At 40.1% G+C, this 108,435-nt stretch overlaps 1 protein-coding gene across 1 annotated transcript; it reads right to left on the reverse strand.

Annotated features, from left to right (window-relative positions):
- Positions 1-14,252: 14,252 nt before the first annotated feature.
- Positions 14,253-103,687, reverse strand: LOC128687119 (PCNA-interacting partner). Its single transcript, XM_070098334.1, has 12 exons — positions 103,274-103,687; positions 99,717-99,872; positions 98,371-98,570; positions 80,636-80,778; positions 79,363-79,516; positions 74,321-74,821; positions 70,336-70,490; positions 61,127-61,325; positions 50,931-51,079; positions 28,172-28,294; positions 17,122-17,293; positions 14,253-14,748 (listed from the first exon to the last, which is right to left on the reverse strand). The coding sequence occupies exons 2-12, from the start codon at positions 99,862-99,864 to the stop codon at positions 14,518-14,520; spliced, it is 2,175 nt and encodes a 724-aa protein (XP_069954435.1). The 5' UTR covers positions 99,865-99,872; positions 103,274-103,687; the 3' UTR covers positions 14,253-14,517.
- Between the last annotated feature and the right edge of the window lie 4,748 nt (positions 103,688-108,435).

Raw genomic sequence — 108,435 nt, forward strand, 5'->3', positions numbered from 1 at the left:
ATTCTCACTATAGGCAGCACACTCCACCAATATTCAATACACTAAACCTATTCACCATACAAAACATTCATACTTATTACTGCACCTATTACATACATAGAACACTTAACTCTGATATTAACCCTCCCCTCAAACATCTCCTTGCCAACCTCAACAGAACGCATGACCATAACACAAGGCACAGATCACTCTTTGATGTTCCTCGTGTCCATCTCACACTTTGCAAAAACTCAATGCACATAAAAGGCCCTAAAATCTGGAACTCATTACCTGTAAATATAAAAGAAACACTACCTGTTTATAAATTCAAGTCTCTTCTCAAAGATCACTTACTCACCCAAAACCAAATAAATACTGAATAACTGAACCTTATAAATTGTATATCTTAAATGTTTCTCACAATTATATCACATAAATGTTAAACCTAAAACCCAATCTAACTTTATTATTTTTTAAATACACTACCTAACAGAATACTCCATTCTACTGAATGTACAACAATGCATACAACCATATGACCTGTCTTTGTAATACTCACTTGTGCTTTATAGTAATCTGTTTACATTAAAGTTTTATCACCGATGTCATCATTGCTTAGTTCATCTTAAGTTAATTTTAAGCCAGCCCGTAATGCTATGCATAGTATAAGTGGCTTTGGTATACTGCTCTTTTCTGTATTTTTTGTACCTCTGTATGTGTGCACAAATTTTTAAATAAATAAATAAATAAATAAATAAATTATTATAATCAAGGGGAAGCGCTAAACCCTGAGGATTATACAGCGCCTGGGGGGGGGGGGGGATGTGGAAGGCATTCAGGCTTAATTCGGGGAACTGGAGCACAGATCCAATTCCCTAAATCAAGAGCCCCTCACCAACATCAAGGAACCTTCCTTGAGGGGACCATTTTGAGAAGAGTTATAACATTGTTGATTATTATAATAATATCTGATTATAATTTCTGTTTTTCTTGATTCTATATAAATAATAGCAAAAGTTTATAAATTACTTTGATGAAACTAGAAGACAAGTTATTAATATTTTTCTCTAAGATTTGAAGCCTTAAGCCTTAAATTAAGTCTTGAAATTTCTCCTTCTTACAACGGGAAGTATTGGAAACAAGGTACATGATCACTAGGTACATGATCACAAGGTACATGATCACAAGGTACATGATCACTAGGTACATGATCACTAGGTACATGATCACTAGGTACATGATCACTAGGTATATGATCACTAGGTACATGATCACTAGGTACATGATCACAAGGTACATGATCACTAGGTACATGATCACAAGGTACATGATCACTAGGTATATGATCACTAAGTACATGATCACTAGGTACATGATCACTAGGTACATGATCACTAGGTACATGATCACAAGGTACATGATCACTAGGTACATGATCACTAGGTACATGATCACTAGGTACATGATCACAAGGTACATGATCACTAGGTACATGATCACAAGGTACATGATCACTAGGTATATGATCACTAGGTACATGATCACTAGGTACATGATCACAAGGTACATGATCACTAGGTACATGATCACAAGGTACATGATCACTAGGTATATGATCACTAAGTACATGATCACTAGGTACATGATCACAAGGTACATGATCACTAGGTACATGATCACAAGGTACATGATCACTAGGTACATGATCACTAGGTACATGATCACAAGGTACATGATCACTAGGTACATGATCACTAGGTACATGATCACTAGGTACATGATCACTAGGTACATGATCACAAGGTACATGATCACAAGGTACATGATCACTAGGTATATGATCACTAGGTACATGATCACTAGGTACATGATCACAAGGTACATGATCACTAGGTACATGATCACTAGGTACATGATCACTAGGTACATGATCACAAGGTACATGATCACTAGGTACATGATCACAAGGTACATGATCACAAGGTACATGATCACAAGGTACATGATCACAAGGTACATGATCACAAGGTACATGATCACTAGGTACATGATCACTAGGTACATGATCACTAGGTACATGATCACAAGGTACATGATCACTAGGTACATGATCACTAGGTACATGATCACTAGGTACATGATCACAAGGTACATGATCACAAGGTACATGATCACTAGGTATATGATCACTAGGTACATGATCACTAGGTACATGATCACAAGGTACATGATCACAAGGTACATGATCACTAGGTATATGATCACTAGGTACATGATCACTAGGTACATGATCACAAGGTACATGATCACTAGGTATATGATCACTAGGTACATGATCACAAGGTACATGATCACTAGGTATATGATCACTAGGTACATGTTCACTAGGTACATGATCACAAGGTACATGATCACAAGGTACATGATCACTAGGTATATGATCACTAGGTACATGATCACAAGGTACATGATCACAAGGTACATGATCACTAGGTATATGATCACTAGGTACATGATCACAAGGTACATGATCACAAGGTACATGATAACAAGGTACATGATCACTAGGTACATGATCACAAGGTACATGATCACAAGGTACATGATAACAAGGTACATGATCACTAGGTACATGATCACAAGGTACATGATCACAAGGTACATGATCACTAGGTACATGATCACTAGGTACATGATCACAAGGTACATGATCACAAGGTACATGATCACAAGGCACATGATCACAAGGTACATGATCACAAGGTACATGATCACAAGGTACATGATCACAAGGTACATGATCACAAGGTACATGATCACAAGGTACATGATCACAAGGTACATGATCACTAGGTACATGATCACAAGGTACATGATCACAAGGTACATGATCACAAGGTACATGATCACAAGGTACATGATCACAAGGTACATGATCACAAGGTACATGATCACTAGGTACATGATCACAAGGTACATGATCACAAGGTACATGATCACAAGGTATATGATCACAAGGTACATGATCACTAGGTACATGATCACAAGGTACATGATCACAAGGTACATGATCACAAGGTACATGATCACAAGGTACATGATCACAAGGTACATGATCACTAGGTACATGATCACAAGGTACATGATCACAAGGTACATGATCACAAGGTACATGATCACAAGGTACACGATCACAAGGTACATGATCACAAGGTACATGATCACAAGGTACATGATCACAAGGTACATGATCACAAGGTACATGATCACAAGGTACATGATCACTAGGTACATGATCACAAGGTACATGATCACAAGGTACATGATCACAAGGTACATGATCACAAGGTCATGATCACAAGGTACATGATCACAAGGTCATGATCACAAGGTACATGATCACAAGGTACATGACCACAAGGTACATGATCACAAGGTACATGATCATAAGGTACATGATCACGAGGTACATGATCACAAGGTACATGATCACAAGGTACATGATCACAAGGTACATGATCACAAGGTACATAATCACAAGGTACATGATCACTAGGTATATGATCACAAGGTACATGATCACAAGGTACATGACCACAAGGTACATGATCACAAGGTACATGATCATAAGGTACATGATCACAAGGTACATGATCACAAGGTACATGATCACAAGGTACATGATCACAAGGTACATGATCACAAGGTACATGATCACAAGGTACATGATCACAAGGTACATGATCACAAGGTACACGATCACAAGGTACATGGTCATAAGGTACATGATCGCAAGGTACATGGTCACAAGGTACATGATCACAAGGTACATAATCACAAGGTACATGATCACTAGGTACATGATCACAAGGTACATGATCAATAGGTACATGATCACAAGGTACATGATCACAAGGTACATGATCACAAGGTACATGATCACAAGGTACATGATCACAAGGTACATCACAAGGTACATGATCACAAGGTACATGATCACAAGGTACATGATCACAAGGTACATGATCACAAGGTACACTATCATAAGATACATGGTCACAAGGTACATGATCACAAGGTACATGATCACAAGGTACATGATCACAAGGTACATGATCACAAGGTGCATGATCACAAGGTGCATGATCACAAGGTACATGATCACAAGGTACACGATCATAAGATACATGGTCACAAGGTACATGATCACAAGGTACATGATCACAAGGTACATGATCACAAGGTACATGATCACAAGGTCATGATCACAAGGTACATGATTACAAGGTCATGACCACAAGGTACATGACCACAAGGTACATAATCACAAGGTACATGATCACAAGGTACATGATCACAAGGTACATGATCACAAGGTACATGATCACAAGGTACATGATCACAAGGCACATGATCACAAGGTACATGATTACAAGGTACATGATCACAAGGTACATGATCACAAGGCACATGATTACAAGGTACATGATCACAAGGTACATGATCACAAGGTACATGATCACAAGGTACATGATCACAAGGTACATGATCACTAGGTACATGATCACAAGGTACATGATCACTAGCTACATGATCACAAGGTACATGATCACAAGGTACATGATCACAAGGTACATGATCACAAGGTACATGATCACAGGGTACATGATCACAAGGTACATGATCACTAGGTACATGATCACTAGGTACATGATCACAAGGTACATGATCACAAGGTACATGATCACAAGGTACATGATCACTAGGTACATGATCACTAGGCACATGATCACAAGGTACATGATCACTAGGTACATGATCACTAGGTACATGATCACAAGGTACATGATCACTAGGTACATGATCACAAGGTACATGATCACAAGGTACATGATCACAAGGTACATGATCACAAGGTACATGATCACAAGGTACATGATCACAAGGTACATGATCACTAGGTACATGATCACAAGGTACATGATCACAAGGTACATGATCACAAGGTACATGATCACAAGGTACACGATCACAAGGTACATGATCACAAGGTACATGATCACAAGGTATATGATCACAAGGTACATGATCACAAGGTACATGATCACAAGGTACATGATCACAAGGTACATGATCACTAGGTACATGATCACAAGGTACATGATCACAAGGTACATGATCACAAGGTACATGATCACAAGGTCATGATCACAAGGTACATGATCACAAGGTCATGATCACAAGGTACATGATCACAAGGTACATGACCACAAGGTACATGATCACAAGGTACATGATCATAAGGTACATGATCACGAGGTACATGATCACAAGGTACATGATCACAAGGTACATGATCACAAGGTACATGATCACAAGGTACACGATCACAAGGTACATGGTCACAAGGTACATGATCACAAGGTACATGATCACAAGGTACATGATCAGAAGGTACATGATCACAAGGTCATGATCACAAGGTACATGATCACAAGGTACATGATCACAAGGTACATGATCACAAGGTACATGATCACAAGGTACATGATCACAAGGTACATGATCACAAGGTACACGATCACAAGGTACATGGTCATAAGGTACATGATCGCAAGGTACATGGTCACAAGGTACATGATCACAAGGTACATAATCACAAGGTACATGATCACTAGGTACATGATCACAAGGTACATGATCAATAGGTACATGATCACAAGGTACATGATCACAAGGTACATGATCACAAGGTACATGATCACAAGGTACATGATCACAAGGTACATCACAAGGTACATGATCACAAGGTACATGATCACAAGGTACATGATCACAAGGTACATGATCACAAGGTACACGATCATAAGATACATGGTCACAAGGTACATGATCACAAGGTACATGATCACAAGGTACATGATCACAAGGTACATGATCACAAGGTGCATGATGACAAGGTGCATGATCACAAGGTACATGATCACAAGGTACACGATCATAAGATACATGGTCACAAGGTACATGATCACAAGGTACATGATCACAAGGTACATGATCACAAGGTACATGATCACAAGGTCATGATCACAAGGTACATGATTACAAGGTCATGACCACAAGGTACATGACCACAAGGTACATAATCACAAGGTACATGATCACAAGGTACATGATCACAAGGTACATGATCACAAGGTACATGATCACAAGGTACATGATCACAAGGCACATGATCACAAGGTCATGATCACAAGGTACATGATCACAAGGTCATGACCACAAGGTACATGACCACAAGGTACATGACCACAAGGTACTTGATCACAAGGTACATGATCACAAGGTACATGATCACAAGGTACATGATCACAAGGTACATGATCACAAGGTACATGGTCACAAGGTACATGATCACAAGTTACATGATCACAAGTTACATGATCACAAGGTACATGATCACAAGGTACATGATCACAAGGTACATGATCATAAGGTACATGATCACAAGGTACATGAACACAAGGTACATGATCACAAGGTACATGATCACAAGGTACATGATTATAAGGTACATGATCACAAGGTACATGATCACAAGGTACATGATCACAAGGTCATGATCACAAGGTACATGATCACAAGGTACATGATCACAAGGTACATGATCACAAGGTACATGATCACAAGGTACATGATCACAAGGTACATGATCACAAGGTACATGATCATAAGGTACATGATCACAAGGTACATGATCACAAGGTACATGATCACAAGGTACATGATCACAAGGTACATGATCACAAGGTACATGATCACAAGGTCATGATCACAAGGTACATGATCACAAGGTACATGATCACAAGGTACATGATCACAAGGTACATGATCACAAGGTACATGATCATAAGGTACATAAAGCAGAGAGGAATAGACAGGCTGGACTGAGACAGACAGTTGTTCAGAAGACGAAAAACATAAAATTTAGACACAGCTGCAAACTAAAAACATACATAATTATGTTAGGAAATATTTCTTTAACACCAGAATTGACAGGAAGTGGAATGAGCTGGACAGCAAAGTGGTGGATGTAAACCTGGCAGGTCTAGGAGCTGAGACTCAACCCATGCAACCACAATTAGGTGAGTACACACACACACACACAGTGGTCGGGAAATGTTAAACAGCTGTTCCCAATATTCGTTCAGCCAAATATACAGCAGTTGTATTGTATTCTGAAAACAGAGAGAATGGTTCAGGTCTCCCGTAGCTAGATCGCTAGTGCACTTGGCCCACACACTGAGGTCCAGAGTTCGAATTCCTGGTAGGTCTGTAAAAACATTAGGACGTGTTTCCTTAAGACACCTGCTGTTCATGTTCACCCATCAGTAAAATAGGTACCTGGGTGTTAGTGGACTGGTGTGGGCCGCATCCTGGGACAAAACTAACCTAATTTGCGGGAAATGCTCCACATAACAAGCAGTTTTCTATATAGAAGTATATCACTGATGTCAGCTATGGTCTGTATACCTTGCACATGTACTGGTAGAAATAAAGATTATTATTATTAAGCGCTAAGAAGAATTAAAAACTAATAATCTCCACAATAGAAGAAAACTTTAGGTCCCGGGTTTTACACTATACCAAGAAATATGAACACCATAGTGTATTATAATGTCTCCAGTGAGAAGCACAATAAATCTAGACAGAAAGATGTCAACATACTCAACTATTTTTGACAGTAATTTGATATCAACGGCAGCATTTGTGAAAAAAAAAGTCAGGGTTTATTTCACAGGTTCAGTATTGTGTAAGTGTGCACTATTTATTAGTTATTATAAATCTTTAGATGTTAAAGTACTGATTTAATTTTGTAACTAATAGAACAATAATAAATTGTCAGTGTTCAAAAAAAATATATGGTAAATCTTTATTATATTTCCTTTAAAACCTTCCAAATGTAATTAAGAAATAAATTTATTTCCAACAATCATTTCTTTACTACCAGTTTCTGTGTTTGGTGGGAGGGAATGTGTTGGTTGTGCAATGACAGCCTTTGGATGCATCACAGAACTGATAAATTGGCTAGCTGTTATGCTTTCAAAGATGGAGTAGATTACAATCTTGGGTTGTCAGGTAGTAGTTTGAGAATGCATCCATGTATCTAAGGTTGACACTTTAATTGTAACTGATTCTCTGTCATCCATAAATGCTCTCAACTCATTAAGTATAAATTGTGGCATGCTTGTGTCAGAAGCCAGACATAGGTATGGTAAGATTGTGGACAGTGGAGTCAGAGTTCACATGCTGTGGATTCCATCTCACATTGGTCTTCAGATGCATGATAGAACTGATAAATTGGCTAAGCTGTTATGCTTTCAAAGATGGAGTAGATTACAATCTTGGGTTGTCAGTTAGCAGTTTGAGAACAATAATACGAAAAGAACTTCAAATGAACTTTATTAACTTGAGACTTTAGGGAGATTGACACAAGTCAGTCCATCTATTGTCATTCTATCATGCAGGAGGAGCCACATGTCTATGGTGCATCCAACAAGATAAGCAGACTCTTGGATGTCACTACCGCCTGGCTCCGGCTGGGTTACAAGTATCTTTGGCAGGTTAAGACCAATTCTATGCTGACAAGGCATCTCAGGCCAATCGTGCCAAATTTGAAGGCAGGAAAAATAAAACGTATACATATATACGTATATATGTTTGGGGCACTAGCGATAAGAACGTACAGTGGACCCCCGCATAACGATCACCTCCGAATGCGACCAATTATGTAAGTGTATTTATGTAAGTGCGTTTGTACGTGTAAGTTTGGGGGTCTGAAATGGACTAATCTACTTCACAATATTCCTTATGGGAACAAATTCGGTCACTACTGGCACCTGAACATACTTCTGGAGTGAAAAAATATCGTTAACCGGGGGTCCACTGTATATATACGTTTGGACCATTTATGGGTTAGCACATAAATTTGTGTGTGTGTTTTTTCCAATTTTCAAACCACCTTTTCTCTTCTTTTAAGCTCTCCTTAATTAACCCTTTAACTCTCACTAGTGCTTCGAATATTTTAATTAAAAAAAAAAAAGAGGTTAATTGTCTATATGTAAAAAGATCAGATTTTTTTTTTTTAAGATCCGAATTGACTGTGATATAAGACTGTGAAGTTGGCACTGGATGCTCATGTGACAGCAACATGGAGTCCTGCAGCTTGCAGAAATGTTGCAGAAATACTTCTGTTTTGTTTTGCTTTATGTAGTTTTATGTCCTGATAATTACAATAATATTAGGTATGGAAATAGTAATCAAACAGTCACAAACACACTGACAGGTGAACAAGTTCACCTGTCAGTGTGTTCGTGACTAAAATAATTTACAAATTATTCGTAGGTCCCAACAATGTTTTTAGACATGGTGGAGTAAATGAAACTCCTTGAAGCACAGTGTCAGAGTGGCACTTTACTTTCTGATGGTGAAGTCACCCCACAGTGCTGATGGTGAAGTCACCCCACAGTGCTGATGGTGAAGTCACCCCACAGTGCTGATGGTGAAGTCACCCCACAGTGCTGATGGTGAAGTCACCCCACAGTGCTGATGGTGAAGTCACCCCACAGTGCTGATGGTGAAGTCACCCCATAGTGCTGATGGTGAAGTCACCCCACAGTGCTGATGGTGAAGTCACCCCATAGTGCTGATGGTGAAGTCACCCCACAGTGCTGATGGTGTAAATTACCTAGATTAAGTCAAAAAAGTCAGTGCTGTACTGTGCTTATAAATAAGAGGCATAAGCATGACTGGCAAAGACAGCAGTAACAGCCTGGTTGATCAGACCCTGCTCCACCATGGGGCCTGGTCTCAGACCAAGCTGCAGGGGCATTGACCCCAGAAACCCTCTCCAGGTATATTCAAGGTATCTCAGCCAGAGTTGTGCAGATTCTGATACATGTGTAATACCTGTTTGTCTAGCTGATGATGACGTTCATGAGTAGCTATCTCAGAGAGAGAGGGAGAAAGAGAGAGAGAAAGAGAAAGAGAGAAAGAGAAAGAGAGAGAGAGAAAGAGAGGCCAACACTGTCAAAGTACCACACTTGGATCCACTTGGAGGACAGCGTGAAGCAAGCTTCTATACCACAAGACGGGCAGAAAGCAGCAACTTCACTCTGCTGTACCCTTCTCCAGAACATCACTTCATCTGAGATCATTTATCCCCAGGATGACTTGAGTCTGGAACACATTCGTACAGCATTATGATGTCAACGAGATAAAGTCAGTTGATCAAATGAAAATACTGGTCCACAGCTGCCCACAGATGGCTCCAACGTCATCCTGTTCCCTACTTGTATGTTTCATAACAATAAAAATGCTTTCAAATGAGCTAATGTACGTATCAGCTCTTAGCTCGTCAATAAAGTTAGGAAGCCTTAACCTGTAAATAGCTTGTCAATAAAGCTAGGGATCCTTAACCTAACCTTGTCAAATGCTGTGTAAAAAAAAAGATAGAGAAAGAGAGAGAGAGAGATAAAGAGAGAGTGAGTGGGGCTGACACAAAAAGAAAGCTGGTATCAGGTAGAGTGAGCCCCAAAACCTTGTGGTACTTGATCAAGGACTTACAGTAAGGAGAAAGCTGACCTTTTTGCTGAACACTTAGCTACTAAGATGCAAATTCCTGATCCAGCAAGGGACCCTCTTTGGCAAGCTGTAGGAACTGTGTCGAAGTTGTCAGAAGTGATAATACGGCAAGAGGTGTACCTTCTTAAACTGGACCAAGAAAAGGCAGTGGGCCCAGATAAGCTGAGCTAAAGATTGCCGATTAGATGTGCAGATCAACTAGCAGCACCTCTACCTCGTATCTATCAGCACTGCCTAGTACATACAATGTAAATGGCCTATTTCTGTGGAAAGAGGCAAATATAGTCCCTGTTCACAAAAAGATCAGAGCAGAAATCAGCAACTACAGACCAGTGTCACTCCTGTCAATCACTGACAAGCTTCTTGAGACAATAATCTCGCACCACATGAGGAGAGATTTTTGACTACCATTCACTTATTTGTGACCATCAATATGGCTTCAGAAAAGGGCACTCTGTTGCTAACCTCTTATTAACTTTCCATTAAGTGGATTATTATTATAATCAAGGAGGAAGGGCTAAACCCGTAGGATTATACAGTGCCTGGGGAGGATGTGGAAGGCATTCAGGCTTAATTCGGGGAACTGGAGCACAGATCCAATTCCCTAAATCAAGAGCCCCTTGCCAACATCAAGGAACCTTCCATGAGGGGCCCTTAAGTGGAACCAGACACTAGATGAATCTAGTCAGCTGTGTAGTAACACTGGACATTGTTGGTGCTTTCAACAGTATGGCACCAAGGACTCTTGGAAAAGCTGCAAGCACTGGAAACTGCAGGCTCTACACTGTATCTCCTCAGTGACGACTTTCAAGGTAGATCTCTAAGCGTAGTTCTCAATGGGACAGAGTTAGCAAGACATTCAATTGGTGCAAACGTTCCACAGGCTTGGGCCATTATGGAATATCTACCTCAATGATCTTCATCTCATCTTAGAATCCCATGCATATGCAGATGACTGCATACTGACGTTTACCTTTCCAAGAGGAAATACCATCTGCTCTAAGCTTCAATAATCACCAGCTTACAATTATATTAGCCTGGGGTAAATGATGGTGGGTCACATTAGCTCCTGGGAAAACACAAATGTTGGTCTCTAGGAACCATGATAATAATGCTGGAGCAGTGGCAAGAATGAATGGGAGGGTGCTGGTACCATGGAACAAAGTTGATATCCTTGGGGGTAAATTTGACTCCAAATTGACGATGAAGAACCACATTACAAAATTCTCTGCAAGGCACAAGTACACTCACACCTTGAGTATGCTCCACTTTCTTGGATTATCTGCCCTCCATCTCATTTGTGACTTCTTGACAGAATAGAGAACAGAGCATGATGCCTCATCTCTCACCTGGACCCAACCTGGATAGATCTGTCATTTCGCCAGAGCCTTCAACACAGGAGGGTTGTAGATAAATGGTTCAGAGAACCGACAAGTTGATAAATTAGACACGTGCAACACTTGGGTATCTTTAATGAGGAAACATTTTGCCACACAGTGTATTCATCAGTCCATACAAAGGAGAACGGTGAAGAGCAGGAGGAGTTTGACGTAATCAGTCCCTCAGCCTTGAGTCGATGTGGTCAGTCCATCAGTCTTGTAAAGAATACAGCATATGAGCAAAGAAGTAGCTTATATACTGCTGCACCTCTCCTGCCTACAGTATATAAGCTACTTCTTCACTCGTATGCTGTATTCTTTACAAGATTGACGGACTGACCACATCAACTCAAGGCTGAGGGACTGATTACCTCAAACTCCTCCTGTTCTTCAAGGTTCTCCTTTGTATGGACTGATGAAGCCACTGTGTGGCGAAACATTTCCTTATTAAAGATACCCAAGTGTTGCACATGTGTCTAATTTATCAACAGGAAGGTTGTGGGTAGCTCTACTGCTATATACAAGGCCAAAATTGTCAAAGTACCATGCTTGGCTCCATTCCGAGGACAGCGAGAAGTAAGCTTCTGCACAACAAGATGGGCAGCAAGCAGCAACTTCACTCTGACTGTACCCTTCTCCAGAACATCGCTACATCTGAAATTATTTATTCCTAGAATAACTCGAGTCTGAAACATGTTCGTACAGCATGGTATCAACGAAATAAAGTCAGCTGATCAAATGAAACTGCTGGCACACAGATGGCTTCAAATTCATCCTGTTCTATATTTGTGTTTCATAACAATAAACAGGCTTTTAAATGAGCTGATGTAGGTAACAGCTCTTAGCTTGTAAATAAAGTTAAGAATCCTTACCCTAACCTTGTAAAACCCTGTGCAAAAAAAAAAAAAAAAAAAAAAAAAAAAAAAAAAAGAGGGAGGGAGAGAATAAGAGAAAGAGAGAGACAGAGACACACAGAGATGCAGAGAGACACAAAGAGGCAGAGAGAGACACACAGAGAAGCAGAAAGAGGCAGAGACACACAGAGAAGCAGAGAGACAGAGATAGCCAGAGTAAACCAGAGTCAGCCTGCTAGTCAGCCAGCCAGAGTCAGCCGGCTGAACACATATTACCACGTTGTAGAATCATCTCTCCCTACTAACTTTGGGCATCAGTGATAGGACACTCTGGCTGGATGCCACTGCCAGTGGCATCAAAACTGAAAGGAAGTGGTATGGATATTGCAAGTGGGTTATCATCAAGTTTTTTTGATATTTCCTCAGTCACTTACAGCTACATCCATCTCAAAGCCACAAATCTTGGGGTCAGCATAACTTTCCTTGAAAAAATAGTGTTAACATGACATGACGTTAATAAATTCTTGGGGTTTATTATGCTGTTTGCTCTAGTTGGCGCTCATTTGAACTGGTGCTCCCACAAGGTACTAGTGATCCCAGATTCTTTTAATACTGTACACACTAATTGTAAAGACCCATTCTGTACTGCCTAGTCCTATCAGGCCTCTGGTGCCAAACTTAAATGCAGGAAAAATAGTGTGTTGATCAATGGAGTGCTAACAGTAATGTGGAGATCAACGGTTTGAAAGTTAAAGAGATCTGTGACCATAACACAAGATACAGATCTCTCTTTGATGTACCTCATGTTCATATCACACTGTGTAAAAACTCTATGCACATAAAGGGCCCCAAAATATGGAATTCATTACCAGAAGATATTAAAGTAACCCAGTCTGAAAAATCAATTTAAGACTTCTCAAAAGCCACTTAATCACCCTAGACTAAATGCTAAATACTCAGTACACACATACTCATTTATGTACTACTCCCACATCATAACTTCAACAATTACTTTGAACCTTTTATCCATTATTAACAGGAATATAATTGAATCATTGTTTTCACAAAAAGCTTTTTTGAATATATGAACATATCTTTTATCTCATGCAAATTAGATTCACTCATAAGTAATAATCTACTGGATAACTATGATATAATTACTATCCTACTGTACAATTATGATATAATCCTTAGTGTTAAGTAGTCTGTAAGTCAATAATGATAAGTCGGCCCATAATGCCTACGCATAATAGAGGCTTTCTTTGCATTGCAACCCACTATTGTAAATACAAAATCTCAATGTACTATTTGCAAAGACATAAAATAAATAAATAAATTAAATAAATAAAGGGTAAAATTACTTGTTCAATTGTATAGGTTTATGATACTTTCCAAATCTATACCAAACATTTATTATTATAAAAAGTTGACAACTGCTTCGTTCACAACCATAACAATGTGAAATTCTTTGGTAAATTATTTATTTTCTATTTTCGGATTCTTTCAACACCCGAAATTTGTGAAGAGGTCTCTACGTAGATACCCATTTAAGACATGTAGGTCTGTCAATACTTAGCTAGCATATCAAGACAATTCTACATGAGATATCCCTTTGATACACAAAGCTATTTCATAATACCTGAATGCACACAAGTACAAAACTACACTTTAAAAAATGATGAAATTAATTTTTGTCCTTTGGGAAGATTAATTTTTCTTTTGGTAACACTCTTGTGTTTGGTCGTATCTTTGGATTTTTGCTTCTTAAATGCTGACTCAGTAGCTGCACTTGATATATCACTTAGAAGAGATCTACTGCATTTCTTTTTCTTCTTTTCATTATGGCAGCTTGTAACCTCGGACATTTGCCCAATTCTCTCCTTTCCACGATCCTGTCAAATAAAACAAAGTTGCAATTCTATACCCGAATTTTAGTAGTAAAAATATAAAGAAGCTGAGACAATGTGCTTGCAGTCATTACCTAGGATGATATTGAGGCAATGATGAGATATAGTCAGGGATAATGGCTATGACAAAGATATATGTAAACTACAGTGGAACCTCAAATTTCAGCCGTAATCCATTCCAGAAGCTTGGCCAAAACTCAAATTGTTTGAAAGTCTAAGCAATATTTCCCAAAAATATTCACAAAAAATTTATTTTTTAAAGAATATAGTTTTACATACAGAAAACAATGAGAAATAAATATAAAAACTAATTTTAATGGATAAATGAATGCTTAAATCAGTTTTACATTTATTGAAAGACTCTTGTTGGTGTATGGAGAGGCAGGAGAGTTGTTTGGAGACACGACAAAATACTTAAAATGCTAATCTCAAATCACGGCTTATTTATCTGCCACAATTCATCTAATATGACATAATAAACAATATTTATTTATTTATTTATTATTTATTTATTTATTATTTATTTATTATTAATAACATAGAAACATGATATATACTCTAGAATGAATAAAACATTTCATTACGTATGTGGAGTGGTGGTGTTGGGTTCAGTGACCCTATATACCTCAAACAACAATGGAGGAGTTAGTTTCCTATCATCACTTTTCTGTTGCTTAATCGCTTAACTTACTTGCTACACTGTTAATGCTACACTTTATTGCTGGCTGGCACTATAGCCTTTATCAACTCCTGCTGCTTTATTATCGTACATATCGTAGAATCACTGAAGAAGGCAGATTCTCCCCTCCCTCTTCATCCTTCACTTTCGTACTTTGCTACAATTTCTTTCACTTGAGAAACAAAGCCACACAAAGCATCCCACTCATGCCAGTCATACCTCTGCCTTATATCTATAAACACAGTATAAAACTTTGTCCGTCTTTTTTGGGTTATCCTAGGAAATTTACATTATGTATGATAAGTGAGCTTGTGTGTGCCTGTGAGATAGAGACAGCCAAAGTCAATCTGTCTGCCTCCCCGCCCACCCGCCCGCCCGCCCGCCCACCTGCCCACCTGCCTGCCTGCCAGCCTTCCAGCCAGCCAGCCTGCTTGACTAACTCGTATTATACATTCCAGAATCATTTCTCTTCATTTAGGGCATAGGCTATAAGATATTCTAGCAGGATGAAACTACCAGAGGTATCAAAATTGAAAGGATATTGCACATAGGATATTATTGAGGTTTTTGATATTTCCTCAATCACTTGTGGCCACATCCATCTCAAAGCCACTAATCTCGAGGTCAACATCACTTTCCTCTTAAAAGGGGAGTGGGGCATTAGTGAATCCCTGGTGTTTGCCATGATGTTTGCTCTAGCTGGCGCTCAGTTCAACTGGTGTTCCCACAAGGTCTAAGTGGTCCCAGATTTTTTTAATATTGTGCACACTGAGTGTTAAAACCCATTCTATACTGATGAGTCATCTCAGGCCAATCATGCCAAATTTGGAAACGGTAAAAATAAAACGTTGATTTACCTTTGGAGCACTAGTAGTAAGAATGTATATCTACATTTGAAGAGTTAAAGGTTTAATGGAAACTCTTGGTCTGAACATCCTCTACCCATCCTAAAGGTCTTTGTTCTTTTACAATCTTACTCTCTACAATACTTAGAATTCTCTCAATAATAACTCTACCTTACACTTTGCCCTGTATACTCAACAAGTTTATTTACCTATAAATCTTACTCTTTCATCCCCTTTTCCCTTATGTATACTTTGCCAATTCCTAAATACACTTCTTTTTTTCATACATCTCCTGAAAAAGTGCACCGATCACTCCAAACTGTACTACCACCAGCGTCGTATATTGTGTGCTGGGTCAGCGCTGCACACCCACCAAAGATGGTAAATTCATCATAAATATTAAGTTCACTGAATAATATAATCATGGATCGTAATGGGAAACTAGTTTTTCCGTCCACTGTTATAAAATATTATGACAGACAGCACTGCACACCCCAAAGACAGATGTATCATGCACAGCACACACCCTGTGACAATAGCCCACAATACACAACCTGCTTCTAACATTTCTTATTTTGATCCCATCTATCCCAGCTGCTTTACCTTATTTCACTGTACACAAAGCCTCACACACCTCCCCACACTCATCTGGCTCTGCCTCATTCCTACAAGATGTTATTCCTCCCTGCCCAATGCATGAAATCACTGCCATTCTTCATTAACACTGAACAACTCTTCAAAATATTCCCTCCATGTTCCCAGTATATCCACATCACCTTTTCAGTGAATTTTTAGTTGTAAATGAATATGATGCAAAGATATACAGGTACCTACCTCAGCCTGAGAAACTGATGCCACAATATCTCTCCAATGCTGGCTGTTCTTGCTCCTCGCGCCCACTGCCTTAAGTGTGCGACCAATGATTGGCGAGGTTGATACAGGACAAACATCGTCTTTGCTTATAGGAGAGAGTGTATCAGGAGCCCAGGCACACCCTGAATGGTACCTAGAAAATAATGTTTATTTATTAGGAGTTCAACATAACAAACACAGTACAAAATAGGCAATTACTGCACCTCATGTGGTGAACTCTGGGCAGTTTGGATGACTCTGTGTTATCAATCTTGCAAATCAGTTGAGAGCTCCTCACTGCATATATTTTGTTTGATACACAATTATATACACTACCCGAGATCAAATCTCAGTGAATCCCATTCAGAATGTACTGAATGACCTTTAAGGGTTTAGCACTATCACAAAAATGTAATAATAATGATACTATTGTTGGGTACACATACGACTCTCTAACTGCGGGTTCAAGCTCTGCCCATGGTACGGTTTGCTTGCAATCCCGTCATTACAATTTTGTGAGACACTTGCGTCTCCCTTGTCGGAGTTTATAGGTTCAAACCTGAGGCATTAACACCAGTATATATATTTTGCCTGACCACATGGCCTGGTACAATTCTTTTTGTCTCAATAGTCGAAGTTCACTGGTTTGAGCCTACTGCGTTTGACTCATATTTTTTGGACCTTAAAGATGAACCACTGGCCCCCGTGTGGCAGGGTCTGGTAACTTAAGAGAGAACTCTGAGGTTGACAGTGATCACATACAGTGGAACCTCAATTTTTGTACGCCCCAGTTTTCAGTTTTCGACAACTTTCTCTGTCAAAATTTTGTCCCAGTTTTCGTAGCGTTGACAATGGTTTGCACCAAACACGTCCGCCTCCCTGCCCGTGTCACTCGACCACTCAAGCGCCGAGTGACTCAGTCTGCCTTTGTTTATCATTGAGTGAGCATCACCCTTCGCAGGAGATAGTGTTTTGGAGTCAATAATTTGCAAAAAGGCATGGCAGTTGATTGGCTGAGGCTGGCCCTGATGACTCTGAGCCTGTTGTGGAATCTATTGTGTCTTTGGGGAAGTCCATGGGGTTGGATGTGAGTGGACAGGATGCAGAAGAGTTAAACACAAAGTCACTAGCATGCATGAGCATTTCGGGCAGACTAATCCTAATGCTTACAGACCACTTAAAACTAGACAGGTTATGGAGTACTGAATTCAGGAAAAGATTTGCATCCACAGCACAAACTACAGAGGTAACCACTTTAACAGTCTGTATTCTGTCTTTGTCCATGTTTGATGCTTCCAGTGAAGACACTTGCCGACACACTGGATAACTAGCAATCCATCAGTGGTGATGAGGTTGGTACCAGCCATCCTAGTTTAACTTGTCCCTAACAAACCTCTTTAACTCTTCCATGACACATATTCTGTTGTTAATATTGTACAGTTGAGTCTCCTCCACAACATGGGCTGGGCTGCAGTCATGTTGACCAAGCCATCAGACACTTGGCCCCTCAGTGGCATCTCAGGTAATTCCCTGGCAGTATGGGGAAGGACCAACATTCCATTTAAGGTTTAGGGAAAGAAGTTTTCAGCCAAGATCCCTGTGGTCACTGACACTCTTCCTTGGTGATCTCTTCGTTGGTCTCAATTATTATTATTATCACAGGGAAGTGCTAAACCTGTAGGGTTATACAGCGCATGTGGGGGGGATGGAAGGTATTCAGGCTCAATTCAGGGAACTGGAGCACAGATCCAATTCCCTAGATCAAGAGTCCCTCATCAGCATCACGGAACCTCCCTTGAGGGGGTGTTGGTCTCAAGACCATGGCAGACCTCAAGATTCCTCTTGATCCAGCTTACTGGAAAGCAAATTTTAATGGTACAGGTCGGCCATCAATAATCCGGCAATCAATCGTTCGGTTCCATCAGTAGCCCGGCACTAATTTCGGATAGCATAATTTCAAATTTCCAGGGTCGCCACACCAACCTGCTACTACTGTTTGGTGGCACTACTTGCTGCACAAGTCATTCCAATTTCTTTTTCTCCATTTATTGTTATAAGCTGCTTACTTTAAGCCCTAGCCATGGTTCCAATGAATAAAAGAAATGGTTCTTGTTGTGTAAAGCACATACACAGTACATTGTCCATTAAAGATAAGGTGGCTATGAAGCCACCGTCAGTTGCCATGAGCTCAGTCTCGTGATGCAGGGGAATGTGCTTTATTATTACGTTAATATCAACACTATGGTTTATTTACCTATCATAACTGATCTAGTATGACATAGTAAACAATATAAATAACATAAAAACATGGTAAATATTCCAGAATGAACAATATTTGGCATAATACCGAGCGGTTCGACGGAGGTATGAAGAGGATATGGGATACAAGTACCATCCTCCTATCCCTGTCTTGGGGTCTTATATTAGAGAAAACGGAGTGTAACACAGGGCTGTGATATACACTTGTAATGCACCATGAAACTAAAGAGATTATCATACATAGCAGCATATGTGTAGAGAACCTAGGATAACCCAAAAATGTCAGAGTGACTTATTTCTGGTACAGTGGACCCTTGGTTTTCATGATAAATCCGTTCCAGAGAGTCTACCGAAAACCAAAATTCACGAAAACCATTTTCCCCACAAGAAATAATGAAAATCCAATTAATACATTCCAGACACCCAAAAGTATTAACAAAAAATAATTTTTTTAAGAGATTAAATATAGATTTATATACAGAAAAGAATGACAAATCAATATAAAGCAATAATATCACACTTACCTTTACTGAAGACTCTTGTTGGTGTATGGAAGATGGGGAGGAGGGGAGAGAGAGGACTAATTATTGTTTGGAAGGGGAATCTCTATCCATAAAGACTTCAGGTACCAAGTCCATATCAGGGGTTACTTCCCCTCTTTGTTTTTTACTGGCACTAGGACCGGCTTGAGAGTCACTGGACCCCTGTCGCAAAAAAAATTTTTCCAGAGAGCCCTGTCTCTGGCATCTCTAAGATTTGCCTAAAATGGGACAAGGCATTGTCAATGACCATGCTGCAGACACAACCTGCAACAGCTTTATTAAGGAGACATTTCTCCACAAAACTTTGCAACTCATTCCACTTTACACAAATGTCCTTAATCACTGAAGAAGACACCTTCTTCCTTCTCTCTTCCTCCTCCTCTGAAGCAATTTCCTCAGCTGGGGTCTGTTGCTGTTCCAGATGAAGGTCTTGCAGCTCTTCAGTGGTTAGCTCTTCACTGTGGTCATCCACCAACTCTTCCACATCTTGGCCACTCACATCCAACCCCATGGGCTTCCCCAAAGCTACAATAGATTCCACAACAGGCGTAGGGTTGTCAGGTGTGTGTGGGGAAGTGCCCTAGCTGGTGTGTGGGGAGGTACCCTGGCTGGTGTGTGGGGAAGTGCCCTGGCTGGTGTGTGGGGAAGTGCCCTGGCTGGTGTGTGGGGAAGTGCCCTGGCTGGTGTGTGGGGAAGTGCCCTGGCTGGTGTAAGGAAGTATCCTGTCTGGTGTGTGGGGAAGTACCCTGGCTGGTGTGTGTGTGTGTGGAAGTACCCTGGACGGTGTGTGCGGGGAAGTACCCTGGCTGGTGTGTGTGGGGAAGTACAGTGGACCCCGACCAACGAAGGCATCGTCTAACGAAAAATCGCCTAACAAAGCGTTTTAGCGTAAAAGATGAAAAACTCGACTAATAACATTCTTCCCAAACATGTCCGCTGTCCGTCCAGGCTGAGAGCGCCTCAGCTGCCCTGCCTTCAGCTAGTGTGCCATTGTTTACAAGCCAGGGCAGACGGTTTCATGCATATATGCGATATATTTTGTATTATTCCGTTGTTTTTAGTGCTTGTAACTGCTAAATAAGCCACCATGGGCCCAAAGAAAGCTTCTAGTGCCAACCCTGTGGTAAAAAAGGTGAGAAATACTATCGTACCACAGTCAGCTGTTGCTGCACAACTGTCAGCTACTTCTGTACAACCGTCAGCTGCTGCTGTACCACCGTCAGCTGCTGCTGTACCACCACCACGAGCTGCTGCTGTACCACCGTCAGCTGCTGCTGTACCACGGTCAGCTGCTGCTGCACCACCGTCAGCTGCTGCGGCACCACCGTCAGCTGCTGCTGTACCACCATCAGCTGCTGCTGTACCACGGCCAGTTGCTGCTGCTGCTGCACCACCGTCAGCTACTGCTGCACCACCGTCAGCTGCTGCTGTACCACCGTTAGCTGCTGCTGCACCACCGTCAGCAGTACTACTCGAAGATGTGGAGTGTGTGTTGTTGGTGTGGCTTAACGAGAAACAATTACCGAGAAACAATTAACCCCAGAGGGTTAGCCACCCAGGATAACCCAAGAAAGTCAGTGTGTCATTGAGGACTGTCTAACTTATTTCCACTGGGGTCCTTAATCTTGTCCCCAGGATGCGACCCACACCAGTTGACTAACGCCCAGGAGAACACGAAAAAATGCCTGGAACTAGTGCTCATATTGGTGAATTTAAGACCAGCAAAGGTTGGTCTGAGAGATTTAAGAATTGTAGTAGCATACACAGTGTGATAAGACATGGCGAAGCTGAAAAATTCCAACCCCAACAAGTGTTCAATTGTGATGAAACAGGCCTGTTCTGGAAGAAAATGCCAAACAGGACATACATTACTCAGGAGGAAAAGGCACTCCCAGGACACAAGCCTATGAAAGATAGGCTAACTCTCATGTTTTGTTGTAATGCTAGTGGGGATTGCAAAGTGAAGCCTTTACTCATGTGTCACTCTGAAAATCCCAGTGTGTGCAAGAAAAACAGTGTCTCATCACTCATCAATACTCTTCAATAAAGGTAAGTGTCATTTTAGCATTTATTTATGTAGTTATTGTGCATGTCTTATTGTTTTCTTTGTAGGGAAATGTATATTTCATGAAAAAATTTTTTTTTTTTTTAATACTTTTGGCTGTCTGGAATGGATTAATTGGATTTCTATTATTTCTTATGGGGAAAATTAATTTGACTAACGATAAATTCGCCTAAAGATAAGCTCTCTGGAACGGATTAATATCGTTGGTCAAGGGTCCACTGTACCCTGGCTGGTGTGTGTGGGGAAGTACCCTGGCTGGTGTGTTCTTTCTTGAATTCTATCATGTTTCTCGCTTTCTGTATCAAAGGGTTGGCACTAGCAACTTTCTTTGGTCCATGGTGGCTTATTTAGCAGTCACACACAATAAACAAGTGCAAAAAACAATGTATTATTACAAAATGTTTCATATTACCTTGCAGGGTAATGTTCACTATCTGAGAAACAATGCCACACTGACTCTGAATTCGTCTGTGGGAGGCTACGTGTGCGCGGGGCCACTGGGACACGTCCCGTATGATCGCTGAAATCCAAGGGAAATCACGAAAATCATGGCCATGTTTTGATGAAAAAAGTTGCCAATAACCAAAATTCACAAAAATTGAGACACCAAAATCAAGGGTCTGCTGTACCTGGCTTGGACTTGCCATATATGATTTTTGGTAAATATTTTTTTCTCAGTTGTTTGTTGGGCTATCTTAATGAAACCTGGGCAATGTATGATGGAAAGATGCTTCTTAACATACACCAAAAATTAAAGAAATTGGACAATAAATAAAGGAGTTTACTTTTCAGCCATTAGTCGCCCCATAGCAACATATTTTCTTATGGTTTTTATGGTTGTATTCTCGTTTTTTTGGTCTCATTTGATAAAATGGAAAATATATTACAGAACAGATTTGATTTTGATTGGTTTCATGACTAAAAGTACCTTGAAACTGAGCTCAAAGTAGCAGAAATGTTCAATTTTTGCCAATGTTCAAGAGCAAACAAATGGCATCACCATCCAATACATGTCCAACTGGCCAGTCTAATACACAGTCATGAATGGGTTGACATTATTAATACAATTATTACAATAATGCAGTAGTCTGCATAACAATAAATCTTCTGTTTTTTGTGTGAATAAAAATTCAAAATGGAAAGTAAGAGTAATATAAGAGGGGCCTGGAGATGTGACTAATGAACAGAGAAATTGTTATTTTAGTGCCAGGAATGTCTTCATTGTTTATTCTGGATCCTATTTTGAAATTGGCATCTTTTGAAATCTGTGTGAAATTGGCCAAACTGCCAATTTCTGACCACATTTTTGGGTAGCTGAAATAGGTGAATGGGCGGTTTCTTGTGCTCACTCGACAGAACAGAAGTAAGTTCATTCAGGTATACACAAATACAATTACGTAGATTATCATACACAGCAGCGTATGTGTAAAGAACCTAGGATAACCCAAAAAAGTCAAAGTGACTTATTTCCAATGAGGTCCTTAAAGACCATCGTGTAGTCGATGCATTTTAACACATAATAAACCAGCTAGCCATCCTGCATAACAAACCAGAAACAAGAACAGATCTTCCAAGAGTTGCACTGAAGCATAGGTTCAGTGCAAAGCTTGTATAAACGTTGCTGAATTTAAACAGCGCTACAGAAGGAATACAGTGGACCCCCGCTTAACGATCACCTCCCAATGCGACCAATTATGTAAGTGTATTTATGTAAGTGCGTTTGTATGTGTATGTTTGGGGGTGTGAAATGGACTAATCTACTTCACAATATTCCTTATGGGAACAAATTCGGTCAGTACTGGCACCTGAACATACTTCTGGAATGAAAAAATATTGTTAACCGGGGGTCCACTGTACTAGCTAAATATCTATGAGTTTAGTAGACTGGAACAATGGAATGGGCCAAAACCGAGGTGTAAATTGGGCGAAATCGCCGATGCGTAAATATCGCCATTGGGTTAAGTGTATTCTAACCGCGTAAATATCGCCATTGGGTTAAGTGTATTCTAACCTAACCCTCTGTGATCTGGCAAAGTCACTAATCCAGCACCCTCCAGGTCCTGATGATGAAAGATTAGTGATGGCTGGCCTGAACTACTGTTCCATTTTGGGGGATGCATATTGGTTTCACCCTTTGCTACTCAGTTTCCGAGTATGTTAAATGCCTGGAAACCTTTGAAACAAAGGGTTTCTGTAGCAGCAAGAGTAAGTTTTGCTTCACCTCCTGACCAACAGAGCAGTCGAGTAAAAACCAGTCTGAGGACACTCAGTCTAACCTCTGTTCTGACTGTGGCTCTGGTCATCATAATAATAGTAACCAAGCCATGGCAGGGGACTATCTGACTCATGACATGGCTTCTGTGAACAAAGTTACTGCCTGTACAAAGCTAATATGTTTACTCCAGTTATAGTGTTTGTGAACTGTGTTTTTGACAGAGACCGCATGATAGTTGACATTAATACATGCAAAGTCAAAGATGCATCTCGGTAACCATTCTTGCACACTATAGTACGACATGGTAAGCTGTACGTAGTAGTCACGAATGTTCATGGTAGAGATTTTACCCTGGGGAAGAACACCACACTGGACCTCATTATATTTCCTCTACTTGTGAGAATCAAAGGTGAAGTTCCTGCAGACCAGCTTGTAGGTGTAGGTCTTCCAGGAGAATCTTCTATGCAAACTTTCAGCACCTGTCCTGTGTTGGGTGTCCTAGCTGTGACAGACTATCCTGATAAAGTCCCTACACTTTTCAAGCTTCTTACCAGTACCCACTCTGTGGTTGCACTAGACAGTGAACCTATGGGAGTCACCCCACTTATTTCTCAGTGTATCCCTCTAGAAAAAGGTACTAAATTTAGTTACATACCTGCTTAATGTTTACCACATGCTCAGAGTTTTCACTGAAGAACTCATTGCCAAGATGCTCCATAACGGAGTTATCAAAGACTCCACCTTGGAACACTCTACTTATTCTGGTTGCTAAGGATGGGACATCGCACCCTGTAATCGACTACAGGAGACTAAACACCAGTACAGTCCCTGACCATTTCCCAATGAAAGTTCTCAATAATCTATTGCAGAAACATTGTTAACAAAAAAAATTGTGCATCTGACCTTCTACAAAGCTTTTGGCAGATTCCTCTTGATGACCAGAGTAAAGAATTGATGGCACTCTCTTTGCTAACTAGTCACTATCAGTTCAAAAGGATGCCATTTGGGTTAAGGAACAGCCCAATAACATTCAGTTGTTTGATGATGACAATCTTTCATACCCTCCTAGGTAATGCCCTTGTGGTTTACAAAGATGGCCTTATTGTGATGTCTCAGGACATACTCTCCCATCTCAAAATTTGAGTGGGAGAGGGTTAAATTAGCTGAGGCTAAACTTTAAGTTAGGCTCTCCAAATGTCAATTTCTAAGGAGAGAGAGAGTTTCTGATCAATGTAGTGACCCAGGATGGCATAAAGATAGATGAGTCCAAACTCTCTGCCATTCAAAATTTCCCAAGACATATGATGGAAGACATAATTTGCTCTTTCATATGCCCAGCAGGATTCTACCACATTTTCACTGCCAGTTTCTCTACACCAATGACTTGACTTCTCAAGAAGCTAAAGAATAGGTAAGTGTCAGCTCCTGTTCTCCAGTTTCCTGACTTCACTGATGACCAATACCAGCAAAGATGGCATTGGTGCTGTATTGTTGGACAAGTCCAATGGTAAGAAACAGCCAATAGCCTATCTTAGTCATGTTCTTACCAAAGCCAAGAGAGACTACTCAGTAACAGCTCAAAGTCTTAGCCATTGTCTGGGCCTTGAGTTATTTCCCAAACATTATCTAACAATATCATATCAAGATTTACACTAATTACTTGCTTTTTTTGTCTCTCTTTGAATCTCTCAGAAAAGTACACTTGATGGTCTCTCCCTTTCAACTACTGTAACCCAGAAATTATTTATGTTCCTGGTAATCAGAATGTCATTTCTGATGTTCTGTTGAGGCATATTGCTTTTGTCAGCTCTGACAACTCCCTTTCCGTTGAGGGTCTACAGAAAGCTCAAAGTTGAGATGCTGTTTAGTCACCAGTTCTCCATTTCCTGACCAAGGAGGATGCAGACCTGCAGATCGAAGTGCCTGTACCAGTGACTGACTTGGTCATCAACCCAGGAATGCTGTGCTGAGTGGTTAGACTAGTGGATCCTGGCAGAACTGTTCACCAGCTGGTATTCTCAGAGTCCTTGGTACCAGCAACTCTGAAGATAATGCATGATATCCCAGGTGCAGTGCATCAAAGTTAAGATTGCCGTGTCAGAAAGGAAAGAATGAAATACTTCTGGCTTAAGATGGCAATGGAAAATGCAGAGTACATGCACATATTCATTGTCTGCCTCCAGCAAAAAGGTAGTTACTGGTCATAGCCCCATTCTCAAGTATCCCATTAAAAAGAAGCTGTTGTTCTGTTGATGAATTTCTTGACCTCGGAGAAAATAAATACAGTGGACCCCTGCTTTACGATCACCTCCCAATGCGACCAATTATGTAAGTGTATTTATGTAAGTGCGTTTGTATGTGTATGTTTGGGGGTCTGAAATGGACTAATCTAATTCACAATATTCCTTATGGGAACAAATTCGTTCAGTACTGACACCTGAACATACTTCTGGAATGAAATAATATCATAAACCGGGGGTCCACTGTACCTGTTTGTGATGACTGCTAACTTTCTGAAGCACTGCGAGCTGGTATCCATTCCTGACAAAACAGCAGAGACAGCTGCAAGTGCTTTCAGAGTGTGTATTATTCTATGCCATACTTGCCTATGTGTCCTCTTGTCAGATAATGGTTCAGAGTTCATTAATATACAATGCAGGATTTTTGTTGTAGGTTTGGCATTCACCAAGCACCTGTAGTTCCATGCCATTCTGCAAATAACGGCTTTGCCGAACAAATATCACAAAAAGAGATGCTGTGTATTTAAGCTAAGTTTGTAGTTGTGTACTCCTTTTGTTTAGCTAACTCAAGCCATAGGCTCTTTTATGGCTTACCTGTATGTTGACCCAGGCTCTGACATGGTCAGGGTGCTGTGGGATGAGTGAGGAAATAAGAAATGGGGTTGGTATTGGACTAGTGACGGCTGGGCGCTGACTAGGCCGAGTGTTATGGCCTACAGGTGCTCAAAGTGATCAATCTGAGATGTACCACATGGGATGATGCCATTCCAGAGGTGTAAAGTACCCTAGACACCAGCTCATTTAGACACACCTCACTTTGAATTGTACAATTATGACAAAATTCTGTATGCTCTGCCTCAACCTAAGTTACTGATAATTTCAGTGCCACAAAGATGAGGACTTCCCAGGTCATCTTTTAGACTAAGGGGAAAATCTTAAGAAGGCAACAGATAAGATTACTACTACTCGTAATATCATTACTAAGGAAAGCAAGATAGTACCAGCATGCAAAGTCATGTTGCAAAATCTCACTCAAGATCTTGGTACAGGTCGGTCCCGCTTATACAGCAGGTTAAGTTCCGGGTCCCACTTATACAGCAGGTTAAGTTCCGGGTCCCGCTTATACAGCAGGTTAAGTTCCGGGTCCCACTTATACAGCAGGTTAAGTTCCGGGTCCCGCTTATACAGCAGGTTAAGTTCCGGGTCCCACTTATACAGCAGGTTAAGTTCCGGGTCCCGCTTATACAGCAGGTTAAGTTCCGGGTCCCACTTATACAGCAGGTTGTGTGTTTTATGCACTTGTTTATTTTTACTATTAATATTATTATGACTAAGTACTTTTGAGAAGCAGTCATCACTAAAAAAAAGGTTGAAAAACCATTATCCTAACATTGTCCACTTTCTATAATGCTCCTGAAGATAATAAGACTAAGATACCTCTCAAGTAATGAACTTGGCACAATAAGACAAAGATACCTCTTAGGTAATGAACTTGGTGCAACAAGATAATAAGACAAAGATACCTCTTAGGTAATGAATTAGGTGCAACAAGATAATAAGACTAAGATACCTCTTAGGTAATGAACTTGGTGCAACAAGATAATAAGACTAAGATACCTCTTAGGTAATGAACTTGGTGCAACAAGATAATAAGACTAAGATACCTCTTAGGTAATGAACTTGGTGCAACAAGATAATAAGACTAAGATACCTCTCAGGTAATGAATTAGGTGCAGCTCCCAGACCGGTCTTCTTCAGAAGTCTCATTCGTAAGGAATCTTTTTCACCACTGTCTGTCACATCTTTAACTATATTTTCTACTTCAGCAGGAGATCTAGGAGAAAAAAAATTATGAAATGAATATCCAGTGTAGGAATGTGATGATACTGAAATTTTTGTAGTGATACCAAAGCCCAATTTTAGGCTAATAATGATACTGAAACTGATGTTTTTCAATATTTTGATTTTTAAAACTATGATAAATATGTTCAAAATACAGTGGACCCTCGGCTAACGCCTTTAATCCGTTCCAGAGAACTAGCCTTTAGCCAATTTTGCCTTGAGCCGAATTAATTTTCCCCACAAGAAATAATGGAAATCCAATTAATCCGTTCCAGACACCCAAAAGTATTAAACAAAATAATTTCTTTAACATGCAAAATACATTTCCCTATACAGAAAACAATGATACATGCACAATAAACAATACTTAAATGACACTTATCTTCACTGAGGACTTATTGATGAGTAATGAGATGGGAGGAGGGCAGAGGATGGAGGAGTTTACAATTTGGAAGGGGAATCCCCTTCCATGAAGACTTCAGGTAACAAGTCCTTTTCTTTGGTTACCTCCCTTCTTGGTTTTTTAATGCCACTATGACCAGCTTGAGAGTCACTGGACCACCCTCTACCACCATCACAACCACTACCACCCTCTACCACCATCACATCCACTACCACCCTCTACCACCATCACAACCACTACCACCCTCTACCACCATCACATCCACTACCACCCTCTACCACCATCACATCCACTACCACCCTCTACCATCATCACCACCACCCTATACCACTATCACTACCACCCTCTACCATCATCACCACCACCTTATACCACTATCACTACCACCCTCTACCACCATCAGATTTACTACCACCCTCTACCACCATCACATCCACTACCACCCTCTACCACCATCACTACCACCCTCTACCACCATCACTACCATCCTCTACCACCATCACTACCACCCTCTACCATCATCAATACCACCCTCTACCACCATCACATCCACTACCACCTTCTACCACCATCACATCCACTACCACCCTCTACCACCATCACATCCACTACCACCATCTACCACCATCACTACCACCCTCTGCCACCATCACTACCACCCTCTACCACCATCACTACCACCCTCTACCACCATCACTACCACCCTCTACCACCATCACATCCACTACCACCCTCTACCACCATCACTACCACCCTCTACCACCATCACATCCACTACCACCCTCTACCATCATCACCACCACCCTATACCACCATCACTACCACCCTCTACCACCATCACAACTACTACCACCTTCTACAACCAACACTACCACCACTTTCGTATTTTTCTACAAACTTTTTCTCAGATTCTATCGTGTTTCTCACATCCTTGACCAAAGGGCTGGCACTAGAAGCTTTCTTGGGGCGCTTGGTGGCTTATTTAGTAGTTACAAGCACTAAAAACAATGGAATAATACAAAATGTATCTCATGTATGCGTGGAATTGACCACAACGGCTTGTAAACAATGGCACACTGGCTATACACAGAGTTTTCAAGTGGCCGGGCCCACTCAGGCCGCGTGGATACGTTCGGGACGAAAGCCCTTAGCCGAGTTTTTTTGGCGTTGGCCGAGCCAATATTCTGACACCAAAGAGAGCGGTTAGCTGATTTTGGAGTTAGCCGATGCAGACTTTAGTCGAGGGTCCACTGTATAAGGAAATATTTATTTCTCAATAGATATTAAATAATCCAGGGAGGTTAAATTTTCAATAATTTAGTTTGAGGTTCCAATGTCAGTAGTCATTACTAATTCTAAGCATCCCAGTGGGGCTTACAAACTAATAAAATAAAACAAAATTTTTGAATATTATACTTAGTAATCTGATGAAAACAATCAGAAATCCTTCACATGCCACAACACCCTACAATCATTACAACATGCCACAACACCCTACAATCATTACAACATGCCACAACACCCTACAATCATTACAACATGCCACAACACCCTACAATCATTACAACATGCCACAACACCCTACAATCATTACAACATGCCACAACACCCTACAATCATTACAACATGCCACAACACCCTACAATCATTACAACATGCCACAACACCCTACAATCATTACAACATGCCACAACACCCTACAATCATTACAACATGCCACAACACCCTACAATCATTGCAACATGCTGCAACACCCTACAATCATTACAACATGCCACAACACCCTACAATCATTACAACATGCCACAACACACTACAACCATTACAACATGTCACAACACCCTACAATCATTACAACATGCCACAACACCCTACAATCATTACAACATGCCACAACACACTACAACCATTACAACATGCCACAACACCCTCCAACCCTTACAACATGCCACAACACCCTACAATTATTACAACATGCCACAACACCCTACAACCATTACAACATGCCACAACACCCTACAACTATTTCAACATGCCACAACACTCTACAACATGCCACAACACCCTACAACCATTACAACATGCCACAACACCCTACAACCATTACAACATGCCACAACACCCTACAACCCTTACAACATGCCACAACACCCTACAACCATTACAACATGCCACAACACCCTACAACATGCCACTACACACTTCAACCATTACAAAATGCCACAACACCCTACAACATGCCACAACACACTACAATCATTACAACATGCCACAACACCCTACAACCACTAACATGCCACAACACCCTACAACCATTACAACATGCCACAACACCCTACAACCACTAACATGCCACAACACCCTACAACCATTACAACATGCCACTACACACTACAATCATCACAACATGCCACAACACCCTACAACCATTACAACATGCCACAACACCCTACAACCATTACAATATGCCACTAAACACTACAACATGCCACAACACCCTACAACCATTACAACATGCCACTACACACTACAATCATTACATGCCACAACACCCTACAACCATTACAACACCCTACAACCATTAACATGCCACAACACCCTACAACCATTACAACATGCCACTACACCCTACAACCATTACAACATGCCACTACACCCTACAACTATTACAACATGCCACAATACCCTACAACCATTACAACATGCCACAACACCCTACAATCATTACATGCCACAACACCCTACAATCATTACAACATGCCACAACACCCTACAATCATTACATGCCACAACACCCTACAATCATTACAACATGCCACAACACCCTACAATCATTACAACATGCCACAACACCCTACAATCATTACAACATGCCACAACACCCTACAATCATTACAACATGCTACTACACCCTACAATCATTACAACATGCTACAACACACTACAATCATTACAACATGCTACAACACCCTACAATCATTACAACATGCCACAACACCCTACAATCATTACAACATGCCACATCACCCTACAATCATTACAACATGCCACAACACCCTACAACCATTACAACATGCCACAACACCCTACAACCATTACAACATGTCACAACACCCTACAATCATTACAACATGCTACAACACACTACAATCATTACAACATGCTACAACACCCTACAATCATTACAACATGCTACAACACACTACAATCATTACAACATGCCACAACACATTACAACCATTAACATGCCACAACACCCTACAATCATTACAACATGCTACTACACCCTACAATCATTACAACATGCTACTACACCCTACAATCATTACAACATGCTACAACACACTACAATCATTACAACATGCTACAACACCCTACAATCATTACAACATGCTACAACACACTACAATCATTACAACATGCCACAACACCCTACAATCATTACAACATGCTACAACACACTACAATCATTACAACATGCTACAACACACTACAACCATTATAACATGCCACAACACCCTACAACCATTACAATATGCCACTAAACACTACAACATGCCACAACACCCTACAACCATTACAACATGCCACTACACACTACAATCATTACATGCCACAACACCCTACAACCATTACAACACCCTACAACCATTAACATGCCACAACACCCTACAACCATTACAACATGCCACTACACCCTACAACCATTACAACATGCCACTACACCCTACAACTATTACAACATGCCACAATACCCTACAACCATTACAACATGCCACAACACCCTACAATCATTACATGCCACAACACCCTACAATCATTACAACATGCCACAACACCCTACAATCATTACATGCCACAACACACTACAACCATTACAACATGCCACAACACCCTACAACCATTGCAGCATGCTACTATACTCTACAGCCATCAACATGCTACAACACACTACAACCATTACAACATGCCACAACACCCTACAACCATTGCAGCATGCTACTATACTCTACAACCATCAACATGCTACAACACACTACAACCATTACAACATGCCACAACACCCTCCAACCATTGCAGCATGCTACTATACAACCATCAACATGCTACAACACACTACAACCATTACAACATGCCACAACAACCTACAACCATTGCAGCATGCTACTATACTCTACAGCCATCAACATGCCAAAACAACCTACAACCATTGCAGCATGCTACTATACTCTACAGCCATCAACATGCCAAAACAACCTACAACCATTACAACATGCCACAACACCCTACAACCATCAACATGCTACAACACACTACAACCATTACAACATGCCACAACACCCTACAACCATCAACATGCTACAACACACTACAACCATTACAACATGCTACAACACACTACAACCATTACAACATGCCACAACACCCTACAACCATCAACATGCTACAACACACTACAACCATTACAACATGCTACAACACACTACAACCATTACAACATGCCACAACACCCTACAACCATCAACATGCCACAACACACTACAACCATTACAACATGCTACAACACACTACAACCATTACAACATGCCACAACACCCTACAACCATCAACATGCTACAACACACTACAACCATTACAACATGCTACAACACACTACAACCATTACAACATGCCACAACACCCTACAACCATCAACATGCTACAACACACTACAACCATTACAACATGCCACAACACCCTACAACCATCAACATGCTACAACACACTACAACAATACACAAGTTCAAAGTTCGCTGGCTCACTTATGCGCAGATTTTTTTCAATAACTTTATTTTGATTTTTTATGAGATTTACACAAAATTTATGCAGAAACTTGTCTATTTTACTACCACAAAATATACACATATCTCTTATAAAAAGTTAAAATTTATCAAAAACTACGTAAATATACAATTACAAACTGTACATATTTCATTCACATGTGAGAGAAATGTAAACAAATGCAAAGATGCCATATTAACCCTTAAACGGTCCAAACAAATCGACGTTCAAATTCGTATTGCTACAAAAGTAGATCTATAACAAAAGTAGATCTATAACAAAAAAAAAAGTAGATAAAAGTTTTTTTTTACACATTTTCAAATGTAAAAAAAAAGATCTACATTTTTTTTACATGCTTTCATATGTTGAAAAAACGTATATATACGTTTGGACCATTTAAGGGTTAAATCATAAATAAATATGAATTTCTTTGTCACATTATCTTTTCATTTTTGATGTCTAGTGTTAATAATACATTTAACATGTACAGTGCTTTATATCATATAAGACAATGTTGATGTAGGTACTGACAGACAGACGATTCATCTTGTAAACAGACGATGCAAACTTAAGGCATCAATAAATACAATACAGTACTGTAGATGTATTTTCTCTCTCTTATGATTTTCTTAATAACATTTTCTTTTCTCTAGCTTACTTTATTTTAAGAATACAGTATTTAACCCTTAAACTGTCCAAACGTAGATCTACGTTCACGTGTGTAGCACTCCAAACGTAGATCTACATTTGGACAGTTTAAGGGTTAATACATATAGCATGCATAATCGACTGTTTATGTTATCAATAAGGATTCAGGTCAACAGTAGCCCATTAGAAAAGTCTGTGGGGAGTTGAAAGTTATATGCTGATTTTCATCTGTGCTGGGGTCAGTGCCTGTTGCGGCCCCCTACCAAACTAGCGGTTAAATGGTTAACCTGCCGGCCGGCAGTACCACTGGGTACGTCATCAAACTCAATGTGGGGACTGCTGAGCCGGCCTTAGCAGCAGTACCTCAACACCTCACGGTACGCAACTACGCAGTAGTTACCAGAACACCTAATCGTACACATCTACTGGCAGTAGAGTATTCTACTGGCGTTAGAGGAAGAGCTCACCGCAGCTCGCTGAGTCTGTTGGCCTCAGTTACTTGACGGCCGCATTCAGTGAGCTTGCAGCATGGTGTTCTGCAAGCAGGATTAACCGAACCTCCTTGCGGTGTGTCAACCGGCTTTGGAGAGTATTTACAGGACTACCGGTGATGTCTGCGGACTTGCCGCCTACGCTGGTCAACTGTGGGCCGGAGTCATCTGATGCTGTTACATGAAGAAAAGGTTGGAGTGTTACACTGAACTGGGCTAGGACCGTAGTGTGACACTTAGGGAAGTATGATGGAGTGGAACACTGAGATGTGCTACAGGAACGTAGTGGAACACTGAGAAGAAAAGGGTGTCGTGTGACACTGAAGATGGCCTGGTTGTAGTGTACATTGAATAGTATCATGTGACTGGCCTCTCGAAAGATGCTATGTCGATAGTGAGTGTGTTGCAGAGACAAGGGTGTCAAGTGTGACACAGTCGAGAAAGGGTGTGGATGACGCAGAGAAAAGGGTGTCGTGTGACACGGAGAGCTGGAGTGTCTGGTGACACAGAGAAAAGGGAGTCAAGGGACACGGTTGTGAAGGAGTGTCATCACACGGCGAAAAGGGTGTTGTCGAGTGACACGGTGGAGAAGGAGCGTCACAACTCGAATAAGTGTCGTGTGGGACACAGAGCATCATTATAAGTGTCGTGTGGGACACGGAGTTGATCATAATTTATTATACAAATGTTATTTATAATTTATTATTTTAGCATAGATATATATATTATTATTTTAAGATGCTAATAATTTATTATTGTAACATGTATATACAGTGGACCCCCGGTTAACGATATTTTTTCACTCCAGAAGTATGTTCAGGTGCCAGTACTGACCGAATTTGTTCCCATAAGAAATATTGTGAAGTGGATTAGTCCATTTCAGACCCCCAAACATACACGTACAAACGCACTTACATAAATACACTTACATAATTGGTAACATTCGGAGGTAATCGTTATGCGGGGGTCCACTGTATATTTTAAATACCTCTAGACCAAAGATAGTTGATTTTTTTATATAATATTAAAGATTAATTTATTTTAAGGTGTATTTATGTATCCCGAACTCTTTATTACAAAATGAGTAAACCTACCATCTTTAAAAATAACTTTTTTTGTAATAGTGCCCCTAACCCCCATGTTGTTCAAGGGTCAACTGTATAACATGTCATTATACTCCACAATCATTTCAACATGTCACTACACTCTGCAATCATTTCCACATGTCACTACACTCAACAATCATTTCAACATGTCACTATGCCTCACTTCAAAACAACAGATATTAGTGCCAAGAAAAAAATACGCCCACATACCATCAATACGATGACATTCACCTTTGCAAATGTACAGGGTCTGAAGCCAGAAACGAACAACAAAATACCTTCCATCCATGGACTGCTTACAGAGTCAAACACAATGTTCACAGTTTTCAGAGAGACCCACATAAAGGATCACTTTGACAATGAAATATGGATCCCGGGTTATAACCTATACAGATGCATCAGAGTGAACAGGCAAAAGGGAGGGGGGGTTGGCCTGTATATTACAGAGTCACTGATATACTCAGAACTACTGTACACCTCACATGATGATGTTGATGTTTTGGCAGTAAAGATCGAGAACCAAAACTTGGTCAATGTGGCTGTATACAAGCCTCCAGGTGCAACTTCCCAACAATTCCAGGAACAGCATTTGAAAACAGACCACTGTCTGGAAAATCTTCCAGCTCTTGCCCCAAACATCTTGCTCCTGGGATATTTCAACCTAAGCCACCTAAAATGGAGGAATGTAGCAAATAATGCAGTAGCAGAGATAACCCTAGGAGGCAGCTCAGATGAAAACTCACACACACAAGCTTTTAAATTTCTGCACCAAATTCAACTTAAACCAACAAGATTGGAGAATACACTGGACCTCATCTTCACTAACAATGATGATCTGATACGAAATAATGCCATATCAAAACCAATATAGTCAGATCACAAGACAGCAAAGAACTACAGACAAATAGCACTAACATCCCAAATCATAAAAATCTTAGAAAGAGTTCTAAGAAGCAAGATCACCACTCATCTAGATACCCATCAATTACACAACCCAGGGCAACATGAGTTTAGAGCAGGTCGCTCCTGCATGTCCCAGCTACTGGACCATTATGACAAGGTCCTGGATGCTCTAGAAAACAAACAAAATGCAGATGTAGTAATATACATAGACTTTGTGAAACCCTTTGACAAGTGTGAGCATGGTGTAATAGTGCACCAAATGCATGATAGGGAAATAACGGGAAAAGTTGGTAGATGGATCTATAATTTCCTAACAAATAGAATACAAATAGTAGTAGTAAAGTCTGAGGCGGCTACTGTGAAAAGATTTGTTCCACAAGGTGCAGTACTTGCTTCCATCCTGTTCCTCATCCTCATATCTGACATAGACAGGAATGTAAGCCACAGCACTGTCTTTTCCATTGAAGACACTGCAAGATTCTAGGCAAACATCAACCAAATCATTAAATGGGCCGCAGAAAACAATTAAAGTTCAATGATGAGAAATTTCAACTACTCGGACATGGAAAACGTGAGGAAATTAAAACTACATGTATATTGGAGTATAAAACAAATTCCAAAGACACGATAGAGCAAAAAACTAATGTAAAAGACCTGGGAGTCATCATGTCAGAGGATCTCACCTTCAAAGACCACAAAATTGTATCAATTGCATCTGCTAGAAAAAATGACAGGATGGATAATGAGAACCTGCAAAACTAGGGATGCCAAACCCATGATGACACTCTTCAGGTCACTTGTTCTATCTAGGCTGGAATATTGCTGCACACTAACAGCACCTTTCAAGGCAGGTGAAACTGCTGACCTAGAAAATGTACAGAGAACCTTCACGGCACACATAAGTTCAATAAAACACCTAAATTACTGGGAAAGCTTGAAGTTCCTCAACCTGTGCTCCCTAGAATTCAGGTGGGAGAAATACACGATTATATACACTTGGAAAATCCTAAGAGAAGATTACTAACACCCAGGTACCTATTTGCTGCTAGGTGAACAGGACAACAGTTGTAAGGAAACGTGTCGAAATGTTTCCACCCGCCGGGAATCGAACCCTGGCCCTCCGTGTGTGAAGCGGGAGCTTTAGCCACCAGGCCACTGGGCCACCAGGATCAGTATACCAAATTTGGATGTGAAAATCACTCCCTATGCAAGCAAAAGACTCGTAAGATGCTGCAACATCCCCCATATGAAAAGCAGGGCTGCCACTGGCACGATAAGAAACAACACAATAAGTGTCAGGGGGTCAAGACTATCCAACTGCCTCCCAGCATACATAAGGAAGATTACCAATAGACGCCTGGCTATCTTCAAGAAGGCATTGGGCAGGAACTTAAAGTCAGTACCTGAGCAGCCAGGCTGTAGTTTGTACGTCAGTTTACATGCGGCCAAAAGTAACAGCCTGGTAGATCAGGCCCTGATCCACCATGGGGCCTAGTCACAGGCCAGGCCGCAGAGATGTTGACCCCCAAAACTCTCTCCAGGTATACTCTACAATCATTTCAACATGTCACAACACTCTACAATCATTACAACACTATACAACTACAACATACAACACTATACAGCCACTACAACATGCTACAACACCATACAAGCACTACAACATGCTACAACACTATACAGCCACTACAACATGCTACAACACTATACAGCCACTACAACATGCTACAACACTATACAAGCACAACAACATGCTACAACACTATACAAGCACTACAACATGCTACAACACTATACAAGCACTACAACATGTTACAACACTATACAAACACTACAACATGCTACAACACTATACAAGCACTACAACATGCTACAACACTATACAAGCACTACAACATGCTACAACACTATACAGCCACTACAACATGCTACAACACTATACAGCCACTACAACATGCTACAACACTATACAAGCACAACAACATGCTACAACACTATACAAGCACTACAACATGCTACAACACTATACAAGCACTACAACATGTTACAACACTATACAAGCACTACAACATGCTACAACACTATACAAGCACTACAACATGCTACAACACTATACAAGCACTACAACATGCTACAACACTATACAGCCACTACAACATGCTACAACACTATACAACCACTACAACATGCTACAACACTATACAAGCACTACAACATGCTACAACACTATACAAGGACTACAACATGCTGCAACACTATACAAGCACTACAACATGCTACAACACTATACAACCACTACAACATGCTACAACACTATACAGGCACTACAACATGCTACAACACTATACAACCACTACAACATGCTACAACACTATACAAGCACTACAACATGCTACAACACTATACAAGCACTACAACATGCTACAACACTATACAAGCACTACAACATGCTACAACACTATACAAGCACTACAACACTATACAACCACTACAACATGCTACATCACTATACAAGCACTACAACATGCTACAACACTATACAAGCACTACAACATGCTACAACACTATACAACCACTACAACATGCTACAACACTATGCAGCCACTTACCTGGAGAGAGTTCCGGGGGTCAACGCCCCCGCGGCCCGGTCTGTGACCAGGCCTCCTGGTGGATCAGAGCCTGATCAACCAGGCTGTTACTGCTGGCTGCACGCAAACCAGCGTAGGAGCCACAGCCCGGCTGGTCAGGAACCGACTTTAGGTGCTTGTCCAGTGCCAGCTTGAAGACTGCCAGGGGTCTGTTGGTAATCCCCCCTTATGTATGCTGGGAGGCAGTTGAACAGTCTCGGGCCCCTGACACTTATTGTATGGTCTCTTAACGTGCTAGTGACACCCCTGCTTTTCATTGGAGGGATGTTGCATCGTCTGCCAAGTCTTTTGCTTTCGTAGTGAGTGATTTTCGTGTGCAAGTTCGGTACTAGTCCATCTAGGATTTTCCAGGTGTATATAATCATGTATCTCTCCTGCCTGTGTTCCAAGTGACCTGAAGAGTGTCATCATGGGCTTGGCATCCCTAGTTTTGAAGGTTCTCATTATCCATCCTGTCATTTTTCTAGCAGATGCGATTGATACAATGTTATGGTCCTTGAAGGTGAAATCCTCCGACATGATCACTCCCAGGTCTTTGACGTTGGTGTTTCGCTCTATTTTGTGGCCAGAATTTGTTTTGTACTCTGATGAAGATTTAATTTCCTCGTGTTTACCATATCTGAGTAATTGAAATTTCTCATCGTTGAACTTCATATTGTTTTCTGCAGCCCACTGAAAGATTTGGTTGATGTCTGCCTGGAGCCTTGCAGTGTCTGCAATGGAAGACACTGTCATGCAGATTCGGGTGTCATCTGCAAAGGAAGACACGGTGCTGTGGCTGACATCCTTGTCTATGTCAGATATGAGGATGAGGAACAAGATGGGAACGAGTACTGTGCCTTGTGGAACAGAGCTTTTCACCGTAGCTGCCTCGGACTTTACTCTGTTGACTACTACTCTCTGTGTTCTGTTAGTGAGGAAATTATAGATCCATCGACTGACTTTTCCTGTTATTCCTTTAGCATGCATTTTGTGCGCTATTACGCCATGGTCACACTTGCCGAAGGCTTTTGCAAAGTCTGTATATACTACATCTGCATTCTTTTTGTCTTCTAGTGCATCTAGGACCTTGTCGTAGTGATCCAATAGTTGAGACAAACAGGAGCGACCTGTTCTAAACCCACGTTGCCCTGGGTTGTGTAACTGATGGGTTTCTAGATGGGTGGTGATCTTGCTTCTTAGGACCCTTTCAAAGATTTTTATGATATGGGATGTTAGTGCTATTGGTCTGTAGTTCTTTGCTGTTGCTTTACTGCCCCCTGTGTGGAGTGGGGCTATGTCTGTTGTTTTTAGTAACTGTGGGACGACCCCCGTGTCCATGCTTCCCTCTCCATAGGATGGTAAAGGCTCGTGATAGGGGCTTCTTGCAGTTCTTGATGAACACGGAGTTCCATGAGTCTGGCCCTGTGGCAGAGTGCATGGGCATGTCATTTACCGCCTGTTCGAAGTCATTTGGCATCAGGATAACATCATATAGGCTTGTGTTAACCAAATTCTGTGGCTCTCTCATAAAAAATTCATTTTGATCTTCGACTCTCAGTCTGGTTAGCGGCTTGCTAAAAACTGAGTCATATTGGGACTTGAGTAGCTCACTCATTTCCTTGCTGTCATCTGTGTAGGACCCATCTTGTTTAAGTAGGGGCCCAATACTGGATGTTGTTTTCGACTTTGATTTGGCATAGGAGAAGAAATACTTTGGGTTTCTTTCGATTTCATTTATGGCTTTTAGTTCTTCCTGCAATTCCTGACTCCTATAAGATTCCTTTAGCTTAAGTTCGATGCTTGCTATTTCTCTGACCAGTGTCTCCCTACGCATTTCAGATATATTGACCTCTTTTAGCCGCTCTGTTATTCTTTTCCGTCGCCTGTAAAGGGAGCGCCTGTCTCTTTCTATTTTACATCTACTCCTCCTTTTTCTTAGAGGAATAAGCCTTGTGCATACATCGAGTGCCACCAAGTTAATCTGTTCTAAGCATAAGTTGGGGTCTGTGTTGCTTAGTATATCTTCCCAGCTTATATCGGTTAGGACTTGGTTAACTTGGTCCCACTTTATGTTTTTGTTATTGAAGTTGAATTTGGTGAATGCTCCCTCATGACTAATCTCATTATGTTGGTCTGGGGCTCCGCGCATACATGTCTGAACCTCAATTATGTTGTGATCTGAGTATATTGTTTTTGATATGGTGACATTTCGTATCAGATCATCATTGTTAGTGAAGATGAGGTCTAGTGTATTCTCCAGTCTAGTAGGCTCTATTATTTGCTGGTTTAAATTGAATTTTGTGCAGAGATTTTAAAGCTCATGTGAGTGCGAGTTTTCATCAGAGCTGCCTCCTGGTGTTATTACTGCAACAATATTATTTTCTATATTCCTCCATTTTAGGTGCCTTAAGTTGAAATCCCCCAGGAGCAAGATGTTGGGTGCAGGAGCTGGAAGATTTTAAAGACAGTGGTTAATATTTAACAGCTGTTCCTGGAATTGCTGGGATGTTGTATCCGGAGGCTTGTAGACTACCACAATGACTAGGTTTTGGTTCTCGATCTTTACTGCTAAAACTTCCACTACATCATTTGAGGCATTAAGCAGTTCTGTGCAAACAAGTGACTCTGCAATGTACAGGCCAACCCCCCCCCCTTTTGCCTGTTCAATCTGTCACATCTGTATAGGTTGTAACCTGGGATCCATATTTCGTTGTCCAAGTGATCCTTTATGTGGGTCTCAGTGAAAGCCGCGAACATTGCCTTTGCCTCTGCAAGCAGTCCACGGATGAAAGGTATTTTGTTGTTTGTTGCTGGCTTTAGACCCTGTATATTTGCAAAGAAGAATGTCATCGGACTGGTGGTATTGTTGGTACTGGGGGGGGGGATTTTTTTTCCGGCATTAGTATCTGTATCTGTTGGTTTGGAGTGGAGGCCATCGACTGTGGTTACACTCCAGGAATGACTGGATTTGGTGTACGATTTCTGGCATTTCCTGCCAGTTTTTTTTTCCTTTCTGGCACTAAAAAACCTCTCCCTCTTGAGTGGCTGTGGCTACCCAGGTTTTCCCATGGCCTGGATGTTTTGTATCTTTTTGTCCCCTTTAGATGGTGTGCCATGCTACAACACTATACAACCACTACAACATGCTACAACACTATACAGCCACTACAACATGCTACAACACTATACAAGCACTACAACATGCTACAACACTATACAACCACTACAACATGCTACAACACTATACAACCACTACAACATGCTACAACACTATACAGCCACTACAACATGCTACAACACTATACAAGCACTACAACATGCTACAACAATATACAAGCACTACAACATGCTACAACACTATACAGCCACTACAACATGCTACAACATTATACAACAACTACAACATGCTACAACACTATACAGCCACTACAACATGCTACAACACTATACAGCCACTACATGCTACAACACTATACAACCACTACAACATGCTACAACACTATACAGCCACTACAACATGCTACAACACTATACAAGCACTACAACATGCTACAACACTATACAACCACTACAACATGCTACAACACTATACAACCACTACAACATCCTACAACACTATACAGCCACTACAACATGCTACAACACTATACAAGCACTACAACATGCTACAACAATATACAAGCACTACAACATGCTACAACACTATACAGCCACTACAACATGCTACAACATTATACAACAACTACAACATGCTACAACACTATACAGCCGCTACAACATGCTACAACACTATACAGCCGCTACAACATGCAACAACACTATACAACCACCACAACATGCTACAACACTATACAACCACTACAACATGCTACAACACTATACAGCTGCTACAACATGCTACAACACTATACAACTACTACAACATGCTACAACACTATACAAGCACTACAACATGCTACAACATTATACAATCACTACAACATGCTACAACACTATACAAGCACAACATGCTACAACACTATACAAGCACTACAACATGCTACAACACTATACAAGCACTACAACATGCTACAACACTATACAAGCACTACAACATGCTACAACACTATACAAGCACTACAACATGCTACAACACTATACAAGCACTACAACATGCTACAACACTATGCAAGCCCTACAACATGCTACAACACTGTACAAGCACTACAACATGCTACAACACTATACAATCACTACAACATGCTACAACACTATACAAGCGCTACAACATGCTACAACACTATACAACCACTACAACATGCTACAACACTATGCAAGCACTACAACATGCTACAACACTATACAAGCACTACAACATGCTACAACACTATACAAGCACTACAACATGCTACAACACTATACAAGCACAACATGCTACAACACTATACAAGCACTACAACATCCTACAACACTATACAACCACCACAACATGCTACAACACTATACAACTACTACAACATGTTACAACACTATACAGCTGCTACAACATGCTACAACACTATACAACTACAACATGCTACAACACTATGCAAGCACTACAACATGCTACAACACTGTACAAGCACTACAACATGCTACAACACTATACAATCACTACAACATGCTACAACACTATACAAGCACTACAACATGCTACAACACTATACAAGCACTACAACATGCTACAACACTATACAAGCACTACAACATGCTACAACACTATACAAGCACTACAACATGCTACAACATTATACAAGCACTACAACATGCTACAACACTATACAAGCACAACATGCTACAACACTATACAAGCACTACAACATGCTACAACACTATACAACCACTACAACATGCTACAACACTATACAACCACTACAACATGCTACAACACTATACAGCCACTACAACATGCTACAACACTATACAAGCACTACAACATGCTACAACAATATACAAGCACTACAACATGCTACAACACTATACAGCCACTACAACATGCTACAACATTATACAACAACTACAACATGCTACAACACTATACAGCCACTACAACATGCTACAACACTATACAGCCACTACAACATGCTACAACACTATACAAGCACTACAACATGCTACAACACTATACAACCACTACAACATGCTACAACACTATACAACCACTACAACATGCTACAACACTATACAGCCACTACAACATGCTACAACACTATACAAGCACTACAACATGCTACAACAATATACAAGCACTACAACATGCTACAACACTATACAGCCACTACAACATGCTACAACATTATACAACAACTACAACATGCTACAACACTATACAGCCGCTACAACATGCTACAACACTATACAGCCGCTACAACATGCAACAACACTATACAACCACCACAACATGCTACAACACTATACAACCACTACAACATGCTACAACACTATACAGCTGCTACAACATGCTACAACACTATACAACTACTACAACATGCTACAACACTATACAAGCACTACAACATGCTACAACATTATACAATCACTACAACATGCTACAACACTATACAAGCACAACATGCTACAACACTATACAAGCACTACAACATGCTACAACACTATACAAGCACTACAACATGCTACAACACTATACAAGCACTACAACATGCTACAACACTATACAAGCTCTACAACATGCTACAACACTATACAAGCACTACAACATGCTACAACACTATGCAAGCCCTACAACATGCTACAACACTGTACAAGCACTACAACATGCTACAACACTATACAATCACTACAACATGCTACAACACTATACAAGCACTACAACATGCTACAACACTATACAACCACTACAACATGCTACAACACTATGCAAGCACTACAACATGCTACAACACTATACAAGCACTACAACATGCTACAACATTATACAAGCACTACAACATGCTACAACACTATACAAGCACAACATGCTACAACACTATACAAGCACTACAACATGCTACAACACTATACAACCACCACAACATGCTACAACACTATACAACTATTACAACATGCTACAACACTATACAGCCGCTACAACATGCTACAACACTATACAACTACAACATGCTACAACACTATGCAAGCACTACAACATGCTACAACACTGTACAAGCACTACAACATGCTACAACACTATACAATCACTACAACATGCTACAACACTATACAAGCACTACAACATGCTACAACACTATACAAGCACTACAACATGCTACAACACTATACAAGCACTACAACATGCTACAACACTATACAAGCACTACAACATGCTACAACATTATACAAGCACTACAACATGCTACAACACTATACAAGCACAACATGCTACAACACTATACAATCACTACAACATGCTACAACACTATACAAGCACTACAACATGCTACAACACTATACAAGCACTACAACATGCTACAACACTATACAAGCACTACAACATGCTACAACACTATACAAGCACTACAACATGCTACAACACTATACAAGCACTACAACATGCTACAACACTATGCAAGCACTACAATATGCTACAACACTGTACAAGCACTACAACATGCTACAACACTATACAAGCACTACAACATGCTACAACACTATACAAGCACTACAACATGCTACAACACTATACAAGCACTACAACATGCTACAACACTATACAACCTCTACAACGTGCTACAACACTATACAACCTCTACAACAAGCTACAACACTGTACAAGCACTACAACATGCTACAACACTATACAAGCACTACAACATGCTACAACACTATAAAAGCACTACAACATGCTACAACACTATACAACCTCTACAACATGCTACAACACTATGCAAGCACTACATGCTACAACACTATACAAGCACTACAACATGCTACAACACTATACAAGCACTACAACATGCTACAACACTATACAAGCACAACATGCTACCACACTATGCAACCACTACAACATGCTACAACACTATACAGCCGCTGCAACATGCTACAACACTATACAACTACTACAACATGCTACAACACTATAGAAGCACTACAACATGCTACAACATCATACAAGCACTACAACATGCTACAACACTATACAAGCACATGCTACAACACTGTACAAGCACTACAGCATGCTACAACACTATACAAGCACTACAACATGCTACAACACTATACAAGCACTACAACATGCTACAACACTATTCAAGCACTACAACATGCTAGAACACTATACAAGCACTACAACATGCTACAACACTATACAAGCACTTCAACATGCTACAACACTATACAACCACTACAACATGCTACAACACTATACAACCACTACAACATGCTACAACACTGTACAACTACTACAACATGCTACAACACTATACAACTACTACAACATGCTACAACACTATACAACCACTACAACATGCTACAACACTATACAACTACTACCACATGCTACAACACTGTACAACTACTACAACATGCTACAACACTATACAACTACTACAACATGCTACAACACTATACAACCACTACAACATGCTACAACACTATACAACTACTACAACATGCTACACTATACAACCACTACGACATGCTACAACACTATACAGCCACTACAACATGCTACAACACTATACAAGCACTACAACATGCTACAACACTGTACAGCCACTACAACATGCTACAACACTATACAAGCACTACAACATGCTACAACACTATACAGCCACTACAACATGCTACAACACTATACAACCACTACAACATGCTACAACACTACAACATGCTACAACACTATACAACCACTACAACATGCTACAACACTATACAACTACTACAACATGCTACAACACTATACAAGCACTACAACATGCTACAACACTATACAGCCACTACAACATGCTGCAACACTATACAGCCACTACAACATGCTACAACACTATACCACCACTACAACATGCTACAACACTATACAGCCACTACAACATGCTACAACACTATACAGCCGCTACAACATGCTACAACACTATACAACCACTACAACATGCTACAACACTATACAAGCACTACAATGATGCTACAACACTATACAGCCACTACAACATGCTACAACACTATACAGCTGCTACAACATGCTACAACACTATACAACCACTACAGCATGCTACAACACTATACAAGCACTACAACATGCTACAACACTATACAAGCACTACAACATGCTACCACACTATACAACCACTACAACATGCTACAACACTATACAAGCACTACAACATGCTACAACACTATACAACCACTACAACATGCTACAACACCATACAAGCACTACAACATGCTACAACACTATACAGCCACTACAACATGCAACAACACTATATAAGCACTACAACATGCTACAACACTATACAAGCACTACAACATGCTACAACACTATACAAGCACTACAACATGCTAAAACACTATACAAGCACTACAATATGCTACAACACTATACAGCCACTACAACATGCAACAACACTATATAAGCACTACAACATGCTACAACACTATACAGCCACTACAACACTATACAACCATTACAACATGCTACAACACTATACAACCACTACATGCTACAACACTATACAAGCACTACAACATGCTACAACACTATACAAGCACTACAACATGCTACAACACTATACAGCCACAACACTATACAACCACTACATGCTACAACACTATACAAGCACTACAACATGCTACAACACTATACAGCCGCTACAACACTATACAACCACTACAACATGCTACAACACTATACATGCACTACAATATGCTACAACACTATACAACTACTACAACATGCTACAACACTATACAGCCACTACAACATGCTACAACACTATACAACCACTACAACATGCTACAACACTATACAGCCACTACAACATGCTACAACACTATACAACCACTACAACATGCTACAACACTATACAGCCACTACAACATGCTACAACACTATACAACCACTACAACATGCTACAACACTATACAGCCACTACAACATGCTACAACACTATACAGCCACTACAACATGCTACAACACTATACAGCTGCTACAACATGCTACACTATACAACCACTACAACATGCTACAACACTATACAAGCACTACAACATGCTACAACACTATACAGCCACTACAACATGCTACAACACTATACAGCCACTACAACATGCTACAACACTATACAGCCACTACAACATGCTACAATACTATACAACCACTACAACATGCTACAACACTATACAAGCACTACAACATGCTACAACACTATACAGCCACTACAACATGCTACAACACTATACAGCCACTACAACATTCTACAACACTATACAAGCACTACAACATGCTACAACACTATACAGCCACTACAACATGCTACAACACTATACAACCACTACAACATGCTACAACACTATACAACCACTACAACACTATACAGCCACTACAACATGCTACAACACTATACAAGCACTACAACATGCTACAACACTATACAACCACTACAACATGCTACAACACTATACAAGCACTACAACATGCTACAACACTATACAAGCACTACAACATGCCACAACACTATACAGCCACTACAACACTATACAACCACAACATGCTACAACTCTATACAACTACTACAACATGCTACAACACTATACAAGCACTACAACATGCTACAACACTATACAGCTGCTACAACACTATACAAGCACTATAACATGCTACAACACTATACAAGCACTACAACATGCTACAACACTATACAACCACTACAACATGCTACAACACTATACAAGCACTACAACATGCTACAACACTATACAACCACTGCAACATGCTACAACACTATACAACCACTACAACATGCTACAACACTATACAAGCACTACAACATGCTACAACACTATACAACCACTACAACATGCTACAACACTATACAACCACTACAACATGCTACAACACTATACAAGCACTACAACATGCTACAACACTATACAGCCGCTACAACACTATACAACCACTACAACATGCTACAACACTATACAACCACTACAACATGCTACAACACTATACAAGCACTACAACATGCTACAACACTATACAAGCACTACAACATGCTACAACACTATACAATCACTACAACATGCTACAACACTATACAACCACTACAACATGCTACAACACTATACAACCACTACATGCTACAACACTATACAACCACTACAACATGCTACAACACTATACAACCACTACAACATGCTACAACACTATACAACCACTACAACATGCTACAACACTATACAACCACTACAACATGCCAAAACACTATACAAGCACTACAACATGCTACAACACTATACAGCCACTACAACATGCTACAACACTATACAAGCACTACAAGATGCTACAACACTATACAAGCACTACAACATGCTACAACACTATACAGCCACTACAACACTATACAACCACTACAACATGCTACAAGACTATACATGCACTACAATATGCTACAACACTATACAATCACTACAACATGCTACAACACTATACATGCACTACAACATGCTACAACACTATACAATTACAACATGCTACACCACTTTACAACCACTACAACATGCTACAACACTATACAAGCACTACAACATGCTACAACACTATACAACCGCTACAACATGCTACAACACTATAAAAGCACTACAACATGCTACAACACTATACAAGCACTACAACATGCTACAACACTATACAAGCACTACAACATGCTACAACACTATACAATCACTACAACATGCTACAACACTATACATGCACTACAACATGCTACAACACTATACAATCACTACAACATGCTACAACACTATACATGCACTACAATATGCTACAACACTATACAATCACTACAAGATGCTACAACACTATACATGCACTACAACATGCTACAACAGTATACAATTACAACATGCTACACCACTATACAACCACTACTACATGCTACAACACTATACATGCACTACAACTTGCTACAACACTATACAACCGCTACAACATGCTACAATACTCTCTGATAATTACACTCTCCGCACACGTACTACCTATAAGAACAATGTGTTTACATGCAGCAATACTGACAAGTTCACTGTTTTAATCAATCTCACTGCCGTTTTCTCTCTCCTTCCTTCACTGTATCATTTTCACTGTCTATTGTGCCCAGTTCTTGGCTAACAAATTTGTGGCAGCAATATATTACATATATGATATTGGAAACTAATATTATTTTTCCACAAAAACACTTCCTTAATTGTTAGGGAAAATATGGTATTTGTACCAAGTTTGAAAACACTTCAACCCATTTTTTTTATTAACACATCGGCCATTTTCCACCACTGCAGGTGACCCGAAAAAAAGAAACACTTCCATCATCACTCACTCCATCACTGTCTTGCTAGAGGCATGTCTACACTACTTAAAAAATTCTAAATATAAAAGTACTCTCTAATAATGACTCACCTGAAAAGTGAAATGACAGTTGGTATCCTGACTGGTGTTGTAAACTTGTGTCCGCTATTGTACTGACTTAGGAAATTCTCCCCGAGAGCATCAACAATTCCTTCATCATGTATGTGTCCACTAGCCTCATCACACAAGCGAATTAAATGCTGAAAATTTAGCTTAATATAGTAGGTATCAACTAAATAAATAAAGATTTTTTTTTTTTAACAAAACATATGGTGGAGCTGTCTTGAAGTGCAAATGTCAGCATAAAGAAGAATACAAGTTCATAATGGCACAACAACGTTTGTGGTGTGTAATGGGTCAGGGTGGGAAGTGATAGCTCAAGGGTGTAGAGGTTTATATGCAACCAAAAACCAACAATTATGTAGCACTCTGAGATCATTTCTCCTTGAACACAGTATATAAACATGGACAGTAAAAAAAACAATTATAGGACTAAAGTATTTGGGTGGAACATTAAAGTCTGCTAACTCAGAATACTCTGCAAGCTTTGATGATCATCGTTGTGTTTTAGAGCAGAGTTAGAGTAGTGTTTACTGATGACTTGTACTTACGACGGGCTCTCTGACCAGTATGCATACCTAGATAATGCATATTAGAGCTGATTTCTTCTACAGTAGACCATCATTTAGCACAAGTTTATCTGGCACGATTCAGTTTTAGCACGACTGAAGAACTGTGGCGCAATTTTATACAACACTTCATAAAATGGGAGGGGAAAAAATTTTGAGCAAGCAGTCACCCGATGGATTGGCTGTGGGTTACATCACTGAGTCAAAGGGGGAGACCTACCACCATCCCCCACCACCTTCTGCAACCCCCACCACCCTCCCAGCCTACATGTGTAGGACAATTCTTTGGGAGCTTGCTGTGTTTGTTTAGATATGTATTTTAATTGCCGTATCTTAAATCTGCCAAGCAATCATGGCACCCAGTAGGCATACAAGTGTTGCTGAAAGTGGCAAGAAAAGGTATAAGCATTTAGTCTTAGAATTAATGAAGAAAATAGAGATGTTAGAGAAATAGCCAGTGGCCATAATGAAGCTCACTTTGTGTACATAAGAATGAGGTAAATATGAGTTTATGTGATGATTGACTTACTGACTGATTTACTGACTAACTGATTTACTCACTTGAATGATTTACTGCCTGACTTACTGATTTACTGACTGACTTGACTGACCCACTGTCTGACTTACTGACTTGACTGATTTACTGACCAACTTACTGACTTGACTGATTTACTGGCTGACTGACTTACTGACTTGACTGACCTAACATTAGACTTTTTCACTGAAGAGGACCCTGAAACAGTGTCTAGAGCATCTGATGCCTTACCATCAGTTATATAATGTACTGCAGGGTAAAATAGGACAGAAATCCATTACAGAATTTATACACACTCCAGTACAACCATCGACTTCAGTAACAGAACCTCTACCAACCACCTCAGCCCAGTATGGCCACAGCATAACTCTCCAGTCTCCACAATTATCGACAAACACCAGCACCCACAATTTAAGGTAAGAAATACTATTACAAGGGAACCCCAAATATCAGCTGTAATCCGTTCCAGGAGGTCGGCCTAAATTCGAAAAGACCTAAATTCGAAGCAATATTTCCCATAGGAATTAATGTAAATATACAATTAATCCATTCCAGACACCCAAAAATAATAAAAAATAATACATTTTGTAAAGTTTAACTATAGTTTTACATACACAAAACAATGATAATTACATATAAATGAACATTTAAATCATTATTACATACCTATATTGAAGACTCTTGTTGGCATATGGAAGACAGGAAGGAGGGGAGAGAGAGGAGGAGAGGTTATGTTTGGAAGGGGAATCCCCCTCCACAATGACTTCAAGTTTCTTACCTTCTTTCGGGTTACTTCCCTTCTTTGTCTTTTAATGGCACTAGGACCAGCTTGAGTCACTGGACCCCTGTCACACAAAAAAAAAATGTCCAAAGAGGTTTGTTTCTGGCACCTCTTTAACCCTTTGACTGTTGCAACCCCAAATCCTGAGGTGTCTCCTGGTGTCGAAAAATTTTTGAAAAAAAAAAAAAAAAAAAAAAAAAAAAAAAAAAAAAAAAAAAAAAAAAAAAAAAAAAAAAAAAAAACTAATTTTTTCTTATAAAACGATAGAGAATCTTTTCCCGATGGTAATGACACTAAACAAACAAAATTTGATGGAAAACTTACGGAATTATGCTCTCCTGTAGTTAGCAACCTCAACGATATTTACAAATCGGCAATTTCGCCCACCTTGAGCCCCATTTTCGGGTAATTCCATTGTTCCAGTCGACCAAACTCATAACTATTTTTTTAGAACTCCATTTGTTCTATCGACTGAGCATAAGAAACTGCCCATTTACTGATTACAACTACCCAATAATGTGGTCAGAAATTTGCAATTTGGCCAATTTCACACAAATTAAAAAAAATGGCAATTTCAAAATAGGGTCCAGAATGAACAATGCAGACATTCCTGGCTCTAAAATAACATTTTCTTTGTTCATCAGTAATGTCTCCAGGCCCCTCTGATATTACTCTTGCTTTCTATTTTGAATTTTTATTCAAACAAAAATTAGAAATTTTCTGTTATGCAGACAACTGCAATATTGTAATAACTATAAATAATGTCAACTCATTCATGACTGCATATTAGAATGGCTAGTTGGACATTTATTGGACAATGACATAATTTGTTTACTTTTGAACATCGGCAAAAATCAAACATTTCCTCTACTTTGAGCTCATTTCAAGGTTCTTTTCATAGTAAAACCAATCAAAATCATGTCTATTTTTATAACATGTTTTCCATTCTATCGAATGAGACCAAGAAAATGAGAATACAGCTATAAATACTGGAGTTTACCTGGAGAGAGTTTCGGGGGTCAACGCCCCCGCGGCCCGGTCTGTGACCAGGAAAATACACCACAAAGTCGGCGTTTTAATCCAAAAACACGGTCGGAGTTTTTTTTTCCTCATTATGCACTGCGTGCTGCAGGATTTTTTTTATATGGTGCACACTGACCACACAAACCCATTCTCACATGTGTGGGCCTACCAGCTTTCTCCTGCTTGATTTGAAGCCACTAGAATTTTTGAGTATATATATACGTCAAACACGGTGGCTCGTAAGACGTATATACAGTGGACCCCCGCTTAACGATCACCTCCAAATGCGACCAATTATGTAAGTGTATTTATGTAAGTGCGTTTGTACGTGTATGTTTGGGGGTCTGAAATGGACTAATCTACTTCACAATATTCCTTATGGGAAAAAATTCGGTCAGTACTGGCACCTGAACATACTACTGGAATGAAAAAAGTTCGTTAACCGGGGGTCCACTGTATATGACTGAAACAGTCAAAGAGTTAAGATTTGCCTACAGTGAGCCAAGGTTTTGTCACTGAACATGTTGCAGATATGGCTTGTTTCAGCTTGGTCAGAGTGATATTTCTCAGCAAAAGCTTGCACCCTACTCCACATTGCACAAATCTCCTTAATCTCTGAAGAAGGCACCTCCTTCCCTCTCTCTTCCTCCTCCTCTGAAGCAAGTTCCTCAGCTGTGGTCTGTTGCTGTTCCAGTTGAAAGCATTGCAGCTCTTCAGTGGTTAGCTCTTCCCTGTGGTCCTCCACCAACTCCTTGATTTGTTCTTTCTTTGCCAGGATAGAAGTGACTGTTTATTTGTTTTTGCCATACATCCTGGCAGGCTGGAGTACATGCACACCACTCTCATATTTTTCAGTAACTTCTTTCTTAAATTCCATCATGTTTCTCACTTTCTCTCACAACTTCCTTTGGGCCCAAGGTGGCTTATTTCACAGTCGCACTTAATAAACAAGCACAAAAAACAATGAATTTTAAGGAAATGTTTTGGAAGAATGCGCTGAGTATATGCTCATTCATTGAGACACACAGGGAGACTGACTCACCTACGTACATCGTCCTGGCAGAAGGCAGGCTGACGAATCTAATACAGCCGATTTGCAAGGCACCTGCTGAAAAACGAAGCAAAATTTTGGCCCAAAAATCAGCCTAAATACGATTCGATCGACAAACCCAGCAGCCAATATTCGGGGTTCCACTGAACAGTGGACCCTCAGTTAACAATATTAATCCGTTCCAGAGAGCTTGTCCTTAACCAATTTTATCGTTTTCCGAATTAATTTTCCCCATAAGAAATAATGGAAATCCAATTAATCCATTTCAGACATCCAAAAGTATTAAACAAAATCATTTTTTAACATGAAATATACATTTCCCTACACAGAAAACAATGATACATGAATAATAAAACAATAATAACATCACACTTACCTATATTGAAGACATGGTGATGTATGGAAGATGGGAGGAGAGGAGAGGATGGAGTTTCCAATTGTTTGAAAGGAGAATCCCACTCCATAAAGACTTCAGATACCAAGTCCTTATCCTGGGTTACTTCCCTCCTTTGTTTTTTAATGCCACTAGGACCAGCTTGAGAGCCACTGGACCCCTGTCGTTCAAAAAAGCTTTCCAGAGAGGTCTGTTTCTGGCGTAAGTTAGGAACTGTGTTGGGAGACACAAGATAGTCCTTCAATAGGACACTATTATCAGCTCTACGGCTTATTTATCCAGCACAATTTACCTAATATGACATAATACACAATATTAATAACATGGAAACACGACATATACTCTAGAATGAATAAAATACGTCATCAAGTATGTCACAAGTGTTGCTGTGTTGTTGTTGGGTGTATAAGGGACACTGAGAGCATAAGCCGTACATAGTGGTGGAGGGAGGTGGCAGCAGAGGCGGTAAAGACAGCGGTGTTGTCAGTCACCCTACATAACTCCAACAACATTGGAGGAGTTAGGTTTATGGCTTCCTTTTTCTATCGATTAATCACTTAACTTACTTGCTGCAGTTAGCCGTTTCAGGGTTTCTGATGTACTAGTATGGCTTATGCACCAGGGTTTTTGATGTACTAGTACGCCTAAATTCTAGTGCCCTCAAATCTAGTGAGAGAAAGCCGGTAGGCCTACATATGAAAGAATGGGTCTATGTGGTCAGTGTGTGCAGTATAAAAAAAAATCCTGCAGCACACAGTGCGTAATGAGAAAAAAAAAACTTTGACGGTGTTTTTGGTTTAAAACAGCGACTTTGCACTGTATTTTCATATGGTATTTATGATGGTATTCTAGTTTTCCTGGTCTGATTTTATAGAATGGAAGACATATTACAGAAATTGAGATGATTTTGATTGGTTTTACAATGAAAAGTACCTTGAAATTGAGCTCAAAGTAGCAGAAATCTTTGATTTTTGCCAAAGTTCAAAAGTAAACAAATCATGCTAAGCATCCAATACACGTCAACTGGTGAGTCTAATATTCTTTCAAAAGTGCGCTGATATTATTTATACCATTTCTACACTAATGCAGTAGTCTGCATAACGGTAAATCTTCTATTTTTTGTGAGAATAAAAATTCAAAGTGGAAAGCAAAAGAATGTAAGAGGGGCATGGGATCATGACTAATGAACAGAGGAAATGTTATTTTAGTGCCAGGAATGCCTTTCTTGTTTATTCTGGACCCTATTTGGAAATTGGCATCTTTTGAAATTTGTGTGAAATTGGCAAAATTACTAAATTCTGACCACTTTACTGGATAGTTGAAATCGGTAAATGGGTGGTTTCTTGAACTCATTCGATAGAATAAATGGAGTTCTAGTAAAATAGTTATGATTTTTGTCGACTAGTACACTGGAATTGGCCGACAATAGGGCTCAAAGTGGGCGAAATCGCCGATGCGTAAACATCATTGCGACCACTAACTTCGCAAGAGCATAATTCCGTAAGTTTTCCATCAAATTTCATACTTTTGGTGTCATTATGATCGGGAAAAGATTCTCTATCTTTTCACAAGAAAAAATAATTTTTTTTTTTTTTAAATTTGTCGACCCTGAGAACAAGTCTGGGAAAGGGCCTGTCGACCCTGAAAGGGTTAATGCTACACTTTATCACTGGCTGCTGCTATAGACTCCTGCTGCTTTAATATACATATTGCAGAATCACTGAAAAAGGCACATTCTCCCCTCTCCCTCACCCCTTTACCAAAGGGCTGACTGGCACTAGAAGCTTTCTTTGGGCCCATGGTGGCTTATTTAGCAGTTACAAGCACTAAAAACAATGGAATAATACAAAATGTATTGCATGTACACGTGGAATCATCCACAGTGGCTTGTAAACAATGGCACACTAGCCACACTGGAGTGGCCGGGCGGCTCAGGACGAGTGGACACGTTCTGGACGAATGTTCTTAACTGAGTCTTTTATCGTTACCCGAGCCAATATTTTGACACAAAAACTTATCGGTATCCAATTTTATTGCTATCGGAAGGCATCGTTAACTGATGGTCCACTGTATTTCTGTTGCAACTGTAATCTTAAGCAGTAAAAACAACATAATACATCACGACAATAAACTACAATTACATATTCACTTCTATTTTTGTAAGATGTGGAGGCCTAAAAAAAAGTTGTTTGGCTTTTTTGGAAATCCTAGGAACGTAACCCTATTTTTCCCATAAGTTCTTCAGTTCATCTTACATGGTTTTACCTAACACGACGTTTTTCAGGAACGTAACTACTGTGTTAAATGACGGTCTATTGTATTCTGTTTATTACAATAGTACACTATTGTGTAAACATTTTAACCCTTTCAGGGTCCGTCCCGTAGATCTACGGCTGGTCGGTGAGTGTCCAAACCGTAGATCTACGCCAAAATTCTAGCGCCGTCAAATTTAGCGCGAAAGCGCTCATAGGCCTACATATGAGAGAATGGGTCTGCGCGGTGGGTGTGCGCCATAAACAAAAAATCTAGGCGCCTGCATAGCATTGTGGGAACGCCGGCTCAGTCACCCTTGTTCACCATGTCTCGTCGCAAGTCAGCTCTGACTCCCCGGAAAATTGGGACTCTCCTCTTCCTGTCTGATAGTTCTGACACTGATGGAAGTGGAAATGAAGACGAATTCTACGGCTTTGATGAGTTAGTGACCGAAAATAATGACCAGGATATCGATAATAGTGCAGAAAACCCCGACGATCCTCGACCTTCTACCTCTGGTGTGGGCACTCGTGACTCACGGTCGGTTGTTCCTAAACGTAAGAGAAAACTAATATTTTCCCGTGGCCTGGCCTCTGACTTCAGTAATGACGATGATTCTGACGTGGATTGTGATTTTATTGCGCTCGACGATCATTCGAGTAGTGATAGTGAGGAAACATATTCACCAGTGAAGCGTCGGTATGTGCGCCGCCGCATGCGCTCGGGTAGTGTACCCTATGCTATGCCCAGGGGACGGAGTACATCCCGTAGTACATCCCGGAGTACATCCCGTGGCCCTACACCCGTTTTAGGTAGTGATAGTGAGGATGATGTGGCTACACTTGGCATGGATGGGCCACAGACATCAGTGGATGGTGTTAGTGGGGCTGGTGGTGGTAGTGGCACCGCCATGCGTGACTCGCTGTGCCACGCGGGAACCCACGCTGCTGACTCGTCAGTTCAAGGACAAAGCGGAGCGTCACCCACCAGCCCGCCACAACCACCCGTACAACCAGCCTATGATGTCCAGTATCCACCAGCAAACCGTATCTGGGATTGGCAGCAAAATCCCAATTTTGTTCCCAGCCCTCACCACTTTGATGACTCGCAAAGTGGAATTCTACCTACCTGTCCCCTTGGAACCACGGCCAATGAACTGGAATTCTTTGAATTATTCTTTGACCAGCCATTGATGGAAACTATTGTCAGGGAAAGTAATAAGTATTTTCAGTACACCATGGCAAATACGATCTTATCACCACAGTCAAGACTACACAGGTGGAAAGAGACGACTGTTGCAGAAATGTATTTGCTTTTTGCAACAATAATGCTTATGCCTCACGTCTATAAGCATAATATAAAAGCATACTGGTCCACAGATCGGCTAATTTGTACCCCATCCTTCAGTGAAATAATACCAGTGAACAGGTTTATCTTACTCTTACGTATGTTGCACTTCTCTGACAAAACCAGGCCTGACAGAAGTGACAGGTTATACAAGATTAGAAATGTTTTCATGTATCTCAAACAAAAGTTCAGGATATACTTTTATCCATTCAAGAATCTTGTAATTGACGAGTCTTTGATTTTGTTCAAAGGTAGACTGTCATTCAAGCAGTATATACCGAGCAAGAGGAACCGCTTTGGTATAAAATTGTTTGTACTCTGTGATTGTGACAGTGGCCTGGTGTTGGATATTGTTGTATACACGGGTAGTAAAACATTGAAAGATACCAAGATGTTATTGGGTATATCAGGTGACGTAGTGAGAAACATGATGGCACCTTATCTTGGTAAGGGCCATACATTATATACCGATAACTGGTACACAAGCCCATTACTCAGTGATTTCATGCGAGTGAACAAGACAGATGTGTGTGGCACAGTGCGTTCTAATCGTAAACATATGCCCAGGCTCAACGCAGGTGTTCGTGGTGATGACGTGCAGGTGTTTACTGCCAATGACATCATGGCATTACGGTGGCATGACAAACGAGATGTCACATTGTTGACAACCATTCACCGTAATGAAATGCAAGACAGTGGCAAAGTTGATCGAGTGACTAATGAACGTATTCGAAAACCAGTGACAGTGATTGATTATACACAAAACATGCGCTTGGTTGACAAGTGTGACATGCAGATTGGTTTTGTTGACTGTGTTCGTAAGAGTTACAAGTGGTACATGAAACTTTTCTTCCATCTCATGGACATTTCAATGCTGAATGCATATAATATGTACCAAATAAAGACTGGTAACAGACCACCGTATGGTGAATTTTGTTTGTCTGTTGTCAGACAACTCATAATGAAGTACCAGGTAACAACACCTGCAATACAACATGGTCCTCGAATTCATCACAATATACCCAAGCGTTTGAGAAGAGAAGGTGATCATTTCATAATACAGCTTCCTTCAACTCAAAAGAAATTTGCTCAGAAGAGATGCATTGTCTGTGCACAAACAAAACGACGGCAACAAAGACGCAAAGACACTCGGTTTATGTGTGAGGAATGTAAGGTGCCTCTGTGCATGGTGCCTTGTTTCAAGGAGTTCCACAAGCTCCAGCAGTTCTAAAACCATGTCCAGTGATTGTAAATATGTAAATATATGATAGAACATTAGTATTATACAATATTTGTGCATGTTTATTGTAATAAACAACAGTGGTAAACAATAATATGATAATAACTTTAGTGCGGTTATTGTGTTCAATACAGTGAGTTTATATATATAAATTATATACAGTATTGGTCTCTCAGGCCCCAAATGTTAGTAGGAATAGAAAAAAATTGGAAAAGAAAAGAAAAAACAACTAAAACAACAAAATAATATAATACGCGTATGTGGAATTCGTCGATGTTGCCGCCACCACATCATTTTCTACAAACTTCTTGGCACTGTATCTCGGTAAGTACTGATCAGATTCTAATTTTTTTTGTTTTATTACCTTCACAAAAATATGCTCTTTAATTCTGTAAGAAAAAATAATTTTTTTTTTTTTCAAAATTTCTTGGACACTGGTGCGTGACTTCAGATTTTGGCCTTGGACCCTGAAAGGGTTAAAATATACCTGAGATGTTATAAATGGTGCAGAGGTGACATTAAAACAATATCAAAGATGGTTGACACAAACCTGCTAACATTATAGTATGCTCCTCACTTAGTTTTTAGTTTAATATGTTTATTATGCACCCCATACCCATCCTGTGGGCGGTAGTCAAAAGATTACAGAGGTACATAATTGGTCCAGGGACTGGACTCCAAAGTTTTGATAGCTGAGCAAGTTACAGAGGTAATGAACTCACAATTTACAAAGGTAATGAACTCACAATTTACAAAGGTAATGAACTCACAATTTACAAAGGTAATGAACTCACAATTTACAAAGGTAATGAACTCCAGGTAAGTCTGATCACAATCATGACAAGTTACAAAGGTATTTACAGATTACAGAGGTACGTAATGGTTAGCAATGAATTTTTTTACCGACGTGGTTTTAGGAACAGAACTCCTTCATTAAGTGAGGAGAGTATGTACTATGTCAAACAAAAGTCACATAAAGTATGAAGACAGTAACCTTCAAGCAGGGTTGAAGAGAACATGTTGTGTGGATGTTGTGTGCAGGTTCTCTTCCATCACTGACTCTCTCTAGTAAAGATATAAGAGCAGAGTTTAGGCCACTCCACACCTTCTCTACAGAAGCACGTTTAAAAACACGCTCTTTCATTTGTAATAAATTTGTTTTAATCACTGACATGACTTGTAATGCCCCTTTCCTGAAAAAAAAGACATATCAAAATAAAAATTAAGGTAAATAAAGCTTAAGGAAATGGAGGCCCATATCAATTTTCAAAGAAAAACCAAATGGAAGGCTTTATCATTTATCACAAAAAAAAAAAATGTCATAAAAGTAAATTCAAACAATAAGTTTTTGTTAAAGCAAAAATTACAAGGATCCTATGAAGGTGACAAGAGAGAAACAATACTGAAAACTTTAACTACATATGTCATTCATTGACATAGTAACTGTACTTGACCTTCATGTGCTTGCACACAAGTATCGTGATGATGGGTATCTTTATTTGATGTAACTGCTGCCACCTCACTAGTGAACTTAACAGTATATCACAATGACCACTAGATGAACTAGTGAACTTGACAGTCCATCACACTGACACCACTAGATCAACTTGTGAACTTGACAGTCCATCACACTGACACCACTAGATCAACTTGTGAACTTGACAGTCCATCACACTGACCACTAGTACACTTGACTTTAGCCTCTCTACACATCTGGGTACACCATGGGCTCAGTCTGGTCTTCCTATTGTTTCTACTGACACTGGATACGAACTTCACTTCTACGCACTTTGTGGCCACATGTTCCATCATTTCAGTTACCAACTTCCACTCTGGCTTTCTTTACCACTGTGTGTGTATTAGTTTATGTGTGGTTGATATTTTGTATGTATGTGTTTGTTTGTATGAGTGTGTATGTTTTTTATATGTGTATGTGCATATGTTTATGTTTTTAAGTGTGTTCCTTCCTTCTTGAGTGTATGTGACTTCTACCTGCCTAGCATAGGCCAGTAGGCCTGCTACAGCACTGCTCTTATGTTCTTGAGTGATTATGTGTCTGTATGTGTGTGTGAACTCTCACCTATAAGTACTCACCTATATGTGGCTGTAGGGGTTGAGTCACAGATTCTGGTCCTGCCTCTTCACTGGTCACTACTAGATCCACTTTCTCCCTGCTCAGAAACCCTTATTGTACCTCTTCTTAACCCTTAAACTCTCCAAACGTAGATCTACGTTTGCTCGCATAGCACTCCGAATGTAAATCTACATTCGATTTTACATGCTTTATGTAAAAAAGTAGATCTACGTTCAGAGCGCTACACGAGCGAACCTAAACCTATGTTTGGACAGTTGAACCCTTTCAGGGTTTCGGCCATACTAGTACGGCTTACGCACCAGGGTTTTTGACGTACTAGTACGCCTAAATTCTAGCGCCCTCAAATCTAGTGAGAGAAAGCTGGTAGGCCTACATATGAAAGAATGGGTCTATGTGGTCAGTGTGTGCAGTATAAGAAAAATCCTGCAGCACACAGTGCATAATGAGAAAAAAAAAACTTTGACCGTGTTTTTGGATTAAAACAGCGACTTTGCACTGTACAGTGGACCCCCGGTTAACGATATTTTTTTCATTCCAGAAGTATGTTCAGGTGCCAGTACTGACCGAATTTGTTCCCATAAAGAATATTGTGAAGTAGATTAGTCCATTTCAGACCCCCAAACATACACGTACAAACGCACTTACATAAATACACTTACATAATTGGTCGCATTGGGAAGTGATCGTTAAGCGGGGGTCCACTGTATTTTCGTATGGTATTTATTCTTGTATTCTAGTTTTCCTGGTCTCATTTTATAGAATGAAAGACATATTACAGAAATTGAGATGATTTTGACTGGTTTTACAATGAAAAGTACCTTGAAATTGAGCTCAAAGTAGCAGAAATGTTCGATTTTTACCAAAGTTCAAAAGTAAACAAATCATGCTAAGCGTCCAATACACGTCAACTGGTGAGTCTAATATTCTTTCGCAAGTGGGCCCATATTATTTATACCATTTCTATACTAATGCAGTAGTCTGCATAACAGTAAATCTTCTATTTTTTTGTGAGAATAAAAATTCAAAGTGGAAAGCAAAAGAATGTAAGAGGAGCGTGAGGACGTGACCAATGAACAGAGGAAGGGCCAGGAATGTCCTTCTTGTTTATTCTGGACCCTATTTGGAAATTGGCATCTTTTGAAATTTGTGTGAAATTGGCAAAGTTGCTAAATTCTGACCACTGCATTGGATAGTTGAAATCGGTAAATTAGCGGTTTCTTGTACTCATTCGATAGAAAAAATGGAGTTCTAGCGAAATAGTTATGATTTTTTCGACTAGTACACTGGAATTGGCCGAAAATAAGGCTCAAAGTGGGCAAAATCACCAATGCGTAAACATCGTCAAGACCACTAACTTCGCGAGAGCATAATTCCGTAAGTTTTCCATCAAATTTCATACTTTTGGTGTCATTATGATCGGGAAAAGATTCTCTATCTTTTCATAAGAAAATTTTTTTTTTTTTGAAAATTTGGCGACCCTGAAAACAAGTCTCGGAGAGGGCCTGGCGACCCTGAAAGGGTTAAAGGTTAAGCCTATGAATGGCTCCCACCTCTAATACTTCACTCACCAGATTGTTCCACCTCCAGACAACCCTAAGACTGAAGAAATACTTCTTAACATACCTATGACTAATCTGAGTTTTCAACTTCCAATTGTGCCCCCTTATTTCTGAGCATCATCTCTGAAACATTCTGTCCCTGTTCGCCTTGTCAATTCATCTAAGTATTTTATAAGTCATTATCATGCACCCACTATCCCTCCTGTCCACCAGTATCATCAAATTGAGTTCCTTTAACCTCTCCTAATAGGACATACTCCTTAGCTCCAGGACTAGTCTTGCTGCAAAACTTTTGCACTTTATCTAATTTCTTGACATGCTTGACAAGGTATGGGTTCCATAATGGTACTGCATACTCCAATATGGGCCTGATCCAGTGTAGGGAATGCCTTCTTACAGAGATGTCATAAAAACTATTCCTAAGTTTGTTAGGCACACACATGCTGCAGCAGTTATTTGGTTGATGTGCCATTCAGATGTGTTCAGCATGATGCTCACCCCAAGAGTCTTTTCCTTGAGTAAGGTTTGCAGCCTTTGGCCTCCTAGCCTGTACTCTGTGGTCTTCTTTGACTTCCCCCAATCTTCATGACTTTGGAGTTATTGGACCAGGCTTGCAGCCTGTCCAGATCCCTCTATAGTCCTACCTGATCCCTGTCCACTTGAATTTTTCACATTACTTTCACAGTGTCTGTGAACAGGGACACCTCTGCATGTATCCCTTCCATCATGTCACTCACATACACCAGAAAGCAGCACATGGCCCTAGGACACATGGCCCTAGGACTGACCCTTGTAAAACCCTGGTTATCACATGTGCCACTCTGACACCTCATCATATATCATCAATAACTGTTTCCTTCCTGTCAGGTATTCTTTGATCCACTGCAATGCCTTTCTTGTTATTCCTGTCTGCTCCTCTAGCTTTTTCACTAATCTCTTATGCAGAACTGTCTCAAAAGCCATCTTACAGTCCAAGAAAATGCAGTCTACCCATCCCTCTCTCTCCTGTCTTACTTCTCTCACCTTGTCATAAAACTCCAGTAGGTTTGTGACACATGATTTCCCTTCCTTTAAACTGTGCTGGTTACTGTATGTAAGCTAGGTGCTCCACAACTCTTCTCCTGAATAGCTACTCCATACCTGGCCTTTGATATGCCTTTGACGAGTTTCGAAAGTCTCACTATTCTCGGAGCCTGGCCATGGGCCAGGCTCGTCTCGTGCTTGCCTGGTCAACCAGGCTGTTGCTGCTGGAGGCCCACTGCCCATCACATCCATCAGAGCCTGGTTGATCTGGCACCTAGCGAAGATACTTGTCCAGTTTCTCCCTGAAGGCTTCTACACTTGTTTCAGCCATGTTTCTGATATCTTCTGGTAAGATGTTGAATAGTCTGGGGCCACAAATGTTGATACAGTGTTCCCTTATTGTGCCCACTGCACCCCTACTCCTCACTGGGTTTATTTTGCACTTCCACCCATATCTTTCACTCCAGTACATTGTTATGGCAGTGTGTAGACTTGGGACCAGGCCCTCGAGTACTTTCCAAGTATATATTATCATGTATCTCTCTGTCCTCCGTTCCAGTGAGTACATGTTCGACTTTAAGGCATTCCCAGCAATTTAAGTGTTTTACTGGATTTATGTGTGGTGTAAACAAACTCTGTATTTGATCCAGCTCTGATATTTCTCCTGCTTTGAAAAGGGCCATCAGCACTGAGCAATATTCCAAGTGAGGAAGCACTAGCAATTTGAGGAGTGTCACCACTGGCATTATTTCCCTTGTTTTGAAAGTTCTCAACATCCACCCCATCATCCTCCTGGCTGTCGTGATCTTTGTATTAGATGAACATTAAGACACTTGTGCAACATCTGGTTATCTTTATTGCAGACATTTCGCCATCCAGTGGCTTTATCAATACAGATTCTTGGACATAATTAGAAAACAGAAGAACTATATACAAAAGGTGAGGTAATCAGTCCCTCAGCCTTGGAGGTGGTGTTTACAGCACCGTGGTTGTAGTGATTCTGAAGCACAACCATGGTGCTGTAAACACCACCTCCAAGGCTGAGGGACTGATTACCTCATCTTTTGTATATAGTTTTTCTGTTTTCTAATTATGTCCTGGAATTTGTATTGATAAAGCCACTGGATGGCAAAACGTCTACAATAAAGATAACCAGATGTTGCACAAGTGTCTTAACTTTCATCTTGTCGGTATTGTATACCTGTCTTGCACATCTTTGTATTAGGTTCTTTGAAAGAAAAGTCAGCTGACATAATTATTCCAAAGTCATTTACGTGCTCCTTTTGTTCCATTTGGTAATCTTCTTGAATTTTGTATACAGTGTCCCATGACTTTGAATGCTATACATGTCAGTAACACTGCTATGTAGTTTAATGTTACCTATCTATATCATATTTTTTTTTAAATTGGGACTGTGTTTGCTGTCTTCCACACCTCAGGTAGTCGCCCTGTTTCGACAGATGTGTTAAAGATTGTTGTTACTGGCACACACAGCATCTGTGCTCCCTCTCTCAGGACCTATGAAGAGATGTTGTCCGGCCCCACAGCCTTTGAGGTACCTAGTTCAGTCAGCAGCCTCTTCGCCTCTTCCTTGGTTGTTTGTACTGTGTTCATCCCAGTTTGCTGGAATGCGTTCTGTCTCCACTGAACATATTTTCTTCAATCATGTGTTAAGCTTTTCTCATACTTTTTGGTCATTTCTTGTGATCTCCAGTGCTTCCTTCCTCAGCCTGATTACCTGGTCTGTGACTGTTGTTTTCCTCCTAATGTGGCTGTACAAAAGCTGTGAGTCAGAGTTGGCTTTCGATGCTATGTCATTCTCATATTGCCACTGGGCCTCCCTCATTATCCATGCATATTTGTTTCAATTAACCTTCAACATTATTGCTACTCCTTCTTTAGCTCTAACTCTATTTGAAACCCCTGATCTAATCCCATTTATTTCTCCCCACTGAAACTCTCTCACCCCCTTCAGCTTTGTTTCACTTAAAGCCAGGACATCAAACTTCTCATTCATAACGTCCACAATTCTCTCTTTCTTATCATTCGCACAACATCCACGCACATTCAAACATCCCACTTTGACGGTTTTCTTCTTTTTCTTTTTAGTAGGCTATACATGAAAAGGGGTTACTAGCCCACTGTTCCAGGCATTTTAGTCGACTTTTACAACACGCATGGCTTACGGAGGTAAGATTCTTATTCCACTTCCTCATGGATAGTAAATATATAATTATTCTTCTTTCTTCTTTCAACACACCGGCCGTATCCCACCGAGGCAGGGTGGCCCAAAAGGAAAAACGAAAGTTTCTCCTTTTACATTTAGTAATATATACAGGAGAAGGGGTTACTAGCCCCTTGCTCCCGGCATTTTAGTCGCCTCTAACAACACGCATGGCTTATGGAGGAAGAATTCTGTTCCACTTACCATGGAGGTAAGAGGAAATAAACAAGAACAAGAACTAGAAAGAAAACAGAAGAAAACCCAGAGGGGTGTGTGTATATATATGCTTGTAAATGTATGTGTAGTGTGACCTAAGTGTAAGTAGAAGTAAGAAGACATACCTGAAATCTTGCATGTTTATGAGACAGACAAAAGACACCATCAATCCTACCATCATGTAAAACAATTACAAGTTTTCGTTGTACACTCACTTGGCAGGATGGTAGTACCTCCCTGGGCGGTTGCTGTTTACCAACCTACTACCTAGGAAATATATAATTTACGTATATTATTATAAGAGAAGTAAATGCGAGGGTCTTGGCAAGAGGCGTGGAGTTAAAAGATAAAGAATCACACATAAAGTGGGAGTTGTCACAGTTGCTCTTTGCTGATGACACTGTGCTCTTGGGAGATTCTGAAGAGAAGTTGCAGAGATTGGTGGATGAATTTGGTAGGGTGTGCAAAAGAAGAAAATTAAAAGTGAATACAGGAAAGAGTAAGGTTATGAGGATAACAAAAATATTAGGTGATGAAAGATTGGATATCAGATTGGAGGGAGAGAGTATGGAGGAGGTGAATGTATTCAGATATCTGGGACTGGATGTGTCAGCAGATGGGTCTATGAAGGATGAGGTGAATCATAGAATTGATGAGGGGAAAAGGGTGAGTGGTGCACTTAGGAGTCTGTGGAGACAAAGAACTTTGTCCTTGGAGGCAAAGAGGGGAATGTATGAGAGTATAGTTTTACCAACACTCTTATATGGGTGTGAAGCATGGGTGATGAATGTTGCAGCGAGGAGAAGGCTGGAGGCAGTGGAGATGTCATGTCCGAGGGCAATGTGTGGTGTGAATATAATGCAGAGAATTCGTAGTTTGGAAGTTAGGAGGAGGTGCGGGATTACCAAAACTGTTGTCCAGAAGGCTGAGGAAGGGTTGTTGAGGTGGTTCGGACATGTAGAGAGAATGGAGCGAAACAGAATGACTTCAAGAATGTATCAGTCTGTAGTGGAAGGAAGGCGGGGTAGGGGTCGGCCTAGGAAAGGTTGGAGGGAGGGGGTAAAGGAGGTTTTGTGTGTGAGGGGCTTGGACTTCCAGCAGGCGTGCATGAGCGTGTTTGATAGGAGTGAATGGAGACGAATGGTTTTTAATACTTGACGTGCTGTTGGAGTGTGAGCAAAGTAACATTTATGAAGGGGTTCAGGGAAACCGGCAGGCCGGACTTGAGTCCTGGAGATGGGAAGTACAGTGCCTGCACTCTGAAGGAGGGGTGTTAATGTTGCAGTTTAAAAACTGTAGTGTAAAGCACCCTTCTGGCAAGACAGTGATGGAGTGAATGATGGTGAAAGTTTTTCTTTTTCGGGCCATCCTGCCTTGGTGGGAATCGGCCAGTGTGATAATAAAAATAAAAAAATTCTGCAGCATGCAGTGCATAATGAGAAAAAAAACTGCCCCCACATTTATGGCTTAAAACAGCAATTCTGTGGAGTATTTTCATGAGGTTTTCAAGGCTGTATTCTCAATTTCTTGGTCTCAACTGATAGAATGGAAGATATATTATGGAAAATGAGATGAAAATAGAGTGATATTGAGCTTAAAGTAGTGGAAATGTTCAATTTTTGCCGATATTCAAGAATAAACAAATCACATCACACTTCCAATACACATCAACTGGTGAATTTAATATGCATTCATGAATATCCTGATGTTATTTATACAATTATTACAATATTGCATAACAGTACTCACGAAATCGCTAACGCGACGGTCTGGAGTTTTGAGATTCTCTGACCGCGGGTTCAATCCCGGCCGGGGTATGGTTTGCATAACAGTAAATCTTCTGTTTTTTTGGTGTGAATAAAGATTCTTACGTGTAAAGCCTGGAAACATAACTAATAAGCAGAGCAAATGTTATTTAGTGCCAGTAGTTGAAATAGCTGACTGGGTGGTTTCTTGTGCTCAACTGATAAAATAGAAGTAATGCTAACAAAATAGCTAAGAATTTGGTCAACTGCAACAATATAATTGACTTAAAATAGGACTCAAAGTGGGCAAAATCACTGGTGTAAATATCACTGATATAGCAGAATTGGTCAAAGTGTAATTTCGTCAATTTTCCATCATATTTCGTACTTTTTGTTTTATTACCTTCAGAAAAAAGATTCTCTACCATTTCATAAGAAATAATCCTTTTTTTTTTTTTTTCAAATTCTTGGACTCTGTGGACAAGTTTCAGAATGGGGGTCTGGACCCTCAAAGAGTTAAGTGTGGACAATCCCCACCTTGCACTCTCCCCTCCTCTCGTATTTATGATCAGTATCTGAAACTGGTTCGTAGAAATGTATAACATGGAATCTATGGGAATTGACCTGTACACGGTGACACTATTGCTAACAGTAATTTGATAGATAAAATATAAATTTGCTCATTTGAGATCAATCAACCAAGCCCACCACCTCTCAGTTTATAACCATATTTCATTAAATGTAGCTCTGAACTGGTTTTTACTGAAACCATTGCAGTAGGCTTACTGGGCAGTACTGGGTAAGTCTACCTCTTCTCAACCATTCCCATTCATAAACAACTCTATTGCTAAACAATATTTTCCCAAATTAGAAAGAATATTACAGTAAACATATTGGTCTATACTATGCAGGTCATACTCTCAGCCAACTATACACAAGTCTATTGCTAAGCCATTGCTTTCCAAAATAAGAACAAAGCCTTTGTTCCTGTATTACAAAAGGTGCACTGCCATAGGCTTACTGGCCTATGCTATGCAGGCATTACTCTTAGACATTTATATACATTCTTTTTGCTAAACCATTTTCCTAGAAGAGAGCAGATGAGCATTACAGTAGGCTCATTGGGCAATGTTATATAGGTTCTACTCTCATTCAACCATTACCACATTTCTTTTGATCAAATTCACCTGTTAAGAAGTGTGTTATTGGAAAGTCTCAGGACATATTTATATGTTTTACATGTTAATCTGTGTTCTCTTTATGTGACTTTGTTGTGGTAAGGGCCTGATGTGCATCGATCACATAAAGTGATGGTCACATGTATATGTAATGGATTCTTACCTTAAATCTGGTTCTTCTTCAACAATGTTCTGAAGTTTCATTATGGAATCAACAACTTCTCCAAGAGGTTTAATATGAAGTAAAACAGGGTTATTTGGGTCTGCTTGATAACCCTTTCCTCCAAGCCTCTGACGCATGATGAATGACAATATTGTCTGCCAGATAAAAAAATATATAAAATTAAGATAAATAGAACAGTATTATGAACAGATTTATATAATGTTTACAGTTTAATTACCCATTTGCAATTGAAAGAGCAGAACTAAGCTCGTAGTGTCTTGTCATTATGCTGAACATAAAAGTTTTAAAGTTTCCATTAATTACAGCATTGATATAATTCACGAGTTCTACCCCTCAATTTGTGTATTTTTTAACACTTCAGTTGTCTCCCACTGAGGTAGAATCACTTGATAAGCAATAAAACACATTCACTGCTTCTCATTCACTCACTGTCTTGTGAGAAGTGCACCGACATCAGAGCGGTGCCTCATGGCCTGGTTGCTAAAGCTCTCGTTTTACATGGCAAGGTTCTAGGTTTGATTCCCAGCAAGGGTTGAAACATTGGGCATGTTTCCTTACACCGGTTGTCTGTTCCCCATCAGTAAAATGGGTACCTGGGTGTTAGTTGACTGGTGTGGGTCGCACCCTGGGACAAAACTGATCTAATCTGCCTGATATGCTCTGCATAACTAAGCAGCTTTCTATGTAGTATGTCACTGATGTCTGCTAGACCAGTAGATGAATGGTTGTACATATCTTGTACATGTACTAGTAGAAATAAAGACATTATTGCAGTAGGGCCTCACTTATATGGCAGGTTAGGTTCCAGGCTACTGCCGGAAAGTGGACATTGCCAGAGAGCAGAACGCCATTTTTTCCACTTATAAATGCAAATAAATTCCAGATATGGTGTAGATATAGGAATGTGTATGTTAGGGAATGTTGTAGGTGTAGGAGTGTGACCGTGGGGTAGAAGTGAGTTTCAGGATCACATTCTTCTTGGGTGCCATTGTTACTATGCAGAGAAAAGGTGGGACGATAGAAATATCTAAAGTCAATTCACTAACACAGGCTAAATATGGTATTAGACACAGGAATGAGGCACTGGGAAAGGGATCCCCTGTAAGACAATAGACTCGTCAAGGCTCACTATGAGACTGAAGGGAAAGAACATAGAATGTGCCACATTTTCCCCTATATGCACTCCATTGTGTAAACCAATTTTTATGGCATGTTTACCAAAAATATGCCACAATTTTGCAACCGTGTTAGAGCAAAAACATGTACATACACATCTCTTGATTAAACATTTTATAATACAGTATAGTCTCCTCTTGGTAAGTTTATTTTTTGTTATGGTTTTCTTACACTATGCCTCACTCCTTGCCCTCCTCTGACTACACAAGTTACCAAGCTAATCAATACTGCTACTCTCATTACTTTGTTTTTTATTAACACATCAAGAGGAAACTGGACAAGTATCTTCACCAGGTGCCAGATCTACCTGGCTATGATGGATATGTGGGGTAGCAGGCCTCCAGCAGCAACAGCCTGGTTGACCAGGCAAGCACCAGACGAGCCTGACCCATGGCCAGGCTCAGAGAGTAGATGAACCCTCGAAACTCTTCAAAGGTAAAGTATATATCAGCAGTTTCCCACTCCATAAACTTGAGCATTGTGGCATAAGAGGTCACACACTTACATATTTCAAATCCTACCTAACAAACATGCAGCAATACATCTCTATTAACCCTTTGACTGTCGCAACCCCAAATTCTGAAGTGTCTCCTGGTGTCGAAAAATATTCGCAAAAAAAAAAAAAAAAAAAATTCTTATCAAAATGTTAAGATTAATTTTTGGATTGTTTTAAGGCCCCCAAAAATTTTTGTGATCAGTACTTACCAAGATATAGAGGAGTAAAATTGGCAGAAAATGAGCCACGAATGCTACTCACCCGGTAAACTTTGGTTTACTGCCATTCGAAGGTTTCTTTTTTCATTATTTTATTTTTTCACATAACTTATGTGGCCTGTGAGACCAAAGTAAGGTGCAATGTACATATATACACTAGTTGTATGTAACACAATAATCAGACAAACATTAGTATCATTATATTGTTTACAAAACTTGTTTACACAAACTTTTAATCAAAAATAAGCTCCCTCTTGCCTACATACTCTAACCTGAGCCTCACTGTCCTCGTAAAAACTTTTCACTACTTCCAATAATCTACTTCCTATTCCATACATTTGCAATACCTGCCACATTGCCCCCTTATCAACCCTATCATATGCCTTTTCCAAATCCATAAATGCCACAAATACCTCTTTACCCTTAACTAAATACTGTTCACCTATATGTTTCATTGTAAACACTTGGTCTACACACCCCCTACCTTTCCAAAAGCCTCCTTGTTCATCTGCTATCCTGCTTTCTGTCTTACTCTTAATTCTTTCAATAATAACTCTACCATGCACTTTACAGACTTATTCCTCTATAATTTTTACACTCTCTTTTGTCCTCTTTGCCTTTATACAAAGGAACCATGCATTCTTTCTGCCAATCCCTAGGTACCTTACCCTCTTCCATATATTTATTAAATAAAAACACTAACCACTCCAAAACCAGATCCCCACCTGTCTTTAACATTTCTATCTTTATCCCACCAATCCCAGCTGCTTTACCCCCTTTCATTTTACTCACTGCCCCATGCACCTCCCCTACACTCACAACTGGTTCTTCCTCACTCCTATAAGATGTTATTCCTCCTTGCCCTATACAAGAAATCGCAGCTCCCCTATCGACATCATCATTAACAATTCCTCAAAATATTCCCTCCATCTTCCCGATACCTCTAACTCTCCATTTAACAACTCTCCTCTCCTGCTTTTAACTAACAAATCCATTCTTTCCCTAGGCTTTCTCAACTTTTAAATCTCATTCCAAAACATTTTCTTATTTTCAACAAAATTTGTTGATAACATCTCAACCACCCTCTCATTTGCTCTCTTTTTACATTGCTTCACCATTTTCTTAACCTCTCTTTTTCTCTCCATATGCTCCTCCCTCCTTGCATCACTTCTACTTTGTAAAAACCTCTCATATGCTAACTTTTTCTCTCTTACTACTCTCTTTACATCATCATTCCACCAATCACTCTTCTTCCCTCTCATACCCACTTTCCTATAACCGTAAACTTCTGCTGAACACTCGAACACTATATTCTTCAACCTACCCCATACATCTACCCTATTGCCTATACTCTCACTAGCCCATCTGTCTTCCATCAGTTGCCAGGTTCAATAAATTGTTGAAAACAAAACAGATCCAAGGCTTATAAATTCAATGTAAGTCTGTCAACACTGTAATGTTGTGTTTATGGGGTGAAATTTAAGATCCTGTATTATGATACTTCAGTGAGAGGGAGTGACAAGTGATTGGCCTGTGACAAACGTGTCACTGGTGTTGACTGGCCAAGATGCACATGATTTAAAACATAATGTGTTAAAAAGCTTCTAATAATCAAATGGGATATTGATAAAATTCAAATGAAAAATTAAGTTACCTATTACCCTCAAGTGGCAAACCTAGGCAAGTGTGAATACCTCAAGTTTATTTGTAAGTAGTTACTATGTGCAGGATAATACAACTGGTCTCTGTCCTGATAAACCTTAAGTTGCTTTAATAATCAGGAATGAATACTTGAAGGAAATTACATTATAATGACCATCCTGGACATACAGTGGTACCTCAAGTTTTGAACAGCTCCCAACTCCAAGTATATTTTTGTAAGTGCTTTTGTAAGTGTATTTTGGGAGGCTTGAAATGGACTAATCTAATTTACATTATTCCTTACGGGAACAAATTTGTTCAGTATCAGCACTCAGACAGCCTTCTCAAACAAATTAAGTTCGTAACTCGGGGTACCACTGTACTTCCATGGAGTAAATAGCAATGCTCATGACTAAACTCTGTAAAGACTTACCTGATACATTGGCATACTCTTCTTCTGAGCTTCTAGTCTTATATCAGTAAAGCCCTGCTGAGAAACTCCCCTTCCTGGCATACAGCACATCAGAGTGAGAGCCAACTCGTCTCGTGTGTTGATCAAAAGTCGCAGATGTGCTAATATCAGTTGCTCAATGTAAAACTCCGAGTCACTGCCAACGTGTACCTTGCACGGACTTTTGCAGAGGCTATCAACGTAATCATTCAAGGCACTATTTATAATCCTCACTTCAACCTTTGAAATGTCATCAAATGAATGGTTCTCTATATTATTTACTTTGAACTCATTACTCTCCAGCACTGATGAGACTGCATCATTTTCAAATATGCCAGATATGTCAAGATTAGTTGAAATGACAGAATTAAGTGCTATAGGAAACTCAGAAGATAGCTTAAATATTTGTGACCCATTCAGTAGTAGTTTCAGTAGCTCTCTTTCCATAGCTGGCATCTGACTGACACCCTCAACGACGTATGCCTGGAAAAAGACAAGAGCAGTAAATCATCTGTTATCTGGTGTTTGACTTCTTTTAGAACATTGTGAAGAGAAGCTGCCAAGGTTGGTGCAAGAATTTGGAAGGCTATGTAAAATAAGAAAACTAAAAGTGAACATAAAAAGAAGCAAGACAATTAGGGTAACAATGTCTAGGTAATTAAAGACTGAGTACAACAGAGCTCCAATCGTATGGCTCTTAACCCTTTGAGGGTTTTCGTCGTACTAGTACGTCTTACGCGTAGGGGTTTTTGACGTACTAGTACTCATAAATTCTAGCGGCCTCAAATCTAGTGGGAGAAAGCTGGTAGGCCTTCATATGAAAGAATGGGTCTATGTGGTCAGTGTGCACAGTCTAAAAAAAATCCTGCAGCACACAGTGCATAATGAGAAAAAAAAAACTTTGACCATTTTTTTTTAATAAATCAGCGACTTTGCAGTGTATTTTCGTAAGGTATTTATTGTTGTATTCTAGTTTTCTTGGTCTCATTTTATAGAATGGAAGACATATTACAGAAAGAGAGATGATTTTGACTGGTTTTACAAAGAAAGGTGCCTTGAAATTGAGCTCAAAGTAGCAGAAATGTTCGATTTTTACCAAACTTCAAAAGTAAACAAATCGTGCCAAGCGTGCAATACACATCAACTGGTGAGTCTAATATTCTTTCACAAATGCACCAATAATATTTATACCATTTTTTACACTAATGCAGTAGTCTGCATAACAGTAAATCTTATATTTTTTGTGAAAATAAAAATTCAAAGTGGAAAGCAAAAGAATATAAGAGGGGCCTTGAGACGTGAATAATGACTAGAGGAAATGTCATTTTAGTGCCAGGAATGTCTTTCTTGTTTATTCTGGACCCTATTCGGAAATTGGCATCTTTTGAAATTTGTGTGAAATTGGCAAAATTGCTAAATTCTGACCACTGTACTGGATAGTTGAATTTCATAAATGAGTGGTTTCTTGCACCCATTCGATAGAAAAAATGGAGTTCTAGCGAAATATTCATGTTTTTTGTCGACTAGTACAGTGAAATTGGCCGAAAATGGGGCTCAAAGTGGGCAAAATCGCCGATGCGTAAACATCGCCGAGACCGCTAACTTTGCGAGAGCATAATTCCGTAAGTTTTCTATCAAATTTCAAACTTTTGGTGTCTTTATGATCGGGAAAAGATTCTCTAACTTTTCATAAGAAAAAATAATTTTTTTTTTTTTTAAATTTGGCCGACCCTGAGAACGAGTTTCGGAGAGGGCCTGTCGACCCTCAAAGGGTTAATTAAGGTTCACAACCCCTAACAGTAAGCAAAAATTGCCAGCAGGTGAAAAGGAGCTTTTTTTTTTCCTTACTGAATTCATCTAGAATGCCTGAGAGCATGTTTAAAGTATCATACATTAAGTGCTCAGTACAACTAGATATAAAAAAAAATATTAAAAAGTAAAATAAATACACAACAGTAAAAGTCAAACCTGGTGAGCTTCAACCAGGTCCAAATAGGGAAAAAAGAGACAGAAAAGAGGAGACTCTCCTTCCAAACAATAACATTACCTCCTCCTCCCTTCTCAGCACTATCCTAGTAGGCACTCGACTATTTTCAGCAAGGCAAGGTTAAGTCTGCATTTATTTCATCTAATTTTTTTCTATTTATGTATGTATTTTAGTATTAAACAGTATTTAAATTACATATTTTAGTATTAAGCAGTGTTCAAATTATTTTATACAACCCCATCATTGTACAGTGGACCCTCGCCTGACGTAAGCATCGCATAACGTTAAATCCGCCTAGTGATACATTTTAACGCAAAAATTTTGCCTCAGCTAGCGCTAAAAAACTCGCCCAACGCAATTCGTTCCGTTCGAGACGCATCCACGTGTGGCCTGAGCGTGCCTCACTTGTCCCGTGGGTGCCAGTGTTTACAAGCCAGCCACCGCGGTCGCATCCAAACATTTCATATTATCACAGCGTTTTTAGTGATTGCACCTGCAAAATAAGTAACCATGGGCCCCAAGAAAACTTCTAGTGTCAACCCTACAGTAAATAGGGTGAGAATTACTATGGATATGAAGAAAGAGATCATTGCTAAGTATGAAAGTGGAGTGCGTGTCTCCGAGCTGGCCAGGTTGTACACAAAACCCCAATCAACCATCGCTACTATTGTGGCCAAGAAAACGGCAATCAAGGAAGCTGTTCTTGCCAAAGGTGCAACTTTGTTTTTGAATAAGAGATCGCAAGTGATAGAAGATGTTGAGAGACTGTTATTGGTGTGGATAAACGAAAAACAGATAGCAGGAGACAGCATCTCTCAAGCGATCATATGTGAAAAGGCTAGGAAGTTGCATGATGATTTAATTAGAAAAATGCCTGCAACTAGTGGTGATGTGAGTGAATTTAAGGCCAGCAAAGGTTGGTTTGAGAGATTTAAGAATCGTAGTGGCATACATAGTGTGATAAGGCATGGTGAGGCTGCCAGTTCGGACCAAAAAGCAGCTGAAAAACATGTGAAGGAACTCAAGGAGTACATAGACAGTGAAGAATTGAAACCTGAACAAGTGTTTAAGTGTGACAAAACAGGCCTGTTTTGGAAGAAAATGCCAAGCAGGACCTACATTACTCAGGAGGAAAAGGCACTCCCATGACATAAGCCTATGAAAGACAGGCTTACTCTTTTGATGTGTGTCAATGCTAGTGGTGATTGCAAAGTGAAGCCTTTATTGGTGTATCACTCTGAAACTCCCAGAGTGTTCAGGAAAAACAATGTCCTCAAGGCTAATTTGTGTGTGATGTGGAGGGCAAACAGTAAGGCATGGGTCACTAGAGACCTTTTCTATGACTGGTTACACCATGCATTTGCCCCCACTGTGAAAAATTACCTCATGGAAAATAAATTGGACTTTAAGTGCCTCCTGGTATTAGACAATGCTCCTGGTCATCCTTCAGACGTGGCAGAGCAGCTTTCTGGGGACATGAGCTTCATTAAGGTCAAGTTTTTGCCTCCTAATACCACTCCTCTCCTGCAGCCCATGGACCAGCAGGTCATTGCAAACTTCAAAAAACTCTACACAAAAGCTATGTTTGAAAGGTGCTTTGTAGTGACCTCAGAAACTCAATTGACTCTAAGAGAGTTTTGGAGAGATCACTTTAGCATCCTCAATTGTGTAAACATTATAGGTAAGGCTTGGGAGGAAGTGACAAAGAGGACCTTGAACTCTGCTTGGAAGAAACTGCGGCCAGAATGTGTAGACAAAAAGGATTTTGAAGGATTTGAGGCTAACCCTGAGAAGTCTATGCCAGTTGTGGAATCAACTGTGGCATTGGGGAAGTCCTTGGGGTTGGAGGTTAGTGGGGAGGATGTGGAAGAGTTGGTGGAGGAGGTCAATGAAGAACTAACCACTGATGAGCTGCAAGATCATCTTCAACAGCAAGAGGCCAGACCTGAGGAAACTGCTCCGGAGGAGGGGATAGAGAAATTGAGGAAGTTGCTTACTTCAAAGATTAAGGAAATGTGTGCAATGTGGCTTAAAGTGCAAACCTTTTTTGATGAAAATCACCCTCACACAGCTATTGCAAGCCGTGCTGGTGACTATTGCACTGACAATGTTGTGAAACACTTTAGGAATGTCATAAAGGAACAGGAGGTACAGGCCTCTATGGACAGATATGTTGTGCGACAGAGGTCCAGTGACTCTCAAGCTGGTCCTAGTGGCATTAAAAGAAGAAGGGGAGTAACCCCGGAAAAAGACTTGACACCTCAAGTCCTAATGGAAGGGGATTCCCCTTCTAAACATTAACACCATCCACACTCTCCCCTCCTCCCATCCCATCAATCATCACCAGATCTTCAATAAAGGCAAGTGTCATGTAATTGTACATGTCTTCTTCAGTTTGTGTGTATTAAAATTAATATTTCATGTGGTAAAATTTTTTTTTTCATACTTTGGGGTGTCAGGAACGGATTAATTTGATTTCCATTATTTCTTATGGGGAAAATTAATTCGGCTAACGATAATTTCGCTTAATGTTGAGCTCTCAGGAACGGATTAATATCGTTAGGCGAGGGTCCACTGTATATTATGCCAATAACAAGAGATTTGGCCTCTGGACCCTGAAAGGGTTAAGGTAAGTAATGAATGTACACTATATGCATTTTATCGCTATAGGCCTCCTTAAATGTCGAAGTATATTACATGTTGGTGGGGTGGCTGCCATACCTACCACACCTAATTTCTTACAATAAACACTATTCACTTCTCACCCTACATTAAGACTACAAATATTTTGAGGTAAGTATTGAGTGTACTGTACTGTGTGTATATTTTACTTATTTTTTTAATGCCTTGTTCTATTGCTAACTTAATAAATGTTAGTGTAAACTTATTATCTGACATTTATAAGTGGAAACAAATGGTGTTGTGCTTTCCGGTGATGTCTGCTTTCCGGCAGTAGCCTGGAACCTAACCTGCCATATAAGTGAGGCCCTACTGTATATGTATATAAATTAAACCTCAGGTTTTAACCTCACATTACCTTAGAGAAAATATCCTTAAGAAGCTCTTGCTTGTGCTTTAAGTTTTTCTGTAAGTAGCTGTAGATAATAAAATGATCCAAACAGTTAGAGTTCACCATAAATTCATGGTAATCTTTGATGATTTCTTCCATTTCTCTGGCAACTGGGTCATAGCTGTAATATATAACACAAGTCTAGTATCTGTACTTAAAAACTGCTGAAAAAAACAATAAAAAAGATGAAACGTCATCCGTTTGAAATGGAAACTTCGATGTTATTAATACAATAACTCTGGGAAGGCTTTATGTCAAAGGATTTTGAGAAATGATGAAGAGAATTTAATTACTCAGAATCAGAAATATGCAAACATGAAACACTAATTAGAGACAAGAAAAAGCTATACCCAGTAACAGTGAGTGATTTTCAAGGAATAATTATGGAAGATGGGGAAGTGGAACAGAATTCTTCCTCCGTAAGCCATGCGTGTTGTAAGAGGCAACTAAAATGCCGGGAGCAAGGGGCTAGTAACCCCTTCTCCTGTATGTATTACTAAATGTAAAAGGAGAAACTTTCGTTTTTCCTTTTGGGCCACCCCGCCTCGGTGGGATACGGCCGGTGTGTTGAAAGAATTATGGAAGATATACAACAATGGAGGTCAAATTAAATAAGAGTACACTGCTGATGAGCCTCGTCTACAATACTACTATGCAGCCACATATATATGACCACCAACACTAACACACAGCCACATATACACAACCACCAACAGTACTACACAGCCACATATACACGACCACCAACACTACTACGCAGCCACATATACATGACCACCAACACTACTATGCAGCCACATATACATGACCACCAATACTACTACACAGCCACATATACATGACCACCAACACTACTACACAGCCACATATACATGACCACCAACACTAGTACACAGCCATATACACATGACCACCAACACTACTACACAGTCACAGATACATGACCTACAACACCACTATAGTCACATATACATGACCTACAACACCACTAGTCACATACGTACATGACCACCAACACTACTACACAGCCACATACACAATACATGACCTACAACATTACTGTACTATAAACAGCGCCACATATACATGACCTACAACATTACTGTACTATAAACAGAACCACATATACATGACCTACAAAATTACTGTACTATAAACAGAGCCACATATACATGACCTACAATACTACTGTACTATAGACAGAACCACAGAGGAAAAACAGTATTCAATACAAACCAACCTTTCACGATAAAGACTAGGAAGATGAATAACTTCTTCATTTTCTTCAGTTATTGTCTCTGGATTAGAAATTAAAGAATTTCTAAACATGTCATTCCAAACATCCAGCACATCACTTGCTGCTGCCATAAACTCTCCATGTTTCTGTAGAGAATAAATAAATTAAAGTAATTTAATACGCTCAAACCAGATAAAGGTCTCTTGTGTGACAATCAGTGTAGAGCAGGATAACCCAAAAAAGTCAGACAAAGTGACTTATTTCCATTGGGACTCTTTTAATACCTTATTATTATACTATGAAAGAAATAATATCGTATTATTATCATCCCACCAAGGTAAGGTGGTCTGAAAAAGAAAAACTTTCATCATCATTCATTCCATCACTGTCTTGCTAGAGGGGTGCTTTACACTACAGTTTATAAAACTGCAACATTAACACCTCTCCTTCAGAGTGAAGACACTGTACAGATGGGAAGTACAGCATCTGCACTCTGAAGAAGGGGTGTTAATGTTGCAGTTTTATAAACTGTGGTTAAAGCACCCCTCTGGCAAGACAGTGATGGAGTGAATAATGATGAAAGTTTTTCTTTTTTGGGCCACCCTGCCTTGGTGGGACTCGGCCGATGTGTTAATAAAAAAATAGAAAAGGATATATACTAGGAATAAGGTAGAGAGAGTTATTTACATTAATATGTGCATTAGCTAAAAATTAAAAAAAAAATCATTTTCCTCCCTTTCTGTCGCTACATTTATTAGGTACCTTTCGGCTCTCTTCTTGAACTGGCTCATACTATGACTGGCTCTGACATGTACAGGCAGTCTATTCCATTCCTTTATTGCTGTACAATAAAAGGTGTTTGAAGCCTGGCAACTGACTGTGGGTACTACAAAGTTGTCTTCTCTCCCCCTAGTACAGTGGACCCCCGCATAACGATTACCTCCGAATGCGACCAATTATGTAAGTGTATTTATGTAAGTGCGTTTGTACGTGTATGTTTGGGGGTCTGAAATGGACTAATCTACTTCACAATATTCCTTATGGGAATAAATTCGGTCAGTACTGGCACCTGAACATACTTACGGAGTGAAAAAATATCGTTAACCGGGGGTCCACTGTACTATGATTGCTTTGGTTCCCAGTCTATATCTGTCTGTTTATATATCTGTCTGTTTCTGTCTATCTCTGTCTCTCTCTCAGGTACACATAAGTACAATTATACATAGTGTAAATTACCTAGGATAACCTAAAAATTCCAGGCAAAGTGGTATACAGTGCTTGTAGATATAAGGCATAATAAGCATGACTGGCAAGTAATACGCATTTTTTACTTGATCAGGAATGAGACGTGATGACTTTGCATTGTGTGTAATACCTGTTGGTTTACGAGCCACTCTCTGAGACAGAGAGACAAGCATAGAGACTGATACACACAGGCAGACAGAATGACAGATAAGCAGAGTTAGATAGACAGATATGTTTGTGTGTAACAGTGAAAACAAATAAAGCCAGGGTTCCCTGGAGCAGTGCACACTCATCATGTGTCATTCCACTGCTGCACTGTCAGCAATTTAGTGACACTCGTCTTAACTCCATGCTTCAAGGAGTTTCATATATACTCCAGCATGTCTAAAACATTGTTGAGACCTATAAATACTTTCTATATTTTTTATTATTAATTTTATTATTAACACACTGGCCGATTCCCACCAAGGCAGGGTGGCCCAAAAAAGAAAAACTTTCACCATCATTCATTCCATCACTGTCTTGCCAGAAGGGTGCTTTACACTACAGTTTTTAAACTGCAACATTAACACCCCTCTTTCAGAGTGCAGGCACTGTACTTCCCATCTCCAGGACTCAAGTCCAGCCTGCCAGTTTCCCTGAATCCCTTCATAAATGTTACTTTGCTCACACTCCAACAGCACGTCAAGTATTAAAAACCATTTGTCTCCATTCACTCCTATCAAACATGCTCACGCATGCCCGCTGGAAGTCCAAGCTCCTCGCACACAAAACCTCCTTTACCCCGTCTCTCCAATCTTTCCTAGGCCGACCCCTACCCCGCCTTCCTTCCACTACAGACTGATACACTCTTGAAGTCATTCTGTTTCGCTCCATTCTCTCTACATGTCCGAACCACCTCAACAACCCTTCCTCAGCCCTTCGGACAACAGTTTCGGCAATCCCGCACCTCCTCCTAACTTCCAAACTACGAATTCTCTGCATTATATTCACACCACACATTGCCCTCAGACATGACATCTCCACTGCCTCCAGCCTTCTCCTCACTGCAACATTCATCACCCATGCTTCACACCCATATAAGAGCGTTAGTAAAACTATACTCTCATACATTCCCCTCTTTGCCTCCAAGGACAAAGTTCTTTGTCTCCACAGACTCCTAAGTGCACCGCTCACCCTTTTCCCCTCATCAATTCAATGATTCACCTCATCTTTCATAGACCCATCCACTGACACGTCCACTCCCAAATATCTGAATACATTCACCTCCTCCATACTCTCTCCCTCCAATCTGATATCCAATCTTTCATCACCTAATCTTTTTGTTATCCTCATAATCTTAATCTTTCCTGTATTCACTTTTAATTTTCTTCTTTTGCATACCCTACCAAATTCATTCACCAACCTCTGTAACTTCTCTTCAGAATCTCCCAAGAGCACAGTGTCATCAGCAAAGAGCAACTGTGACAACTCCCACTTTATGTGTGATTCTTTATCTTTTAACTCCATGTCTCTTACAACCCCATCTATAAATATATTAAACAACCACGGTGACATCACACATCCTTGTCTAAGGCCTACTTTTACTGGGAAATAATCTCCCTCTTTCCTACATACTCTAACTTGAGCCTCACTATCCTCGTAAAAACTCTTCGCTGCTTTCAGTAACCTACCTCCTACACCATACACCTGCAACATCTGCCACATTGTCCCCCTATCCACCCTGTCATACGCCTTTTCCAAATCCATAAATGCCACAAAAACCTCTTTAGCCTTATCTAAATACTGTTCACCTACATGTTTCACTGTAAACACCTGGTCCACACACCCCCTACCTTTCCTAAAGCCTCCTTGTTCATCTGCTATCCTATTCTCCGTCCTACTCTTAATTCTTTCAATAATAACTCTACCATACACTTTACCAGGTATACTCAACAGACTTATCCCCCTATAATTTTTGCACTCTCTTTTGTCCCCTTTACCTTTATACAAAGGAACTATGCATGCTCTCTGTTTCTAGATAATAGTAAATGACCAAGGCAGGTGAAAATGTTCACCTGTCAGTGTGCTTGTGGCTATCTGAGTACTATTTCAGTACCTAATACTATTAGTGTCAGAATAAACATTGGCTACAAAATCACAAGAACTACTATAAATTGTAATTATCAGAACATAAAAATTATATACAGTGGACCCTCCCTTTTTGTCGATCTCTGTTATCGCCAATATCCATTTTTGCCAACTTTTTTTGTCAAAATATTGGTTTCGTTTTCGTTAATTTCCTCCATTTTCATCAATGGTACGGAACCTGTCCAGTACCCAGCACGCAGACAAAGTCACCTCCCACACCCATTCTCAGGCAGTGTTGTGTTATTTCTTGGTGAGTGAACATATCCTGTGAGGTCATACAAAACATTTCATAATAATCCATTATTTTTGGCACTTGTTTATTGTGTGTGGCTGCTAAATAAGCTTCTAGTGCCAGCCTTTTGGGAAAGAATGTGAGAAACACAATAGAATTCAAGGAAAAGTTTGTAGAAAAATACGAAAGTGGTGGTGGTAGACGGTGGTAGTGATGGTGGTAAAGGGTGGGAATGATGGTGGTAGAGAGTGCCTTCTTCAGTGATTCTGTGATTCTACAATATGTACGATACTAAAGCAGCAGGAGTTGATAAAGGCTATAGCACCAGCCAGCGATAAAGTGTAGCACTAACAGTGTGGCAAGTAGGTTAAGCGATTAATCGATAGAAAAAGGACAGCACGAACCTAACACCTCCAATGTTGTTGGAGGTATACAGGGCTACTGACAACACTGCCGCCATCACCACCACTATGTATGGCTTATGCTCACGGTGGCCCATATACACCCAACAACACCAACAGAACACCAGTTGTGACATGCATAATGGCACATTTTATTCATTCTAGAGTATATGTCATGTTTCTATGTTATTAATATTGTTTATTATGTCATATTAGTTGAATTGTGATAGATAAATAAGCTGCAGAGTTGATATTAGTGTCATATTGAAGCATATTGTCCTGTCTCCAACAATAAATTCTCCTCCCTCTCCCCTCCACCCTGTCTGCCATACACCAACAAGTCTTCAATAAAGGTAAGTGTGATCTTAAATGTTCATTTATACATTTTATTAGTGCTTTATATTTATTGGCCATTTTTTTCTGCATGTAACTCTATATTGAATCTAGGGATGTGGCAAGGGAAGTGACCCTTGATAAGGACTTGGTACCTAGAGTCCTTATGGAGGGGGATTCCCCTTCCAAACAATAGCCTCTCTTCTCTCTCCCCTCCTCCCTGTCTTCCATCCATCAACAACAGCCTTCAATAAAGGTAAGTGTAATCTTGAATGTTCATTCTTTTGTACATGTAAATCTATCTTTAAGGTAAAAAATAATTTTTGTTAACCCTTTGACTGTTTTTGACGTATAAATATGTCTTACGAGCCAATGTTTCTGAGGTATATATACTCAATAATTCTAGCGGCTTCAAATCAAGCGGGAGAAAGCTGGTAGGCCCACATGTGAGAGAATGGGTCTGTGTGGTCAGTGTGCACCACATAAAAAAAATCCTGCAGCACACATTGCGTAATGAGAAAAAAAAAACTGATCGTTTTTTTGGAATAAAACGCCGACTTTGAGGTGTATTTTCATATGGTATTTATCATTGTATTCGCGTTTTCATGGTCTTAGGTGATAAAATGGAAAACATATTACAGAAATAGAGATGATTGTCATTACTTTGACGATGAAAACGGCTTTGAAACTGAGCTCAAAGTAGCGGAAATGTTCGATTTTTACCAATGTTCAGGAGTAAATAAATCACACCACACGTCCAATACACGTCAACTGAGGAGTCTAATATTCTTTCACTAGTGCACTGATATTATTTATACCATTTTTACAATAATGCAGTAGTCTGCATAACAGTAAATTTTGTATTTTTTTGTATGAATAAAAAATCAAAATAGAAAGCAATAATAATATAAGAGGGGCCTAGAGATGTGACTAATGAACAGAGCATATGTTATTTTAGTGCCACGAATGTCTACCTTGTTTATTCTGGACCCTATTTTGAAATTGACATCTTTTTTAGTTTGCGTGAAATTGGCTAAATTGCCAATTTCTGACCACCATATTGGGTAGTCCAAATTAGTAAATGGGAGGTTTCTTGTACTCAGCTGATAGATAAAATGGAGTTCTAAAGAAATAGCTATGAGTTTGGTCAACTGGAACAATGGAATTTGCTGAAAATAGGGCTCAAAGTCGGCGAAATCGCCTTTACGCATATGTCGCCGAGACCGCTAACTTCGCGGGAGCATAATTCCATGAGTTTTCAACCAAATTTCGAACTTTTGGTGTCATTACCATCGGGAAAAGATTCTCTATCATTTCATAAGAAAAAATTATTTTTTTTTTTTCAAAAATTGAGCGACATAGAATGACAGTTTCAGAGAGGGGCCTGAAACAGTCAAAGGGTTAATACTTCTGGGTGTCTGGAACGGATTAATTGAATTTACATTATTTCTTATGGGGACAATGGTTTCCGTTTTCACTGATTGCATTGGAATATATTGAACAAGAAAACCAAGGATCCACTGTACTGTAAATTAAAATAAAAACGAGAAAAAAAGTATATCGGCAACACTTCTGCAAGCAGCAAGACTTGATGTTGCCATCAGGTGAGCATCCAGTGCCAACTTCGCGGTCTTATATCTCAGTAAGTACTGATCCTAAATTTTTTTTTTTTTTTTTTGGTCTTATGTATTAAACACAGAAAATTGCCCTCAAAATATTTGGAGCACTGGCAGTGAAGACAGATCTACGTTTGGACAGTTTAAGGGTTAAGTTAATTTTTAAGTTTGCATGAAATTCTCTGCATACAGAGGGCTTTTTGGCATGTGCACCCAACTATTATATTCATCTGTACAACTACGTATCATGTCAAAATAAACTTCTTAATCTTATTCTTATGTGCATTGCATTTTTGCATAGTGTGAGATGTGCAAGAAAGGTATAAAATACCGACAGTATGAAAGTTAAGACACATGTGCAACATCTGGCCCCCCAAGTATGGCCCCCAAGCAAGCAGCAACTGCTATTGATGAGCCAACCCCTAAGCATTCAAAAAAGTTATGAATCTGGAGCAGAAGGTGAAACTGCTAGACAAGTGTAGGTCAGGTAATTTGAGCAGTTACACTCCATATAATCACCTCCATTCAACTGTCATCAGTAGCTGCATGGCTATCATCACTATCATCATTGTCATTGTCATCATCACAAGTCATCAGTTTGTCGGCCTAATAAGTGGTGAGTGTTTTGTTTGTGCATTATTTGTTATTAAACTATAACATGTATGTAGTACTATAGAGTACAATATTTTACAATGTTTTCATGTGTTTTATGATTGTTCATGGTCCAATAGGTTAATAAGGAAGCAGTATTGTATTATATTTTCCTACAACACATTGGGGCACAAAACATTTGCAATTTTTCAACATTCACGATGTTCTTGATCTCCTGACCCTCGCGAATGTTGAGGGAGATCTGTATTATTACTATGGCGTTAAGAGTAGAGGGACACTCTTAGTGAACGAGTAACAAAGGCATGTTTATATGCTATGTAATGTGTTTCTTATATAATTTTTGAAGAAAATATCATAGATGGATTAATGAAAATGTCTATATTAACCTAAAATATGAAATTTAATGTGCCCAAGAGTGATTATTATTACCTATTAGTATCACAAACATATGAGCGGCCCAGGCGGACGCATCTGATATGGACGATTTCCAAGCGGATGTATGAAACCCGGGGTAAAAATTCGCCGAAAAAGTGATTGAAAACTGAATTGTACGATATCCAGACTGGACAAAAACCAGGGTTCCGCTGTAGATGGTAGTAGCAAGCAGCTGTTCACAGTGTTTGTGAAATCAGCTACTTGGGGGTCAGCTGCTTGAATGAGGTTTATACTAAAGTCACCAGCAAGTAGCAGGTGGTATTTATTCATCTCTGAATCAGGTTTCTTTAGTTGTCAGTAAATGTGTAAGTAGTATTAGTGTGAGGTAGTCTGTAGACTACTTCAACTGCTATGTTTTTTTTTAGGTTTTTGGATGTGAATTTGGCAAATATATATTCACCACAGTCATCCCTGGTGCAGGTAGATTTAATACATTTTAGTTCATTAGAGTAGTAGATATCAGTAAGTAAAATAGGGCATTTGGAGTTGACTATAAAAAAATATATGTACGTATACCATTTTTTGTTACACAAATGAATGCGCAATACTTTTCAATATAATCTTTTATTGATAATATTGTTATCATGGCAGTAGATAAAAAAAGAACAAGAAATTGAAGTAAGGCACTATATATTCAATAATAAAAATAATAAAAGTGAGGCAATTAACACTATACATGATGCACTATACATGGTTGATATCGATGAGATTGTTGGATTACCCAGACTCAGTCAGGTCAGCAATCTGAAGAAACCTCAATAGGTCATGTTCATTTGTTATTTTGTACCCTTGACCCGTGTCTGACCATTTCACTATGATTGTGCCATCATGAGTGAAACATATTTTAATTCTATCACTATTATCACGTTTGAGTTAACGAAGTCTGTATAGTAGGTTTTGTTGCTTTCTTGTTAAACATTCATTAACAAACACTCCACAATTCACCTGGATGGAAGAATTTATAAGGTCCTTTTATCATGCCAAGTGAAATCTTAGCATCACACTTTGTTTTTGACCCAGTCTGCCTAGCAGTCGGGCCTCCTTGATATGGGCCGCTTTAATGTTAATCTGCATCTTGTCTTTAATTTGCTGAAGATCATTTTGTGTGCAACTGTCCTGGTTTGTGTTTGTTGGTAAGCTGGGACTGTTTACAATAACAGTATCTTGCACTTTATCTTGTTCCAGTAAGTCCCTTTGATACTACAGGCATCATGCACTCCACTGAGAGTCTCAGTAGTAGTAACCAGTTACCAGTAACCAGTGTACCAGTAGATGACTCACTACCAACCGTCTCTGCCTGAGTCACTGTCTGTATTCATATTGTGCTGACCACAGCAGTATTCAAAGACCCCCTCACATATGGGTACTGTGGGCAGTCAGTTATACGAGAGTGAGCAAGGAGGCAGGCCGGCTGTTTGGCGCTACCCACATTATCCGTAATATACGTACTACCAGCCTACGTGAGTATTACTTTACCCTATCCACGTGTTCGAACCCCACATGATAAATGGTGGCACCGGTGTGGAGCGTGGAAATTAAACTTTTTAAGGGTATTTCAAGAGGTTAGAAGACTGTTTGTGAGTAGCCGGCGGGTCAAAGGTGAACCGTCTCACCCATCTCAAGCTACTCGCTCCCCTCACAACCTCCACCTCCAGCCTGCAAGCCTGTTGCAGCCGTTTCAAGCTTCCTGGCTTAGTTCGTGTGCTAATTGCTTCAATCTCCGAGGGGTTGACCCGGATTTTGCAATTAAGCCAGTCAGTAAGCCAGACTGTGGAAGTGAACGCCAGTCAGCCTGTCATCCAGCCTGTCTTCTGTCATCCACCTGCTCCTCCGTGCTGTGTGCATCGTTACCCGTCTTCCAGTCAGCCATTCTCGTGGGTTAAGCCAGTCAGCCAACCCAGCTGAGAGAGAGAAGTAAGCCACGCAGTAAAAAGTAACCCAAGTTCCTCTGAAGTATTGTCTATATCGCTTTGTGCTTGGATGCTAAGAGTGAATTTCACCATTCCTGTGGCATAGAGTGGCTTATCAAGCCACCTTCGTGGGTAGTGAGTGGAGTGCGCGCCAGTGAGCGCCAGCGAGAGTCACACCCACCACCACCACTCTACTCACACCACCCCACCACCAGCCACCCACCTCATCTACCTGTGGTTGTTTGCACCCTTGTACCGGGTCCTAGAACTGTTTTGGCTCACGTAATTGGTCAAGAGATTGTAGCTGAGCGCCACCGATAAAGCCAGTTATGTGAGTTCACCGAGAAAGCGCATTTCTTCACGACGACAGTGTGAGTGTCGGCGTATCACCGCGCAGGACAACTTTCCTCATCACCAGTCATCACCGTTGACTACTACAGACTTCTGTGATAATTTTCTGTTTAGAGACATTTTTCTTGCATTTAAAGACATTTGCGTGTGTGAGACATTTATAGTGAATTTCTTGTGTACTCTAAACCTTGTGTTTTCAGTGTAGACTCAGTGTTTCTTTGACTCATTTTTTTTTGCAATATTTTTCAGTGTTATTCACTCATCTCATATTTTTTTATCTGTGTTTTTTTTTATGCTACTCTCTGTCTGTAGTAAGTATTATTGTGTAGTGTACCAGTCAGTCACTCCGTGTGAAGTGATTCATTTTTTTTATTGTATTCTTTCAGCATTGTATTCTCCAGTAATTGTCATTGTAGTTCATGCAGTGATATTCACCCCAGTATACCAAATTATCCATTTATTTCTATGTGTACCTTTTTTTCGTATGCCAGCAGTGTCTCATTCCTCTAATTTTTTCGCAGACTTGTGTACCATTATTTTTGCCAGCAAATTTTTGTCGTATCAGTCACAGCAAGATTTTGTTGTAAGAATATACTAAAATAATGAATACGTGATTAAGTGTTGTGTGCCCCGCCACTTGTAAGTGTTGTGTGCCCTGCCACTTGTAAGTGTTAAACTTTTGTTTTGTTCCTTTGTTTTATTTTTATTCATATTGTTCATATTTCTTTGAACAAATTCACTCTTGATGTAATTTCAATTACTTTTAACGTAAAGTGTTTTCTTTACTCTGTTTGAGTAAATTGTTTTGTCTAATTTACAATTAAGAGTTAAAGTGTTCAATCAGTTTTTTTTCTTCATATTTTTATTTTATTATTTAACCTGAGATCATGTCCCAGTCACTTTTGACTGTTCACTTAGTGTATCATGCCAGTCAAAGTCAATATGAATCAGTCCACAGTACCAACATTCCCTTACTTACTGAAAGACAATACCTAGCCCTTGAGCAATGTGTTTGTTCTCACAGCTTGTATCTGAGATTTGTTAAAGTGCTGCGAAATGTGAAGTTCAGATTAAGTTCCTATAGATCCGTGAATTACTTATTAACGTAGCCGAGCGGTCAGGCACTAGTAATACTGTCACTCCTGTCTGGACTCCAGCCACAATATCATGCACGCAGGATAGTGCGCCTACTATCCTTGCGATGGCAACTTGTTCAAGTATTCGTTCCTTCCCAGGGGACGCTTTGAGAAGAACTTTACTTGCAACAAGTTATGCCATCTCTTGCTGATGCCACAAGCCGTTGCAGAAAGACGTTTCTGTGGCTAGTGTGCTCACTTGAGTGTTGTTGTTGTCCGTGTTTCAGATTGTGATCCCATCCTAGTTGACAGTAATCAGTGCATTGTAAGAAGTTATTTCTCGAGTAACTTCCACGTTGTTAACGTTTGTAAGTGAAGTTTATAGCTGATACCTCGTGTCACTGTGTGCGACTCAAATTGAATATCAGCATTGTTCACCGTGTTCATTTCTTTTCTCCTGTGCTTGCAGTTTGAGATAGTAGATTCGTTCTCCCTTGCTCATATTGCGTGTTATAGCGTTAATTTTTTTTTTCAACCGGAGGGAGTCATCCACTCCACCGAGTTTGTTCATTCCTCCAGTAAGAAAGAACCAATCCCTTGTGTTCTGGTGATTTGATTCCTGCTCCAGGAAGATCTTATTCTGACTGTGAAGCCACCAGCACCCATCAGTGACTTTGTCATGAACCAAGAATTACTGTATCGAACAGCCGAGTTGGGTACTCCTAGCAGAAGAGTATACCAGTTAGTAATTCCACAGTCACTAGTGAATGTAGCCTTACAGCTAGTTCACGATGTACCAGGTGTTGCACACCCTGGTATGGATCGTTCAGTAAAACAAGCCAGATTGAAATACTTTTGGCCTCGTATGGCAACTGATATTTCTGAGTATGTTAAGAAATGTAGTGTCTGCATGCAACATAAAGGTAATGCTAATGGCCCTAATCCAATCCAAGTGTATCCAACTACTAGCGAACCGTGGGAAAGAGTTGCGCTAGATTTGTTAACTAATTTCCAATGTTCCCTCCAAGGCAACAAACATCTGTGTGTTATGGTAGACCATTTCACCAGATATTGTGAGTTAGTTCCTATTGTAGATAAAACTGCCGAGACAGTAGCTAAGTCGTTTAAAGAATGCATTATCTGCAGGCATACCACCCCTAAGTCCCTAGTAACAGATAATGGAGGTGAATTCTGTAATGAAATTCTTGAAAAGTTGTGCACCTTGTACAAGATCTCTAAATCCACCATTGTTCCTCATCATCCTGCCAGCAATGGGTTAGCGGAACGAACCAATAAGAAAGTACTTGATGTCTTGAGAGCCACTATCAATCCCAACAGTGAAACTTGGGATGAAGTTATACCTGATGTGCAGTGTGCTATAAATTCTGCTTACAATGTTTCTATAGGTGACACTCCACATTATGCATTGTATGGTGTAGATAAACGTTTGCCTTATGAGTTGTTATATTCTAATCCGAAACCAAATTACAACCCTGATGATTTCAAAGCAACTCGTACCAGCTTAGCTCAAAGTGTTTTTAGAAGAATCCGTGAAACACTTCATAAATCAACAGCAGAATTTACAAGAGTCGCAAACACTCGAGCAAAGCCATCCAAAATCAAAGTAGGTTCGGGAGTTATGCTGACTAACTTTAACAAAACGTCTGCAATGCCAAAGCTTGATCAAAAGTTTGTTGGTCCTTATCGAGTAGTTGAACATATCACTGGTAATAAGTATAAGGTTAGAGAGATTAGTACTGGTCAGTATAAAGAATCGCATTTAGATCATATGAAGTTAGTATGTGATGATAATGAAGTTCCAATCCAGACTAATGTGACAGACTCTGACAATCCTCCTGATCCTGTACTCTCTTCCTCTGATACTCAGTCAGACGATCAACCTGAATGTCGTTATTCCCTACGTACACGACAGGTATTGAGAAATCCTCAAGTATCATTTGTAACTACCAATTCAGATTTGCCTCAAATACAGCATGAGTTAGCCAGTGCAACAGAGTTTGATCCTCCCAGAGATGACACCCATTCTGCATATGTCAATCTTACCCTAGCAGAGTTGGGGTTAAATGTAAATAACCTGTATAGATGAATAATTACAGTATCAACTTATCAGTATTCAAGAATTTTTTTTTTTGTGTTCACGTTCTCTCCGAATTCTGAGAGTTAACAGTCTAGATTTGAGTGCACTGAATCTGCCTTTCTGTTAAACACTTCTTTCTTTGTATATATTCCTTCCTCAGAATCCGTAGATCACATGAATACAGATCGATCGATCAAATTTTTTTTTTATCACTTCTATTGTGTAATCTTAACGTTGAGTTTCATTCGATGAGTTGTGCTATATTATACCTTGTATTGCATTACAGTTTCAGTTATGTAAGCTTCCATTCCAATGTTCTACTTATGTATGTTATAATGTTTAATTGTTGTGTACTTTGACATTGTATAGAATCAGCCCAAGCCGTATACCTGCCATCTCTAGTTTGTATTAGTTGTATGTCGGGACGACATACGTTAGCGTCGCCGAGCTCTCAGTAGTAGTAACCAGTTACCAGTAACCAGTGTACCAGTAGATGACTCACTACCAACCGTCTCTGCCTGAGTCACTGTCTGTATTCATATTGTGCTGACCACAGCAGTATTCAAAGACCCCCTCACATATGGGTACTGTGGGCAGTCAGTTATACGAGAGTGAGCAAGGAGGCAGGCCGGCTGTTTGGCGCTACCCACATTATCCGTAATATACGTACTACCAGCCTACGTGAGTATTACTTTACCCTATCCACGTGTTCGAACCCCACATGATAAGAGTCCATGTTTGTCCACCAGTCTCATTCAGCCTCTGATAACTTAGTTGTTAGGGAAGCTACTTGTTCAGTGTGGCTAATGAGATTTGTTTGCATGTCTGTGCGTTGTTTGGTCTTTGCTGTCAAGTTTGTTAGTTTTGTCTCCAGTTCAATGATCCTTGTAGCATTCTCATACTGTAAACTACTTTCAACAACTCACAATGTTATATTCCCATAATATAATTTCAATATTTATTTTTGAAACTATTGTAATTAGAGTAAAATTACTGTCAACTATAACCATAAAAAAGATAGGCAACTTAAACAAACTATGATCAATTTCTTTAGTATTAAGTAATCTCTAAGCCATTAAATTAAGTCTGCCCATAATGCCTAGGCATGGTAGTAGCTCTTTTTGCACTGCAACTCATTGTAATTTCATAATCTCAATGTAATCTTGCAAAGAAATAAATTTTGTCTGTTTGTTTGCTTGTTTGTTTGTTACTGGAGAACGTTCTAAATCTGTAATCCTTTTTTCATAGGTTTCATTTTGTAGTTTGAGGATATAATTTTCTTGTAAAATCTTCTGCATGGTGTGTTGTTGAAGAGGACTGTACACCGGTGCCGTACCTGGGGATGTTGATAAGCTGTAGTCAGTGCTGTCGGTTGGGGTGAAGAGGTCTTGTGTGTTTGCCATGGTTGATGGGATGCTGTCAACTAGGAGGCGAGGAGTGGGTGAGGATGAATGTTGGCTGAATCCTGGGAATGACTTGGTACAATTTACAATAATGAAATTGAAACAATTTTAAGTTTGAAGTAACTGATCAAATAGTTGAGCAATCATAAATTATTTAGGAGTTTTTTGAGTAACTGGTAGGTGTTAAGTATAATGTTTGTCTGGTTAATTTTGAGTGATGAGGCAATTTCTAAGTAGGGCCTTAAATTGATTTGTAGGCAGGGGCCCTTTATGTATTTCCGCTACTTTGAGCTCAATTTCAAGCTACTTCCAGTCCTGAATCCAATCAAAATCCATCTCTATTTCAGTAATATGTCTTCCATTCTATCAAATGATACCAAGTAACTGAGAATAAAACAATAAAAACCATCCAAAAATATGCTGCAAAGTCATATTTTAACTCTTTCACTGTCGAGACCCCCTGCTCACAAATTTCCTCTCAGTGTCTTAAAATTAAAAAAAAAAAAATTATTTCTTTTCTTATGAAATGATAGAGAATCTTCTCCCAATGGTAATGACACTAAAAGTACAAAACTTGATGGGAAAACTTACAGAATTATGCTCTCAGGAAGTTAGTGGTCTCGGCGATATATACACATAGGTGTTTTCGCCCACTTTGAGCCCCATTTTCAGCCAATTCCATTGTTCCCGTCGACCAAACTCATAGTTATTTCTCTAGAACTCCACTCCATTTGTTTTATCGATTGAGTACAAGAAACCACCCATTTACCGATTTCAACTACCCTATAAAGTGGTCAAAAATTGGCAATTTGACCAATTTCACACAAATTTCAAAAGATATCAATTTCAAAATAGGGTCCAGAATAAACAATGCAGACATTCTAGCACTAAAATAACATTTTCTCTGGTCATTAGTCACGTCCCCTGGCCCCTCATATATTACTCTTGCTTTCCTTTTCGAATTTTTATTCACACAAAAAATAGAAGTTAAACTGTTATGCAGACTATTGCATTATTGTAATAATTGTATAAATAATGTCAACCCATTCATGACTGCATATCAGACTGGTCAGTTGGGCGTGTATTGGACAGTGACGTCATTTGTTTACTCCTGAACACTGGCAAAAATCGAACATTTCAAGGTACTTTTCATCGTAAAACCAATCAAAATCATCTCTATTTTTATATCTTCCATTCTATCAAATGAGACCAAGAAAATGAGAATACAACCATAAATACCATATGAAAACACACCTCAAAGTCGGCGTTTTAAACCAAAACACGATCGAGTTTTTTTTCTCATTATGCACTGCTTGCTGCAGAATTTTTTTTATACTGTACACACTGACCACGCAGACCCATTCTCTCACATGTAGGTCTACCAGCTTTCTCCTACTAGATTTGAAGCTGCTAGAATTTTGGCATATTAATACGTCAACAACACTGGCTTGTAAGCCATACCTATACGTCACCAACAGTGAAAGGGTTAAACCACATACAGAGTCACAGTTTTGTTTCTTCCATCATACACTGTGTGGGGCAGGATTTTTTTTATTTTTATATGGTGCACACTCACCAAAAAAAAAATTGTCATACCTAGGCTAAAATTTGCTGCTCATAGTAAAATGCCCTTCTCAAAAATGCCTTTCTCGCACTATACCATTCACTCACTTATCCATACCTCACCTATGCTATTTGTGCTTGGGGATCAACTGCTAAAATACACCTAAAGCCAATAATAACTCAACAAAAAGCCACAGTAAGAATAATCACTAAATCCCATCCCTGGCAACACACCCCCCACTCTTCATAGATCTAAACTTACTCTCTGTTCAGAACATCCACACTTACTACTGTGCAATCTACATATACAGGACCTTAAAATCCAATATTAACCTTGACCTAAAATGCTTTCTTGATAGTTGTGACAGGACCCACAAGCATAACACCAGACACAAACATCTCTACTACATTCCCCGTGTCCAACTAAACCTTTACAAAAATTCAATGTATGTCAAAGGCCCTAAAATCTGGAACACCCTACCTGAAAACTCTAGAACTGCAGACACATTCATCACCTTCAAAACTACTGTTAGAAAACATCTTATCTCCCTGATACACCCCGTCAACTAACTACATAAAAACCACCTGGTGGTTCACACTTACACTCACTCACCCATTTGACTATAAGCACAAAAATACATGTCTTAATCTTAAAATAATGATTCCTAACTAGTCACAAGTTTACTTGTGATAATCCAATATAGAAACTATGTATTATGCCAAAACAAAAGCATTCACATTGCTAAACTCACAAAATAGTATTTAGTCATTTAGTATTTAGTCACTTAGTATTTAGTCAACTTACTCCACAATTTGTAATAATTTAGGGTTAAGAATTAATCTAAGTTTGCCCGAAATGCCTAGCCATGCTAGGTATTCTAGTGGCCCCCTCTGTAATTAGTATTTTATTACATGTAAACCACATAATAACCAAAATCTGTAAACCCCACATTGTAATCCTTATAGAGAATAAACTTTGATTTGATTTGATTTGATTTGAGTGAGCTGGGTTCATCACATAGTACTAAGTGATGGACAGTGAGCTTAAAGCCAAGCTACTACAGCATAACCACTGAAAGGTTTAAACTTCTGATGTAAATTTACACTTAAATTCTAGCACATCCAAAATTCATCTTCATCCTGGATAGGCCTACATTAGAGAAAACAGGTCTGCACAGTGGGTGTGTGTAGTATAGAAAAAACTCTGGGGTGTGTGGGGTATTGTGTATGCTAGTGGACTTGGAGTTCTATGAGATTAGTATTCATATGGATGACAGTAACACCAGGAATGTACCTAATAACAGCCCAAATGCTGACGATCATCTGCCTTCTAACACTGGGGTCTCCTAACCAGCAATCAACCAACAACAATGCAAGAAGAAATTGAAGTTTTCTCATTGTTTTGCCTAAAATCTAAGCACAGATAATGAGTACAGCGATGAGAACTTCTGTGTTGGTGAGGCAAGTGATGATTCTACTGACAGTGGCACAATATTTGCCAGTGAAACTGAAATATGCAGGGTGATGTAGCAGGTCAGGAAGTGTGCTATAAGCAATACTCAGAATGCAGTTACCACACACTTCACAACCATCTAACAGCAACAGTGATAATTATGGTAGTCATGATATGTTTTGATACAGTGCTTAATAGTTTGGGCCTGTGGATGATGAAACAATGTTCAATTATTGTGCCCACAACAACTGTTTTTCACTGGGTTTATTTGCACATTCTCCCATCTCTCTCACTCCAGTATTATTGTATCTCTCTCCTCCATTCCAGCAAATACATATTTAGGATTCTAAGGTATTCCCAGTAATTTAAATGCTTTATTGGTTCTATGTGGGTTGTTAAAGATCTCTGTATTTGTTCCTGCTCTGATCTTTCCTGCCCTGTAAGTGAAAGAGCACAAGTGATTTGAAAAGTGTCACCATTAGTGGTAGTTCCCTTGTGTTGAAAGTTTTCACTCTCCACCCCATCATTTTCCTGGTTTTATTTGTGTCACCATGTTCTTCAAGAACACTGCCAATATCAGTGGTCCAAGACACTTGAACCTGCTACCAGCAGATAAAAGAGGTACTGATAGAACAAATGCTAATTTTTTCAAGAGAAAACTGAATAACTACCTCTGTCAAGAGCCTGATCAACTAGGCTTTAATGGATATATGAGCCAGCAGGCGATCAACGGCAACAGGCTGGCCAAAAAGGCAATCAATAGGATAAGATTATTTCCAGGGCACTTATGTATCTAGAATGAAGTGAAAAATAGAACAAAGTAAGAAGCATCCCTATGATTAGAATACATTAATAATTATACAATACGAATATGCCTTACTTTTTTGTTTGTTCTTGCCAAACATAGCTGAATGGCCTGGTACTGGTCATGTAAGGAGAGAAGGATGGATCGTGCAGATGGCAGGAGGTGAAACTTCCGGCACAAGGACATGACATGGTAGGTCAGACTTGAAACTTGGCCTACTGATTCCCATTCAACTTGACCCAAGTAAATCACCTCACATGACACATTCTCATTTCCTGATAAAAATAAGGAACCATATACATCTTATGTTAGGATACACTTATACTACTTAAAATTCATTATTGTTACATACAATAATATGATAAACAAAACAAACTTCCATCAAGACAATGTTTTTAAGCAAAACTTATAAGCTCCAAATAACAAAAATGTGTCAGACACTTCTGGCAGGACAGTAATTGAGTGAATAACACTGAGTTTCCCCTATTTTAAAGTCACCCTACCTACCTCAGTGGAAGATGGCCAGTCTTAAAAAACTCTAACTTTTACAATGGCTTTATATAGTAAATTACATAAAATTTAACCCAAGATAACCTAATATGTAATGTAAAAAAATTTGACTTGTTTTCATTGGGGTCCATAAGAATACTAAGATATTGTTTAACCCTTAAACGTCCAAACATATATATACTCGTTTTTTCCCACAGAAAAAAAAGAGCACATTTTTTTTAAGTGTTGGGGGAGGGTACAGCTGATAAGATTAGATGACCATTCCCCTCGCTTTGTTTTTTCTGGTATACAAACATTTCTGTCTGTCTATTTGTCTGTCTGTCAAGCTCTCTGTCTATCTGTCTATCCATCTAGCTCTCTGTCTCAGAGAGAGCCACAAGACTGCGTCATCACCTTTACTCACATCTTCAAGCAGAGTATAGCACTTTGTTTGGAGTTTTGGGTTATCCTAGGTTATTTATACTACGTATACTTGTATTTATGTGTACTGTGAGACAGAGATAGACAAAGACAAATTGAAAGAGATAGAGACAGATAGAGACAGAGACAGATAGACAGAGATCATCAGACTCTAAACTTGCGGTTAACATGACTTTCCTCTTAAAACAGGAGTGTTAATATGACATTACATCAGTGAATCCTTGGTGTCTGCTGCACTGTTTGCTCTAGCTGGCGCTCAATTTAACTGGCGCTCCCACAGGGTACTAAGTGGTCCCAGATTTTTTTAATACTGCACACACCAAGTGTTAAGACCAATTCTATGCTGACCAGGCATATCAGGCCAATCGTGCCAAATTTGGAGGCAGGAAAATTAAAACGTATATATACGTTTGGGGCGCTACGCATAAGAACGTATATATATGTTTGGACCGTTTAGGGGTTAATAAACAAGCAAGACATTTTTAACAAACCTTCAGCTAGGCACTGATGGACCCTCTCAAGTATAGCTCTTCTCTGTATGTCACAGTCCAAAGGTGGAGTGAAGAACACTTTTGTTGTTGTATTCAGAGAACCATTACTGTCACAAGACTTTAAATCCTGAGTTGTACGTTCACTCATGGCTTAATCTGTGGTAGGAAGAGCATCTTAGGTACATAAAACATAAGTAATACACAAGTTTATACACTAAGTACATACAGAAGAGATTATGCAGATCACAATAAAAAAAGACTAAATAGCCCATGGCTGACCAATAACATGACTCATGAAATAATAATAACATGAATGCAAACACTATACTTAACACCATACTATACTGCAAACACTATACTTAACACCATACTATACTGCAAACACTATACTTAACACCATACTATACTGCAAACACTATACTTAACACCATACTATACTGCAAACACTATACTTAACACCATACTATACTGCAAACACTATACTTAACACCATACTATACTGCAAACAGTATACTTAACACATACTATACTGCAAACACTATACTTAACACCATACTATACTGCAAACACTATACTTAACACCATACTATACTGCAAACACTATACTTAACACCTACCAATTACACAAAAACTCTTAAATAATTTATGACTGCTCAACTATTTGATCATTTACTACAAACTTAAAATTTTTTCAATTTCATTATTGTAAATTGTGCTTGATGATTGCTCAACTATTTAATTATTACTCCAAACTTAACCCTTTCAGGGTCCGTGCCATAGACCTACGGCTTTATGTTCAGGGGCCAAACCGTAGATCTACGCCAAAATTCTAGCAGCGTCAAATTTAGCGTGAAAAGGCTGGTAGGCCTACATGTGTGATGAATGGTTTGAAAAACCGACAGGTTGAAGATTGAGACACTTAAGCAACATATGGGAATCTTTATTCAGGAAACGTTTTGCCACACAGTGGCTTCATCAGTCCACTACAAAATAGAAAGGCGTAAGGAGAGGAGTTTGAGGTAATCAGTCCCTCAGCCTGGAGTCGATGTGTTCAGTCCATCAATCTTGTAGAATGTACAGCATAGGGCCGTAGACGTGGCTTATATACTGTAGTGAGGTGAGGCAAAGCAGGAGGAGGTGGGGTCATAGTGGTACCATCCACTAGTCGAAGTAGGTCTTCATCCAAAGGTTGGACGAAGACCTACTGCAGCATCATGGGATTTTGTTACAAAGAATTCTTCAACACTTGTCCAACCTTTGGACGAAGTGTGTGTGTGTGTGTGTGTGTGAATTCTCGTAAGAGCTGCCTCCCGGTGTTATCACTGCAACAACATTATTTGCTATATTCCTCCATTTAAGGTGCCTGTTCCTGGAATTGCTGGGACGTTGCATCCGGAGGCTCGTAGACTACCACAATGACTAGGTTTTGGTTCTCGATCTTTACTGCTAAAACTTCCACTACGTCATTTGAGGCATTAAGCAGTTGTGTGCAAATAAGTGACTCTGCATTATACAGGCCAATCCCCCCCCCCCCTTTTGCCTGTTTACTCTGTCGCATCTGTATAGGTTGTAACCTGGGATCCATATTTCGTTGTCCAAGTGATCCTTTATGTGGGTCTCTGTGAAAGCCGCGAACATTGCCTTTGCCTCTGCAAGCAGTCCATGGATGAAAGGTATTTTGTTGTTCGTTGCTGGCTTTAGACCCTGTATATTTGCAAAGAAGAATGTCATCGGACTGGTGGTATTGGTGGTACTGGGGAGGACTTTTTTTCTGGCACTAGTATCTGTATCTGTTAGTTTGGAGTGGAGGCCATCAACTGTGGTTCCACTCCAGAAATGACTGGATTTGGCGTACGATTTCTGCCATTTCCTGCCAGTTTTTTTTTCCTTCCTGGCACTAAAAAACCTCTCCCTCTTGAGTGGCTGTGGCTACCCAGGTTTTCCCATGGCCTGGATGTTTTGTTACCTTTTGTCCCCTTTAGATGGTGTGCCTGGCAATTTAAGTTATAGCACAGTCTTTCCTGTACTGAAGAGGGACACATTTCAGGGTGTAAAAGCTTACAGGAAGGGAGTTTGCATTTTCCTGTTGTCATATGGGCATGGCATTTTCTAGGGTGGTCATAGTTGCACGTCCCATCTGTTTTTCCAGATTTCCCATGTCTGCAGATACCAAGTGCATAGTATGTGCACAGGCTTGGTTTCCGTTTGCCTTGGGTTTCTGTGATTGTATTCCCTGTTGGTGCATGTTTACCTGTGTCTTTCCTATCCTCACTAGTACTAACAATGGAGCTCTCACCAGTTGTTTTTGGTAATGTATCCTCACTAATGCTAGTGGAGTCTCCTTGTTTGCTATCTTCTGTGTTATTACTAGTTTGTAATATTAGTTTTATCTTTTCTTTGATTACACTTGTTTCCTCACTACAGCTCCTGTCTCCGTCGAGGCCATTTATATGCATTCCTTCATGCGTACATTTACTGTCTTCCAGGACAGCACCTCCAGCTTCACCATTACTGTCTCCCAGGACAGCACCTCCAGCTTCACCATTACTGTCTCCCAGGACAGCACCTCCAGCTTCACCATTACTGTCTCCCAGGACAGCACCTCCAGCTTCACCACTACTGTCTCCCAGGACAGCACCTCCAGCTTCACCATTACTGTCTCCCAGGACAGCACCTCCAGCTTCACCATTACTGTCTCCCAGGACAGCACCTCCAGCTTCACCACTACTGTCTCCCAGGACAGCACCTCCAGCTTCACCATTACTGTCTCCCAGGACAGCACCTCCAGCTTTACCATTACTGTCTCCCAGGACAGCACCTCCAGCTTCACCATTACTGTCTCCCAGGACAGCACCTCCAGCTTCACCATTACTGTCTCCCAGGACAGCACCTCCAGCTTCACCATTACTGTCTCCCAGGACAGCACCTCCAGCTTCACCATTACTGTCTCCCAGGACAGCACCTCCAGCTTCACCATTACTGTCTCCCAGGACAGCACCTCCAGCTTCACCATTACTGTCTCCCAGGACAGCACCTCCAGCTTCACTATTACTGTCTCCCAGGACAGCACTATCAGCCCCACATTTACTGACTACCAGGACATCACCTCCAGCCTTACAGTTTCTGACTACATGGCCAGTATCAAGGGCAGTACCATTCAGCCCAGACTTTTTATGTTCCCATCTGTTGTAGAAAGCTTCCAGGTTGTCTATGAAAGCAGCTTTGATGTTGTCCTCTTTTAATACCCTTGTGATTTTAGTCCACAGATTTTCCTCATTTGGGCATACCCAAAAACACTTCCCTGTTTTAACACTGCTTGTAGCTAGTTCTTGGATATATGCACAAGGGGCGTGACACCAATTTCCACAAAAATTACAATTTATCCATGTGGAAGCCCGTTTGTTTGATTGACTGCAGACTACACACAGCTTCATAATGATTTAAATGGTTGATTTACTGTAATTCTACTAGCAACCTCTTGAATACTCTATTAATAACCTCCTTAAATGAAGCTCTAGCTATTTGTATTTCTATTTCTAACTAATTGGACAGCTTACCGTGTACGTTCCTGATTTATATTTATTGTTTGTGTTTGATAAGGGCGCCTACAACCCCATCCGTTTACAGTCTGCTTTATTGTCCAACGAAACCGTTTGAAACCAGTCAGGGGTTCGGACCATCAAGGGTTTGGACCAGTCGAGGGTTCGGACCAGTCGATCTGATCTGATCAGTGGGTCACTTATTTAAAACATACTAGTCGGTGATTTGGGCTAACACATGAAGGATCTACTTGAAATTATCTACCCGAGTAATATGTGATTTGATTGATACAAAAGTATAACTTGCGTGTTGAAGAACCGGTGATTTCTTGCAGCTCCTACAATGACCAACGGTCGACCTCAACCCTTGTTTATCAATCGCTGTATCTAGCTTTTCTAGTTTTTTTCCGTCTCCACCACAATAAATGCTATATTATCACTATAGTTGACTGGTGGAAATTTTGGAGGAAGGACGCTTTTTCTGTAGTAATAATTGCTTCTCGTTGTGTATATTGCGACCGCTGGTAACTACAGGTTATATGAAATTCACAGTATACGTCTGGTATTTCAAGAAAAATGAAACTAATGAAAGTCACTCCACTCCACTAAGTACCGTGGAAAATTTTTATAGGGTGCTTACCTGTATGTACCTCAACATTATATACATACAAGTAATCTCATTGGGAGACAACCATATTGTTTACCGTAGTCACCCCGTGTAGACATGTGAGAAAACTTAACCACCTCTGGTCACTACAGGTGGCCCCTCGACCCTCACAATCTTGTCCACATCTATCTGAGACCAGCATAAATTGGGTAGCACCCTCAAGCACGGCGCTATTAATTAATTGTGGACTGTATAGATTATATTAGTTTAACTGAATGAAGGGGGGGGGGGTAGGATACACATGGATACATCCATCAAGGAAAAACATTTGTACATAATCCCACCACTTACCAGATATTCCCTGGTGGTCACTTGATGTGGCTGGATCACCCTTAACCTATCCAATTAAAACATACCTAACTGGCCAGTATCAGTCTGTTATAACTAGAAGGGTTACTTAATTGGGGATGATTGATGCTCCTTATTTCCTCCATTCACCATCTCATTTCGACGTCCCGCCACACTGACACAGTTCTTAGTCCAGCAGGACGAGGTATCCGTTGGTTTGTCCCGGTTTAGAAGTCGTGATACCATAAAACTTCACTATCCTCAATACGATAATCACGCGTTCACTCGGAGCAGGGCGATCTATTTCACATCCCGCATTCTCTTAACTTAATGTTATTATCACTGATTACATTACCATTCACAAGACGATTTAACGTCTCATAATCATTATACACATTAGAGGTCACTCCATTAAGATCTGAGGCCGATGAGTAAGGATTAACTCACGGGTATTTCCCCTGTGTGAAAATTTGTGTGGACTGCTTCCAAGTGAGTCACCTACCCTGGCAAACTCTGTTGACACCGAGCTCTGAGGTGGGTACCTCAGCCTCACAAGTGGCTTATAGGACAGATTTTCACAAATGATTGGTATTGCAAGAAACCTCGCCTGCATGCACGTATAAAGGACTAACTTACTTGGTGTTGCAGCATATATCCTGATCTTCACTTCACTAAGCTAGCATTAGCCCCTTTGGACTCCCCCTCAGAAACTACATGCAACCGGGAGCATTAATTCCTGCAATATTCAATCGTAATTAGTGTCCTGCCTGCACCTCAGAAATTCCTATATCCAAGAGGGTATGTATCCCCTAGTATAACTATGCAGACTCAGACACTAGCTTCAGACGGCTCTGAGACACTGGTACTTACTGGGCATGCTCTCTCTGTTGTACACTGGACCCACAGTTAAACTCAACCCACTATCTCCCAAGACACTGGCCAGAATCTACGAGGAAAAAGGTGGAGGTTTTGTCTTACTGTATGGGCTGATGGAGGAGGTCATCTACGGTACATCGAGGTGCCTCTACCAGATTTCCCCAGGTCTCAAATGTGAAGACACGTGGGGCGCCGTCTGTTGTTCACGGCACGTTTTGTCTTGATGGTGTCTGTCGTAAGAAGGACGCTATTCTGTCTTTGTGACCCGCGCCTCGCCATTCAAGCTAGGGCTGCCAGTTCTCCCTAGCTAACTTATCCTAGTGTTTGCCTACATTATCGGCCTATTACTACCTATGTTAAGGTCTTAGGTCTACACTATTATTATCTACAGATGCCTCAATAATCCTAATATTAATATACTATCAGTAAAACTACCTACTCCTTCCCTGAAGAGTAAATCTATAAATTAAATAAGCTTACCAACAACCGCCAACCAGAGAATACTTTGTTTGGGAGGGTTATAAGGGCCATCCAGCTCAGCCGTCTGTACGGCCATGCAGGAACTGACCCGTGGAATTTAAGGGACCAAATAAATTTCCACACCCTGGACACACACCATGGCGTCGCACCAGTCAGCACCGGTCCTATCATTATTCACTAATTTTACCATTTTATTACGGTGGTCCCGCAAATCACGTTCCCTCACTCTTCACTAGGGACAGTCACGACACTTCCTATTATGAATTGAGGCCTATATTAATCCTTAGGCCGCCGTGAACGCCCGTTTCCTCATCCCCGGTTTTCACAGCCTCCTCACCCATTCTAAACACTGCCGCCACCTCGTGCCCCAGCTCGACCCCTAACCCCCCCACACATCTGCGCAGGCGCAGCGGGAACCCAGTTGGTTCCATTCAAAATACAAATACATTTTGACCCAAATCAACACATTAAACACTTATTAGGCACTATAGCTTCAGAAATTAAATAATTTCCACACTGCGACCGGGCGGAAGTCGTTGTTAGACGACTTAAATTGCGTCTTCCTCCAGGAGACGATTCCAGCCCTCTCTAGATTGCGCTGCTGTTTTCCTAGTGAGTCTTACTACAATTTCTTCTTGCATTACCTGGTCAGTGTCTTCAATATCACTCGTGTCACTTTCCCTTAGATTTCCATCTGCACTGGACTGAACACCATTTAATTCTAAGGGAATTAATTTATTAATGGTACGCAAACTTTCCTGACCACGACACAACACTTTGACGTTTCTGACAACACCTTGTGCATCTGGGTATAATGTAACTACCTTGCCCAGAGGCCACAATGTTCGATGTTGTTCAGTATCAATTAACACAATGTCACCTGGTTGAATGTTCTGTCGGTTTACAGCCTCTGGCGCACCATAAAAGTGTTCACGTAGTGTAAGAAGATATTCTTTACGCCACACATCAGACCAATGAGTAATTACCTTATTTAACATCTTGAACTTATCACTCAACACGGTCACGTTATTGTAATCCTCATCACTTCCCTCTGGATTATCTCTATAGATAGGTGCAGCTTCTAACCTTTGTCCACATATTAGGTGAGAGGGAGTCAGTATCTCCTCGTCAGGAGTGTCGCTCATGTATGACAGAGGGCGATTGTTTACCGGATTCTCTGCCTCCACCAACACTGCACGGAATTCCTCCAAATTAATTCTCTTCCTGTGTAGCACCTTACGAAGACATCTTTTCACTGTACCTATCATTCTTTCGTACAGTCCTCCCTGCCAAGGGGCTCTGGGAGTAATAAATTTCCAGACACACCCTCGCTGGGTCAACAAAGACTGTACATCATCACTCTTATTTAATTCCATCAAGTGTTGAGCACCCGCTACAAAATTGGTGGCATTATCTGAGATCATCAATCTTGGACAGGATCGCCTAGCTGCAAATTTCCGGAACAGCTGTATGAACTGTTCTGGAGTTTTACCTGGAGAGAGTTTCGGGGGTCAACGCCCCCGCGGCCCGGTCTGTGACCAGGCCTCCTGGTGGATCAGCGCCTGATCAACCAGGCTGTTGCTGCTGGCTGCACGCAAACCAACGTACGAGCCACAGCCCGGCTGATCAGGAACTGACTTTAGGTGCTTGTCCAGTGCCAGCTTGAAGACTGCCAGGGGTCTGTTGGTAATCCCCCTTATGTGTGCTGGGAGGCAGTTGAACAGTCTCGGGCCCCTGACACTTATTGTATGGTCTCTTAACGTGCTAGTGACACCCCTGCTTTTCATTGGGGGGATGGTGCATCGTCTGCCAAGTCTTTTGCTTTCGTAGTGAGTGATTTTCGTGTGCAAGTTCGGTACTAGTCCCTCTAGGATTTTCCAGGTGTATATAATCATGTATCTCTCCCTCCTGCGTTCCAGGGAATACAGGTTTAGAAACCTCAAGCGCTCCCAGTAATTGAGGTGTTTTATCTCCGTTATGCGCGCCGTGAAAGTTCTCTGTACATTTTCTAGGTCGGCAATTTCACCTGCCTTGAAAGGTGCTGTTAGAGTGCAGCAATATTCCAGCCTAGATAGAACAAGTGACCTGAAGAGTGTCATCATGGGCTTGGCCTCCCTAGTTTTGAAGGTTCTCATTATCCATCCTGTCATTTTTCTAGCAGATGCGATTGATACAATGTTATGGTCCTTGAAGGTGAGATCCTCCGACATAATCACTCCCAGGTCTTTGACGTTGGTGTTTCGCTCTATTTCGTGGCCAGAATTTGTTTTGTACTCTGATGAAGATTTAATTTCCTCATGTTTACCATATCTGAGTAATTGAAATTTCTCATCGTTGAACTTCATATTGTTTTCTGCAGCCCACTGAAAGATTTGGTTGATGTCCGCCTGGAGCCTTGCAGTGTCTGCAATGGAAGACACTGTCATGCAGATTCGGGTGTCATCTGCAAAGGAAGACACGGTGCTGTGGCTGACATCCTTGTCTATGTCGGATATGAGGATGAGGAACAAGATGGGAGCTAGTACTGTGCCTTGTGGAACAGAGCTTTTCACCGTAGCTGCCTCGGACTTTACTCTGTTGACGACTACTCTCTGTGTTCTGTTAGTGAGGAAATTATAGATCCATCGACCGACTTTTCCTGTTATTCCTTTAGCGCGCATTTTGTGCGCTATTACGCCATGGTCACACTTGTCGAAGGCTTTTGCAAAGTCTGTATATATTACATCTGCATTCTTTTTGTCTTCTAGTGCATTTAGGACCTTGTCGTAGTGATCCAGTAGTTGAGACAGACAGGAGCGACCTGTTCTAAACCCATGTTGCCCTGGGTTGTGTAACTGATGGGTTTCTAGATGGGTGGTGATCTTGCTTC

This window comes from Cherax quadricarinatus, chromosome 62 (genome assembly GCF_038502225.1).
Source record: "Cherax quadricarinatus isolate ZL_2023a chromosome 62, ASM3850222v1, whole genome shotgun sequence".
NCBI lineage: Eukaryota > Metazoa > Arthropoda > Malacostraca > Decapoda > Parastacidae > Cherax > Cherax quadricarinatus.

Coding starts and splice junctions, on each gene's coding strand:
- LOC128687119 (XM_070098334.1), bottom strand. CDS start 99,864: ATGAGTGAACGTACAACTCAGGATTTAAAGTCTTGTGACAGTAATGGT. Junction 79,517..80,635: donor CCTAGTCTTTATCGTGAAAG/GTTGGTTTGTAT, acceptor TATATATTACAG/CTATGACCCAGTTGCCAGAG. Junction 14,749..17,121: donor CATCAGTTTCTCAGGCTGAG/GTAGGTACCTGT, acceptor TTTATTTGACAG/GATCGTGGAAAGGAGAGAAT.